This window comes from Cryptomeria japonica, chromosome 4, assembly GCF_030272615.1.
Source record: "Cryptomeria japonica chromosome 4, Sugi_1.0, whole genome shotgun sequence".
NCBI lineage: Eukaryota > Viridiplantae > Streptophyta > Pinopsida > Cupressales > Cupressaceae > Cryptomeria > Cryptomeria japonica.
In genome coordinates this window covers 709,404,488-709,548,666 of record NC_081408.1, presented here as the reverse complement: position 1 = coordinate 709,548,666, position 144,179 = coordinate 709,404,488, and the positions used below count along the sequence as shown (strand labels likewise).

General features: G+C 36.5%; 2 protein-coding genes and 1 non-coding gene across 7 annotated transcripts; 1 reads left to right on the top strand and 2 right to left on the bottom strand.

Annotated features, from left to right (window-relative positions):
• Nucleotides 1-3,309: 3,309 nt before the first annotated feature.
• On the top strand, nucleotides 3,310-3,393 carry LOC131875547 (small nucleolar RNA Z159/U59). The gene has a single exon (XR_009372411.1). It is a non-coding gene; the product is annotated as a small nucleolar RNA Z159/U59 (small nucleolar RNA).
• Nucleotides 3,394-24,011: 20,618 nt separating this feature from the next.
• On the bottom strand, nucleotides 24,012-24,884 carry LOC131064303 (LRR receptor kinase SERK2-like). Its single transcript, XM_057998408.2, has one exon. The coding sequence runs from the start codon at nucleotides 24,882-24,884 to the stop codon at nucleotides 24,012-24,014; it is 873 nt and encodes a 290-aa protein (XP_057854391.2).
• An 11,348-nt stretch (nucleotides 24,885-36,232) lies between these two features.
• On the bottom strand, nucleotides 36,233-108,576 carry LOC131036188 (uncharacterized). 5 transcript variants are annotated; one of them, XM_057968013.2, is made up of 8 exons: nucleotides 108,438-108,576; nucleotides 97,358-99,075; nucleotides 59,776-61,084; nucleotides 59,227-59,506; nucleotides 38,890-38,997; nucleotides 38,488-38,766; nucleotides 37,398-37,541; nucleotides 36,233-36,987 (listed from the first exon to the last, which is right to left on the bottom strand). In XM_057968013.2, the coding sequence occupies exons 2-8, from the start codon at nucleotides 98,928-98,930 to the stop codon at nucleotides 36,799-36,801; spliced, it is 3,882 nt and encodes a 1,293-aa protein (XP_057823996.2). In that variant the 5' UTR covers nucleotides 98,931-99,075; nucleotides 108,438-108,576; the 3' UTR covers nucleotides 36,233-36,798. The 5 variants fall into 5 exon arrangements, with proteins under 5 accessions (XP_057823996.2, XP_057823995.2, XP_057823999.2 ...); XM_057968012.2 differs by having other exon boundaries at nucleotides 108,227-108,561; XM_057968016.2 differs by having other exon boundaries at nucleotides 59,440-59,506; nucleotides 108,227-108,561.
• Between the last annotated feature and the right edge of the window lie 35,603 nt (nucleotides 108,577-144,179).

The following is a 144,179-nucleotide window of genomic DNA, read 5'->3' as shown; positions in this document are numbered from 1 at the left end:
TTAGGGTTAGGGTAAAATTATGGTTATAAGAAAAGTATTTGAGTTAGGGTTAAATTATGATTAAGATATATATAGAGTGAAGGTTAGAGATTAATTATGGTTAGAGTTAATTTTAGATTAGGGTTTAAATGAGGTTACCATCACAAGTAAATTAGGGTTAGATTCAATGTTAAATTAGGGTTGAGTTTAGGTTTAGAATTGGAATTAAAGATAGGATTATAGTTAATGATGAATTAGCGTTACTATCAATATTAATTTATTGAACCATTTCACATCAATCTCATTACAATCAACTCTTTACTATTATTTTTCAATATTAAACATTTTTAAATTAGATATCTCTTAGCGTACTCTACTTAGATTTTTTAAAATATAGGTATGCTAATATAATTATGAGAGACATATACAATGGCACCCATAAATAAAGGCAATATTATTATTTTCAATTAATTTAATTTTATTATTATCATTTTTTATCTTCATTTTAATTCTATACAATGGCATGTATAAATAAAAGCAATATTATTAGTACTTATCATAGGCAATACTATTGCATTCGTTGGAGACCAATTAATCAATTATTTGCACAATAGATATTGATTATTACTTTTGTTTTCAAAATAAAGTTGAAATTTTTTATATTTAACTTAATATTGTAGAAATCATTCATCTACACTAGGATTGGTTTTAAAAATTTGGTGTTATAGGTGCAATATTTTAAGAATGGTGGATTTTTTAGGTTTATTTTGGATTTTTTTATATTTTAAAAATAAATTCCTATTATAAAAAAGTTTTTTCTATTTGTGATTATTTATAATATTACAAATAAAGTGATTTTATATATAGATATATAAATTTAATATATTTTTATTTCTCAAAATATAGGTAGTAAAAGCAATTATAGAAAATTGTTTCGCACCATTCAAGTTAATTTCTATGAAAATTAAATAAAAATATTTCTATTAAAAAATAAACCTAATTATCATATGTATTCTTTATAATTATAATTTTATAGATATTTTTTTGAAATCATATTTTTTAAGATTTTTTCAAAATCATAATTTTAAATAAGTGTACACAATCCTAATTGAATTATAACTCTTTTAAATAGTAATCTTAAGTGAAAATTTTCAAATGGTTTTTTATTTAAAGTATATTTGATATGAGCAAGTTTTGTAAATTAAAATATTGGTAGTGTTTATAGAAATGGTAATTGTATTGAATTCGTAACTATGTTTTTTACATTACCAAATTTCTAATGCTTTGAGCCTTTTTTTATTTTTTCTTCTTGCAATTTATTTTTCGTTCTTCATCAAGCTAAGGTTAGATTTAAGGTTAGGGTTTGATTGAATTTCATTTTCAATATACATCAAGATAGGTCACAATGATGGTGAATCTAAAAATTCATCCAATATCGGAATAGATTTTGGAAAGACAGATACTCTAAACCTTATATTAATAGTTTGATAATACCTAATTTCACTTTTATAATTATTAATTTAGTTGTTTTATTAAGATCGATTATAACTAACATTACATATATATATTTAAAATAATATAATCATAAACTAAAAATTAACAACTAAGTTTAAGATGAATTTTAATATTATAATTTTACATCTTTCCACAATTTGTATCCTCTGTGTCCTCCTCCTTCACGAACTTCATGATGTCCTCCTTCATGTCCTCCTCCTTCTCCTCTGCATCCTTCCTCTTTCTCTTTCATGTCCTTCCTCTTTGTCCTCTATGTCCTCCTCCTTCATGTCCTTCCTCTTTCTCCTTCGCATCTTTCATCTTTCTCCTTTACATCATCCTCCTTCATGTCCTTTCGCTTTCTCCTCTATGTCCTTCCTCTTTATACTCTACCTCCTCCTCCTTCATTTCCTTCCTCTTTCTCCTTCACATCCTCCCTCTTTCTCCTCTTCATCCTCCTCCTTCATGTCCCGCCTCTTTCTCCTTCATGTTCTTCCTCTTTCTCCTCTATGTCATCCTCCTTCATGTCCTTCCTCTTTCTCCTCTCCATCCTCCTCCTTCATGTCCTTCCCCTTTCTCCTCTATGTCCTCCTCCTTCATGTCTTCCTCCTTTATGTCCTTCCTCTTTCTTCTTCACATCCTTCTCCTTCATGTCCTCCTCCTTCACATCCTTCCTCTTTTTCCACTACATCCTTCATTTATCTCCTCTATGTCCTTCCTCTTTCTCCTCTACATCCTTCCTCTTTCTCCTCTATGTCCTCTTGCTTCATGTTCCTTCATCTTTCTCCTTTATGTCCTCCTCCTCTACATCCTTCCTCTTTCTCCTATATGTCCTCCTCTACATCCTTCCTTTTTCTCCTTTATGTTCTCCTCCTTCATGTCCTCCTCCTCTCTGTCCTTCTTCTTTCTCCATCATGTCCTTCCTCTTTCTCCTATACATCCTTCCTCTTTCTCATTCATGTCCTTCCTCCTTTTCCTTTGTGTCCTCCTCCTTTACATCCTTCCTCTTTCTCCTTTGTGTCCTCCTCCTTCATTTCCTCCTCCTTCTCCTATATATTATCGTCATGTACATCCTTCCTCTTCTTCCTCTTCTCGCCATCCTTCATGGGATTTGAACCTTGGTGATAATATAAAAAATACCACATGAAAACCCATTATAATATTTATATTATTGTATTGAAGTAAGAGTTATAGTCAATATTACATAAATATAATTAAAATAACAATAGTTTAAAATTATAATAATTAAGAATTACAACAAATATTTTTATGACAATACTATGAAGGCAAGTACTCGCCACTACATGGCACTTGTTGTTTTTAATTGATTTTTATTATTTTATTATTATTTTTTTTATTTTTTTTATCTTCATTTTAATTCTAGATTTTCTTATCCACAGAAAAATTGGCCATTCTCCATGAGTTTCCATCCTCGATCAAATAATGTTATACAATAAGCATATAAATCGTTGTATGTGTATTGTATATTTGTATCTACAATTTATTGTGAATAAAATAAGTTTATATGCTCATCATTGGTAGGGGAAACTTAGAGGTAATCATTCCACCAAGTAAGATATTTATAACACTACTTTTCAATGATTGTTTCATTTGTGTTGTTTCTCTTATCTATGTATAAATTTTTGTCTATTTTTCATGTCTACATGTTCTCCAAAGCATTTGTGGTTTTTTATTAATTAGATATTGTGTTTTGTTTGTTGATTTTGGTCTTAGGTTGATTTGAGGTAGGGCTATATCTTTTGTGATTATTCATTTACTGTATCTGATCGCTTATTTTGTATTGTTCCTAAAAAAAAGGATTTTGGCTTTTGCATCATCACTTGTGATGATCAAAACAATACTTTCGTTATTATGAAACTTTAGATGTAAAAAAACTTTGGAGACCTAAAGTGAGGAGATTTGTGCATGTGAATCTATGATAGTGAAATGTTTAACAGTTCATGAAAACACAAATTTTGAATATAAATTTTACTCTTATTGTTGAAATTTACTCAAGTTTTTTTTATGTGCACATGCAATTGTGTAGGGTCATAAAATTGTTGGACCAAATCATTATATTCTCTTAAGGTCTCTTTATTATTCCAAAATATTTCTTGAACTAATTTGCAAATCATGTTGAACTAATAACAGATTGTTTTGTGCTAAATTGAACTAACTTTAGGTTTTTATTTTAGAAGGTTGTTGGCTTGATTTGGTGTAACTATAACTACTGCTCTCAAATGAATAATGAACCAATTGAAATTTAGAATTCTAATATGTTTTCTTATTTAGAATTTTGATGGATTAGATTTTTTAATTTATGGTAGTTTAGCTTAAAGATGTTTTCTTAAAATATTCTATTTATAAAACTTTAATTAGATGGAGCGTGGTTTTTAAAGTATACTTCAAGAGTATGAGTATTTGGTTTTGATTTAATTTTTAAAAACCAACATTAATAATTATACAACTATTTTTTTAATTAAAAGTGAAAATTAATTAAAAAATAAATATTAAATGTCAAATGTCAACTTAAATTGTGGAAATGCGCATCAATTTTATTTATTTATTAGTATGAGATTTTATTTTAGTTGAATTTGAAATCTTGATATTTTTTGCTTTTATTATTTTTTAATATTTAATGTGCTTGCTTTAACAAATTTTAAATGTAATTAATTTAAATTGAATTGAAAACTCTAAATAGATTTTGATTTTACTATTTTAAAATTTTTATTGTGCTTTCTTTAAAATTATTTCAGAAATATCAATTTAATGTTTTAAAATTAAAATTAATTCATTATAAATTTTATATGATTGTACAACACAAATAATTGTTGTAATTAAATGTGAAAACTAAATAAAAATAAATATTGCAAGTAAATTATTATTTTAAATTGTGGAAATGTACATAAAAAAATTTATGCAAGAATTTATTTTAATTGAATTTAAAATCTTAATATTTCTTTATTTTACTATTTTTAATCTTTAATGTGCTTTCTTTGAAAAAAATTATTAAATTGAATTCACAAGTCTAAATAGATTTAGTTTTTACTATTTTTAAATTTTTGGTGTGCATTCTTTAAAATTATTTTATAAACTTCAATTTAATATGTTAAAAAAAATTAAAATTATTAATTATAAATATTTATGTGATTGAACAACATAAATAGTTTTTGTAATTCAATTTGACAATTAATTAAAAATAAATATTCCATGTAAAAATTTATCTTAAACCCTAACACTAACCCTAATTTTAAATCTGATTTAAATTGAAACCCTAAATCTAATTAAAAAATAAACTAAATTGAACCCATCTAGCTTTAATTCTAAATCTAATTAAACCCAATTGAATATTAAACAAGAATAAACCCTTAAACCAAATTGAACCTTAAACCTAAATCAACTTGAACCTTAAACCTAAACCAACTTGAACCCTAAGCTTAACACTAAACTAGGTTAAAACCTAATAATAAACCAAAATAAACTAAAATCTTAACCACATTGAAACTTTACTATAAAACTAAACCAAATCAAACCCAAATACTAAACCAAATTGAATTGTAACCCTAACCCTAATCCTAGACCAAAATTATATTACATAACTAACACTAAAACAAATTGAATCCTAACCCTAGACTATTTCAAACCATAGCTCAAACTTTAAACCAAATTAAACCCTTGTGTTAAACCAGATTGAACATTAAATAAAATTGAACTCTAATCCTAACACTAAATAAAAATAAATCCTAATTTTAAATCATTTTGAACCCTAACGCTAAACCAAATTAAATCATAACTCTAAATCCTAAGCCAAATTGACCTCTACCCCTAACACTAAAATAAATAAACCCTAACCATACACCAAATTAAACACCAATAGTCAACCAAATTAAATTTTAACTATAAAACTAATGAACTTTAAACCAAATTGGACTATATCCCTAACACTAAAATGAAATAATCCCTAATGATAAACCAAATTGAACTCTAATAGTAAACCAAATTGAATGCTAACTATAAACCTAATTCGGCCCAAACCAATTCGAACACTTTAATCCTATACTATAAAACCTATACTAAATTGTACACTAAAATAAAATATAAATCCTAACCATAAACCAAATTGAACCCCAATAGCCAAAAACTAATTTAACCCTAAACCAAATTGAACCTTAACCCTAACTCTAAGGAAAATTTAACCCTAACCCTAAAACTAATTCAAACCTAAACCAAATTGAACTCTACCCCTAATATTGAAATAAAATAAACCCTAACCTTAAACCTAATTGAATCCTAAACCAAATTGAACCCTAACACTATACCAAATTCAACCCTAACCCTATCTCAAATTCAACCCTATTGCTATACTGAATTGAACCCTAAGCCTAATCCCAATTGAATATTAAACTAGATGGTACCCTAACCCTAACCCCTAAGTCAAATTCTACCCTAACCAAAAACAAAGCCAACTGTGGTCCTAATTTTAAATCAAATTAAACCTAAACCCAAAACCTAATTTAACATTAAACTAATTTGAACTCTTACCCTCATATTAAACCAAAATCCTTACCTTAAACCAAGTTGAATCTTATACCTACAACAAATTAAATCTTAATCCTAACATCAAAGCAAATCAAACCCTAACCCTAAACCAAATATAATAGTATTATATTGTTGTGTATTAAAAATAAAACTATATTAAACCCTTTAATCCTAATCCTAACCCTAATACTGAACCAAATTGAACCCTAACCATAAACATGAACCTAATTGAACCCTACTCCTAACCCTAACTTGAACCCGAAACATAACCCAAACAATAAATCAAATTGAACTCTAACCCTAACAATAAACTAAAGTGAACACTAACCTTGAACCTAATTAACCTAAACCTAATTCAACACTAACCCTTATTTAAGTTATTAATGAGGGGGAATTTATTAAAATTGTGTTAGTACAATATTAATATACTAATAATATCATTATCAAGCTTGTCTAATCTAAGGTTTAGAGTATTTGTCTTTCCAAAATCTATTCCCATATTGGATGAATTTTTTGATTCACCATCATTGTGACCTATCTTTATGTAAATTGAAAATTAAATTCAATTAAACCCTAACCTTAAATCTAACCCTAACAATGAAGAACGAAAAAATTGCAAGAAGAAAAAAAGAAAAAAAAGGTTCAAAGCCTTAGAAATTTAGTAATGTAAAACACATAGTTATGAATTCAATACGATTACCATTTCTAGAAACACTACCAATCTTTTCATTTACAAAGTACTCACATCAAATATACTTTAAATAAAAAACCATTTGAAATTTTTCACTTAAGCTTACTATTTAAAAAGAGTTATAATTCAATTAGGATTGTGTACACTTATTTAAAATTTAAGCTTCAATCAAAGATATCTATCGACATACTTTACATATATTTCTCTAAAAATAGGTATGCTAGTTTTATCATCATTTCAATAATGAGGTTGCATGTCTAATAAATAGGCAACATCACTAGAATACTTCATAAAAACACCTCCAATCCTAAATAAAACTCCTAGAGTGAAAATTTTCTCCTCACGCATCTAGCTTCTCTTGACAACCTCCAACTAGCAAGAAAATAGAAATCCAACAAACTAATAATATGTTTACAATCATGTGTCACTAAATATGACACTAGACTAATAGGCGCAGTCAAAAAATGCATAACCTCAAAATCTACACTTGCTCATTATGAAAATTTCTTGTAATATTAGACAAGATCAAGGAATTTCTAATTGATGAAGAAAACCCTTAATAATCTCAACACATGAACCTATATTTCTCTTTCCATACACACCAGTTACCCTATATGACCTATAATTAATGTGTCTTAGCCTCCAATAATATGAAATATCCTCCAAGCAAGACCTGTATGACCAACAAGAAATCACGATGGCAATTTTGATGAAGGGATGTGATCTTGAAACTCAATCACCTACAAGAAATGTAGTACGACCAACCTTAATGTGCCATGATTAGGTCTAAAAATGGTGCATCCAAGTTAGAACACTTTAGGAAACTCTTCGACAACTCCCAAAATCTCTAAAAATCAACACTAAAAAGTAGTCACTTCAAAAATCTCATCATTGAAACCCCAATCAAAAAACTCTGTGAAGAACAATGATGGTTTGTAAGTAGAATTACTCCAATCTAGCTAGAGGTCATCTTTCAAATCATGGACTATTGAAATCAAATGATAATTTTTTTCTTTAAAAGATGCAAGGAAGAAAATACAGGTTCAATCCAATAGCATAACAATTTTTTAAAATTTTGTAGCATCCTAAATTGTACTCCCTTACAATTTTGTCTTCATTTGGGCCCTCACCCTTGCGTTTGTGTCCTTAGGCCTGATTGGAGCCCTAATTCTACTCACACCATGCAAATTCTTAATTATTTTCAACTTGCACTTCATCTCCCCCCTATTTTCTAGTTCTTGATTGGTTAGGACCAGGGTGCTAGCGCCCTGGTCTTTAGGGACCAAAGTGCCCAACACCTTGTTCCTCGCTATCAGGACCCATTTTTGGGCCCCTTAATGGTCACATCATTTTGGTTGGGACCTAGATACTGTGTCGGCTCATGTCAGAAAATTAAGTTGTTTTTCAATGGGCAGGTATAAAAGGAGGTCTACCTCTCTCATTTTGATAGATCCAGAAAAGAAATCACACATTCATTAAGAAATCAAGCATTCAAATTCAAGTGAGTAAGCAATCAATCTTCTTTCAAGCATTGGGGCAAAAGTAAGGTCAAGTTTCAAGCATTGGAGTTGACATTCATGTTCTATATTTATGAAGAGTTCATGAAACCATAATTCCTTCTGGAGACAAACAAAACTCCATTAAAAGGTATATTATTAGCATCTTCAGTCATTATTTCAACATCTCCCTCAAAAGGAGAATACTTCCATTACTGTAATTTAATTACATTTCATTTCTATTTCATGGTTAATTCCAAAACTAGGGTTTGACCTAAGGCAAACCCCTATTCCCAGCCTATTTCCCTTCTCTATTGTGCACAAGAATAGGTACAGAGTTGTGATCTTCATAGTTGACTTTATTTACAGTGACGAACATATTCCCCTTTGGATAGTGAAAAGTGTGGAGGACCGGTGCGATCGACATACCAGTCCCGACATTTCAGGAGCTCTTTTTAGGAATAGATCTGAATACATGTGCATTCCTCATATCTAGGTTTGTGGCTCAATCAGACAAATATTGCTCACTTTTCATTTGTTTTTACTTCAATTCTAGCATATTTACCCTAATTTCAGCATTTTCACAATTCAACTTAAAAGAGGGTAACCTATTCAAATCTAGTAAATCTAATGGAATTCTCAACCCTATCCTTGCTGATTTGTGGCTAAATCTATCATCTTTACCCCCCTCTTTTAATGTATTGTTCCCTAAGTAAAAATTAGTGGTTTTCATATATCTACTTGTGGAAACCCTAATTTTTCACCAATACATTTTGGTGAACCTGACGACTCACACTTTAATTCTCTAATTTATGGTCTCATATCTAAGTGTTTATGCATTTCAAATTCAAATTTACACTTACAAGTTTAATTCGTCATTCAATTTCAAAAATTCAGAGGTTAATTTCACAAAAACGCTAATTTTTAATTCTAAAATTAAGCTTGTGGATTTTCTAATTTAGATCTATTATTTCAAATGTGATTGTTCATGTTATTTCAAATTTGAATTTTCCCTCCTAGATCTAATTTCAAATTGAATTACATAAATTTAGTGGTTGAATTCACAAAAACCCTAATTTATAATTCTAAAATGTACTTGCGGATTGCATAATTTTTTAAATCAATTTTTAGATCTAATCTTTATGAATGGTATGCTATGATCTAGATGCATTTTATCTTTCAAAATTGCTTAATTAATTTATTATTAATCAATCATATTTTCTAAAACTTTGTATTGCTTAATCAAAATTTACAAGTTCAAATTCAAATTTCCCTCCTTTGTGCGTGGCTTTTACTACCATTAGTCCTACCTATAATATTCTTGTGAGAAGAAGTTGTAGAATTAAGGCTTCCCAAGGTTTAGTTACTAAGGATATGGAGCCTAATTCAGATAACTTGTTTCATGAGAATGTTAGTGGATCTTCTATTCCAATGATTGATGTGCTTTATCCCCATTCTTTACATAATTCTCATGATGAGGGTGAACTAGGGTTTCCATTGACCAATTGGAAAATATTGACAATGAATTTGAAAATTTTCAATAATAGATGAGTCAACAATACCCAGAAAGTGAGGCTATACCATTGATTGAAGGATTAAAAAGAATGGTTCAAAGTGATAAAGTTGGCATTGATTTGTTGCATGGTCTTTCTCATATTGTCAACACTAATATCATGCCTATGAAAAGTTGTGTTGTAGTCCTTGGTTACACTCAGACACCTAGTCAAGTTAATCATTCTATTCCTATGGCTACATCTATGCCTAGTGTGCCTACTTCCACATCTACCATCATGGCTACATCCACACAAAATGTTAATCCTATACATGTTAGTTAAGGGGGCAACATTTCTAATCAAAATTCTTTCATACCTCCTTTTGCGAGTCTTCCATTTGTGACCCAATCATCTCCCATATCTACCTATCATAGTGTTCCACCTCCTTATTCTCAACCTCCTCCTTCATTTAACAATGTTACTCCTCCATCCCAATCCAACATGTGTAATTTCAACCGATCAACTCAAGAAACAATTAACAACCTAGCTCAAACTAAGTCATCCTTACAACAACAAATAGCTTCCATGAACCAATCAAAGTTTAATGTTCCCACATTTGATGTAGCTAGCCCATTATCTAATGATATTGTTCATTTTGTCCCCCCTAAACATACGAAGGTCCCTCTATTGGATATTTATAAATGGAAAAGGTGATCCCTTGAATCTTGTGAAAACATTTAAAACTTTGTGTTGTGATTTTTCTTATGATCAAAGACTTTTGGCTAAATTGTTTATGAGAACATTTAGAGATAAAGTTGTGCAATGGTATTGTTATTTTCCTCCTTATTCTATTACATCATTTCAACAATTGGCTAATGATTTCATTCAACAATTTTACAATAATATTGGTCCTAAGATTACTTTGACTGATTTGATTTATTGTAAACAAGGTGTTAAAGAAAAAGTGACTGATTTTATTGGTAAATATAAACATTTGTATTCTCAAATTGCTTATCCTATGCCTAATCTTTATGTTCACGGAATCTTTATTTCTAATTTGCAAAAAGACATTAGGGATAAGCTTCTCTTTTTTTATTTTACTTCCTTGTGCTTTATACCTATCAGCTTCAAGTGAGTCAATTTGAGCAATCTCCTTCAATGGCTTTGGTCGATAAGAATGAAAGTGCTCAACAAAATTTTACAAAGTTGAAACCAAACAAGGGATTCATCAATTTCAATGACAACAACAATACCCAAGTAGTAGCTGCAACAAGAAGTATGCCTCCTTTATCCAAGTATTTTAGAAAAGAATTTACTCCTCTTTCTAAATCTTTACATAGCATTATAACACAATTATTGAATAAAAATGTGTTTAAACTTCCTCCCATGAAATCAATTGACACATCCAAACCTTTGCCACCTTATCATGATTCCAAATCTTTTTTCCAATATCATCACCAACCCGGTCATGACACTGAAAAGTGTTATTCCTTAAGGAGTAGAATTCAAGACCTTATTGATAACAATACCATATTTGTAGCTAGTGTGAATGACAAGGGAAATAAGTCTATAGATCCTCAAAATCAAAATCTCCAAATCTTATTTCATTAACATAGGTCATGTTAAGATAAATCAAAACTGCGATGTCGTTGTTGGTTGCTCCGTGGGTTAGGGTTCCTGCGGGGCGTGGTGGTTTTGCTTCCAATTGGGGCAATAATAGTTGGGTGTCAGTGGTGAAGCACGGAGATGGCAAAGAGAGAAGCCAAGGTAGACTTGGGTTCCCAAACGAGCAATGGGGTTTTAGGGAACTTGCTTCAATTGCCTATGACGGTCGTGTGTCTGGCTTCTGCCCCCATACTCGGCCCCATGCAATGCCTGAACAAAGGGTAGACTTGCTGCCAAGTAGGTGAAGGTCACCCAATGGAAGAGATATTTGGGGCCCATCGACTTCGAATGCGACTGCCCCAGCCAGGCCGACTTCTGTTTCTTTGTCAGAGGTGGTGGAGAAAGAGGTTGATCATAATGAGCTTATTTTTCAACATTAGGGCTTATTGGGCATTTTAGGGGCTTTTGGCCTAGTCTTGGTGGTCTACATTAATGGATCTCTGATCATTGGGAGCCCATTGTGGACGACAATGTGCAGATTTACCCTCATGCTCAAGGGTTTCTTGTTGTGGTGTTTCAGACTGTGGAGGATATAAATAAAATCCTTGGTGGTAGCCAATGGTGCTGGGAGGAAAAAAATCCTTTGATGCTTAAACTGTGGCATCCGACTATCAACCCCAAGTCAGAATCTTTTAATCGTGCTCCTATGTGGATTAGACTTCCAAACCTTCCGTTACAATACTGGTTTGACTCATGCTTTGAAGCTATTGGGAACTCCCTCGGTAAGTTTTTATTGATTGATGATGGCTCTCTCAATTTACTACATACAACTTTTTCTCGTGTCTTGGTGGAGATGGATACGTCCATGGGACTCCCTTCGGAGATCTCTATTTCTACGTCAAAGGGAGTTTGGCTCCAGTCGGTGGATTATGAAGGGATTCCTTTTAGGTGTAGGAGATGTTTTAAGACTGGTCATAATGCTAAATATTGTGCTAAGCGTAGGGTGAAGAGTCTAGCTTCATGGTGGAAGGATGTTACCCCCCAATCTTACACGGTGGAGAAGGTGGCTGGGAATCTGAAATCTCACCAGGATGTTGGGGGTTTGATCAATGATTCTATTGTGAAGGTTCCAAAAATTTCAAATGAAGGGCAAGGGCCGGCTGGTGGTTTGGTTAGCGAGGGAGTTTGTCCTGAGGGTTGCAGCTCCTTTCAGGATGCTATTGGAGGTGTACAGTTGTTGGAGGAAGTCCCTAGCTCTCAAAGGGGTTTAATTGTAGGCATGGATGAGGGGAATCAATCTGAGAATCATTGTTGGGATAGAAAGGGGCTGGTTGGTATGGATTTTCAAAATCTGAAATTGTTGGAGGATGCCAAATCACATGGATGGATAGAGGTGAAGCATAAAAAGGGTAAGCGGGGTAAGGATGGGAATAGTTGTAATGACCCCCCTCTGGAAGGGGGAGATGGATCTAGGGAGGTGGCTCCCTAATTGTAGCACCACCTGGTTCGGGCTAGAACAAAATCCTGAGTAATTAATAAAAATCACTATTACCGATCAAAAAAAAAAAATTCCAAATCTTAATTAATCCTTTTCCTTCCCATTCTACTAATGTGGTTGAATGTGAGCATCTTGCATTTTCTCCTAATGGCCTTGGCCTTGGCCTTGGCCTTGACTCTAATAATATGGTGAGTCTTATTGATAAACCTGCACCTCCTAAGGACTTATGCATTACCTTTGATCCTAGTGATACTATTGATGCACCTTATGTCCCACTATATATCACTATGAAGATCAAAGATATACTCTCACGAGAGGTGCTCATTAATCTAGTGTTTGTGGTGAATGTGATAACTAAAGAATATATTTATACTTTACAATTGCATCAAGTAACATATGATAAATCTTATGTGGTGATTAACATATTTGACTGTTTCTCTTGTCCCACTATTGGTTCTATTATTCTTCCTGTGAGGTTGGTACTAAGTGCTTAGATGTTATTTTTGCTATCATTCCTATATCAAATTGATTTCGTGTGAAGTTGGGACATCCTTGGCTCTCTTCCATGAAAGTGATCCCTTCTACCACTCATAAGTGTTTAAAATTCCATCTTAATGACAAAATCATAACAATTAATCATAGCATGTACCAACCCACAATGAGACGTGGAGATGTTAACCATAATTACTTTTGGTCTAAACAATTTCAACCTCTTAAACCTAGAAGTGGTGCTATTTTTCAATCTCATAAAAAGTGGAAGAATGATATGATCTTATCCTTGAGTAATCCTAGAGACCCTAGACCTACTCCTCCTCCTCATGATGGACCCAATCTCCTTCCTACACCTATTTCTCCTTTATATTTTGTGGTTCCGCCTCCTACATCTTACAAAGGGAAGTGTATGGCATCTCCTATTTTTCAACCTACTAGACCCTTTCTCATTCCTCCTTTAAAGGAAGAGAAGAAGCCTATGCCTATTGGTCCTAAACCTTCACAAACCTCGGCTAAAATTAAAAGAAACCGTTGTGTAAGAAAACATTGATAGAGACGTCATGTTAAGGCTCGTGAACTTGATTCTCAACCCATTTCCTCCCCGAAGACACCAAATGTTGATATGATCCCATTTGTCCAGCCTTTACCTAACCCTAGGGAGGAAGTTCAACCTAAGTCTCCAAGATTAAAAATACTTAGGAAAATGATGGTTCTTGTTCTATTCCTATTAAAGATCCTATTTTTATTAATCTTGACGAAGAGATGGATGAAAATGATGTTCATGCTAACAATGTTAATAATTCAAGTGATGAATATGAATATGTTGATGTTCACAATGATTTATCTAAACAATTCTCACAAGCATTAATCCTAGCTCCTAGTAACAGACAAAGTGATCCATCATTAGAGCATGGTCCTTGTTTGGAACTTGTGGTAGCTCCATCTACCATGCTCAAAGTTTTTCATGTTGCATCTTGTCCACCTTCCCAAAACAATGTTGAGAAAGATTGGGAGGCGGATGATTTGCTTGATTAGCTTCATTAGTGCCATAGATTCTCTCTATCCTCTCTTGCTTGTTCGTAAATTTCATCTATTTGTTTCTCAATTCTTCTATTTGTTGTCCCTAGTGATGTCTACTTGAGGACGATGCAAAGCATTGAGATCTCTTTTGGTCTCTCCCATATTGACTCAAAAGACACATGTTCCCTTCTTCCTTTGTGCTTCTACTTTCTTTGGGGGATGAGGACAATTCAATGCAAATATAAACATGATATACATTATTTATTATAAGAGCATATTGACCCCAGAGTTAAGTAGAACCCTTATGTGTTTTTTGTTTGTGATCATTATCTTTTGATGTATCCTTCTTGGGGGCATGTCATTGTGATAAAATGCTTGTCTTTTGGATGCATGTATACTAACTTAAAGAAATTGCTCCTATTGTGGCATACACAATCACTTTAATGTGGATGTATACACTCTACTCAATGCTTCACTCTTTTGCACATCTTGTTACTCAAGTTATTTTGCAAACTTAGTCTTTTGCTTTGTAATTTTGGTATTTTTCTTTTCATGACACATGGTAAATGACCCTTACTAGGTTGATAGTCATGGTTCTCTCTTTCTTATGATGTCCTTTTTATCTTAATTTTGAAGTCATAAGATACCTAAAGTACTGGGGGCTTAGTGTGTCGTCCCTCTTTAGCATCTTGATTAAAGCTTTTCAATGTGAACCTTTATACTTTACTGAGAGTATGTTTAGTCTCATACTCTCACTAAAGTCGGGGCTAAATGTAGTGTCCCATATTAGAATCCCTTACAATTTTGTCCTCATAAAGGCCCTCACCTTAGTGTTTGTGTCCCAAGGCCTGATTGGAGCCTTGATTCTGCTCACACCAAGCAAATTCTTCATTATTTTCAACTTGCACTTTATCTCCCCCCTATTTCTTGGTTTCTAATTGGTCAGGACTAGGGTGCTATCATCCCCAGGGATCAAAGTGCGTAGCGCCCTGGTCCTCCCAATCAGGACCCATTTTTGGGCCCCTTAACGGTCACATCATTTTGGTTGGGACCTAGATCCTGTGTCGTCTCATTTAAGAAAATTAATTTTTTTTCAATGGGAAGGTATAAAAGGAGGTCTACCCCTCTCATTTTGATAGATATGGAAAAGAAATCACATATCCATCAAGCAATCAAGAATTCAAATTCAAGTGAGAAAGCAATCAGTCTTCTTTCAAGCATTGGAGTAGAAGTAAGGTCAAGTTTCAAGCATTGGATTTGACATTCATGTTCTATGTTTATGAAGACTTCATGAAACCCTAATTCTTAGTGGAGACAAATAAAAATCCATTAAAAGGTATATCATGTGTTTTTAGTCATTATTCAAAATCTTCCTCAAAAGGATAACATTTCCATTATTTTAATTCAATTACATTTCATTCCTATTTCATGGTTAATTCCAAAACTGGGGTTTGACCTAAGGCAAATCCCTATTCCCAACCTATTTCCCTTCTCTAGTGTGTGCAGGAACAAGTACGAAGCTACGATGTTCATAATTGACTTCATTTATAGTGATGAATAGATTCCCCTTTAGACGGTGAAAAGTGTGAAGGACCGATGCGACGGGCATTACCAATCCTAACATTTTAGGAGCTCCTTCTGGGAACAAATTCGAATGCAATTGCATTCCTCAAATCCAAGTTTGTGGCTCAATCCAATGATTATAGCTCACTATTTATGTGTTTTTACTTCAATTCCCACATATTTACCCTAATTTTAGCATTTTCATAGTTCAACTTAAAGAGGGTAATAATTCAAATCCAATAAATCCAATAGAATTCTCAGCTCCATCCTTGTTGATTTGTGGATAAATCTATCGAGTGTATGCCCCTCTTTAATGTATTGGTCCCTAAGTAAAATCTGGCGGTTTTCATATATCTAATTATGAAAACCCTAATTTTTCACCAATACAATATTTAATAGAAGTGTGTGCAGGATCATTGGGGTCCAAACTAGGCCCTTAAGCGGCAATGTAAATTCATAATATCAAAGTTAGGCAACTTAATATAAAAATTTGAATAGGTTATTAAAATAATTTGAAAAATATGTAAGAATGGAATTTTTAGAAAATTGAATCTAGTTTCTAAGCTACTAGTTGTTTTTTCGAAAAACAAGAATCTATTTGTTGAAAAAGTAAAATTTCAATGCAATAGTACTAAAATTTCAAGGAAAAAATAAAAAGCAGGTGTATGTCTCCAGAACCTAAGTAAAAGCAAAACATAATCTTTTTTTTGAAACTTTCAATATAAGTTGAGAACACATGCCCATATGTGCCACATTTATTTGTAATTCTTTTGCAAGTAAATAATTAATTATGATTTTTTATTTGAACTTTTTTAAAATTAAAAAAAACTTGTTTGTCTATACACCATAACTTGGTCAAAAATCCATGAAATTCATTTTTTTAATACTATAGTAGAGAAAGCATAGAATGTGTGGCTTTTTCAAATTCAAAAAATGTATAACCATTTTAAATTATAAGTTCTTTTTAATCAACTTATCAATCAAGACTTCAGTCATAATGTATGTCAAATATCAATAATAATTATTTGTTAAATTCAAAATAACGTAGAATTTATATTGGTAGAAATCTAACAGTTTTCTTAATAAACTCTCTTTGTTTTATTAAATTTGGAGACAAAAAAGTCATCAACCACATGGGCAAAATCTATAAAACCAAGGAAAACTTGTAAACACGTTTTTGGTGTTGACTTTCCAAGTTTGACAACCCCAAGCCAAATCCCAAAGCAATCCTAAGGGAAATTTCAAGGCTACAATTTTTGTCAAAAAAAAATGGATATCCAATTACAACGGATGTTCGAGTGTAGGACATTAGTTCACTTCACTTCTTATTTAACTTTCTTTTTAATAACTAATTTGTTATGTCAAATAAATATTTTGATAATTATTTTGTTAGTTTATAATATATAATATAGTATAATATCATATATAATAAATGATATTAATGTATAATATATATTAAGGGTGTGTGCAAGAAGTTGAGTCCACTTTTTGGCCAAAAAGTAGAAGTGTTTTTCTTATTTTTCAAATTTGTCACAATTGGCCTAAAATTTTGAGGTGCTTAAAGATTGAATCTTAAAAAAATTTAGTAATATAAATTTTAGTGCTCAAAGTCTAGTTTCCAAATATGTAATTTATTTTAGTACTTAGATGATACAAATTAAGTTTCAATGGGCATTTCTAAAAACCACTACTTAAAAGTCATTTTTTCTAATACGACAAGCATAATTTGACATAAATGAAAGTATTTTTCTAATACCTTTTAGGAAAAAAATTGTAACACACTCAAGATTGATGAGGATATTGTTTTGTAATTTTTTGCTAAATATTTTATTTTTTGTTATTTTTTATTGGGCATAATTTTTGTTTTGAAAACCCCTCGTGTATGGCAAGCATAACTTGACCTAAACTTATCATTTTATATTCTTTTTTTTAACTATATAGAATTTTCTCTAGTTTGATGTCATATAATTTGTTTTTCAAAAAACTCAAAAACAAAAAAGTTATTAAAATAAGAAAACCTATTATTTCAAGTTTAGGGACCTCTTTCATTAGAAATTATTTTAAAAAGAGAAAATTAATCCAATTAATAGAAAAAATACATATTTGAAATCTACATTCTCATATATAATGAGTTTTAATTTCATAAAAAAAAATTGCAAAAAGGATCTTTAAATATATGTCTAAAGTCAGTATCTTGTATGGACACTGACATGGCCTTCAAGTTGCACGTCAAACCAAGTCCAAGACTAAGGGTCGGCTCCCCAAGCCTTCATCCAAAGTAAAATCCAAAGCAAAAATCAGCATTGGAATTCAATTTTTTTTTAAACGAGATCTCATTCTAGAAAAGGGATCCTATTTAGTAAGAAACGGGATCCTATTTCAAAAACAAAACATGATCTCGTTTCTTTTTATATTGTTTATTTTTTATATTGAAAATGAGTTATATATACATGAAAAATAACATTTTTTTATATTGAAAATGACTTATATAGACATGAAATATAACATTTAAACTAAGTCACATTTCAATATGACGTTTTCCTTTCTTATACTTTAAGTTATATTTCATTTATATATTGATAGGATGTTTGAGAGTGGTTTCAGATCTCTAGGAGTTATAATTCAGATTCTAGATCTTATAAGATCTTATAAATTTTTACACAATCAAATTTCAGTAATCAATAGGCTCCTATCAGCATTTTCTCGCTCTTTATATCACTCTCTTTATTTTCCTCGAGCTCTAAACCTATCTCTCTCCATATTACTCTTCCTCTATCCCCTCTCTACCTCTCTCTATCTCACTCTCTCCTCTCTCCCAAAATCTAGACCTATCTCTCTATCTCTCTCTCACATCCTTAACTCTCTACTCTTTGTCTCCTCTCTCTATGCACCTCCCCTCACTCCCTCCCTACCTTTATTTCTCTACATATACCCATCTCTCTCTCTCTCTCTCTCTCTCTCTCTCTCTCTCTCTCTCTCTCTCTCTCTCTCTCTCTCTCTCTCTCTCTCTCTCTCTCTCTCTCTCCATCCCTACATCTTGATCCTTCCCTCCTTCCTTCTCTCTACTTATTTCTATCTCCCCTCTCCCTCTCTCTACCTATCCATTTCTCTCTACTTCTTTCTATCTCCCCCATCTCTCTCTCTCCATTTATCTCCCCATTCACTCTCTCTTTATAAAAGTAGAGAGGGAGGAAGAGGTAGGTAGAATAAGTGATAGAGGAGATAAAGAGAGTGATTGGGGACATATATGGATAGAAAGAGAGGGAGAGGGGAAGAATGAAGCAAAGAGAGATGGATAGAAAGAGAGGGGGAGGGGAAGAAAGAAGTAAAGAGAGATTGATAGGTAGAGAGGGGGAATGGAACGGGTGAAGAGGTAGAGAGAGAGAGAGAGGGTGGGAGGGAGAAAGAGAGATGGTGGAAGAGAGATGTAAGTAGAGAAAGATAAGTTGGTAGGGAATGAGAGAAACGTATGTAGAGAGATATAGAGAGGTATATGTAGAGAAATAAAGGTAGGTAGGGAGTGATGGGAGGTATGTAGAGAGAAAGGAGATGAAGAGTAGAGATTTAAGGATGTGTGAGAGAGGTAGAGAGATAGGTCTAAATTTTGTGTGTGTGTGTGTGTGTGTGTGTGTGTGTGTGTGTGTGTGTGTGTGTGTGAGTGAGAGAGAGAGAGAGAGAGAGAGAGAGAGAGAGAGGAGAGAGTGAGATAGAGAGGTAGAGAGGGAATAGAGGTGAGATAAAAGTAAAGAGGGAAGGAGGGAGGGTTGGAGAGGTAGATATGGAGAGAAGAAGGAGAGGTAGGTGGAGAGAGTGAGAGTGGGGATAAAGAGAGTGATTGGAGAGATAGATGGAGAGAAAGAGAGGGAGAGGGGAGATAGAAATAAGTAGAGAGAGATGGATAGGTAGAGAGGGGGAGAGGGAAGTAGGGAGGGGTGGAAAGGTAGAGATGGAGAGAGAGAGAGAGAGAGAGACAATGGGAGGGATAAAGAGAGAGAGGATGGAAGATAGATGTATGTAGAGAAAGATTAGTTGGTAGGGAGGTAGAGAAATGTATGTAAGAGAGATAGAGAGGTATATGTAGAGAAATAGAGGTAGGTAGGGAGTGAGTGGAGGTGTGTAGAGAAACAAGAGACATAGAGTAGAGAGATAAGGACATGAGAGATAGATAGAGAGATAAGTCTATATTTTGGGGGAGAGAGAGGAGAGAGTGAGATAGAGAGGTAAAGAAGGGATAGGGTGAGATAAAAGTAGAAATGGAGGGAGGGAGAGGTAGGTAGAGAGAGTGAGAGGGGAGATAAAGAGAGTGATTGGAGAGATATATGGATAGAGAGAGAGAGGGAGAGGGGAGATAGAAAGAAGTAGAGAGAGATGGACAGGTAGAGAGTAGGAGAGACAAAAGGAGGGAGGAGTGGAGAGGTAGAGATGTAAAGAAAGAGAGAGGTTGGGAAGGAGAAAGAGAGAGGATGGAAGAGAGATGCATGTAGAGAAAGATAAGTTGGTAGGGACAGAGAGAAAGGTATGTAGAGAGATAGAGAGGTATATGTAGAGAAATAGAGGTAGGTAGGGAGTGAGGGGATGTGTGTAGAGAGAGGAGAGAGAGTAGAGAGTAAAGGATGTAAGAGAGAGGTAGAGAGATAGGTCTAGATTTTGGGAGAAAGAGGAGAGAGTGAAATAGAGAGGTAGAGAGGGGATAGATGGGAGATCAAACTAGAGAGGGAAGGGAGGAGGGGAAGTGAGAAAGAGGGTGAGAGGGAGAAAGAGAGACAAGGTGGAAGAGAGATGTATGTAAACAAAGATAAGTTGGTTGGGAGGGAGAGAATATATGAAGAGAGATAGAGAGGTATATGTAGAGAAATATAGGTAGGTAGTAAGGGGATGTGTGTAGAGAGATAGGAAAGAGATAAAGAGTAGAGAGTTAAGGACGTGAGAGAGAGGTAGAGAGATAGGTCTAGATTTTGGGAGAGAGAGGAGAGAGAGGAGAGAGTGAGATAAAGAGGTAGAGAGTGGATAGAAGGGAGATATAAGTAGAGAGAGAGAGAGAGATAAGTTAGTTGGGAGGGAGAGAAAGGTATATAGAGATAGACTGAGAGGTATATGTAGAGAAATAGAGGTAGGTTGGGAGTGAGGGGATGTGTGTAGAGAGAGAGGAGATAGAGACTAGGGAGTTAAGGATGTGAGAGAGAGGTCTATATTTTGGGAGAGAGAGAGGAGAGAGTGAGATAGATAGGTAGAGAGGGGATAGAGGGGAGACAAAAGTACAGAGGAAAGGAGGGAGGGGTGTAGAGAGAGAGGGTGGGAGAGGGATGCATGTAGAGAAAGATAAGTTGGTAGGGAGGGTGAGAAATATACATAGAGAGAGATAGAGATGTATATGTAGATAAATAGAGGTAGGTAGGAAGTGAGGGGAGGTGTCTAGAGAGAGAGGAGATAGAGAATATAGAGTTAAGGATGTGAGAGAGAGATAGAGAGATAGGTCTAGATTTTGGAAGAGAGAAGAGAGAGTGAGATAGAGAGGTACATAGGGGATAAAGGAAGAGTGATATGGACAGAGATGGGTGTAGAGATCAAGAAAGAAAAAGAGAGCAAGAAAATGCTAATAGGAGCTTGATGATTACTAAAATTTGAACAAGTTGAAAAATTTATAAGATCTTCTAAAATATATAATATGCATTATAAGTCAGCAAAGGTAAGCAAGTAGGCAATAGGGCACCAAACAAGAAAGCAGGAAAGTTCTTGGAAAGGAACATGAAAAGCATAGTTGAAGGTAGGACATGGATATCAAGTAGGCATAAAAACAGGAGGACACAATGGACAACAACAGACATCAAAGCAATGATGCAACTTCTAGCTAGGTTAAGAGCGGATATCATGGAACCTATTCTATTGGGTATCAGTTATAGATAAAAACTTAGGTTTTGAGTTAGTCGAAGGTTCTTACCCATAAGTTCATCCCAAGATGGGCTGAGAAGAAATTGAAATGGTCACCCATTACAAGAAGTAGCCCCCAAAACCAAGGGCTATATCACTGTTAAAGCACAAATTTGCACCCTACTAAACTATAAGTTTAGCAATCTGGCCTAACATGGGATTCGCTTCTGCATGTGGACAATGCATAACCTGAAATGAAACCTCCGGTTCCTAGGCCGGTTCCTATTGGATAATCACCTGATACTCTCTAGTATTGGACTAACTTTGCAGGGTAAAGGATAAGAAATTACAAAAATGGAACTTAAAACTGAACTAAACTTAACTAGAACCTGGTGATACACCAAAATGTGAGAGATAAATGATAAAAACCGATCTCAGTCTACAATAGTCTACTTTAATTGATAAACACTTCTTTCCTGTTATAAGTTTGCATAAGTATTTCATAATAAGGTCTTGAGATGAACCAATGAGGAATAGTAATGTTTCACTCAAAAATTTTGAACTTTTAAACACATACTATGACCTGCAAACATACACACGTTCCTATATTAAGGTACTGACTGAGACAAGTAAACAAGGAGCAATATAACTCACAAATTTAGCTTCATCAATCATGCTTGTACACAAAAAATTGGAAGGAAAGCAAGGTTTGATTCCATAGAAAATCGCTCCAAAAGATGTTGTCACATATATAATATCTCTAAATCTGAGTTACAGAATCCATGCAAAAGAAATGCTAAGGACAAGAAAACTGTCTCTGAAAACACTGTTCTTGCATAAATCTGAACTAACTCCAAATCAAGTGTCTCCAGGCACTAAGTACAAAAATTCTCCAACTGATTGGGTCGGATGCAAGAAAAGGGCCTCAAAAAGAGGAGTCTAGAAGACACCAAAAAGGGCTACAAACATGGAAAAGTCTTCTTCAATCAATAACCAACCCAACAGACCACTAGAAACAACCTTAAAAAGCTCAACCAAGTAATAAAAGCTCCCCAAAATGGTGGAAAAGTCCAACTTCGACCTTTTGCCTAAAAGTGCTCCAACCTCCCTAAATTCACTCCATTTGATTTCAAACAACCTCATGTTCCTATAAAAACGTTCTTGTCTCCAAAATTATCTCAACTCCTTTTGAATATTTCCCAAGTGGTTATGCATGCTCCTATATGCTCTCCTTATGTCTCCAAACCGAAAAGACTTCTTCAATGAGAGCCTTATCTCTCCAAAATTAACTCATCCTTCAAAACTAAGTCAAAAGACTTAGTCTCCTTCTTGCACATGGATACACCTTTTACATTTTAAATAATAATATTTAATTACAATTTATAATTATATTGTAATTAAATACCTTTACAAAGAGATACCAGCTTTTGACAAAGAAAGAAAACAAAAATATATAAAAAGAAAAAAAATAAAACATATTTGATAATATCGATGAAAAATTTAAACATTTATATTATCAAATATGTTTTATTTATTCTTACTTTGTTTTCACAAAGGCCAACGGACTTGAAGGAAAATATAAAAATTACAAAGGGCTTTTTATTACCCTAAAAGCTTTACACTCCTATCGCACATTTCCCATTTTGCAAAATGAAAACAATTAAGAAGCTTTTCGAGGGTTTGAGACCCTTTGGTGCCGCCATTGTTGTTCTGATTTTTCCATCGCGTTGTGAAGTCTTTGATGAAGAACATGTGTTTTTACTGGTGTTGCCGCCCAAGATAAATTTGATTGCATTTTTTTTGAACAACTCAGGTTGCGACTGTGCATTAGAAGCTAGACTTTTTCTTGAAGGCGTGCTGGGGTTTTCTAAATCTTCTCTTTAAATGCAAATCCCATTTTCTACAGGTATGAAACGACTCCTTCTTGCTTTATTCTCTGTTAATATGTCGTTGTTGGAAGTATGAAGAGGGTTTTTACTATAATACATCTTCTCTTTTGTTTCTTCGACATCTCAAATCTGTGTAAAGCCTTAAAAAAAAACCCATTTTGTGCGTAGCCTACAATCATTGCATTTCATGAGAAGACATCTTTATGAGGAGTATTGTCAAACAATTCACGTGATCTGTCTATTTTTTCCACATTTTTCATACACATCTGCCAGGGAAGTAACGTGCTCTGTCTGTTTTTTTATTTTACATTTTGCATACATGTCAGCCAGGGAAGTAACGTGCTTTGTCTGTGCTGATCTTAGAAGGAAATAGGCTATCCTCTCTTATCTCTGCACATTTTTCTCACTAAAATCATCTGTTGCAAGCTGCAATTCACGCCATGAAAACCTCTTCAACTGCCCAAAAGAAATCTTTCTGTCATCCTCACCAGAAACATCAACGAAAACCTCTTTCCTGTAGCGCAACCACCAACACTTCCACAAAAGGAAGATAAAGCATGTCAAAACTACAACTGTCCCTCCAATACTTCCAATCAGGATTCCAACTATTGATTTGGAACCACCTGAATTTGAATTGAGAGTAGAAGCACATGGGTGCTGTAAATTTGAACCACAATTAAGTTTATTACCCGAGAAAGTGTATTTAGGTCTTTGAAATAGGGCTTCTGGGATTTGTCCAGTGAGATCATTAAAAGACAAGTCCACTTCTATCAAAGTTGAAATCTTTGTTATTGAAGATGGTATCTCTCCTGTGAGATTGTTGTTTTTTTTTAGCACTAAGTACTGAAGATAAGACAGCCGACCCAATGAGCTAGGGATATCTCCAGTGAAATCATTGTTTGACAGATTCAAATTTTGTAGATTTGTCATGTTACCAAGTTCTGGTGGTAGGCTACCAGATATGTGATTATCCTCTAGTCCTAGGATATTGAGGTACGTCAGCTCGCCAATATGAGGGGATAAGGTACCTGAAAATCCCATAGATTCCAAGTGCACAGCTATAACATGTCCTCCACTGCAGGTGATGTGAGACCAACTAGTGCAGGGTTCCACTAAATTTGGATCCCAAGTTCCAAGTAAGTCTATAGATTCATTTAGTCCTGCTTTGAGTTCAAGTAATGCTTGACCTTCAGCATTTGTTGCAACTATAAAGCATGGACAGTATAGAAGAATAAGAAACACAAGCCAGTTCGCCATAGAATGCATATTTCAGATAAACCATCAATTTTTCAACAGCTATATATAATCTCCAGAATGTTAGATTATTAGCTGATGAAGTATCCACATTCTTTCCTTGAGAGAATTGTACTTTTCCTCATAGCAATTTCCAGAGTTACTTAAGTTCAAAAGGATCATGCTTGTACTGGTTATCAAGCACACATTCTGTGGAACTTTATGATAGTGGGGTGTCCTTGAACTGTGAATGCCTTGCTCCTTAGTATACCACTAACATCTGACCTGCAAAAAGCTTTGTAAGTTGTGGTTCACCCATCTTTGATATCCTTGATGTTTGGTAATCGTTATAAGCTTTCTCTTTCATTCATTACATCCTCTAAGAACAGTCATTGATATTGCAGCACTTGTATTGTCTAGGCATTTGACTGAACTTTCTTTTCCTTGACTGTCATTGCATTCTTTGATGAGATTGTGTTTTACCCTTGTTAAATTTCCGACTTTGGCACATGCTGGGAGTGCGCTGGCAAATGTGAAATGATTCGTTTGGAGACCTGTTAGTTGCATTTGGTAAAATAATGTGACTGGTTTGTGAAGGTACCCATGTCTTCTGTATGCTGTAATAACTGTATTCATTTTACAAGCTTCTCCCAAACTTCCGCACTTCACATACATGCTGATAAGCTCATTCTGAAAAATTGTGCATGTAGCAAATACAAATATTCTGTGATTGATGAAAAAGTGGACTTTTTCCCCTTAAAAAAAAATGTTCTTGAGAATGCAAGTCTCTAATAATTGAAGATATGTAGAGGAGTCTCCAGGTGAACTGAAAATGCTCCCAGACTTACCAACATAGATTGAATAACAGTGCAGATTTTCCTTGCTCCAATTAGTCATAAAATGCCATTGCTACCTTATGTCTCCTGACTGTGCATTTTGATCTTATGTAGAAATGAAGTTCGAGCACGAGCTCGTGACACTCATTTCATTACCAGTTGATTCTGATTTCATTGAAGTTTATTGTTTGAACATGCATTAAAATAACTCAGATACTCTGTTTCTATACCAACCTGTTGCATTGAATTGTTTATCTTCATTATGTGGTATTGACCCGTTTAAATACTGTAAGGTTTCACATTGAAATAATATGTCCCTTAAAACAGTTTATCCATTAATGTTTTCTTTTATGTATATCATGAATAGTAAAGTAAAAGGTTTCATATTTAAAACAAACATGTCCCTTTGATACTTCAGTTGGTTTCTTCATCATTCCATTTTGATATTTTGAGATTAGTTACTCTAAAAGGTATGTCGGGCTCATACCCGAAGGGAGCCTCGGTCAGGGGCACATGCCAATTAGAGTAACTAATTATCTGCACATGAAACAAACACATTAGCATAAACATTTCTTTCTCCTGAAGCAGTGATTTGTGTCTTTATCTTTCCCGCCCTTTCAAAACAGAAATAAGATAGGATATGATAAATGATATATTGTAGGATAATCTTTCATTGCTTAGATCTTTTGGATCTAACACCTCTTCTCTTTTGTGCAGGAAAGTAGGGGTTTTTCAGAATTTGAAGATCGAGAAAACAGTCATAAGGGCAACGGGACAGCCAATAACCAGTCAAAGCAACCCAAGGCAATGACTAGTTATCCTTACACTCACTATTTGATTCTATCCTTTTCTGTTTTGGATATGTAGGAAAGATAGAAATGCTAAGCTCACGGCTTGTGTGAGGTTTTAAGAAATTCAGTGCATGTATAAATATGCTTCAAATGCATGAACTTAATTTGTAATCTATCATTGTTCAATACAAATGAAAATACCCCTTTTTTTTTTTTTTTTTAAAAACACTGCAATGTACCTTTTTGTAAATGCAATCATTTGATAAAAATGCATCCTTTGGCTAAAATTACATGGGTAATGAAATTTTAGGTAACAATCACCACAACAAAAGACATAGAATGGATTTCAACCCGTCGATACCAGAGATTCCACACGCAAATTTCCCTAGTGTTGCTCACATAGGATGGGAAGGACGATGCTTTGGGCCAACAAAGATAGCAACAAAAGCAGAGGCAATGCCCCTAGTGATTGTTCCACAATAAAAGGTAGCGAAGTCTGCAAGAGGACAGATAGAGCCTATCTAGAAGATAATTGAACCCACAATTTCAAGGATATGTGTTGGGTCCTTGCCTTGAACCAGTTTATTCGATTTGATATGGAGACCCTCGATGAGATGTATAATAGTAGTAACGATCTATTCGTTTCGTGTTTCCATAGTGGGCTATAGTCAAGTGAGTCATCATGTTGTCCCCTAGGTCCTAGGCAAAAGCTATATAGTGGCTGAAACAAGCACTCCTAAGCTTACCTGTAAATCCTAACACTGAGCTTAGGTCGATGCAAAAAGAAATAAAGTTGTTTATCTCTTCACTTATACATCACTCAAGGTTGCGTTGGCAACAAAAACCTCCCCTACATATTGGCTCCTATGGCTTATTCCTCTCTCCATCCAAAGGGTTAACCCCCCTCACATAGTACAGTTCTATATACAGATCCAAAGTGAGTAGCTTGAAGGCCATTGATTGCACTTATTACCGAGGTGATTTATAAAGAGATCATAGGGTTAGTTAGGCAATACAAATAATAGGTAAACATGCTTACCAATTGCAATTGTTTCTTCAATCACTGGCTCATTCACAACTTGTTTTGGGTAAATTGAATATGGATCCGAAACTGTACGTACCTTTTCTTTTGCGAGTGATGCCTCTGCTAGTATTCTTTTAATTTTTTTCTTTTTTTATGTGGATAAACGGGTGTAGACATCACTGGGATTTGTTTCTCGAACAAAAATGAAATATAATAATTGTCATTGGATTCTATATCTAAAACTGGCTATTAAATTAGATACGAATCTGCTTTGACTAGTCCATCGATTGGTACTCAAATTGGCTCGTATGCTACCTTCGCTATGGTTAGTGCTACTTCCATCGCTTCAACTACTCGTGCAAATAGTTGAGAAGCTTAGTAGGTAATGGCTAGGATGGCTCAATATGCAGTGGCCTGGGTTTCACACCTTTTATGTATGTGGGGAAACTGCCTTCTTAGAGTGTTCGGTGATAATATACTGGTCTGTGATGGGGAGAATCTTTATACCTATCTGCCTAGTCCTTTGCCAGATGATTCGCCACTCGATGGTTCATCGTAAGAGGTCTTTCCTACAGCTATTTACTCCCACCCACCTTATGCTTCCTACAGCATGCATGAGATGCTTTTGTGGTTACCCCATTTACTTCGCAGCGATTGACCTCGCTATTTATGATGACATAGACTGTGCAATCGACGAATGATCATACTATATAATCCCACCCAAACTATGATGGGAAAATTGCTTGCTAGAAGAAATATGGTTGTGCTTATTCTTCAATTGGAGCTTCTCTCATTGCTTGACTTATTATTATTACCTAGAGACGCTCTTGCCTTGACTAAATTAATAATCGTTCAAGACTGCTTCTGTTGGTGGTTTATAAACTGCCTATGCCCATGCGTTATTAATTAGAGCTTTGTTGCTCTTGTTGACAATTAGTATGAAAGGTAGGCTAGCATAAATATAAGGACCCATAACCAGTGGTTAGATGGTTAGAGATTGGGATCGAGAGAAATGACACAACCCCACTAGGAACAAAGGCAACGGGGTGGGGTTTCTACATGGACTGTTGAGTCTTTATCTCAATCAACAAGGACTAATGGATTTGGAACCCAGCGAAGGGAAGCTGGGACAGGTACGGATGCTAGAAACCAAGGTAATGGCTCTCCAATGGGCACTACAACACATGCTTCAACTGGATCAATAACTGGCTTTAGAGATCTTCAACCACTCTCAAACTCTCAAACATCTTGTCAATATATATACATGAGATATAACTTAAAGTATAAGTCCTTTCTTATATTTAAATGTTGTATTTCATGTATGTATCAGTTATTTTCAATATAAAATAATAAACAATATAAAAAGAAATAGGATCTCATTATATTGTTAAAATAGGACCCCATTTTGTTTTTGAAACAGGATCCTATTTCAAATTTTGGCTCAAGATCTTGAAGCATAACGAGATCCCATTTTGTTTGATATATTTTTTGGTTTTTGGCTAAGTCTGAAACTTCCACTAAGTGGAGTCAACTTTGTACATTTACCCTTAAATACCATGTATATGATTGATATAACATTCAATATTATAAATATCTCTATCTCTAAACCACTCTCCCCTTGGTTCTCTCTCTCTCTCCCTCTCTCAATGGTCTCTCCCTCTATATGTCCCTCTCTCTCTATCAAGTCTCTATCTCTCTCTAGTCTCTCCCTCTCTCTATCCCTCCCACCCTAGACCCGGATAACTCTCTCTATCAAGTCTCTATCTCTCTCTAGTCTCTCCCTCTCTCTATCCCTCCCACCCTAGACCCGGATAACTCTCTCTCTCTCTCTCTCTCTCTCTCTCTCTCTCTCTCTCTCTCTCTCTCTCTCTCTATTGATCCTCCTATTTCCCCTTCCCTCTCTTCTCTTTATAGTCTCTCTCCCCCTCCCTCCCTCTAAGTCTCTCACCTCTCTACCTTTGTCCCTCTATGGACCTCTTAATTGATCCTCCACTTTTCCCTCTCTCTCTCTCTCTCTCTCTCTCTCTCTCTCTCTCTCTCTCTCTCTCTCTCTCTCTCTCTCTCTCTCTCTCTCTCTCTCTCTCTCTCTCTCTCTCTCGGGTCTATATGTAATATTAATACATAACAATATTATTATATTATTATATATTAACAATACAAAATATTTATAATATCAAGTAATGGATATCCTTTAATAACGGATGTCCATTACTTCCTTTTTTTTGGCGCAAAACCTTTGGCACCCTTTTTGTTGGCTTTGGTATCAAATTGAACTTAAAATGAATATCCATTTGGTTGACCTACAAAAAGGAACAAATCAATTGTTTCGAGCATTATCCCCACTTTCTTTTTGTTGTCGCAAAGCTTGTGATCTCTGTCTATATAAGACAAATTTCACGTTTTGGACTACTTGTTTTAACAAAACTCAAGATATCAATCATATTTTGAATCTTTTTGCAAGTATAATGGGGGAAAACAATCATCATAAACAAAAATGCAAGATAAAACCCACAATGGAATAAATCGAACCTTATAGAGAAAAAGATAGAGAAAGATATAGGAAGAAAAGACCAGGTATATCAAATACTCATCAAGGTGCTCAAGCTTCTTCTTTACCCGTAAATGTTATGTCAAGTGAATATGAAATTGAATTTGAAAATGTGGAGCATGATATTGAAATTGATTTTGGAAACGTTGATATTGAAAATGAAAATGTTGAAATCGATTTTGGAAATGTTGATATTGAAAATGAAAATGTTGAAATCGATATTGGAAATGTTGATATTGAAAATGAATATGTTGAAATTGATATTGGAAATGTTGATATTGAGAATGAAAATGTTGAGATTGAAAATGAAAATGTTGAGAATGAAAACAAAAATGTTGATACCATTGGAAATGAAAATGTCCAACATTATGTATCATCAAATTACATGAGAAGAGAAGAACTTCGTGTGGAAGAAAGATAAATTGAAAATCCAACACATTCAAGAATCCCAAAAATGATTAGTTGAGATTGGTGAGAACATAATTGAAAACCTTGAAGGAAAGAGATCAACTCAAACCATTCAGTTGTGGGCTACAAAACTTTTCGATCAACACTTTAGCAATAAGATTTGACCGAACAATGCCAACTTTGTGTACAATTGCTAAAGAAATGCAAAATGAGATCTTTGTTGGACAAATTGAAGATTCATATGAATTAAAAAAATGAGAAAAATGCTATTATTGTCAAAAAATATTTTCAGTGCTTTCAATTTTATTGGAAAGACTAGTAAGAAAAAATATAAGAGAGTAATCACAACCTCACGAGTAAACCATCATTTGAGGAAGGCTCATTTATTGAGGAAATCTTGTCTTGATATGAACTTGAATTGTAAAACATTGTTTAGAGCACTCAGAAGAATAACAAGACTAGATAGTCCTCTTCAAAATGATACATGGGCTTTTAGTGGGAGGCTTCCACGTGTTGACAAGAAGCTAACCGAGAATGTAAATGATGAAATTCAACAAATTTGGCACTCTAATTCAAGAGTATCGCCAATGTGAAGGATGTTTTAAAGTTGAGAATTGGTAAGCAAGACCACACACCACATCCTAAATATTTCTTGGAATGTAGCCAAACAATTTTGTGAAAAATACCAAAATTTGCAAATCTCACAAAGGGCTTTTGAATCTTGTAAGCCATTTTATTGTGTACCTCTTAAAATTTGTAATACATGTTGTAAATACCATGTGGAATTTTCATTGTATCATGATCTATTATGTTATATTCCTATTCTACTTTGCATACTAAAGAAATTTTGCAGGAGTGTTGTGTATTGCAACTCCCTAAGTCATCCAAGGACTTGTTAGATTTATTTTTATGTGCTAAAGATCATGAGGGTAGTGAACATGAATTTGGAAAGAAAATGGTTGAAAAAAAGAGGTACGAGATAGTGAAATACAATTTGAAGAGTGGAGGTGAAGGTTCTCAATGTAAGTCGGTAATAAGAAAAATCAGTGTTGTTGATTTTGTATCAAATTTTGAGAAAAAACTTTTCTACAAGTAAGCAAGGCATAGCCACAAGTCTTGATGGTTAGATGAGCAATTCAAGATGTGTAAGGTCTCTTCTTATTGGTACTATCATATTCGTGGTCATTTTTTCTTAAAACTACACATTGCAACCACAAAATGAGGTACAATCTCAGTATTACAATTCTATTACTGGTTGCTAATTTTGTGCATATCACATATGGACATGCCCACGATGACACAAAAGAGGACGAGGAGATAATTAAGGAGTACCAAATCACATAAAGGTCTACTAATAGGTATAAATGGTTTGTGGTGGCCCTCGATTACTTCACTAAATGGGTTGAAGATGTTCCTACAAGAAATGTGACTTCAAAAATGGTCATTGAATTCTTGCTCAACAACATAATCACCAAGTTTGGAGTGTTATTAAGGATTGTTGATGATGATATAATATTTTTTAAAACTCGGAATTTTGTTGGCATGTGCTCACAATACAAGATCCCTTTAACACATCCACCCCCTTTATCATCTAAAGGGATTGGAAAAGAAAAGTCAACCAATAAAAGCATCATGGATATAATCAAGATGAATTTGGATGCTAACAAGAAAAGACATGATGATAAGTTGAAATTTGTTGTGTGCACAAATAGAATAAAATTTAAGAAGTATACTAGCAAGAGCTCTTATGAGTTGGCATATCATGTTGACGCCAAATCACCACTTGACCTTGAATTGTTAATCTACAAGTTGCTAAAACAAATTGATGGTAAAAAAGAAGATATCATTTTCTAAAGGACACGTTAGTTGACTGCGCTAGATGAGTCAAGAAGAATGGCTCATGAGAAAAATTGTTGAGGATTTATAAGAGTGTTGTCATAAGGGATTTCCAAGTTGGAGATCTTGTCCTTTTATGGAATTTCATATTAGAGACAAGGACAAACATGAAAGTTGATTCCCTATGGCTTGGCCTTATCAAGTTGCTAAATGATGCACTCAAAGAACATTTTACCTCAAGAGTCTTGATATAGACCTCATGGAGCTACTAGTTCATGGTCAACACTTGAAGCAGTACTTTCCAGAAGCAATGGTGCTCAAAATTTTGGTTGTCAAATACAATGTTACATCTTTCATATTAGTTTTGATCCATATGGCCAAGATGGTGTTTTCTTTTATTGTGGTGAAATTTTAGTCTTCTCGGAGATCTAGATTCCCGTTGTGCTTGCAAGAGACACACGTCCCCAACTAGAGCCAATATTGGCAGCTCATTTTATTGTGTCTCATTTTGCCCTATTCTACTGTAAAGGTCTTCATTTCACTTTTGTGGGCCTAGATTTATAAACTATTTGAGATAGTTGATGTTGGTTATTTATGTTTGTGTGCTCCTTTGTCCCATGTTGTGCCTTCTATTGTCACTTAATTAAACAAGTTGAAAATCAAAATTTGGTTGAGGATATTTATGCCTATATACCTTCCTTATCAATCCCAACTCGGCACTTCAAACCTTAAAAGTTAGCTAAGTATTGTTTTGTCAAATTTTCAGAGTTTTGGAGGTATCCATCCTTGCATGCCTTTCTTGTCACTCGTGAAACCTTGCCCAATGGCCTTATGAATTGCTTGAGTCCTTTATTTATCTACATGTCCGAATATCAAGGTTACCCTTTCTCTCATACCAGCCATTCATCTTTCTGATCTTTGAAGTCTTAAAGTTTATTTTGCCTAAGAGTTGTGTTTATCGACACTTTGGACTTTCAGAGTTTCCCTTGCACCGATATTGTTCCTTTGCATCCTCAATTCCTGAAGTCCAAAATTCTTCAAAAGCCTAAGTCCTTCATTTGTCAGAATTTTGGACTTTATCATCCATTCATCCGTCAGTAGTTTTCCCCATCAACTTTGATCCTCATCTTTTCAAACTTTTTCATCCTTTCATCCTCGTCGAATTTGTCATCCTAGTCATACTTCCCCCAAAAATCTGATCATTTGACATCTCCCTTGGTCCATTCCAAAAAAAATTCTAGAGTCTTTTGGACTTTTAGCCTTTCCCATCCCTTCGTACCATTCCAAAAAAAATTCTATAGTCTTTTGGACTTTTAGCCTTTCCCATCCCTTCGTACCATTCCATCCATCCTTGAAAATCTGAAACTCCACCTTTCTTCTGTGGACATCATCCCCTATATGTTGACGTCATCCATCCTAAGCAATCTTGTCCATGCTGACAGCATTACCCTTTTAGAGTTTCAGAGCCATGCAAAAATAAGGAAGTTTGGTGGCTCGACGTACGACAAAAGAGTTCATGTTAGGGCATCGGGGGATTTTATGTTCCTTTCTTGGGTCCAATGGGCATGAAGGTAAGCAATGGCCTAATACTCTACCGATAGCAATATGACCATTCATGAAGACATTTTTTCTTCCACTTACCACTTTGAAACACCATTAATGCTCCTGCAATGCCCTACAACGACCAATTCAATCTGATGGCAACCATAAATCATTCTAGGTCAGTTTTGACATGGATCCAAAGGATAAATACAACACATAGCTACTTCAATTTTTTTTGTAGAGCCTCGAGATTTGAGCATCATTCCTAGATCACGTTTTTGTGATTTTTTTTGGCATTTTCCTTGTCCATGCATGCAAATGTGCACACCATTAATAACAAAAATGACGTCTTTTAAACAATTGATGCCTCTCATACTCTTTGGAAATGCAAACGGATGGTTCATGATGGATTTAGGTTTAAAATATAATAAAACTCTCGTAAGAAGACATGGTCACTGCCTGCTATTACAAAAATATCACAAATTTCCAAGGCCCTCGTGCAAGTTTGCACGTTTAAAATTTGATGTCAACTTGTAGAAGGATACATGCAGATTTAGTTTCATTTTGATGGGGAGGGGGAAGTCATTTGGAGAGAATAAAAGAATAGTTACAGAACCAACAGAATAGAGATATTCATGGGAAAGCCTAAGGTTTTAACCTTCAATTCTAGGTAAAGGTATTTTGGTAATAATCTGAGTTCATCCTAAATTTGTAATAAACATTTATATAAACTTTATAGGTTAAATGATTAAGACAATCAACCTGAGTTGAATGTCTCTTTATGCATGGTATATATTTCTGTATGTGTTGTTCAGCTAGTCAACTAGATGATTGTAAAATCCTTGCAAAGCCTTTGTAAGGATCTTTTCAACACGATAAAGGAAATGTATAGGCATGTTCAGTAATTATTAAGCAGAGTCGCTTTATATTCTCCAACCATTTATTGTTTTTCTAGATGTATATGTAAAGCCTAGCTTGTCAATGCATTTTGAAGGGCATAGTTTTTTGTGATGTCTTGATTAAGATTGATTAAGATATCACCTTGGTTTATGTTATTCCATCTTTTGTATAACTCAATAATTCTACACCCAATTGCAAAAGATACCAGTCTACTCCTGGCTCCATGTTCCCATCACCCAACACAATTAAACAAAACAATTGATAATCACTTTTTGAAATTGTGATTTTAGTTAGTCATGCTTCCATGTACGAGTGCATTACAATAATAGGGATTGTCACTAGTATCTTACACACTATAGGATAAACATTCTTCGCTACACTTTGTGTAGCCTTGCATGTCCACACCGGCATATAGGTATATGTAACAGCAATATTTAAATACTTTGTGAAAGGGGTATAGTTTGTAGCAAGCAAATGTTTGATCACAACATCATCAATTAGTTTAGCACCTTAGGGAAACCCTCCTTGGTCTTGTAGAGCTGTAAGTGGAGTTCTTACTCGCCTTAACAATTGGTCCTAAGTTGTCCAACCATAATATATATTTGCATTACAATAATAGGGATTGTCACTAGTATCTTACACACTATAGGATAAACATTCTTCGCTACACTTTGTGTAGCCTTGCATGTCCACACCGGCATATAGGTATATGTAACAGCAATATTTAAATACTTTGTGAAAGGGGTATAGTTTGTAGCAAGCAAATGTTTGATCACAACATCATCAATTAGTTTAGCACCTTAGGGAAACCCTCCTTGGTCTTGTAGAGCTGTAAGTGGAGTTCTTACTCGCCTTAACAATTGGTCCTAAGTTGTCCAACCATAATATATATTTGTGGTAATCTTTTTGGATTTGACACCTTTGACACTTGGTAGATTATTAAGCCTTGAGGATTTGGGGGTCCATAGATTAGATTACCAACCCCTACCTTATCAAGGCAATAATGGTGGTCACAAGCCCTAAAATATTTAGCAAACTTTTTTCTCATCTCCAACCCAAAAAGTGGAAAGTACAGTGAAAATTAATGAGGATGTAAAAGAAAATGCAATAAAAAATGATATTTTATAGTCTAGATGAAGTTATAAGCCCGGTGACATCAATAAGATACATTTAATCTAAAGGTTGGTAGCCCTTAGTATAGCATAAAACATCTATTCTTGAGCATTTCAATTGACTTTTTCTGTTAATGAAATTTGAAAAGGGAAGATAGCTGAGAGAAGCATACATAAAAAATTCACAAGAGCCAAAACTGTGCTTGAACAAATTTTATCTAAATTCATCCATTTCAACAAACAATCTTTTTTATCTAACAAAGCTCTTGAATCATGGAATACAATTAATATTGCTTTCATGCATAAATTCACAATGCAAAACAGCTTCACAAAATTCTTCATAGCGATTGAACTTTACTTGATTAAAAGCCTAGATAAAAAAGAATTATTTTATTATTGTCAGCCATCAGAATCAGCTGTATTCTCAAATGTCAATTACATACACCTCAGAAATGTGTTGTCAAGAATTCAAATACAATTTTGAGACTCTATGTTCTGGAAAAATATGAAATACATAATATTGAGACAAATAATTATTCTGAGAACATGTACTTCTCCTTAGTTTCCCAATGGAAGTGAAAGCAAATTAAAGAGACCAAAGAATCTTACGATCCCAGTTCGCTTGTTGCTAAAGGCTGTAATCACTAACTGTTAAACTCAAAGCATCATGAATTCATGATTTAAATAAAACGTAGATACTGAATCCAATCTCACAACTATACAGGTATTGGGTATTGCTTGGCATTTCAGTGTTTATCGAGTCAATAGATTTAGAATTACAAGCAAATTGATAATAGAAAAATTATTTCATACATTCTCTTGATTTTAAGGGGGTTTATTGGACAGAGTATGGAAGAATATAGACACTTTTCCTGAAGTTCAGGTAGAAATTTAAGGTATAGAATATTTGAGAATGGCCTCAGACAAAAAAATTTTAAACATCATGATGAGATAGGATCGTAAGTATATGAAAGCCAGGGATGTTGTAATGCTGCACTTGCTGTGGGCCGTTTCTTAGGATTGATTTCAAGAAGATATGTAACAAAATCAATAAATCCTTGATCTGCCATGTGAAGTATGTTCTGCAATGAGGTCCTCTTTGGTGTCAAAAACTCAATTCCATTTGTATCCTGAAAGTATGCAAGATTAAAAGTATCAGTTCCACTAAAGATTCAACATTCAAGTATAGCAGTGTGAAGGAGAACCAATCTTTTCTCAAGCAACAAATGCCACTATACATCCAACCAGCAGCTGATGCTGGTAGATCAGGAATAAATCAGGAAACATAAAAGAAGATAAACTCATCTTAATATTCATTCAACTAAACAAAGGTAACTTGGACAGGCCAACTGCTAAATATTGGTCAAATTTCAAATTAGAGTGTTTATACTTTATAGTCTCAATACAAGCGTGGTTCTATGATATATAGTAGTTTTCACTTTTTATCTAAAGGACATTTATCGTGCCACGTCATAGTTTTGACCTTCTATATTTCTCAGATCTTCTAAAATGTAATAATCTGTTTTAAGAAGCAACATACCTGATTTCGTTCATAAAGCGTGTAGCTTTTGGTAAAGTACTTGTGTGTCTCACCCCCCATGACAAGCATCTCTTCATCAATTGGCCCAACTACTGCAATCATGCTAGCTAACAAGGTTGCTAAGGAGTCGCTTTGAAAGAGAACCTATAAAGCAGACAATTTGTGCACAACAAATAAATCAGTCTAGATTCCAAATGATTACATTTTGGATTGAAATGTTGATTGTTAAATGCCCTTGATATGATATGGTTGTAAATTAAGAAGAAGATTCTTTTGAAATGTCCCTTCAAAAATTTTCAAACATCAAACAAGGATATAAATAACATGTCAAAGGATTCATCACTCTTTTTGTACATTTTCAAAATTCTAGTTTATTGAAAAACAAGGACAACATACTATAAAAGGTCCTACAATATGGCTTCTTGATCCCTAAAATAGGCTCCTGTGTTTCCCAACCAACTTATGTCTTCTATATATATGTCAGCAGATCGATTCTCATATTGCTTCTTAAGATGAATGCAAAGTGAACTCTCAGCTGTAAATTTCAGCCAAATTCATTTTCAAAAATAGCAAAGAAACTACATTTTTTGATTAAAAAACCTTAAGTAGTTATGAAGAAAGTGGTATTGCACCCCCTTGTTTCCAATGATATGTAAATGAAAATCAGGTAGATTAAAAAGAATAATTTCTGTAAATAATAGTAAAAGAAATATCTATACCTCAAATTGTAATCATTGGAAATTCATTTCATAATAAGATTAGTAATACAAAATAACTACAAGAGGAGGCTGACCTCAAGGTTATATTCAAGGAATTCTAGCATAACCCTATACTAACAAGAATGAACACAAATAACACAGAATTTCACTAGGGTGTCTGAGACCTTAGTCCTCAAGTTTGAGTCATACCAAACAACAGACTCAACATTTTCAAAAGCTTACATATAGAAAAGAAAATAAGTATAACTAATTCACAACCTGAGACGCTTCCTTTTTCTGATATTATAGCCATGATATGAAGACTAACATTTTCCAAAACTTTTACTCAGAAAAAACATCCATCAAAGCATGCTAAATAAATATTATCTTACATTGCCCAAGAAAAGTTCAGGAAGGATGCATCCAAGAGACCATATGTCTATCCTATTATCATATGGAAGCCCAAGGATAACCTCAGGTGCCCGATAGGATCGGGACTGCACATTTGAGGAGAGATAATCTGTGTCAAAACAGCTGCTACCAAGATCTATAACCTTCACCTCACACCTACTGTAGCTTTTCATAAGAATGTTCTCAGGCTTCAGGTCACAATGAATAAGACCAAGATTATGTAGGAACTGCAAAGCCTCCAAACACTGGATAGCAATTGACTGCAATTTATCAAAAAGTGATGACAAGTTAAAGAGAAGATCATATCAACATTGAGTGGAAGGAAAATAAATTTGAAAAAAAAAGAACATGAAGAAATGCAATATTTGATGTAATAAACCAACCTGTAATCTTGGCATGGTGAAATATGCCTCTCCTCCAGACTCCCTGTTGAACTTGTAAAATTCATACAAGTTTGCCTTTAGAAGTTCACATACAATGAACAAGTGCTCCTGATAAAGGAAGAATGACATACCCAGTGAGACTTGTCAACAAATAATAAGAAGGGTAAAAAGCAATAAGAAAGCATTACTGCTTTGCAAAAACTGAGGATGATTATACAAAAAAAAAAAAAAAAACTGAAAAACTTTGAAAAATGGTCCTATCCATGATCTTCATAACATGATTCTACCTAGCATGACGTTATTAGTCTTCTCAAATTTCTTGAAAATGTAACATAATATATCTAAATATTTAGCCATAACTCATGTCTCTCTTTATGTTTTGATTAAGGTAAACATGGGAAAAGGGCATAGACCCATTATAAAACAGCCATAGAGGCAAGCAAGACGAATCTCACCAGAAGTGAGACTAGAAAAAACAGTGAACAAAGCAAGTTTCCCAGGAAAAGAGACAGGAAGAGAGACAAAAACAAACAAAGCCAAGGGGAAAGAAAAGACCAGCTGATGGTTTTGACTGGATCATGGAACCGGAAGCTAGTTTTGGAAAGAACCCAAAACTGGTAACAAAATCAAAACGATCAAGGTGGTTTGAAACCAAACTTCAGCAGAAGCCTCAAATGAGGGGCAGGATGGGAGTAGGATAAAACATGAAGGATTTCCAAGCACATCTTCTAGTTTCATTTAATCTTGCACAAGGAGTGAATGTCATCATCTGTGTAATTCTTCAAAGAAGGGCTGTCAAAAACAATCTATTCCTTAAATGAGGAATCAGGGTCCTTGCCATTGTCGTAAAGCACCGCAGTATCCAACACCATCCTATTAAAATGAAGCTGAGGACACCCTACATCAGGTATGACCTCGTTGTAATGCACCATATCATGACCATCTTGGCAGACCACAATGAAAAGCCCAACATTGTGGAAGTAGTACAGACGAGAAGTCTCATAATGAAGTTCTTGCTCCCAAATTCCAAGCTTGGAGCACAGCTTCACACTTTTGGGCAACTCCAAACCAGACTCAGCCATGACACAAAATCTAGCAAAAAGAAAGTTGGTTCTAGATTTAGTGACATTGTCAATGGTAGTCTATCGGCCAAAATCTCCAAGAAATTGAATAATAATTTCTTCCTAGAATTCCAAAGGGAGCTCTGGGAGATGAACCCAAATAGAAAGCATGACAACCTTGGTAGAGTCAAAATCAATGGACCAACTTTGTAAATGAAGGCCTTACCAAGAAACCAGGGACCTTTTTGCAATCCTCAATGGAACAAAAGGATGACAGAAAATACTCATTCATCAAGGCCACAATATGAAGATCTGGAGCTATCTAACAATCAATTGCCCAATTGCGAATAATATCAATGTTCGGTCTATACCCAAAAAACTCCCAATGAGTGTAGATTGCAAACTGACACTAGCTATGTCAACCCACATATCAAGAATACTTAGAGAGATAGAAAAAGAAGCATGAGGCATCTTAGCAAAGGTATTGAACCCAACATTATTGTTCTCCAAAGAAGACCTAGGATAAGGAGACCCAAGCACACCAAAGGTCAAGACAGGAACAACTTCAGAATATCCAGCCAGTCCATCATTGGAACAAAGAGAGAAGTCAAAACTCTCCTCATTCTGACTAGTAACACGAATAGAAACTTAGGGAACACCAACATCTCCAAGAGCAGCATCACCCCGAGGAGGAACAAGTGCAACGAGCATAGACAAACTCCTAGTCGCAGGTTCAAGGGAAGGAAACTTCGACAACATGAAAGCGCCACCAAGAGATAATAGAAGATAGAACGAGGAACTAGGAGACAAATCAAAAAAAGGCACCCCCACAGCATCAAAACCCTTTCCCTCATACCCCTCATGCAGAGCGTTCTGACTAAACATTTGAGTGAGATCTTGGACTTCAATATGGGGAGCACCAATGCCATGCCTAGCCCCATACACTTGCTAGTCTACATCGCAGACCTGAGGAACCACAAAAGGACCACCAACAACCAAAAGAGGAGAATCAACCAGCAGAGGAGAATCAACGGAAACACTAGAGCCACAATCTTGCTGGCCCTTAAACAATAGTGGAGGACTCAACCACATGAAGTCTCTGACTAAACCAGAACAGGGTCCAACCATCGCAATCCTTGGAGGAGACAATGGCGTAAAGGCCAACTCCATGGCAAGGAAGCCCCTCCAGAGACTAAAACATGAGGAGGGGGAAGGGTTATCAAGCACTAGAGATTTTTCGGAGGTGCCCAAAAGCCTAGATTCAAGCAATATATCCAACAATAGTTCTTCATCAAACTCAGCACCCCGAAAGTCCAACCAATCCTGATCTTCCTCATCTACATCTCCTTCACCATCCTGCTCACCAAACAAGTATTAATGTTAATAGCTATGGTCAGACTCCTTCAGGGCCGACATAGCAAATGCAAATGTGTGTAATTGGCCTATCCGCCTTACACATTTAACTTGTTCGACTTTTATACATTGCCAACTTTCATATTTATATTGAATCGGTTTGTTAACTAAACATAACTAATATATCTTCCACCACCTTGGAAGATGTATTAATTATATTATAACCGATTTCTAATAAAGAGATGTGATGGATTATAAGAAGCCGACTATTGGGATAATCGTGTTGATTGGATGCACACTTGTGTGGGTATATATATAGTTCGTCATCCTCCTTTCAGATGCATCGAACATTCAGCAGATCGTATTCCTCCATTAGCACATTGACATCCTTCAGCAGTGCGTGTTCTTCTCCAGCAGATTGACATCATTCTTTAGCAGTGTGCTTTCATCTTCAAGGCAATTATTGATATAGAAGTCAGATCGATCAAGGTAGAACTTCATCAGCAGTTCGGATTGCATCCAGCAATCTAGGGTGAATCCATATCATTATACAGCTTCAAAGTGTGAAGCAATTCTTTGTAAAGATACTTGCCATATTTGAAATAATAGAGACATATTTTGTTGCTGGGTTTTTCACCTTCAAGAGGAAGGTTTTCCCAAGGTAAATTCTGTGCATTTGTGTTTGATTTACTGTCTATCTAATCTGATCACCAAAACTTAACATGGTATCAGAGCCACGGTAAAGAAAGATCGTGATCAGATTTCTCTACAACTGTGAAGTTTTCTCTCCTCTCTCACTTTCAAGAAGAAACTTCAAAGCCTCAAAAATGGTGAACGGTCTTAAAGTCGAGGATAGGCTTGAAGGCACATCAAACTTCACCTCATGGAAGTTTAGAGTGCTTATTGCACTTGAAGAAAATGATCTTCTTCAGTTTGTGGAGGAAAAGGATTTAACCGGGCCAAAAGATCAAGAGGAGAAGCTTCAATTCAAGAAGAATGCCATAAAAGAAAAGAAGATATTAATCAACTCCGTGAGGGATCGCTTAGTGCCTCTCATCTCCAAGATGACAATTGCGAGAGACATGTTCTAGACCTTGGAAGGTCTATATGAGATTTACAACACAAGTATGGCTCTTGTGTTGAGGCAACAACTTCATCAAGTAAAAATGGCGAAAGGAGAATTTGTTATGTCATTCTTCATGAAGATTTCAGAACTAAGGGATCAACTAAGCACTATTGGAGACCAAGTGATTGATAAAGACCTTTTTATGTTGGCATTAAATGGCCTTCCTCATTCATGGGAGACATTTATTCAAAGTATAAGCGGGAGGTCCAAATTGCCTAAATTCGATCGTCTTTGTGCGGATGGCATTCAAGAAGAATCGAGATTGGCAGCTAGGGGAATTGTCAAAAGTTCTCAAAATGAAGACACTCATGTTCTTGCCACCCGAACTACCAAGAAAGGAAGGAATTGAAAGAAGGGCAACTTCAAAAGGAATAGAGATCAGAAATCAGATTTCGCACCTGATTCAAAGAAGAAGAAGAAAGATCTCTCTCACATTCAGTGCTTTAGCTGTGACAAGTTTGGTCACTATGCAAGGGATTGTTTGACAAGGCCTACGCATCAAGGAGCGAACATTAATGAAGTCTCAACTCAAAAGGAAGTTGAAGATAACTCCAATGGATTCCTCTTCATATCCGCATTATCAAGCAATGTTCCTACGGATAGTGATACCTAGCTAATTGATAGTGGAGCTTCTAGACACATCACCGGCTATCGGGAGCATCTTTCAGATTTGGTGGAGAAGGAATCTAATCTCCAAGTGATCATTGGAGATGATGCACGCTATTTAGTAAGAGATTTTGGTGCTAAATCACTCAACCTAGAATCTGGAGTCTCTCTTCACCTAAGTGATGTTTTATTTGTGTCGGGAATGAAGAGAAATCTTGTGTCTATTTCAGCCTTGGAGGATAAGGGTTATCAAATTGCATTTTCAGAAGGGAGAGTTCTTGCATGGCCAAAGAACTCTAGCATCAAGACTGCTCATGTGATTGGGAATCGTCATGAGAGTTTGTATAAGCTCTCCACTCATCATGTTCAAGCTCTTCTACATGATTCTTCCAGTTCCAACAAACTATGGCATAGAAGACTTGGGCATCTACATTTCAGGGTTCTTCCATCATTGGAGAAAATGGTTAAAGGTATTCCTAAAATTAATCATGTACATGATGGTACTTGTAAAGGTTGTGCTATGGGTAAAAATATTAACAGTCCATTTCATAGCAGTGAAAGTACGTCTAAAGAAATTCTAGATCTTGTACATTCATATTTATGTGGTCCAATGTCAATTCCATCCCTAAGTGGATTTTCGTATTATGTAACTTTCATAGATGACTACTCTAGAAAGACTTGGATTTATTCCCTAAGGTCTAATGAGTCTGATGAAGTCCTAGGTAGATTTAAAGAGTTTAAGGCTCTAGTAGAAAATTTATCTAGAAAGAGAATTAAAGTTTTAAGGTCTGATAATGGAGGTGAGTACACCTCGGGTAGCTTTCGTGATTTCTGTATTGAGGTAGGGATCAAGAGGGAGTTTTGTGTTCCTTACAACCCTCAACAAAATTGGGTTGCAAAAAGAAAGAATAGATCCATTGTTGAAGCTGCAAAAGCCATGATTCATGACCAAGACCTTCAAACTTTTCTGTGGGCAGAAGCTTCTAGAACAGCAGTGCATGTTCAGAACAGATGTCCTCACCAGATATTGCATAATATGACTCCAGAAGAAGCCTTTTCAGGGATTAAGCCTGATGTAAGCCACTTGAGAATCTTTGGTTGTCCTGTGTATGTCCATATTCCCAAGGACAAGAGGACCATGTTGGAACCTTCTGGCAAGAAAGGTATATTTGTGGGCTACAATGAAACCTCCAAAGCCTACCGAATTTACATTCTTGGTCAAAAGCAAATAGAAGTGAGCAGAGATGTCACATTTGAGGAAGATGTTGCATTCAGAAAATCAAAGGGGTCTTGCATGGAGATAGATGATGAAAATCATGAGTATGAGACTCCTCAAGACATGGACATTGATCATACTCCTGAGATTCAGAGGGAGTCCACTGAACCTGCAGCAGAGGATGATCCAACTGAACCTTTGGATCCTCCTGATGGGCCTAGAGATATTATTGTGAGCCGCAAGAGACCTCTTTGGGCACGAAACACTATGCAAGAGGCAGAACAGTTTGCAACTCCTAGAGGCACATTCAAAGAAAGTAAAAGACCATAGAGATTCTCTAGCTATGTTGCATTGATGTGTAATCTTATTGAGACTGAACCTTCCAATGTTGAGGAAGCCTCAAAACAGCATGGAAAGATGCAATGGATGAAGAGTATCAATCCATTATTAAGAATTATGTTTGGGATATTGTTCCTAGACCTGAAGGGAAGTCAATTGTATCTTCCAAGTGGTCGTACAAGATTAAGCATGCAGCTGATGGAAGCGTTAAGAAATACAAGGCTAGGTTTGTGTCTTGTGGTTTCTCTTAGAAAGAAGGAATAGACTATGAAGAAACATTTACTCTTGTTGCTCGCTATACTTCCATCAGGACCATCATTGTAGGATTTGCACAAAGGGCTGCAGAGATTGTGAAGGTTGTTACTTCAAAACATTAATTTTTAAATTTAGTTATTCTTGATTCAAGTCTCTCATTACTAATTTGTAACTTCATTATTTAAATTTTAATCTTTTTGTAATTTGTATTTTTCAATTGTAGGTGTCAGAGCCTTTGGTTCGAGTTCTTCGCATGGTGGATGGGGATAAAACCCCAATGGGATATCTTTATGAGGCCATGGGTAGGGCCAAGGAGTCTATCAAAAATTACTACAAGGGGGATAGGCTCAAATTTGATCCCGTTTGGGAAATTGTTGATAGGAGATGGATATATCAGCTCCACCAACCCATTCATGCAGCAGGGTACTTCCTCAACCCTCGTTTTAGGTTTGGGGGTTCTTACTCAGATTCGAATGGAGAAGTCATGGAGGGCCTTAGTACATGCATTGAGAGGATGGTACCTAATGTTGAGGAGAGAGACCTCATTGTGAGTGAGCTCCAAAATTATGAGGGAGGAAGGGGTAAGCTATTCTCTTCAGAGCTGGCTAGGAGAGGAAGAACCACTCAAACCCCAGGTATAACATTTGCCATTTGGATTTTGGGATCTAAAGACTAAAATGATTGATAAATTATGTTTTCTCTTTTGCCATTTGGATTTTGGGATCTAAAGACTAAAATGATTGATAAATTATGTTTTCTCTTTTCTCTTTGCTTTCTAACTTTTCCATTTTATTTATTTTGCAAATGCTTGGTGGCAAAATTGGGGTGGAAACACCCCATATCTCAAAAAATCTGCCCTCAGAGTCTTATGTCAGCCTTGCAGTTCATCCAATTGTGAGTGCAATTGGAGCTTGTTTGAAGCAATCCACACGAAGAAGAGGAGCAAGTTAGCGCAAAAACGGCTCAATGACCTTGTCTACGTGCAATATAATCTTCGATTGCGCGTAAGGAAGGTAGAGGAACTAGAAGGTGGTCCAATTGACTTGGATGATATAGATCCTTACAGTGATTGGACATCACAAGAGCAGCCTCCATTGTTTTCCGACATTGACATCACTGATTTGGAGAGGCAGGCTATGGAGGAGGGGGATGGATTTGGTTTCAGGCTGGATGACATTGAGGAGGATGAGGATGAGGATGAGGATGAGGATGAGGATTCATTGCCAGTGCCAGAAGCAGGTGGAGACATAGCTTCATCCAGGATGGAGGATGAGTCTCAATCAACCATACCGAGCGAGGAGGCACAGTCGTGCCCACAACAGACTTATACGACTAGACAGTCTAGACCCTCTAGTTCTACCTCTCCCCAAATTTTTGCTACAGCTTGGAAGAGGAAGTTGTAATTGTAATTTGTAATGATGTATTTACATTTGTTTTTACAAAAACTATTTAGTAATTTACTATTTTGCTTCCAGACTTCCAGCCATCAGCATTCCTCATGAGGATGCGATTTTGTAGACACTTCGTATTTAAATATATCTAGAATCAGCTTGTTTCTTTTGTGTTATCATTTATTGACTCATTGGATGCATCTTCTCATTAAATTTTGCAAAAAAAATGCATTATTACTAAGTTTAAGCGTGTTTTTAAGTTGCCGAGTTTTTCGCCGAGTTTTCCCGAGTTTTTTTTCTAGGGGCTTGGCGAGTCGAGCCAAGTCGCGAGTAGTTCAACTATGATTGTGATAACCAAAGTTGTGTGAAGCTCTCAGTTAATCCAGTGTTCCATGACAGAACAAAGCATGTTGAGATCCAGTACCACTACATCAGAGATCATCCAGGATGGAGGATGAGTCTCAATCAACCATACCGAGCGAGGAGGCACAGTCGCGCCCACAATAGACTTATACGACTAGACAGTCTAGACCCTCTAGTTCTACCTCTCCCCAAATTTTTGCTACAGCTTGGAAGAGGAAGTTGTAATTGTAATTTGTAATGATGTATTTACATTTGTTTTTACAAAAACTATTTAGTAATTTACTATTTTTCTTCTAGATTTCCAGCCATCAGCATTCCTCATGAGGATGCGATTTTGTAGACACTTCGCATTTAAATATATCTAGAATCAGCTTGTTTCTTTTGTGCTATCATTTATTGACTCATTGGATGCATCTTCCCATTAAATTTTGCAAAAAAAATGCATTTTTACTAAGTTTAAGCATGTTTTTAAGTTGCCGAGTTTTTCGCCGAGTTTTCCCGAGTTTTTTTTCTAGGGGCTTGGCGAGTCGAGCCAAGTCGCGAGTAGTTCAACTATGATTGTGATAACCAAAGTTGTGTGAAGCTCTCAGTTAATCCAGTGTTCCATGACAGAACAAAGCATGTTGAGATCCAGTACCACTACATCAGAGATATGGTACAAAGGAATGTTGTTCAGTTGAGATACATCTGTATTGAGGAACAGACGGCTGACATTCTCACCAAGGCTCTTGCCAAAGTGAAGTTTGTGCATTTTCGAGACAAGCTTGGAGTTGTGGAGAATGAAGCCCTTGCTGAGAGGGAGTCTCAGCATCAGTGATTTCTTGTGATGTACTATAATGCATTCTTCTCTATGATGGAGAAGTTTGAGGTGCAAGCCCTTGTTAATGCATTCTTTTCTGTGAGAGAGAAGTTTGAGGTGCAAGCCCTTGTTAATGCATTCTTCTCTATGAGAGAAGTTTGAGGTGTAAGCCCTTGTTCCACCCTCTGCGAGTAGGTATGGTGGATCCACCCTCTGGGAGTAGCCATGGTGGATGTCATGTGAGAGACTCCATGACTTAGCACTTGTGTTTATTCACCCTCTGGGAGTAGCCATGGTGAATGTCATGATGAGATGATGGCATCACGCTGAGTGATTCTGTGATGGGCACTTGTGTTCATTTGCATTTCCATTAATGGGTGTAGCCATGATGGACCCACCCTCTGGGAGTAGCCATGGTGGATGTCACTATGTGACTCAAATATTGAGAAGGATTCCTCCCTAGCTAAGAGGGAATGTTAATAGCTATGGTCAGACTCCTTCAAGGCCAACATAGCAAATGCAAATGTGTAATTGGCCTATCGGCCTTACACATTTAACTTGTTCGACTTTTATACATTGCCGACTTTCATATTTATATTGAATCGGTTTGTTAACTAAACATAACTAATATATGTTCCGCCACCTTGGAAGATGTATTAATTATATTATAACCGATTTCTAATAAAGAGACGTGATGGTTTATAAGAAGCCGACTATTGGGATAATCGTGTTGATTGGATGCACACTTGTGTGGGTATATATATAGTTCGTCATCCTCCTTTCAGATGCATCTAACATTCAGCAGATCGTATTCCTCCATTAGCATATTGACATCCTTCAGCAGTGCATGTTCTTCTCCAGCAGATTGACATCATTCTTTAGCAGTGTGCTTTCATCTTCAAGGCAATTATTGATATAGAAGTCAGATCGATCAAGGTGCAGTTTGGATTGCATCCAGCAGTCTAGGGTGAATCCATATCATATATAGCTTCAAAGTGTGAAGCAATTCTTTGTAAACATACTTGACATATTTGAAATAATAGAGACATATTTTGTTGCTGGGTTTTTCACCTTCAAGAGGAAGGTTTTCCTAGGGTAAATTTTGTGCATTTGTGTTTGATTTACTGTCTCTCTAATCTGATCACCAAAACTTAACAAGAAGAAACCCTTGCTGCTGTCGCTACCACTCCTACTCCCGCTCATCATCTTTCTTTTGTGAGGATTGTTTGATGTCTCTCTTTATGTTGATATTTTATCTTTTCTAATATTGTTTGGTGTATGTTTAATTTAAAAGTAGAATAGCTAATTTTATGTTTTCTTACAAATCTCAAATGAAGCTAGTTGACCTATCCTTTGATCATGACATATCATCCATGCCTACATGTTGTGACGTATTCACACATCGCCCCATTGCAAATGGGGATCCCTGCTTTTTTGCTTTCTAGGTTTAGTTTTCTTGGTCTTTTAGGTTCTTGGCTATTAAGCTTTGCATTGGAGAGTTGCCATTGAGCTCATTAGGATAGGATGCTCTACTTAGGCTCAAATGGGTCAGTAGGTGATCCAGGTCAGGGTCTCTGTTGAAAGTTTCCTCTTGGTTAGGCCTGGGTCTAGGGTTGAGTCTTGATTGAGCTTGGGGAAGTCATTATTCTCTGCCTAAAACCCTGATGTAAATTTTAACAAGACCTTGCCTTAGAAAGTCGGAGAATGTATATTTTGTAGAGGAAGTCTTGAGAGTTTGAGTCCAGATGAGTCAGGGGTATGGGTCAAGTAGTGAAGTGGCTAGCCCAGAGTTTTGTCAAAGGCCTCCTGTGGAGTCTGAGTTGATGTGATGAAGCAAGTAATCGAAGTGTGGGCAGGAACGACGAAGGCTAGCAAGGGTAAGTTTGGAGGAATGTAATTGTGAGAGAGAGATTTGAAAATTTGAGAGAGAATTTGAGCTTAAAGAAGAATTTCGCTCCTGACCCTTCCAAAGGGTCCAGAGCGAATTCTCTTAAGAACCTCTCTTGGTCCTAACTTGGGCTATAACCCTTGCTTCTAGGCTTCAATTGAATGAAGAAGGATCTATCCAAGCCTTATAAATGAATGAAAACAAATTTGAAGACCAAAATGTTAGGAATTTGAGCTAAAAAGCAAATTTTGCTCCTGACCCTTCCAAAGGCTCCAGAGCGAAATTCCTCTTGAGGTCATGTACCTTCCAAAGGTACCTAAGTGAAATTGTTAAGATATCCTTTTGAACCATCATTTTGAACCAGACGCCCCTTAAGGTGATTTGTTAGCCTGTTATAAGGTGAGGGCAATGTGAATGAGGATGAAGTTTGAATGTTTGGTTGATGTCCAAGACTTATCCCTAAATTTCACTCCTAACCCTTCCAAAGGGTCCAGAGTGAAATCCTCCAAAAGACCTAATTCTTCACTAGAGACATTGAATGGTGGTCATGCATGGCAAGGAAAAGATTCAAAAGTCAAGTCTAAAGAAAACCTAAGTGAAAAGGGATGTAAATTGAGCGTAAATGACAAATTTCGCTCCTGACCCTTCCAAAGGGTCCAAAGTGAAATTTATCAAAGCTCTTGACCCTTCCAAAGGGTCCAAAGCGAAATTCCTAGAAAGACTCTCTATTTTGCCTAATGCACTAAAATAACCTTGTTTTAAGCTAAATTGATGGCAAATTGACTTGATCATGATAGGAGAAGGTTCAATAAGTTAAGTTCAAGGCAAAGTGATGATGAATGGAAGATGAATGGTGTCAAAAGACAAATTTCGCTCCTGACCCTTCTAGAGGATCCAGAGTGAAATTTCCTAAAACTCTATTTTGGTCCTTGTTTGAAGACCAAGATCTTTGTTCCTATGGTGTGGTTGAGAGAGGGTTGGTGTATACTTGCCTTGAGAAGTGATTTGGAGAAAAGAAAATGATAGAATTGAGACTAAGTCACAAATTTCACTCTTGACCCTTCCAAAGGGTCCAAAGGGAATTTGCTTGAAACCTCCTTTTGCTCCCAATTTTGTATCAAGCCTAGTGTTGATTGAGGTGGATTGAACTTAGAGGCACCCTTAGGCATGCATTTGAGTGAGTTGTGGTCACAAAATGTGAAGAGTTTGTCCAAAAATGCCAATTTCGCCCCTGATCCTTCCAGAGGGTCCAGAGCGAAATTCCTAGGAGGTCTAATGTTTTGCCTGGGCCCTTGAGCGAAACCTATTCCTAAGCAATTTTCGAGGTGAATGATTTGATCTTGGTAAGGTAAGGTTGAAAATGAAGTCTATGTGAGGTAAATTGAGCAACTTTGTCAATTTTCGCTCCTGACCCTTCCAAAGGGTCCAGAGCAAATTTCTTCAAGATACCTTGTACCTTGCTCAAACCTTTGAACCAACCCATTCCTAGGCATTTTTGAAGGCAAGTGACTTGATCTTAACAAGATAAGGGTGAGAGGTGAAGTTCTATGAAGGAAGATTAAGTAAAATGTAAATTTTTCTCTTGACCCTTCCAAACGGTCCAAAGCGAATTTTTCTTGAGGCTTGTACCTTGCCCAATGTCCAAAGTGAAATCCTTCTTTTAGGCCTTTTTGGGGGTCACATAAGTGATGTCTTCATGAGAGAGGGATTGAAAGGTGAAAATCAATGCAAATTGAAGTGAGAGGAAGCAAGAATTCAACCTAAAGGAAGAAATTCGCTCCTGACCCTTCCAAAGGGTCCAGAGCGAATTTCATTATAGGGCATGTCCTTGGAGAGGGTCCAGAGCAAAAATCTCATTATAGGTCATGTTCCTGGAGAGGGTCCAAAGCGAATTTTATTATAGGGCTTGCCCTTCCAAAGGGTCCAAAGCGAATTTCATTCTAGGGCTTGTCCTTGGAGAGAGTCGAGAGCGAAAATCTCATTATAGGTCATGTCCCTGGAGAGGATCCACAGTGAAAATCTCATTATAGGTCCTGTCCTTGGAGAGGGTTCAGAGCAAAAATCTCATTATAGGTCTTGTCCCTGGAGAGGGTCCAGAGTGAATTTTATTATAGGTCATGTCCTTGGAGAGGGTCCAAAGCGAAATTAATCCTAATGCCTTCTTGTTGATGATTTAAGGTAAGAAATGCTATGTTAGAATGAATATATTATGTATACTTAATCATCTTTTGTTTGTTTTGCAGGTCAATCAAATCAAGTTGGAGGGAGATCAGGCCAGAACAAGGGCGACCTCTTCAAGTTTCATCATCATCAGGGACATTTCGATGCATGGGAAAGTACCCAGGGTGTTGCTAAAATCAAAGGACTTCAGGTGTTGGAACTATTTTCAAGAAAACCACAGGATATCAGAAGAAAGATCTTATAAACATTTCAAGGCGAAGTGAGCTACTAGAGGAGGAGTGACTCGATCGTGAAGAGGCTTCATCAAGCACAAAAGAGTCAAGGAGAGGTACATCATTCATCGAGTACATCGAGGACGAAGGAGGATCAACCAAAGTCAGTGCAAGGGTACGTTGAAGAGGCAGATAGTTTCAGAAGAGTTAATCAAAGTTAAGCTTCTCATTGAATATCAAGAGATACAAAGTTCCCTGACCAACCACAAATGCAAGACAAGGTGGCCTCCCAGTCATTGTTCCTCCAGTCAGATAGGTCCACATCAACATGTCCAGATTCAATGTACCTGACTCACCAGTGATGGCACAAACTTCGAGGCACCTACCCCAATTTCCTATTGGTTCACAAGCATTGAATGTAATTTTAAGGGAAGTTTGTTGTAACAAACCCTAATTAGGGTTTCATATTGTAATCCTAGCCATTGATTGTAAATCAATTTGAGCCGTTGAAATGTAAAGAGCTCTCTATATAAAGCTCTGGCTCTTCATTTGTAAAGGTTAATAGTTGGAAAATAGTTGGATAATAGTTGATGAATAGTCAGTAAAATAGAATAGCAAATAGAATAGCAATTAGAATAGAATAGGAGAGGGCAAGAAATTGTTGCCTAAATTGTAAATGAACTCCATTTTCATTGAAGTTAAGGTGAAATATGTTGTTTCTTGCAATATGCATGGTTTCTTGTTGGATCTTCAAATTTGATGGTAAATGATTAGATTGAATGAAGGAAGTTACTGAATGCACTCACGTGGAATCCGCCTAGTCCAAACCACTAGCCTCTTGTTGATTGTAAGGGCACCCTGCGTGGTCAACTGGCACTAAATGAGCTTAATCTCGAATTGTTATGCGTCTATTTTTCATGCATTAACTTGAATGGTGATCAGTGTTTGACGGTGACGATTTGAACATCTTCAGAATTACCCTAGAAGATCGCACTGAGCTGGTGTTGAATTGTTCAGTTTGACGGTGAGACCTAGCCCTGTAGGACTCCACCTAGTCGTTCATCTATCTTCTTGCATTCTAGGTCTTAGATTAGACTCTCTAAACCCTACACCTTTTTCTATTTCTTTATTATCCCGATGAGTAGTTAGGACTCAAGTTCCAGCAGATTAAACGCTCAGGCAATCAAACGTAAGTCCCCTTGTGATTCCAGCAAAATCACATCACACCACAGAGCTTATCCACACATAGAGATCCTACATATAAGAACCTTGGAGTTATTTCGATTGATCCTTAGGCAAATCTTCAGCATTCGAATAACTTTGTTCAAGAAGATAAGATACCTTGGTATTTTATCCTGTGTTCGCATGTGCATAAAAAACACATCAACACTACATCATGGCATTTGTTGACTCAAGTGGTATTATGGGACAAAACTCTAAGAAAATGATAAACAAAACTATTAGGTTACCATGTTGGGGGCATAAATTTGCAATAATAGCTTGAAATGACACCAAACAGAACATAATAAAAAGCTTAGGACATCTGCAAATAGTGAATTGGTTAGAAATTTGTTAGGCAAAGTTTTACCACCAATATCAACTCCAAAAGACCAAAAAATGGCAAATCAAAATTTTGATCCAAATTCAACTGCCAAATCTGTTTGTCCATATCAGCCAAACCAATTTGTTCTCATCCATGCATAATTAATGATTTCTTGGATTTCCAAGATGGAATACTCCATCTTTTTCAAGTTTTTTTCCTCAATGTACTTTATTATTTATAGTAAGTTGCTTGGCCTATAGGGGCTCAAAGTAGTGTCAGAGTATAACATTTCTTTGCACAGATTTCTACCTTTATATAACTCTAATTTTCAACAAAGCTTTCATTTACATTGCATTATTTATCACCTATGTTTATCAGATTCATTTGCCTTTGTTTTGCTTCAGCCTTCCTCGCATTTTAATAGATTTAGTATCTTCAACTTAATGTGTTGTCTACTAGATTGCAAAACAAATTTGGATTAGCGATATCAAAGCAATTTGTTTCTTGTTTAAATGTATTGAATGAGGTTCAATGATAAGAAGTTTAGTCTCAAGATTCACAAACCTTCAAATATCTTCCTTGTCAATCCAAATAATCAAAGATGGCAAATAAACATAGACTGATAGATCCTCTCAAACTCTTACTTGAGGAAACCCTCAAGAAGCCAAAGAAGATAATGGAACAGCTCAACAGTGCATCTTCACAACTCGCAATTCATGCCAAAGATATCTACTTTCATTAAGCAGCTCCCTAAGGGGTTTGAGACCCTTCAAAAATAAAAGTAAATTTTTATATACAGACAATCTAAATAACTTTCTAGATTGATTGGAATTATATATTTCTGTAAATTATTTTTCTGACAATGAAAAGATGCCTCCACTGTAAAAAAATGTTGAGAATAGTAGCCATTAAATAACCAACAGCAGGCAAAGACAAGGATAATTAAACGCTTGATCAAAATGATACTCCAATCAAAGCTTGGACAGAATTTATAGAGGCCATTTCACTACCCTCCGAACAATTATCATGACCAGAAAAATCACTAGATTTCTAATGCATGTCATGCCTTGTCAAAGCAAGTTGGTGAATATGGCAGTAAGCAACATAGACTTCACAAACACTACAGAACCTTTCAGTTTGACATCCTCAAAGAAAACCTCAAATGTAAAGGCAAGAAGAAAATTAATTCTGACAACAAATCACATCCAAAGGACTAGGGTGACATCAAATCAGACAAACATCAATACTGGAAAAACCAAAATCACCAACCAAAGCCTCCTCTGAAGAAATTTGACCCTAAAGACAGAAAGGCAAATGAAACCAGAAAGTGTTTAGATGTACACAAAAGCATATGGCATTCAGATGTGAGTATTGCAATCAACAAACATTGCTAACTGAGAAATGAAAAATTATACAAGAACGTGCACCTTTACCATGCATATTTTAGACAAAAGAAACCTAGCCATGCAGATAGACCCCTATTCTAACATTTCTATGACAAAATTTCCCTACTTTAGACTCAGAGGATATAGGAAACCTCTTCTACTTAGAGATGTCAGTAATACACCTCATTATGGAGACGGTCAGAAGAATCTAATTTTGGGAGATGTTGTCAATACTCAAGAGAATGAACTGTCAACCAAAGCTCATCCTCAAGCATAAATAATCAGTCCAAACAAAACTTGTGATTGCTCATGATGATTTCATTCTTATGACAAAGGTACTGTTCAGTGGACCTAAGGTTGCAATGCTCTATTTCTAACATGTATTTAAACTACATGGAATCCCACAAACAAATCATTTGTGATCGTAAACATATCTTCAAAGCAATTTTTGGCAGGAACTATTTCAGTTAATAGAAATGAAATTCAAATGAGCATTGCCTTTCATCACCAAATGGATTAACAAATGAATGTAGTAAATAAGTGCTTGCAAAGGTACCTAAGGATTTATGCAGAGGATAAGTGAAAATTTCTCAACTTCTAAATCACCCTAGAGTTTTATCAACTTCTAAATCACCAAGTTAGGGTTAGGGATTTTAATAACTCACATTTGCAACAGAGGAGTAAATTCCAGCGAGCTAACAATGAGCAGAATTAAACATTAGATCATACTCAATCACGAAAATAGTGAATAGAAAAGAAATCTGATTATAAATTTTTGATAAAGATGTCAGGTTCACACTCCAAGTTGACTGCCTAGCAGAATTAATGCAATAGAAAAAGGTCTGAATTACATTATTTTTGGAGGAATTACAGGCCCACAGACCTTACAATGGTGCTGTTATAACAGATCGGACCTAAAAATCTGGCATTGGTGTCCAGTTATCAGGAGGCAGCATTTAGGGTTTGAAGCTGACTCGCTCCCCTTGTATGGCGCCCTAACTCTCCCACAATCTAGGCCCCAACCTTGATGTATTTGATGGCATTGTTGCCCTAGATCTGCAAGATATCTCACCAAGTCCTTCCTACGGGTATAAAGTTCTTTGAAACAGCAACCTCTTATCAAACCCTATAATGGCATGGGGTTTTACTTCCTGGACTGAGTGTTGTTTTATCCCTGCACCATTCTCTTTGTGGCTGCCAACAAAATGTGGAAGCTTCAAGACTCCACAAAGCTACAACCTCCACCAATCAAGGTCTGGGAAGTCCCTAACAGAGCTGCATCACAATGACTTGAATTCTGCTGATATAGGCGCCCAGCAGGTGGCCTAGTGGCCGGCTGCCTGATAAACTTGCCGACTTCCTTCACTCCAGCAATGGTGCTTAGTTTGGCAGCACAAGTTAGGTTAAAATTTCATTTTTCTGAATATAAAACAGCAAGGAATGAGAGGATTAAGCAAGATTCCAAAATCAGGGTTTTCATCCTAACCTAGGTAGGTAGCTAGTGTTTGCGTCCCAGCTGACCTGCTTGAGGATAGCCTCAAAAATCATGCCAAATCTAGATACTACACCCAGCCAGCAAGACATATATTTATACCTATTTGACAAATGGCACTAGGAAACCAAACTAGGCTGACCAACAAAAGAAAGTATTTTTTCAGTTTTTATTTATATATGTCGGCCCAAAATTGAGCACTGGCAATTTATTTTATTATTTTATTCTTTTATATTATGTTTAGTATTAAAAATAATTAGTATTTAATAATACTACCCCAATCAAGCGGAGGGGACATGACACTCCTCCCACCCCAAATATTGCTTGCCCTCAAGCAATTTCTCTGACTTCTCCTTGAATGTTAATCTTGTAAGGCCAGGATCCCAAATCATTCTTGGAAGTTTGTATGTCCATCTGCTCAATTTCTGACTGTGGGTTGACTTCATTTTCTCTTTGAATCTTGACAATTTCATTCCTCTTGTAAGCTTCGTGCACAGCAGTAGAGACTTGTTACATAAGGAACTCAATTTCTTTCTGGCAAAAAATACACTGACTACTCTAGATCTGTCATTCAAATCCCCTATGTGATTAAGAATTCATGTTAAGAATTTGCAAATCATCAACGTCAATTTTGAGTCCATCAACATACAATTTTGCACTTGCAAGCTTTATCTCCAATAATCAGACCCTCCCACTCTTATCGCAGAATCTCTTAAAAACCTTGAATTCCATCTCTAGGGTTAAATGTGCTCCCAAATCAAATATTGGATCACTGAGATCCAGATAATTGATAGCAGTATTTGTCTCGTAATGCATGTGTGATATTTCTAAGTATTTCTCATTGATCTTGATAATCAGCCCATTGGGATCAACAATGTTACACATATACTCTTGACCACTGTCTAATGTTTCACTGAAATTCACAAAAGAATCTGTCTTTCCTAATGAGGAATCATAATAGGACAGCTGCATACATGCATGGTTGTCTTCAATGCTTCTTGCATGTTTAGTAGTTGACAATAGCATGTCTATTACTATGGCAATATAGAGGCGAACCTTTACATGTTCACTAGATTCTTGAGTCAATATTTTCTCAAGGTGATCTTGCAATTGATTAAGCAGCATTTCTGCTTGTGTTTTTGAATGAAGGAAAAAAATATTCTCTTTTCTAAGATTTTTCTTTCCTTTGTGAGAGGCAGTCACATATTTCCTTTGGTATACCCCTACTTTACAGTAAAATTATTGTATGAGTTTGATACCTTTCTCTTCTCAGCTGGTTGCAACTTGTTGAGCATTTGCACCCAGAAGTCTCCATGAGTGCTAGTTGTCTTAGATGTCCCAGTTTTCAGTGTAGATACTAGAGCAACTCTACCATTGACCATAATGCATCAATGATAGACCAAATTTGATCTTTCTGCTCAATGAGAATCCTCATAGCTGCATCTATAAGTGTAATATCATCATCTCTACGGTGTGTTTCCTTACACTCCTTAACATATTCATCCAACCTTGTATTTGGTAAGGAAATTGATGATATTTGTCTGTTCTTCCAATTCATCTTATGGTAGCTGTTGCAAACAATTCTAGCAAAAACAGTCTTTATGTTTCCCTTGGTACCATCTATATTAAATTGTGCCCTGGCTGCCACCCATAGATGATTTAAATCAGACCTTGGGCTGGCTGTGGAGATGTCTCCATCCAGGGAAACAACATTTTGAATCTGATATCCATCAATCCTTCTAGGATGCTCCACAATGTACATAATCCTTGGAGTAGGTAATAAATGAAATAATAATAGAAGTTGAACAATCATTTTGAAGTTGAATTGAACAGTCATTTCATGTCGATAAATATGTACTTTGTAATACACTTTAAGTTTATGAAAATTTGGTTTCACTCTTCTATTTCAAGATGCATTTGCAATTGATTTCCTAGTTTGATATGCCAATACTTAATAATAAGTTGACTAGGTAATATGTCCATTCCTTTTAGAGAGAGAGAGAGTTTCTACTATATTATATAAACTTGTGAAAACAATGGTTACTTGTAGACAAAGGTAAATTTCTATCACAAATCCTACCCATGTTTCCATGTTCTTCACGACACAATATGCAAACTACAATTGAGGAATGCAAGATAAAAAAATTTAATGCAAATGCCAAATACTTCCCCTCCCCTACCTAGATACACATCTCTATGAATTGGATACCCGATATAAATGTGATATGCGTGGATACAAGATGGATATCATATATGTATCCATATATGAGCCAACTATTGGGCCCTATCCTAGATGCATACATATAGTACCATGCCATCCAAAGCCCTATCTAGCATGCTAGAATTCCATTTACAATACATTAACATGGAATACTAAAATCAAATGGAATTCAATCACTTGGGTTGAAGTGGAGAAAAACTTGAAATAATCTCAGGAAGCTAAAAAATAAAAATGTTTACATAAATTGGGGGGGAGTGAAATATTCATAAAATTCTTATGAAATTGATTTTCAAAATTTGATAGTAAATACAGAAGAAATAAATATTGGACTTGTTCAATGTTGCCAGTTACACACTAAACTGTTCAGCCAAGGCTTCTGTCTCAAATTTCCAATCAATTACAACTTACAGATTAGAATCTTTGATTTACAAATCCTAATAGTTTGATGTAAGAAAAACATGTAAATCCTTGATTTGTGAATTCTGTGGCCCCCCTGTACTTTGAAAACTTCATAATTTAAATAATAACAATGAAGGCAAATTGAAAAAACAAAGTATTTATAGGAAAAAAAGGATTTTTTGAAATTATTCAATAACTAAGTATTTCTAGAGTTTTACCTAGTTTTGGGAAAAAACAAGATATGTTGACTCAAATCAGCACGATTTGAGGGCCAGAAAGCATTGAGTGGTTTCCAAGCAAATCTGCTTTTAACACAACCAGCTTGTTCCCTTTTATTTTGAGATTTTCACTATATTTTTGTGTTAAACTCAATCTCAACCACAAAAGGCATTGTAAAAAGATGTAATATGTTCATGAGCAGGATCCTATCATATTTTCTAAACTCAAATGCAGAGAGAAATTTAGATAATAAAAGTAAATCCTTGACAGCTATATACATCAGCTTACATGATAGTAGAAGTAGTTGTGCAAACGTAGTAAGTGATACTTGTCAGCAGGATCATGCTTGTTCACTAACTTTAAAAGTTTGATTTCATCAAGACACTGATCAAAATATTCTTTGTTATTTTTTATGATTTTCAAACATAAATCCATCCCTGTGTGTAAATCGTGAACTTGTACAACGTTGCTGAATACCGCAGAGCCAAGATTTTGAATTACATGATAGCGTCCAGCAATCACAGTGTTTAGAATTGCATGATAGTCTTTGACGTCCTCATAACCAGTTCTGCAAAAAAACACTTAGGTTGAAACTGAAGTAAATATTCAGAAAAGTATCAATCATAAACTTAAACTATACATAGTACTAGTGTTCATTCAAAGTATATGACATAATCCAGGAAGACATTTTTGTGATCAACCCCAAGTATACTACTCATTAAGGAAACAAATTGCTCAATTTATGAGAATTGATAATTATCCAGTTGCAGAAAAAATTATAGTATAGAATTACAAGTATGGTGATGTTCATGTATGCAACAATTTTGTGATAAATACCTGTTTCTTCTATGCACAATCTGAAGATCAAATGTTTCAAACTGATCTTGCTGTGCCTTGGTCTGAAGAATCAATTGTCCTAAAGATGCAGCTTCTTCATCCTCTACCCTTTCTGTATCTTCATCTTTTTTCATACGATTAATCAAACTTTCTCCCTCCTTTCTTTTTATCCCCATTCTTTCAACCTCTTCATAATTGAAGTGTGTGTAGTTGATAGACTGCATTGTATGAAACTCATCAACAACTTTTCCATCTCTTGCACTCCAAACAGACAAAGAATTTTCGCTCTTCCTTCCTGATGCAATCTGAATGTCACTAGCACTAGCCATGTTGTGACTAGAATATTTTTCCCCATTGAAAAATACCATATTTGTGTTATTTGAGAGAAAGGATTTCTCAGGTTCTTCCTTAAATTCTGAAACATCACTCACAGAAGAAGATGAAGGAAAAGAGAAACCTGTAATATCAAGAGAACGACTGTAAGGATTTTGACTATCCAAGCCATCAGGCCTTTCTTTGACAGTATCATTGATGAAGTGTTCCTCTGTGTCACTCTCTCCAGATTTACTGTCATGAACAGTTCTATGATGTTTCTCAGAATCACAATCATACCTGACAACCTGATGGTCCACCACTTCCTGCCTTTTCCTGACTTCTTGAGCTCTGTCAATACTGTTGTCAGAATTGCTGCTTCTATCATATTTAACTGGCTTATCATACAAACTTAAGCCCTCAGTACTCGCCACGATACAATTCCTCCTCACATTAGTGTCAGTGTCTTCATAACCACAGCTCCCAACACCAGTAGACCTCATCAATTCATGATGATCAACAAAGTAAAAATCACTTGCCTTAGATCGCTGAACATTATCCCCATCCTTTAAAATTTCAACTCCACTTCGCTGTTGTGCAAGACCTTGCCAGTCAGGGTCAGTTTGTAGCGAGTTTTTTTCCTGGTTACTAATCAACTTGCCATCATAGTTGTAAGTCATAGGTGATCCTGAAGTATTTTCTGATTGAACTTTTAATTCATTATTTGATTGAAAATGTTGCTCCGCTGGAAAGTACAATTTTTCTGAAAAGATTTTGTTATCATGTTCATTTTTCTTTTCATTGCTGGCTTTCCTATCCCTAGATCTCCATTCTTCGTTTTTGGTGGCATAATATATCTCATTATTGAAAAGCCAGGAATCATTTTTTATAGGCTGCCTAATGTAACCAAGATCTTTGTCATTATCAAATATACCAGAATCCCCTTGTGCTGTCTGATAGTTGGACGGTTGTCTGCTACCTACAGTAAGCTTCTTCCCTAGCCATCAAATATCAAACATTTAGAATAAAGAAAAGAAAATGGCATAAATATATTGCCAAATTTATGTCATTCTGTAAAATAGAAAATATGAATTGCATAAGAGAACATGGGATACACAAGACTTAACAAAAATTTCACACTTTTAGAAGTATAACCTCATTTATTGTTTCAACTGCTTGAATGAAAATTTTCCTCTTATCATACGTGTTTTTCCTAATAGCCTTAACACAAAATAAACTTCTATGAGTCCCCATACTCCTTGCAATAATAAATATCATATCCCCCACTAAACTAATTGCATGTTCTCATTTTACAGATTATTCTCACTTCTTTAGTTGTATGCTGTTGCAAATTTGCCAAGGATATTTCACGAGGGTTCAACTAATTCCTTTCTTATGCTATAGAATGTTGAATATTATTAAATAATATTTTCTAGTCAATTCTTGGTGAATATTTCATTTACTGCTTTAGCATTTATTTAAGTAAAAGCTTGCATTTGAAAACAAAAACAAAACGCCAAAAAAAATTGAAAGTGAAACGATTGGAAAAGTAAAGGAAAATTTCATCAGCAAAATTGTCAGAAACATTAGGAAGGATTATTTCAGTGGGTATCAAATCCTTTTTCTTGCCAACTGTGGGAAAAATATTTTTGTGAAAATTTTCAGACCTCGTTTCATGCACAGAGGTGATGGGGAGTTGAAATTTTATCAGAGGGAAAGGAGGAAAGATCCGGATCAGCCAAAAATCATTGCAGGATAGTAGGACATGGAATACCGAGAAAGACAAGGAGGTAAGGGGTCAAAATAATAGGGATGCAGATGATGTTTGAGAGGCTTGTGTAGGGACAAGAACGGTTAGCGGATATGAGGACACGGTTTCCACCATGCAAAATAACAACATATTGAGGGCATGCAATGGTGAAGTTAGCTCGTCGGGGTTAAACATTCACCAATACATCTAGAGGATAGTTACAGGTTTTGCTACGAGACCTTTCCAGCCTAGTTTGAGTCACAGGGAAGTAGTTGTTGAGTCAGAAATCCAGACTTCCATTGCTGACGACATAGTGCCCAGTTATAAGGAGTGTAGACTCTTACCACTTGAAATTATAGAGGCCATGTCACTCACAAATTTTATAAGCTTTAAGAAAAACAAGGGTTGTCAGAGAGAAGAGACAAGACAACAAACAAATCCATGAGATCTCAAATAGGCATTGGGAAATTTGACACTTCCCACATTTGATGAATCAAACAATTGTATCGCACACTCCTAGATTCAAAAACTGGACACGTTTTTATCATTGAGACCCATGTTGGAGGACAATGCCATCAAATTTAGTACCCTTCACTTTGAGGGTGTAGCACATTAGTGGTGGCCGTGGTACCATGGGTTGATCACTCCAAAGCACCATCATATTCGTTTGTATGCAAAGTTCAATGACAAGTTGATTCAGAGATTTGACAGAATTGATCTAGAGATCCACTTTTGTGAGCTAGCTCAACTCAGAAAGTCTCACACAATGGATTCCTATGTAGCTGATTTTCAGAAACTGTTAAATATGGTACTTGATGTTTCAAAAAGGAGGCTGGTGATTTTGTTTATTGAGGGTTTAACTGAACCTCTTAAAGGCTTGTTCACAACTTTCAGTCCTATATCATTATAGGAGGCTATTAAGAAGGCCTTGAACCTCAAAACTTCAGCTAAAAAGGGAAAATTTCAACCTACCAGACAACAAAGACCAGCACCTCGTGGGTAATTAAAATCAGCACCTTATTGGCAGCCAAGAACTTCCACGTTTGGGCAACAAAACAAACCACCCAGTCAAGTTACCAAAACAAAGAATGGCCTAAAACCACTAAGGAAGTGTGTTTGCCCTCTCGGGTGCATAACTTAAAGCACACAGATAAAACACGTAATGCAAAATAATAATGCCATAGATATCAGATGCAATATATTAGATGTTATTCCATTCTTCATAAGTGTCCTTTTACAAGTTACATTCCGAAGTATATAAAGATGCCAAGGGGGTGCGAGCGCCAACCGTCGCACTGCAACTGCCACCCCTCGGTACCAACACAATTACAACTTAATTAACTAGTTTTATTTCCGTGTACAATATTGCCGCCAACATCATCCCCCCCAAAAGAAAAGAAGTCATCTCCGAATGACTTAATACAAAATAGAGATGACATTAAACAGAACTGCTGATGCCAGTCGAGCCCAGAACTTATACACTTGTTGCGTCCTCGCCTGAAAAACTCTTTTCTACTACCATCTGATGCTCAAGTGCGGATTTCACCATTATTACTTCTTTTGACATCAAAGTCCTCCTGTGCCTAAACCAAACTTGTCTGCAAAACACACGTTTCAGTCTCAGCCTCCACCAACTGCTACTCAAATGACACTGTCTCCCTATCCAACTTGTCCTCGATAGCCACCCGTGCTGCTCTCCTGGCATCCAACTCCTGGGTACGCTGAACTAAGTCTCACGCGACTACTACCTCCAACCTGGTGGTCAGCTCCTCCCGAGCCCGCTATGCATCCACCAAGGCAACCGCACATCCAGCCAAGACATACTCCAAGTTCCTCAAAGCATACCATTCCTGCCTGGAGGTGGCCACAACCCGCTGGCACAAAGGCTAGGAGACACCAATGCTTAGCTGGAGGCTTCTTTCTCACAGTACAGACAACCACAACACTTCCCGTGGTATTCTGTAGCTCAAAAATAAACTGGGGGTCTGGGGGCAACGCCCCCAATGGGGTCGAGGGGCAGCGCCCCCGCAGGGTCTGGGGCAGCGCCCCAACAGGGTCGAGGGGCAGTGCCCCTCGCGAGGTCCGGGGCCAACACCAATTTACAACCTTCAGAACCCCACGAAAGTCCATGGCACGCATCATTTCTGTGATATTTTATGATGTCAAAACCTTTCTTCTACACTCCAATATTTTCAATGTCCAGGCTCCAGATGTCATCAAATCATTTTTCAATCAGGTCGTCGTCGTTATTTTTTTTCAACCTCCCCATACGGTCACCAACAACACTGACACCTCCAATCGTGCGGCCACCTTCCCATGTCGTCAACACCCCTCCACTGTACGGTGGACCACTGACGACGGAGCGGCTGCATGGTTGTGCGTCTTAATCTTTGCGTGCGTTTTTGTGTTTTGGCCTTTCCGCACGACGATGGTTACCACCGCCGGTGGTGTCCACCGTACGGTGGTCCCACTGCCGGTGGCCCACCGCTACACCGACGGTGGTCCACCGTACGGTGGTCACCGTCGGTGTCGCCACCAGCCGGTGGTCCCACCATACGGTGTTTCCACCGTGGCGCTTTTGTTTTCTTGTCTTTTTCTTTTTTCTTTTTTTTTTTCTTTTTTTATTTTTTTATTTTGTTTTTATTTTATTTTATTTTATATAACTTTTTTCAGCCGTACGGTCAACTGTCGTACGGATCCGTACGGCCATACGGTACTCTCTTTTTTTTTTCGATTTCCTAATTTAGTTGTCTAGAGAGTCTTCGGCTCGGGTCCCCTGTCTCTAGGATCGCCCTTCATCCTTCTCGGTTTGCCTCGCTCGAGAGTCTCCCGTTTTGGTCCTATGCCTGGCGAGTCGCCTGCCCGGCCTCTCGGGTCCCCTTCCATCCTCTCGGGTCCCCATCCAGACTCCCGAGTGTCCTTCCGGCCTCTCGAGTCCCCTGCGCACTTCTCGTGGTAGGGTTTCAATTTGAACCTATTGGTGGCAAGTTTATTTTCCATGGCCATCCGAAGACCTGGAACCACAAATTCTATAGGGACCACGGTCTCCTTCCTGTACATAAGAAGAAGAAGAATAATAAAGATTTTGAAGGCTGCGACCTTCCACACAGGGTTCCAATCGTTGCCGACACTCTTCGGATTATCTACGTCACCAGGGTTTGGGGCGTCCCCCTTCCAATATTCTCTGTATTCCGGCAGGTACACCTCGGTTGGTTGCTCTGGTTCCTCTACTTCGAGCCTGTAGCTCTGGAACATTTCATAATCCTCCATCTGCCAATGGAAGAGCCCGTTCAATGACCCTGTCTCATCCTCGGAGCACTCTCCTAGTTCAAGAATCCCTTCATCGTTGGGCTCCCTGCAGCCCCGTCCTTTGGCCCTCGGGTCGCCTTTTCCTTCACCCTCCGATTCCGAAGATGATGTCAGTTCCTCGTCAACAACCTAGGTCCTCAGATCAATGGTGTACTTCCCCCCCCTTTTCTCCATAGAAAGGGTGTTGTTTTTCTAGTTGTGGTTCACCTTTGCTGTAACCAGCCACCCTCTGCCTAAGATGGTGTCGTACCCCTTCTTCTTGAGTGGGATTACCACAAAATCTAGTATGAAAGGTTGCGTGCCGATGGTGACCGGCTAGGCCATCAAGGTGCCGAGTGGTTTGATGTCGTGCTGGTCTGCACCTACCAAGTTGAACGTGGGTGGCCATAGTGTTGGCTTCCCCAGCTTCTTCCACGTATCCTCTGGTAGTACATTCACCCCCGAACCTCCGTCCACGATGGTGTCTTTGAGGATAGCCCCGAGAATTCCCATCTCTACTACAGCAGGATGTCGACCACTATTTAAGGCCAACAACATTGGGTCAGTCGAGGGGCTAACCGAAACTTCCGCCCGTGTGGCACGCAAAGGTGCCTGCGCAGTGGTTTGTATAGAATTAAAAATGGCAGTTCTTAACTGTGGCATTGTTTCTAGAAGGTCCTTTACCATTATAGGTACTTCCATCTGCAGTACTTGCCCAATGATGTTATTTTCCGCTTTCGTACGGGATGATGTACTCACCACCTCGTTGTCTTGTCGTTCGGCCGTCATCTCACGTTCAATATTGGCCTTTGCCTCCTGTAATCTCTCCTCCGTACGGGGGTCGGGATAAGTGGCCTTTTTCGTTTGGGCGCAGGTGATCGCCAGTACTTCTTTCTCACCAGTCTTCTCAGCCTTCTCAATGTTGAGGAGATTAACCCCTGCCTATGGGCAATTTGTGTCCTCATGATCGCCTAGCCCACACCATCGGCAGAGGTGCTGAGGGGTGGCTTCCTGCGTGCAATCACGGGCGAAGTACCCCCACTGATTACAGGCCCTACATTGGATAATTGGCCGGCCCTTGGCGTCATACTGGATACGGCTTCCATTATTGTTATTGTTGCTATTCCTTCCGCTGCCGCGTCTGTTGTCCCGGTAACCTCCAGATGATGCCGTTGTGTTGGTTTGCGAAGTTCCGACGGCCGGCTGCTCTTGCGTGAAGAGAACTTGTTGGCTCCTGGTTTTCATATTGTAGGGACATTCCTTTGTCAAATGTCCCGCAATCTGACAAATGTCGCAGAAAGCCTTCTTGGGGCAGGACCCCTTGGTGTGTCCGTCACTCCTACAGTCGGTACACCACACTTCGTTTTCTTCAATCTTACTTGTACTCCCCTTCATGGCTTTGAATTCTTTCAACATTCGTTCCATGTCCTTTTGGAGAGCGTGCACCTTTTTACTCGATTCGCCACTACTGCTGCTTTCCCCGTCAGAGTCTTCATCATCGTCAAATGAATATTTATTACTTTTCTTCTTCTTTGACGTTTTGTATTCGCTCTCTAGGTCCATCGCCCTATTATAGGCGTTGTCATATGATGTAGGTGGAACGATTTTCATCTTCCTTCGGAGGGAATGCTTTAGTCCCTCCACGAACCATCGCTTTTTCAACCCATCTGTTGGTTGGCTCTCCATTTTTCCCAACGATTCCTTCAGCCTCCTGTTGTATGCCCGTACTGTCTCCTTGATACCTTGTTTGGTAATGTATATCTCCGTTACAATTTCATTGTCATCACGGAGCAACCGAAACTCCTCCGTGAATTCCTTCTGTAGATTGGCCCACGTGGCCACTTTTTGCTTGTCCACATCGGTGTACCAATCTATGGCAACTCCACGTAATGTGGCTGGGAACTGCTGTACCCAGTCATCCTGGTTTGTCACTCTGTTGGCGGACCAAATGGTTTCACATGTACGGCAGTGCCGTAAGGGGTCTTCCTTGCCGTCCCCTGTGAATTTTGGCAATTTTTGTTTACTCGCCATCTCGGGTCGTCTTCCTGGGGGCGGCTGTGCCTGTGTCTGTGACCCTGCGCTGCTTCCTCTGGTGGCGTCAGTGGTGTGTCCTGCGTGGGCGACTGGAGGTACGGTGTTTTGCCTGTCGTGTGTGGCACCTATACCTGTACGGTTGCCCTCCCCTTCGCTCCCACCCGCGCCCACTCCTGGTTCCCGTTGGTGATCTTCACTCCATGGTGTAAGGGATAAGTTTCTAAACTGATCCCGAGTCTCTTCGACTAGATCTCTCCTTAACCTTGTTTCCACCAGAAACTCTTCGTGGCTCTGTGCCCTACAGTTTTCTGGCGACGCGTAGAAACTTCCCTCGGCTTCTGCACCCTCCGTGACACCTCCGTGGTTCCCTTCGAGCCACCCTTCGACAGGTTGTCCTTCAGCAAGTTGCCTCAGCCTCCGTCTCCGTTCTACTTGCTGCTCCAGAATCAAGGCCCTCCGTGCGGCCTCCCACTCGTCCATTTCTGCTTTCTTATTTTTGTCTTTATTTAATATATTTGGCATAAATCACCTCCGTACATAGCAAGCACACACCATGTACACAATTCTTTTATTTTTTATTTTTCCCTTTCGACCACAATTTATATCAACATTGTGTCGGGATTATTACAGGGTTCAATTTCCCCTTCGCCTCTTGTTCTGTGTGCGCGTCGTTGGTCTTTGGGTTCATCTCACTGACGGGTAGGCCCATCGTGTCCGTGTGCCATCCGCGTCTTCCGTTCCCAAGTATGTCTAGGCAACGGCGCCAAATGTTTGCCCTCTCGGGTGCATAACTTAAAGCACACAGATAAAACACGTAATGCAGAATAATAATGCCATAGATATCAGATGCAATATATTAGATGTCATTCCATTCATAAGTGTCCTTTTACAAGTTACATTCCGAAGTATATAAAGATGCCGAGGGGGTGCGAGCGCCAACCGTCGCACCGCAACTGCCACCCCTCGGTACCAACACAATTACAACTTAATTAACTAGTTTTATTTCCGTGTACAATATTGCTGCCAACAAAGTGGAATCCAAAAATGAAATGCAAAGGACAAAGCTTTGCTTTCATGCAATGAGCATTGGGAGTGAAGACATAGGTGTCTTCTGAAAGGACAAGCTCATTGCATAGAGGCAATCTCTAAGGATGAGAAGGCAAAGGAACTGGAGGTAGTACCAAAGGAGGAGGAAGCACAGACAAAAGTCCTCGAAGTGGAGAGACTACTAGTGGCACTTTAGTTGCACTATCAGGAGCACCCCATTACCACCCATTCAGAGTTCATGGTGTTGAAAGGATAAAAGGTGACAATATTGATTGATAATGAGGCAACCCACAACTTTATTGATGAAAGTTTGGTTAGACAAAGGGGGTTACCTACAGAAGAGTTTCAGGCATTTGATGTGGCAGATGGAAATACCATACCATGCACCAGGAGGGTCAAAGGACTATACATTACACTATCTTCATACAAAATGTCTAATGATTTCTATGTAATTGATATAGGGGAAAAAAATCTAGTATTAGAGATATAGTGGACTCATTTCTTTAAAGAAATATCCCAAAATTTCAAAACCATGGAGCTGAAATTCTATCATGACAACAAGGAGGTTGTACTTCATGGTATGGCCAATGGTGCTCCTACAGAGATTTCAGCTAAGAGGATGGAGAGGGCCTCTCGTAAGGGTTAAGTAGAGTGGTGGTACAATGCTTTGTGAGAGACACTCCACAACCAAGGGCAAGAGATCTTAATCGGTTGAGATTTAAACAATTTTGGATAGGCATGTGTAGTGTTTATTGACTTACCTCACAAATTGCCTCCTAATAGAGGATTTGAGCACACCATAGAGATTAAGTCAGGCTCTAAGCCTATCATGGTTACTTTGTATCATCACCCAAGAGCTTTCAAGGAGGAAACTGAGAAAGCCATTAAGGAGTTGCTGGATGTGGGGTTCATACGTAGTAGTTCTAGTCCCTTTTCTTTATCGATAGTGTTGGTTAAAAAGGACGGCACCATGAGGGTGTGCATAGACTATCGTGCATCGAATAAGAAGACCATTAAGAACAAGTACCCCAAACCTAGGATCAACTAGCTAATTGATGAATTAAATGGGGTAGTGTATTTTTCAAAAACTAAGTTGCCAGTTTGGGTTCGGGCACCGGTTTGGGTTCAAAGAACCGGTATGCCGGTACGGCAAAATTTTGAAAAGGGGTTTGGGTTCATTAGTACAAAGACATGTAAATTATTTATATATATATATTTATGCAACCTATAAGCATGAATTAAGATTAGCATGTCACATAGCATCATATAAACAAAACCAACATAAACTTGTAATCATAGAATCGTGATCATACCATAATAACATCATATACATCAAGTTTAATATCAAAATGACAAAATATTCAAGTATCATTGTTTCAACTTTCAACAATTTAAAGTTTAATCATCAAATGGATTCTCTAATTCATCATCCTCATTCTCCTCCTCATCATTGACATTGACATTAGATGAACCAATGCCAATGCCACTTGCACTTGCACTTGCACAATAAGTTTGCTCGCTATCCAAGTCATCAAATGCAACAAGCTGAGAAGCGGAAGCATCCAAATTAAGTATGCTCAGGCTCTATATCCCACATCTTCGTTTCCCCTTGGTTGTAGTCACGTTGCTTGTGTGAAAGAAGACGTACGTTGGAATGCACATATACTAAATTCTCCGCTCTTTTTGATAGCAACCTATTGCGCTTTACTGAGTGGATGAAAGAGTATGTGCTCCAATTTCTTTCTGAAGTAGATAAACTAGCAACCTATGAAGACAAAGTAAACAATTAAAGTTATACATTTATAAAAATTAAAATTAAAAATTACTAGCAACCTATGAAGACAAAGTAAACTATAAATAAACTTGTGATAAATTTTAATTAATTAACTTACTTGTGATAAAACGTTGACAACGAGGGGTTATAGGTTTTGAAAGTATGTGCCATGGAAGTACCACCAACTATGAGCATCCTTCTTGAATCTATGATGAAGAGCATCAACACTTAGACCATTTCCATTTGTGAATTCTATGAACTCATTTGTAACAATATCTCGCAAATCATCATCAAGATAGAGTCTAAGGAATGCTGCCTTGTACCCATCAAATACTTCTGGATCTCTCCATGGTCGAATCCTTCCTAGTTTATCAAGAAATTGATTGCTATAGTACTTTGGTGTCAAGGCATAGGCAAGAAGATGCAAAGGAGTGGTCATCTTATTCCACCTTTCTACAACAATTGCTTCCATATGTTTGAAGAATTTCTCCTCAGGGTCATTCTCTCTTGCATTTATAATGCACTTCATTTTTCAAGCATTGAGTCAATGCCATCATAAATCTCACCAATGCAAGGCATATCCATGTCGGTATAGCGAATCATGCTCATAATGGGCTCAATGAAAATAAGGAGATATGCCACAAGATCCCACCATGACTCATTCAATATGTGTTCCCTAATTTTTGTTGCCCTCTCACTACTACTCTGCTTCCATATAGTCCAATTGGTGCTAATCACCATATTGCAAAGTGCCACTTTAACTTTCAGAAGTCATCTCAAGGCGATTGTGTTTGATGCAAAACGGGTCTCAGCAACCTATAACACAAATTAATGCCAAAATGATTACAAAATAAAGCCAAACTTTAAAGAAGAAGAATACACAATATAGCTTACACAATGATATTATGAACATTGAAAATTTTAAAAATTAGAAAATGTAAAATTAAATTACTATTTCGCTTACCTTCAATAGCTCCAAATTCGAAAAGGATCTAAAAATCCCTTGAGACATGTGGTGGTTTGAGGTGAACATTTGGATGTCCTCAGCCTCGACATACACATCTTTGATCCATTTAATTTTATTCCCAATCTTTTGTAGTATAGGATTGAGTGAATGGACTGCACAAGGTGTCCAAAAGATGTGATCATAGCGTTCCACAATCAACAAACCAGCAGCTCTACAATTGTTTGCGTTGTCGGTTATGACTTGGACAATATTGCGGGGTCCCATTGACTCAATGGCGGAGATGAGAATATCTGCAATAAATTGGCCATCTTTTACTAGGCCCTCACAATCCACAGCTTTCAAAAAAATTGCCCCTTTAGGGCACACCACTATGACATTGATCAAGGGACGATTTTTAGAATCTTTCCACCCATCTGAACCAATTGATACACCTGTCTTAGACCATGAATCCCTTATGGATTTCAATGCATCTTCAACCCCCTTCACCTCTTTTTCCAATAAGGTTCCACGTACCTTCTCATAACCTGGGCCCTTATACCCTCTTGGAGTTTCATTAACACTTCTCAACATTTGCTTCCAATATGGGGAGTGAACAACATTGAAAGCCAACCCATTTGCATATATGCACCTTGCTACATCTTGTTCGGCAATGTCTCGACTCTCATTTTGAAATGCAGTTTCTAAAGGCCCCTTTGTTCTTTTGCATGTCAAGGGTGCTTCACTTTGAGGTTCAGTTGTGGAAAAGAAGGGGTGATTTTCTACTACAACATTGGGATTAGATGGGGGTTGTATTCCCTTTGTTTTTATTGGTGTGGTTTGATTTAATCTGCGGACTTCCTTCTCTTCTGTTGCCTCATGCTCCCTAATATATTTCATCACCATCTCATTTAGTATAGGTTTACCCTCTTTCCCAAGGCATTTTTTGATGCCTCTTCCTAGTATTCCACACAAATGACCTACCGCCCGAAAATATGAACTATTACGTTCAACACCACATCCTTGGCATCTCCAACAGAATCCCCCACCTCCTAGAAGCGGTCTTATAATGTCAACATACTTCCATAGGGGAGAATTTGGATCATTTCTATGTTTTGAGATTGATTGTTCATTTGTGCCAATGGAAGAAGAGGTAGATGCCATTCTAGTTCCTATGGAAAGAAATAATATGAACAAATTCAAAAAAAAACAAAATAATGAAAAACAATTAATGTATCATGTTTGACAATTTGTGAAACAAAAATAGTTGAAAAAAATGTTCAAAAACCTAACTCTTTCAGCCAATGGGAGCTTGCAAATGTGTGGAAATGATGCTGCAACACTTGTTGAAGCTTCAAAAATCAGTCTTCAACTCCTATTTGATTTTGGAAGCCAAACTTAGTTCACCCTTTCTTCAACCTGCTAGCAAAAAACTTTTGTTTGCAACCCAAATGAGGAGAAATGAGCCAAGTTTACGTTTTAAAACTCACTTATAGGGTTTTATTTTCATTTAAGTGGCGGAATTCAAAAAAAATTAAATTTTGCAAATAAAATGGCATTTTTTGGCTGTAGGCCACCCGGATTTGACCTGGGTCCGCCTTGGTTCGCCCAAGTTTGACCTGGGTCCGTCCCGGCACAAACCACGCCTATGGAACACGGACCCTTTCCGGACCACAGGCAGACTGGACTAGGATCGCAGACCAAGACCAAGACCGGACCGGACCAGGACCAGGGGACCAAGAGAGAGAACCTGGTAACTTGTTCAAAAACCAAATTGAGGTCTAGGTATGACCAAACCAAGGTAAGGGATGAAGAAGTTCAAAAGTTAGCTTTTAGATGCCATTTTAGACATTTCGAATTCTTGGTTATGTCTTTCAAGTTAACCAATGCACCAGCTACGTTCAATTGAAATGATAGAGCAACCAAATAAGAAATAAATCAAACAATTGGTACATAGGAATATTGAGACATAAAATGATATTTGATTGCTTTCAAATGATTTTACATTAGAGTGAAATGGATTTTTAAAGCCTTTATTTTCCTATGCAACTACTTATAGGAATGCAATTAAGTATTAATGTAATATATCCAACATTCCCCCCCTTATTACATCAATTCAAACAAAGGGTGGAACGCTACAAGAGTTGATCACGAAAACCCTTCTGGAGACTTTGATCAAGCACCTTCACCAATCCTCCTCACTCACCCAAAAAGCACCAAACTGACTCCATCAACAAGTCTTCTAACTATAAAACCTACAAACCTTTACACAACCTTGAGAAAACATAAAGTAACCCCAACCTTCTACACAATGAGAGAACAATTTCTTGTAAAAGTCCACATCTCCTCCAACCATGTCAAATCCCTCCTCAATGCTACACATGAGAGAACAACTCTCCTTCGAGGGTCCACATCTTCTTCGAGTGTGTCAAATCCCTCCTAGTGTTGTGGAATCAATCCCTCCTTTGTTGTACAAAACCTCAACCAATGTAGATACATCAACTGCACTCACAAAAAAAAACCTACCCCCCCCCCCCTTCTTGCTCGTTAAATGGACACAAATAGAAAATTTGAAATGGCGCTTCTCATGCAGTAAATTACCCCTAAGCAAGAAGCTAGCTAGGGATGATATATGTCCTCCTGCCTCCATTTCCTCCAACTTCCTCATTATCATGGTATGGTGAGTCTTCCTTATGCACTACAAAACCACAATATTTTGTTTCACCTTCGATAGCAAGGAGATATTTATTTTTCATCAACTTACCCTCAATGAGATCTTTGGCTCATTGAATACAATTTATTTGGACATGTCCACTTTTTTGACAATAATAGCACTTGAATTCTTTTGTTATTGAACTGTTAGACTTCTTAACAAGCAAAGCAATTTCCTCTATCATTGAATGATTTTTGTAAGTCTACTTTCTTCATCAATTAAAGAAGAAATCATAGTTTCCAAACTAGGACTATTTTTGTTTAATGTAAAAAAAATATGATCAAAACTTGAAGACATATTACTCAATAAGATTGCTTTAGCATCATCATCATCTACTACAGCTTTCACACCTACAAGTTGATTAAGAAGGAAATGTACTAATATGTTGAACAATACTATCACCACCTTTCATCTTCAAACCAAAAAAAAATTGCTTAACGGACATATTAGCACTTGCAGCCTTTTAACCAAATAAAGAATTAAGATCCTCCCATATTTTCTTTGGAGTTTTTGTTAAATCGATATGATGCAAATAGGCATCAAATAATCCAAGGTTGATCAATGTTGTGGCTTCGCGATCTTTTGCTACCCATTTTACTACTTCATCTACATCTTGCGGTTTCTTAATAGTTCCATTGACAATATCCCATAGATCTTTCTCTATTAAAATTAATTGCACTTCAACTTGTCAAGCATGAAAGTCATGGCCCTCAAACTTGGCTAGAACAAATGATTTTTCCATTATTCCAGAAAACTACTTATTTCTTCAAATTTCTCTCCCAATATTAAAGTGCAACTTTTTTTAACCAAACAAATTATACATAAAATGAGACAATAAAAATTAATAAATGAAGAGAATGGGGATTGTTTATTTGCATAGAATACCAACTTCAGAAAAAAAATTATATACAGCATATATGCATTATTCTCATTCTGCACACTCCAAAACACTACCTTAGACTTTGTGACTCCTTTGTAGATTCTAACACCATGCAACAGTCAAGCATTAAACCTTATGAACATGCACAACCTGCCTATAATTCAAATACAAATCTACACATCATCTTCAACACCTAGCAAAATGGTGGTATCCAAACACAAGCATTGATTTCTTCTCAATGCCTTCCAATAACATCTCAAACTACAAATATTTAGGCACAAAGATGGACCTCTACTTATCAAATTTGTAAATGTCTCATCCTCCACTATCTTCCTTCATTTTTGCACCAGGCACAAGGATAATGAATCGTCTGATAACAAATTGAAATAATAGAGCAATGCAACTAACTATACAACTAACATTAAACTAATTAATTGTATTTAACTATTAATCTAAAACTATACAAATAACTAACTACTAATGTAATCAATCCAACACATTCCAGTCTTGTATGAATCATATCTTCAAAGGGTAGCTGAGGAAGTTTGTTTTGGCATTCTTTGATGACATTCTAGTGTATAGCAAAACTTGGGAAGAGCACCTCCAACACTTGGATACAATATTGGGAATCCTCGAGCAGCAGACTCTATTTGCAAAAGAATCCAAGTGCAAGTTTGGGATGACTAAAATTCTATACTTGGGACACATTATCAGTGTACAGGGAGTACAAGCGGATCAAGAGAAGATTCAAGCAATCAAAGTGGTGTCATAAATTGTATCCCTTCACAATTTCACACTCATTTTAGACTCACTTTGGTGGTTGTGCCTCATCCTCATGATTTATGTCTGATTGTGCTCAGTTTTGAGACTGTTTCGAGAAGCTAAGTGCAATCCTCTACTCGAAGACCTTTCTCTAGCCTAGAATGCCAGGACTAGGGCACCTAGTGCCCTTGTTTGGGCATTTTGGCCCCAAGTTTGAAATTATAACAGTCATCTTTCCAAGTAGTAGGAAAGTGCTCCCCAATATCGGCCTTAACTGAAAATTAAACCTGAAAAGATGTAAATTATATATTAATACAACTCCCTCTCTCATTTGTACAGCGATCTCACACATCAATCCGATTCTTTTGAACATTCAAACAAGCATCTTCAAGGCAATTGGGGGTAAGTCTACAATCAAGGATCCAAGCATTCAAGTTCAGCAATCATGATCAAGTTTTATGTGTTCCTCCACGATGAAGGCATGCATTAACATACATCAAGTGACATCAAGCTTTGTGTATGACTTCAAGGCAAGGGTTTCATATCAAAGGTATCATTTATCATTTCAAGCATTTCCTTTAAGGTTTTCAGCCTCTACCCTACCAGGGGTAAGCTCTCTTTCATCCAACATTTTTGTAGTGAAGGTGGAAACACCAACACAAAGTTTGACTTAGGCAAGCCCCTATACAGCACAATATTTTTCCCTCTTCTTGTGTGTGCAGGTATAGATCCTATAGCTGAAAGGTGCAAAATTGCATAGAGAAAATTCATATGGATAGTCATAGACTAAGAACATGCAAAAAGCACTAGACTATGTCGATTAGTGCACCTATCCGGCACTTTTAGGCTGATTTTTTGAGGGAAAGATCTACAAAGCCTCTTGATCTAGAATCCGAAGCTTTCTGTTGACGAAGACACCTTCAAACTAGGGCACCTAGCACACTAGTCCAACACTTTCAGCTCCAGATTGTTGTCATAGGTTCTTCTTTGCCTCTTGATTCCAAATTTGTACTTCTATGTTGGCTTATAGTTCTGTATCTCTCTATTTATGCTGAATGTTGTCAATTTCATATCATTTTACCTAGATCTTTCATATTCATATCAACAACATATTCAATCAAATCAAATAAAAAAGGAGAACAATTAACCACAGCGTTCAGCTCTCCTTGAGGACTAAAATTGAACCTGATTGGTTGTTCCCCCAATGAAATGATCAAATTTGGAAATGGTGAATGAATAAGTTCCTAGTTTGCATTTCTAGGCTAGGACTCCATTTCCTTACCATTTCAAAAAGATTGTCCACCACTTCTTTGACACAATTGAGAGGATTCTTAGAGATTTGCAGTTATCACATGAGGTTCATGAAGGGATTTTCATAACTTGTCACTCCATTGATAGAGTTGACATTTAAATGGTCCGAAACAACTCACTCCACATTCGAGAAACACAAGGAAGTGACAAGTTCATTCCCAATACTCACTGTCCTAGATTTCTCTATTTTGTTTGTTTTTGAGTGTGATGCATCAGGAGAAGGGATAGGGGCTATTTTAATGCAAAGGGGCATCCCATTGCTATTGGAGACAAAAGTTAAAAGATATTGAATGCAGGTTTTCCATCTATGACAAAAAGATGTTGGCTATCATGCATGCATTAGCCAAATTCTGACAGTATTTAGTTTGCAGCAGGTTTGTGGTCAAGACGAAACACAATAGTTTGAGGTTTCTTCTCAACCATAAGGATTTAAATGACGAGCATCAACATTGGGTGAGTAAGCTTCAAGTTTATGACTTCAATATAGACAATATGAAGGCAAGAATACTGTGGTAGTTGATGCTCTATCTATGTTTTATATCTAAGATTACTGCTGACTGGAAAACATTGATAATAGCTGAGTATACAAAGAATAACTTCACAAATGAGATCCTTGAGGGAAAATTATAGGATGATAGGTATAAGGTAGTGGATGATCTCATTCTCTACAAAGAAAAGATCTATTCAGTCCCTAAATCAAAATTTAAAAGTAAGGTCTTGAGGGCTGCCCATGATACACTCTTGACTTACAAGTAGGTTAGGGACATATTCTTTTAGAGGGGACTCAATGGAGAAGTCTTCAAATACATCAAGGAGTGTATCACATGTCAGAAAAACAAAGTGTAGCATATTTTTCCATTAGGTTTATTGCAGCCCTTGCCCATACCAAGACAAAATAGGATTGCATTAGTATGGACTTCATTATAGGACTTCCCAAGGTTCAAGGGAAGAATTGTATATATGTTGTGGTGGACAAACAAACTAAATATGTCACTTTTTCACCAAACCCATTGAGTTAAGGCTCTTAGGTTGTGTTGACGTGTTTTTTATACACAATCATACACAGAATAAAATACCAATAGGTATCTTATCCTCTCTTGAGAAAATAGTCTCTAACTGCTGAAGATCTGCAAAAAGGATCAGTTAGATGGACTCCAAGGTTCTTTTAGTGGGGTCTCCACGTGTGGACAAGCTTTTTAGTGGTATGATGTGATTTGCTGTTTCCTCCAAGGGGTCTTACGTATTCAAAGCTCGAAGATTTTACTAAACTAAAAGGGACTTTCAAAAAATAGCAAAAAAAGATAGGGTTTAAAGAGGTCTAATCTAGCCTAACCCTATGAACGACTTAGCATGAATGAGATTTGGCAAGACTCAACCAACTTCAATTTTGCCATAAGATAACAACTTAATTGAAATTAGTGCGATCTTCTAAGGTAATAATGATGTTCAATGCATCAAAGACCAAGGACACTACTACGAAGGTACATATCCTAGATACGAAAATGCTTGAAGGTTAAGGACTCAAAATGTTTTCCAGTCGACCACGCAAGGCGTTCCTACAATCAGTAAGAAGCTAGTGGTTTGGATTGCGAATCCTACCAAATATCAAATCTCACACTTAGTCTTTCAAATTAACAAACTACTTTGATTGAGCGTGATTCAAGTACATCCAACAACCATGAAGATAACTTAAGAAATTTGCAACAAAACACCATAACTTCAATATTTTATTGATTTCCAAGTCATCATATACAACAATTGCTTGAATTTCTCTCTTCAAGACTCAATCTTGCTACAAAAATTGCTTCTAACTCTAATCTCTCTTACATCAACTATTGACTATTACTCTATTCTTCTATTATACTATTCACTATTATCAAATGAAATGAAAAATGGGGGTATAAATAGCATCCCCAATTACAATGAAAGGTCCAGATTGAAAGTAAATCAATGGACAAGATCATGACACCTAAACCCTAATTAGGGTTTGTTACAAATGACCTCCTTTTTACTGAACAATATTAAATACATAGCCAAATATTAAATTTGGCACAAAAATCTAGGAGGTATCAACCAATGAGAAATAAGATGTCATGTCATCTGTAACAACCTTTCATCTAGAATCTTATTCCCTTTCCAATTCTCTTTCTTAGCATATGCAATGAATTTTGTCACGATTCCTTCGATTTCTATGTTTGGAATCTCGGGAAGATTCTTGATACTCTCTTCTAAGTGGATAACCTGATCAAATGCATCTAGAAGAGCTGCATCCCAAGTAGGTTCAAGTTCCTTTGTTCTATCAATCAGGAGCATGGTGGCATACATCTGATCATACTGTTCATCTGTAACATCTGCGTCCTTGCGAAAGATGATCTTGATTCTATCCTCAAATTCCTGGATATCCACATCTGTCTCAACCTCGATCCTTCTGCCAAGAATGGTACGAAGTACCTCAAATACTCTGTCTTGGATCGGATTGATCACCTCCTCAACTTGACCACATCTAACACTGATGTCCTCGAAGAGAACACTCTTTATATGGAGTAAGGTTGACCACTGAAACAAACTGTGAGAATCACCTTCTAAGATTCTCTCCTGCGTTAAAATTCTTCTGGATGTGTGTCTTATTACTTTCAAGACAGGGATGACAACGTCCTTAGTATGGGCAAATGCAGCTACTGTTGCCATCAATCTGTGGATAATTTCAAGAACTTGGATAGCCTGATGAATGATCTTCGACATCCTTGTAACAAACTCTAAGGCCATTGTATGAGATCTATCCATCCAACTACATGTACGCTGGACCAGGTTCCTGAATCTTTCCGCTTCATTGATCGATTGAAGGGGCAATGCCTGCACTGGTGATCTAACTGGATCCTGACGTCCCAAAGGTTCATTGATGTGACTGAAATATGTCCTCCATGCACCGACCTCTCTCTCAAGCTTTCTATTCTTTTCTACTTCTTCTCTAAGCTTGTCCTTCAATGCCTCAAATGTGTCGGTGGCATCATCTAAAGTCTGCTCTGCTGTGGATGGTCCTAACTCAATAGTCTGTATATGATAGTCTTCTGCTAGGATCTCACCCTCATATTTGTCTGCTGCCGATGTAGCTATCTGCAGTTTTCTAGATCCAGTCTCATCTCGAATCATCTTGGACATCTTTGTAGCCTTCTTCTTCTCTGTTGTCATATGTGAACGTCCAACAAGGCTCTCTAAATCAATTGCACTGTCCTCATCCTCTATTACAATCACCTTAGTCAATCTTTCCTTCAACCAATCTGGGATATTCGATCTTGTCTCTTGAACTTGAATTTCTTTATGTACTATTTCTTCTTGTCTGGGAGGAGATGTTACTTCATTATCATTATCTAAATCATAGTCTTGGAGAGATCCATCTGACGAAACATGCTGTGCCTGTCCTTCCTCTTGTCTATCATTCTGTACCATCGACTCCATGGACTCTTCCACTCGAACTGTTCTATCTTCTGGTCTGGAAGAAGTACCTGGTGCTTGATCTTTGTTGGCACCTTGCTTTTTCTTGGAAGGCTCTTTCTTTTCTGATCTTTCCTTTCTCTTCGAACCTCTCGAATGGAGATTGCCCTCACTGGCACATCGAAGGTTACCTTCACCTGAATTCCTAGGATTAGGATTGCCTTCACTAACACTGGCTCCACCTTCGGCTGGCTTTTCTTCCAAAGTAAAAGACATGGCTATGCCTTGTTCTCTCAACTTCTGATGTTGAACGTCTACCCATCTGCGAGTACAAGACAAGACTGGTGCCATCAAATCATCTAAATCCACGGCCTCGGGCTCATTCCAATTCAAACTTATTGTTTTGCTTTCTCTATCATATGAAGACTGGATGTGCCTGCCGTTGTCCTGAGCTTGGTCGGCCACTCTGTAAATCTTACATTTCCTGATGAAATCCAAAGGCAATCTAGAATGCATCTTTCGTTTCACTTCGAGATCATCTAGGAGATTCATCATAAAATCTTCAATTTGGTGCTCATGTCTAAATCTTCTACCGACCGTCTCCTCTAAGTGTCCATGTGGATCAAAACTATTCCTCCAAGCAAAAGATGAAAAAGGATACAAGGCTAACTCCTTCTCTGCGTCATCCATGGCTAAGACATTAGGACATACCTCAACTGAATTACCCAAAATAATAGGTACCTGAACTCCATTCTGATGTCTGTGTCTGAATGCCTTCACATATGCTGCCAACTGCCTTGTTACTTCAAGTAACACAATTCTGTCTGTCGGGTACCTCGGCAACATGTATGGAGGTAAAGGACATCCATGCACTCTAATGTAAGTGAACTTGGGAAACTGAATGAACCAAGCACCGTACCTCTTGATGAACTCCTGGGCATCCTGAGATAATCTGTTGTGAATCCCTCCTTGCAACGTCCTTGTGATGTTCATCGTGAAAGTATCATTGACTAACTTGTAGTTCTTCCCTGGCGGATGATGCAAGTAGGTATAGGATTCACAAGCTCTGACCTCGCCGGGTCCTCTTCCAATCACTCCTCTGTGAGGTAGTCCTGCGTACTCAACGCTCTTGATTAAGGCATAGATGACGTATGAACTCATGTGGAAGGACTTAGTAGCCCTGAGTCTTCTCAACTGTACGTCCAAGCAATGGCTAATTATCCTAGCCCAATGTATTGTACCCTTTCCTTGAACAATCACCTGGATGAAGTAAAACATCCATTTCTCAAAATAGAAGGCATGAGGTGCTCCTGTAACTCTGTTGAGCATGGTAATCAAATCTCTGTATTCCTCTTGGAAATCAATCCTGTGTGGTGTGTTCGGTACTTTGCTCAGACGGGGACGACTCTTGAGTAGCCAGTTCTTGTTGATTATGCTTAGGCAAGCATCTGGATCATCATCATACACTGATCTGGCTCCTTCAATGCTCTTGTATATCATGTCCCTGTGCTCTGGAAGATGGAAGGCTTCACTTATGGCTTCCTCTGAAAGATACGCCAAAGTGTTTCCTTCATTGGACACAATTGTCCTGGACTGTGGATTGTAGTGACGGGCACACTCGATCATCAACTCGTGGCACTGAATAGCTGGAGGAAAACCGGCCGCCTTGATGATGCCACTCTCTATTATTCTCCGGGCGACAGGTGATGGCTTGCCGATGTAAGGGACCTCCCGGAACTTCTTCGTGCTAAAGTTCCCCAAGTTTGTATCTCCAATGTTGCTCCATTTAGACACGATCTTGGTCTCTACTTCTTCGGTCTTCTGATCTTCTTTCATGAGAGCCGAGCGGCTGGTGGATGCTCCCGCCTTTGGGGTTGCCATACCTACACAACATTTCATTATAAGAAATAGATTTTGCAATAAATAACGTAAATAAGAGAGATAAATTTTAGGAAACCTCATGATAAGTCTCTAGAGTTATCATTTCCTAAAATACAACGATTGAGCCAAGAGATTCAAAATTCAAAATTCAAAAATTTGAAATATGACGATGAATGAATAAAGCAATAACAATTAAATCGCCATACCTTGATAGAGAGCTAACTCTAGAATGCAAAAACAAAATTCGCCTAGGCAAAATTTGAGGTATAAGATAATCTTCAATATGATTCCCTCAAAATAGACTTCGCCACCTCTGGAGAGAACGTGATCTTCAAGTATTGCTTTAGACGTGGTCTTAAATGATCTTCAACTTCGCCTTTGGCGTGGTCTTAGATGGATCTCCAAGTTCGCCCTTGGTGTGGTCTTCAAATTCGCACCACCTTTTGATAACTACGCGCCACCCTTGGATGAATGAAATTCGCACCACCTTTGGTCTTCAACGCAATTCGCACTCCACACAAGATGATACTAGCGCCACCTTTGGTTTGAAATCGCACCACCTTTGAACACACTTCGCACTATATTCGCCTCTTCTTGATTCGCATGAAGAAAGGTAAAAATGTTTATGTGAAAAATGAACATTTCACTCCCCTTATAAATAGCGCTCATATCCTTTCACCCCTTAGGCCGACTTGACAAATAAAACCATTTTTTAAATGATTTGCAATAAAATAACAAGGCCGACTTGCCTAATTGGGCGCTTCAAATCGATTTTATATTAACTAAATAATTAATTATTAATGCCTTGCGTTTTTTAAATGAGAATTTCGATTTTTAATAAAGGCAAAAAATAATTAATAAAAGATAACGCCATATTAAATGCTAAATAAAAAATGGATTTTCAATTCTTTAAATCGATTTAGCATTTAAGGAAAATTTGAATTGTTTAATTTGGCGCCAAAACTGAAAAAAAAGGAAGGGATGTACCTCATCGCTCTGGTCCCTTGGAGAGGGACAGGAGCGATTCACCATTTTGTCTTGACTTTGCATTTTTTCACGATCAACTTCTTCATCTCCACGTTAAAAATCGATCATCCTGATAGGTTCTTCGCATTTGATCATCTTGCATGTGTGTTTAAGTGCCTTTTGAGTGCATATCGCCCTGGTCCTTGTCCAAAGGACAGGAGCGATCTTCTTGTTTCCATGTCCATCTTGCATCTTTTAACTTCGATCTTTTATTGTGGGCGAATAGCATCCTTTGTTCGTGTCTTTTGCGCTTATTCCATTTGCTCGCATGAAGTTTTGAGCGTATTAAAGGGATCATCGCCCTTGTCCCTTGGAGAGGGACAGGAGCGATCCATGTCCTTTCCTTGACCTTATCAACTTTGCACTTCGATCTTCATTGTAATGTCCTTCAAACGTCGTCCTTCACCTTACCTAACCTCGCTTCGCTTTGATCTTGAAGGGACGTGAGTGTTTTTGATGATATCGCCCTGGTCCTTGCCCAAAGGACAGGAGCGATGTGAGGCTTTTACATTATTTGGCGATGTTTGGACGTTCAACACTCTTGCGAATTATCTTCAAACGATGCCTTGGACCATATGCTATCTTAAGACGTCTTGACTTAGCTTGATCTTGAAGCAAAACAAAGAATCCAAAGCAAATCGCCCTGGTCCCTTGGAGAGGGACAGGAGCGATCTAGTCTCCATGCTCAAAATAATGATCATTTCACGTTCAAAACTCTTGTTTATCATCTTTTTACCATACCATGGACCCTCTAAAACATTGCAATGTCTTGTCCTTACGTAAATTTTGCATGAAATGGCCAATGCATCTAACATCGCCCTGGTCCCTTCCTGAGGGACAGGAGCGATCTATGTTATAGGGTGTCAATTTCTTCATTTTAACGTCCTTTGAGTGTTTGCGCATGATGAAGACGCCTTGAAATGTCCCTCGCCACCTTGTCTTGACTTGTGTCGACCTTGAACTTCGGAGGAACGACCTTGAACTTGCGTAGGGAGTATTATCATCAATGTATCGCCCTGGTCCCTTGGAGAGGGACAGGAGCGATCCTTCCCTTGTGGCCACTACCTCACTTTGCCAGGTTCCAAGTTTATATTCAACGGATTCATCCCTCTTCACTCCATTCGTCCATGCCTCGACATCATCTGTAACCTTGCAAGAAAAGCAATTATATCAAAAATCGCTCTGGTCCCTTCCTGAGGGACAGGAGCGAACTAGGCATTTGACACTGTTATGGACGTCCCAAAAATCTTCAATTTATATTCAATGCGTTCATCTCATGTTTTCCCTTGTTTTTGAACGTAAACTTGCCCTGACCCTTGTCTGGATTTTGCATAATGAAGGAAATCGCTCTGGTCCCTGGGAGAGGGACGAGAGCTACAAGGTACCTCGCCCTGGTCCCTTGGAGAGGGACAGGAGCGATTTGGTCAATATAGGTCATTCTCCTTCGTTTTTGCATCTCAAATTATATTCATTTGGCAAAGTATCTTCCTTCGGACCCTTTCAAATTGTTAAGTTTTCAAAATCTTGCAAGGACAAGGCGAAATTTGAATTGTAGCTCCGGTCCTTCACTGAGGGACAGGAGCGATTTTCCTCCTGGGGGCATTTCTGTGCTCATGAAAATCTTCAATTTATATTCAATGGAAAGATATTGCCGTTCTCCATCACTTCCAACTTGAAATCTGTCTGGACTCTGCAGGGATGATGAGATATTTGCAAATGAGCTCCCGTCCTTCACTGAGGGACAGGAGCGATTTTGCTCCTACAGGCCAAAATAACATGATTTTCACATTCTAACACTTCACGAGGCGAAAACAAATCAATTCCAATGCCCAAGATCAAAGTCAAAAAAAGTCAAAATTTGGTCAAAATATTCAATCGGACAAAAATTCACATTTCACTTTCAATACTTAGACAAATTCAAGCTCTGCATTAACATTCCAATTGAAAATTAGACCATTTTGGCGAATTTATTGCATTCAAAATTTGCATCCTAGAAAAGGAAGCTCAAAAGCTCTCAAAAAACGACTGGATTTTGGCCTGAAAAGACAAAATTTAAAACCCTAAGGTTTGACCCTAAATCCAGACGACCAACTAACTAACAAAACCCTAAAAACGAAAGCGAAAACGAGCGAAAAACAAGCAAAAAGAGGGGGTCCCCATTTGCGATGGGGCGATGTGTGAAATGGTCACAACAGGTTGCTAATTTGTTCTTTAGAGACGTGGCTACATGGTCTGCCTAAATAAATTGTGAGTGACAAGGATAGCCAATTCCTCAGTTTTTTTTAGCCAAAGCTCATTTGTTTAACAAGTAACAAATTAACTCCTAGTACTACTTACCATCCATAGACAAATAGACAAATAGAAATTGCTAACAAGTGGATAGAAAGATACTTGAGAAACTATGTAGCAAGGTAGCAATTAGCTTGGGTTAAGTGGCTTTACATGGGAGAGCATTACTATATCACTATGAGTCATATGTCAATCAGTATGTCACCTTTCGAAGCCTTGTTTGGGTATGATGCCCTTTCCTTTATGGACTTGGTTGTTACTGACAGTAGAGTACCAAGTGCCCAAGATTTGGTTGTGCAAAGCCATGACATATTGAGTGTCTTGAGAAAAAACCTTCAATATGCTCAAAACCAGCAAAAATTATATGCAGACCAGCACCAAACGGAGATGACTTCTGAGGTAGGCGATATGTTTTACTTGAGGCTACAGTCATATATAAAGTCTTCTATCAAGAAGAGTGGAGCTAAGAAGCTCAAGCCCCCTTTCTCTGGACCATATGGGATCACATGAAGGATTGGTAAGGTGGCATACAAGCTAGAGGATACAAACTGTGTTCCATGTATCATGACTCTAAAGGGCATTAGGGCAGCATGTTAGTCCTATTGAGTTGCTTCATTTGGGTGATGAAGACAAATTGATATTAGTACCTAAGATTGTTATTGATGTCATGGAGAAGAGGTTGAGGAACAAGACGATCACAGAGTATTTAGTACAGTAGAACAATCTTCCTACCAAAGATGCTACTTGGGAGGGTGCATAAATTCTTGAGCATACCAGCTTGCTATTGCTTGAGGGCAAGAAATTTTGGGAAGGGTGAACTATAATGTCCCCTTTTTCGAATTGAGTCAAATCAGCAACCCACAACCTATATTTGCTAAAGGGAGAATTCGCAAGGGAATAATATAATAATAATTTATGAAGTGTTCAAAAGTGCCTAAGTTATAACATTGGCAAAAAGGGCACTTAAATTATTATTATTACATTGGGGAAAAATGCAAAAAAAAATCATAAAGCAAAAAATATTGAATATTCAAATAAAAAAATATTAATTACCTAATAGGTAATTAATAATTAAAGAGGAGAAAGGGATGAATATTCAAAATTAAAAAAAAAGAGTTTATTATTACTTTTTAGGGTTGGTTGGGAAAAGCACAAAACAGAAAAAATTGGAAAAAAGAAATTCATTCTATAATTGTCAATTTTGGAGAAACTCTTGTTGTGGAGCTCTGATTCAGCATGTCTCCTTGAGGATGAAAACCCTCTTGGATCTACAAGAACCGGAAGACGGAAATCTTCCAGTCCATAATTTTGGCTTCACATAGAGGCAAAGTTAATCCTTAAAGATTGTTGTAAGTATTTTAGTCCAGAAAATAAAATATATTTTTTCATTCATTTCTACAATCAAAGCAATTACAGAATAAAATCAGAAATTCAGCCTTTAATATCAATCAGAAAGTGGTCATACATATTTGAAGCTTCTATAGTCGTCGTGCCAAAAGAAAATAGGCGATCATAACAAAGAAAAAATAAAATAAAAGAACCCAATGTGGGACCCTCCATCCTAGACACCATTGCCAAAAGAAATCATAAATGACAAAATGGTTCAAAGGAATTGTAGCAGCTGAAGGAATTGGGGAAATCTAAAATTTTTGGAAATGTTTTTCTTGCCAAGTACACCTACCTCAAGCTGATCCAAGCTACCGCCACATCAAATACTAAGAAATGTTTTAATTAAAGTTTGTCGTCTTCCAAAAGGAGCTACTACTTTATACAAAAATCAAAAAGAAGCCAGAACAGCTTGAAAGGGGGTTAATGCAGGTATTAAGGCAAATTTAAAAGCTTGATTTGTGTTTTTTATGTCCAGCCAACTACAGCAGCAAGAATTATAAGGGCATTGTCATTTGTTGAGGCCGTGGGGCCCCCAAACAGCCATTCAGCTTTCTTTGGAAATTGTGAGATTTTGCCAAGAGCAAGAGCTCAATGAAAAGTACAATAGAGAGACAAAATATAGGATAAGAATATATTGTATTCTCATCAATAGATAATGATCAATTGTTGTTCAATAGTTATTACATACAATGAATATGAGCCTGCATATATAGGCCAGGCTAAATGGACATGTGATCACACAAACATGACATGTGGCTCAATAAGAAACAAGGGTAGGTAGGGATAAGTAGGGGTAGGTAGGAGAAACAATATAATATTCCACATGAGGTGTATCACCCATCGAATATGGAATGTAACAACAAGATAAGACCACAAAAGGTGGAAATTCTCCTACACACACTATCCCAATGTGGCACAAACACCTAAGGGTCTCATACCCAAACTACTATGAAATGCATTATCCTAAGTAAACTTAAGTAAGGTGTAATAACATCCAACATGAATAATTAATTACACCAACACCCCCCCTTGAGTGCAACTTAGGGGAATGCACTTAAGTCTACAATGCAACTAAGCAATGCAAGATGGGTCCCGACTACATGGCCATGTTAGGTACTGTTGTGATGTTTTCACACATCGCCCCATTTAAATGGGGACCCCCTCTTTTTGCTTTTGTTTTGCCTGTTCTTCTCTCTGCTTTTAGGGTTTTGAATGAGTGAGTTGTCTGTCTGGGCTAGGGCTAAGCCTTAGGGGTTTCTTTTGGAAATTTTTCAAGCTGAGTCCAGTCAAATTTTGAAAGTTATTAAGCGTCCTCCCGAGGATTGAGATTGAGTCGATAAGGTGAGTATGTAGGGAAGTCAAATAGGTCCCAGGTTAGGTCTAGTCAGGGTTTTTTGGGGTAAAAATCAAATTTTGTTTAAGTGTTAGCATTTTGAAGATGAAATTGTATATTCTTGCCTAGGTAAATTTTGATCAAATTTCGGAGGCAAGATGATGCCTGAAACAAAGAAAGTGCTCTTGTCCCTCTCCAAGGGACCAGGGCGAATTTCATTCTAAGTGCAATTTCTTATTTTGCGAGGGCTTGCTAACTGATTCCTGACCTTGAAGATGACCTAACTCTGGCTTGTGAAATGATTGGAGACCTAAATTTTGAATATTTTAGCCAGAAAGGACAAAAGTGCTCCCGTCCCTCACCAAGGGACCAGAGCACAAATGTTATTTTATGCATATTTGTCACTGACTTTTCTATTTTGTTTTGTGCAAGGTCTTCCGGAATGATAATTGGACATGACTTGATACTTTTGAAGATTTTGAAGGCACAAAAATGGTGAATTTTGAAAGGTGAAGGAAAAAGTGGTCCCGTCCCTCTCCAAGGGACCAGGGCAAAGTGCTCCCGTCCCTCACTAAAGGACCAAGGCGAAAAGACTTATTTGAGACCTTCCTGGCCTTGTTTGGTCAAATTAAAACATCAAAGGCATAGTGAAGGACGAAATGAACATGATAAAGCATCCAGACTTGATTGAAAACAATGAAATGATGAAGTTTTTGCCTAGAAGGTAAAAAGTGCTCCCGTCCCTCACTGAAGGACAAGAGCACTTTTCTTTATATGCGCAATTTTAGACCTTTATTGGACATTAACTTCTAATCATAGCATGAAGTAAGATGAAATCTTCTCTAGCAAAGGAATTTCGAGGTGAAAAGTGAGACAATTTGGCTTAGAACGCAAAAAGTGCTCCCGTCCCTCACTGAAGGACCGTGCCACTTTTTTCAAATTTGCACTATCTTTGCAAGGTTAAGGTGATTTTATGATTTGAAGAGGTTAAGGGAAGCATGTTTTGTCCATTGAATATAATTTAAGCAGTCTACAAAGGAGAAAATCAACCCAAATGACAAAAAGTGCTCCCGTCCCTCACTGAAGGACCGTGCCACTTTTTCAAGTTTCTCTTCATTGTTCGATATTTTATGATAAAACTTGACTTGGATGGGAAAGACGAATGATGTTTTATGCCTTGGACGCAATTGAGAGGTTTAAAGAGCAAAAAGTATGCCAAAATGACAAAAAGCGCTCCCGTCCCTCACCAAGGGACCAAGACGAAGTGCTCCCGTCCCTCACTGAAGGACCATCCCACTTTTCTAAAAATACAAATTTCTTGCAAAGGCAAGGCAAGTTGCGTGATTGAAATGAATGAGAGAAGGCAAGATTCATCCATTGAAGATAAGTTCGAAGGCTAGCAAAGGACAGATAAGCTTGTAATTGCAAAAGTGCTCCCGTCCCTCACTGAAGGACCATGCCACTTTTTCAAAGTGCTCCCGTCCCTCACTGAAGGACCATGCCACTTAATATGTTATCTTCCCTTTCTCACCAATTTTGGACAAATTGAGACCAAGGCGCAAGTTTGAAAAAGTGTTTAAAATGCCTTGAAGTTGAATTGAGATGCAAGAGTTGCAAATTTTGATGACAACTGGCAAAAGTGCTCCCGTCCCTCACTGAAGGACCGTGCCACTTTTTCCAAATATGACCTTTTACCTTGCATTTTGAAATAATATTTTTATTACCAAGGCTCAAGATGGTGTGAAATGTGATATTCTACGCCTTGAGGGTAAATTGAAGATTAATATGATCAAGAATTCATGCAATGGACTCAAAAGTGCTCCCGTCCCTCACTGAAGGACCGTCCCACTTTTTTTGAAAACAACAAATTCCCTCCGAGATTATGCTAAGGCAAAGTTGTGTGAGATAGGAAAGAACTCCTAAAGCATGGTGAACAAAGGTTTGACTCCAAACAATTGAGAATCCTAGCCTAAAAATGAAAAAGTGCTCCTGTCCCTCTCCAAGGGACTAGAGCGAAGTCATTAGCATTCTTTATTTTTGCCATATCCCAACGTTAATGTCCTCCAAATCGCGTTAGATGCAAAATTGCCAACTTCGAAATATTTGAAAAAATTAAATTAAATTGGCATTTAATAAATTGATTTTAGGCCTTAAAAAAATCGATTTTTTATTAGAAGGGCATTTAAAATTAATTTTTATTAAATTAAAATCGAAAATGGGGTGCTTGAGGTATCATGTTTTATTATTTTATTATGTCGGCCTCTTGTTTTTGCAAATTTTTTTTTTTTTTTGGCCTATTTTGCCAAGTCGGCCTATGGAGAGGTGAAGTGGTGAAGCACCCTATATAATAAGGGTGTTTTGAGCAATTTTAATCATCATTCATTCATTACTTCAAGTGCGATTTGAGGAGCAAGGAAGGAGGTGCGAAAGCTAGCCTATTTGGAGGGAATTATCCTAAGTGTTGAAGACTAAAGGTGGTGGAATTGATGCTTGAGAAGATTAAAGGAGGCGCATTTTGCTAAAGGAAGGACTTTGATCTATATTTTGCCTAGCCAAAATTCACCCTATTTTTGCATCATTTTTTAGAATTAATTCTCAAGTGGAGGTATGGCGAGATCATCCTAGTCCCAATGTTGAGATTTTGAATTTTGAACTTCAAGTTTTTGAAAATTACATGGTTAATTAGGAAATGATAACTCAAGATTTATCATGAAGTTTCCTAATTAAAATCTTAAATCTTCCTTTTGAATCCTAATTTCTACACTTCAAGATATATTATTAATTGTGAAATGTTGTGTAGGTATCAAGATGGCGACTCCCAAGCTCGAAAGATCTACAAGTTGGAAGACTCTCCTCAAGGAAAATCAAGCCAGATCAAGGACGGTCTCCTCCAAGAAGATCAAGCAAGGACAAGGGCGACCTCCTCCAATCTAGCATCGACAAGGACGACCTTCTTCGATCCAGCATCGACAAGGATGGCTTTCTTCGGACTAACATCAACAAGGGCGACTTTTTCAATCCAGCATTCCAAGGCGAGGTACATCAATCATCCTGCACATCAAAGACAAAAGGAATTAGAACGAGGGTTCATTGAAGAAGCAGATAATTTCAGAAGAGTTAATTAAAGCTAGCTTCTCAACGTTACCAAATTGAATATCAACCAAGTGTCAAATGAGGTGGCATCCCAGTCATCACTCCTCCAGTCAGTGTGGTCCACCTCAGCATGTCCAGATTCAATGTACCTAACTCATGGAAGGTGGCACAAACTCCGATGTACCTACCCCGACTATCCATTGGTCGATTTTTCCAGAGAGGACATGTGTCCAAGCAATACAATTGTTTCATTGGTCAAGCATTAAATGTTATGTAATGGTTGTAACAAACCCTAATTAGGGTTTTCATTGTAAAATCTTGGCCATTGATCTCGAATTGATCTCAGCCATTGAATTGTATTATGGGCACTATATAAACCCCGACTCTTCATTTTGTAAAGGGATAGATAGGAAATAGTTGGAAGCAGTTAGAAGACAGATAGAGAGTAGTTAGAAGGTGATTAGCTAGTTGATAGAATAGCAATTAGAGTAGAGTAGAGAGAGAAGGCAAAGATTGTTGCCAAGATGTTGTTGTAAAAGACTTGTAACTTTATTGAAGAAATGGTGAAATTTATGGGTCGATTTGACAATTTGCATGGTCTCTATACTTCTCGTATTTGATTTCATGTTATTAGATGAGTGGAAGAAATGTGTTTGATTGATGGTGGAATTCGTATATCCATACTACTAGCAGTTTGTTGATTGCAGACTTGCCTTGTGTAGTCAACTGGAATCATTCAGCTTAAGCTTAACTTCAATTGTCACTTCTTCATTGATATGCATCAACCTGATGGTGTCTATGCCTGCAGTGATGATTTGAACATCATAAAGCTTTCCTTCGAAGATTGCACTAACCTTGTGGAGATGGTCCTGGGATGTCAAAACAAGACTTAGTTAGAATTTCATCAAAGATCAATCATTGCTCCTACATTCCTTAGTATTAGGATTAGATTCTTTCCTCCCCCTCTTCTTTTTTCCTTTTTTTTTTCAAATCTAAGGCAGTAAGATCCTGTGTTCCAGCAATATTCAAAGCAGATCAGAAGTTCAGTCATCAAATGTAAGTCCCCTTGTGATTCCAGCAAATCACATCATACCACAGAAAGCTTATCCACACGTAGAGACCCTACATACAAGAACCTTGAAGTCATCCTGATTGATCCTTTTCGCGATATCTTCAGCAATTTAGAGGCTTTACTCAAGAGAGGATAAGGTACCTTTAGGTATTTTATTCTGTGTTTGATAGTGTACAAAATACACGTCAACAGGTACCCATGTACAAATGCAAATGCACACAAACCAATCTCTCATAAAGCGAAGAAAGAGAGAAAAACCCAATGGGAAAAAACCCTCCCTCAAAAGAGAGATGAAAACTATACAAGATAACTCTCATAGAAGTGTGTGAGGAACAAAACCCCATGTGAGGAAAAAGTTCCCCCCATATGAGAGAAGAAAAGAAGCTAGGTAGCCCCCCCTCAATGTAGAATCTACACCAATGATAGAAGCTCAATGATGAATGAAGAAACTGCTCCACGAACGTCAAACAACATTCCTCCCCTTGGGAAGAAACAAAACCAAAGGTGTATCCATGAAGTCTCCCCAATCATGAAGGGAAGATGTAGGAAAAAAACTCATGATGAATGAAGTCTCTAAAAACTGCTCAAGTGTCCCCATGTCGAGGATGAAAGATACCCTCTCCAAAGGTGGTGAACTACCCCCCACTGCTGAAAAAGGCACTCCAAGATCTAGTGGAGATGAATGTAGAACAAGTCCCAAAGACTCACATGTCTCCTCTAAGGATAAAGAGACCTCCTCCAACTGTTGTACATAAGAATCCACAATCATGTCAACCTCGAAAGAATGATCATGTAGAGAATGAACAAGAGGGTCAGAGTGTGCCCTCGCAACAATCGAAGAAGGATCATCTTCATCAAAGAGAAGATGAATATCATCAATGAGAAGATGAATATCATCAATGATGTCTCCCAAATCTGCAATGTAGGACTCCACAAACAAACTTGCAATGTCTGTCAAGTAGTCATCCCAAGAAACTGAAGCTGGAAGACAAGATATATCCTGTTGCACTGAATCACAAGAAGGCAAAACTGTCGCACTATCTGCATCATCAGGTGCAATAGGTGATGTGATATCAATAGGAGGAGATGAAATGCAAGGCTCAAGAACGGGGTCACATGTGAGAATCCCCAAGTTCAAGTATCCAAAGTTCTCAAAATCTGAATCATCATATGTAGAATCATCATGTGAAGAATCATCATATGTGAAATCATCCTCATCAACAAAATCTGAAAAGAAATATAACCGAGATGCATGATCCACCACCCCAGTCGCAATGATAGCTCTAGTCTCCAAGTCTCTAATGAAAACTGACTCAAGTGTGAACTCCACAATTCTCTTTGTCGTCCCATGTGTGATTTGATAGATGGACGGGAGATTGTTTGTCAAATGGGGTACACACAACACATCATTGAAGGAGTTATCCCCAATGGCAATAGTTCCTTTCCCAATCACATCCATGTATGTATGATTGCCCATCAAAATCTGCGGCATGGTGCAAGGTTCAAATGAAGAGAACATAGACTACAAAGATGCCATATGATGAGAAGCCCTTGAATCTAGAAGCCATCTCCCTGAATCATGACTTGTAGTAGCACAAAGAGCTTGTCCTTTTCATTTCCAAAAAGAGTTAGTCTTCCCACTTGTTGAGGCCATTAATTCTTGCCCTTTCCCTTTTGAATGAGAGGAAGTGGAAGTTGATGAATCCTCCTTCCTGTAGGCATTAGGCAAATCAATGTTGTGCTTTTTGAGGATGTGTGTGAGCCCATCAATCTTCTTAGAATTGCAACGACGCTCCTCATGACCAACCTTTTTACAATAGGCACAAGTAGGTCTCTCCTTCTTTGGTGAATTGTCCTTCTTGAAAGAGGATGAATCTCCTTGGTGTGGAGAAGGTGGTGCTTTGTCCTCAGGCTTTGATTGCCATTTCTTCTTGTTTGAGTTGTCCTTTCCTTGATTTCCTTTGTTCCCTTGATTTTCCACTAATGCTTGAGACTTAGAAGTCTTAAGAATGCCCATGCTTATCAACTTAGTTTGTTCCATCATTAACATTTCGGTGAAAGCATTAAATATAGGCATTGTGTAGCTTGAACCCATTGTCATCCTATGGGTTTGGAAACTAGAAACAAATGTTGCATATTCTTGTGGAAGTTTGCCCATCAAATTGAAGATCAATTGAGTATCCTTCTTATCAATGCCACAATCTTTGAGTTGTGCCCTCAACTCTTTTGCCTTAGTGACATAATCTTGTATAGTATCAAAGTTCTTGGGATCTAACATGGTGAGATCACTATCAATTTGATATCCCCTAATCTCATCAACTTGACCATACAAGTCTTGAAACTTTTGCCAAGCATCCTTAATTAAGGTACATTTCTCAATATGAAAGATGAGATCCTTTGATACATACTTTCTTAAGGTACCAATTGCCATGATATTTTTAGTGAGCCAATCCAAGTGAGCAACAGGATCAGCCTTAGGATCAGCAGGAGCAACAATAGTTCCATCAATGTAATGAGTTAGTCACTTTTCCATAAGTTTACTCCATGCATCAATTTTCCAAGTAGCATAATTATGAGGAGTTAAGAGAGGAAACTTAGGAGAACCCATCGTAGCAAAAAGGAAAGAACACAAAAGCACAAGAGACACCCCCCCAAAATGATGATTTTGGCACTTTATATGTAGTGCGTGTACAATAGGCCACTTGCAAACAATGGGAAGGTGGACTTCTGATTTTATTTTACAACTGCCCCAATAGGCTAAGAACTACAACGCAAAAGACCAGAAAGATGGATCTATGCAATACAAGTGCCAAATTGGCCAAAAGAGACCATATGTTGAAAGTACAAATTCTACTCAAAATCACTACAAAATGATAGCAGATTATGGAAGTAGACGAAAAATTATGCACTTTCAAAAAAACGACACCTGAAAAGGAGTTCGTATGAGCCCAAACGGAGTCCTGGAAGTTGCAGAAACGGGAATTGGACAGGTACAGTCACCAAAAACTGAGATTTTTGAAAAATATGTCCACCAAAATCAGAAAATAACACCACCACATGAAAGTACACGAAAAATAAGCCCATTTCAAAAAAAATTGCACCAAAAAAAGAGCAAAAATGAGCAAGATATGGCCATTTGAAGTTGAACTGCAAAATCAAAAAGCTCAACGAGAAGGGCCTGCCAAATTTTCAAAAAATGATGACATCAGCAATCTACGAGGTTAAATTTGACAGTCGTAAGGCCATTGCCAAAACTTTGCCTCCCTGCCTGTGTGGCGTCCGTACAGTACGAATAGATGACGTGGATAAGTCGGATGGTGCCACGTGTCGTACGAAAAATGATGTGTCCGATGACGTGGCATGCACAGATGGCACTGAGTAGACTGCTGATAGGGCTGTACGCTTGGTGCTGACTAGGCAAGGATGACGTGGACTAGCTAACGTATGATGCTCGCGTGGCGCTCGAGAGGTAGGATGACTGTGCACCAAGTGGCGGGGTCCGCGTGGCACACTGGTATTAGGCTAGCAGTTAGAGTGGGCTGACGTGGCGGCATGCATGGCAAAGGAACCCATGGGCGAGTGGTCGCCTGCCACGTGGCGAGCGTGATCGTCGAACAAACTGTCAGGTGATGCAGCGGCAAGATCAAGAGCTCAATGAAAAGTACAATCGAGAGAGAAAATATAGGATAAGAATATACTATATTCTCATCAATAGATAAATGATCAATTGTTGTTCAATAGTTGTTACATACAATGAATATGAGCCTGCATATATAGGCAAGGCTATATGGATGTGATCACACAAACGTGACATGTAGCTCAATAAGAAACAAGGGTAGGTAGGGATAAGTAGGGGTAGGTAGGAGAAACGATATAATATTCCACATGAGGTGGATCACCCACCGAATGTGGAATGTAACAACAAGATAAGACCACAAAAGGTGGAAATTCTCCTACACACACTATCCCAATGTGGCACAAACACCCAAGTGTCCCATACCCAAACTACTATGAAATGCATTATGCTAAGTAAACTTAAGTAAGGTGTAATAACATCCAACATGAATAATTAATTACACCAACAGAAATTACAGCATTTTACCTTTTAATAGTGTTTGCAATTGCACAAAGGCAGGACATGGAAAGTCAAGAGAAGACTTATTAACGTGTTTCCCCTATCAAACACATCACCATGTGAACCTTGAGGTCAGCGTAGGATGTTGAAAGGCATTACAGCAGTTTGGACATTTCATGAGGTTTCAGCTCAACATCACAAACACAAACAGGTTCGTTTCTTATGCTATAGAATGTATTGACATTATTAAATAATAATGTTCAATCTATTCTTGGTGAATATTTCATTTACTGCTGTAGTATTCATTTAAGTAAAATCTTGCATTTGAAAACAAAAACAAAATACAAATTTTGTTGTACAACAATTACAAAATTCAAGAAGGAAAATTTCAACAGCAAAATTGTCGGAAACTTTGAGGATAATTTCATGCACCTGCTCAAATTTTAAAAGGTGTTTTCAAATAGATTGTCTACAACTGGGAATTTATATATATACGATTAGTAAGCCGCAGCTATTCTGCTCATTTTATATATCAGAGTAAAAATTTACATTGATAAACATCTGTCCACAACCAAAAACAAGACTATATAATTACTAGCTATACTGCCAACTATCCACTATAATATCAGGCGTAGGCAAAAGGCCTGTTTCATATTACGTAGGAGTTAGTGATATCATTGCCTATTTGTGATCTATGCTGAGAGAAAATGATTGGCATACAACTTGTCCATGACACAAAGCCATTCTGTGTGATTACATACATTAAACAAATATATGACTGAAAGTAAACTTCAGCCAGATAATGATATAGCCAAAAAGGCATTGTCAACATCTTATGACACACACTGCATTTGGGGATGAAAAAGTAATACTGCATACTGCACTTGGAGATGAAAAGAACAGTTTATGTTCCAACTCTGTAAATATTTCCTAATCCCAATAAGTAATGTGATCCTTCACCAGCATTCATTAGATATTTTTCACCTTTTTACAATCATATTTTGTTTAACAAGGTCAAGAAAAGTAGTATAAAATTTTTGATGTCACGTTAATTAGATGACAAGTAGAACTGAATCTGAAGTTTGATGCCTGTAAACCATTGATGAGCTGGGAAGATAAATATTTAGAGCCAAGAATCAAAAAAAGGGAAAACTATTTCATTTTTATAAAAGTCAAACCTGAGTTTCTTATTTCTTGTTCAAGAGGAATGTGGATATATGATCCTAATAAAACTGAACTTTCCATATCTGCAGGTTTGGTTCCAGATGCTATTGAGTCCATCCTCCTACCCCGATCAAATTTTTCCTTTGGATCATTATTGCTATAATCTGCAACTTGAAACATTTTTGAAGAAAAGCTTGGAAATAATTCAGTGGAAGATCCCATGTTCGCTAACAAGTTGAGACTCTCTACTTTCTTTTGCTTTAGACTGCCTTGATAATTTAACATCTGTGTAGATGGGCCTTCCCTACCATGTCCTGTGTCAGTCCTCATCAAACCTCTTCTTTCTCCTTGCACAATTCCGTCATTGCCTGCCCAAGCCACTTCTCCAAGTGCCTGACTTTGCAATAGTTGTTCATTATTAACAAATACCTCATTAAGGGAAAATGGAAATGCTGTCTTAAGAGGAACTTCCTTCAAGGGACCAATATTTTTCCTATATCCTGTTTCTTCTGCAAAACATTCTTCTGCGATCTCATGTGCCAATACATTTTCTTGAACAAACATCCCATTTCCTTGATCAAACTTACCATGGGATTTGATGTTTGGTTCTAAATCAAGCATATCATTTCCAATTTGAGGCCCTGAAGTTTTCTTGTCATGTCTGGAGAAGTTGTAGTCCCTTCCATGTAATCTCAAATCCAGGTCCACTTCCTTTAAGGCATGGTTCTTATCATCTGGCTGTGAAATAGTTCCTATTTGATCCCACAAATCTTCTCTGCTATGTATTTTTCTTGGTGAATATTGCACCTCTGGTATATCCTGCTTAAGGATTTCTTCATCTTGTGTCTCATCAAAGTTCCCCTTTGCTTCAATCATGTTATTGCCTAATTCTTTTACAATTCTTGTTTTCTCAATAGAAATTCCACTCAAACCCAACTTTGGATCCCCTGGAAAACTATAATCAATACTATTTCCAAACTGCACATGACCTTTGTAAAGCATGAGTTTCTCTTCACTGGTTCCTGCTGAATCTTGTAGCTGTCTTTGTTCATGAGAAGTTTTATATTGTTCCAATGCTCCATCTGCATAGCCATTCACCGAGATAGGTATTTGTTCATTTTCATACAAGGTTCCTTCACTGTTTGCAACTCCAAGTTCCCTATAAGATTCATGGTTTGATGAGTCACATTCCAGTTCCCTGGCTCTAAATTCTGAACCCATCTGTTTGTTTGACAAAGCCTTGGAAGACGAACAAGGGAATCCTGAATTTTCAGCTTCAGAATCATATTCATCTTTCAAGGTCCTTGATATTCCTTTCTCAGAGGTTGTGTATGCAGTTAAATTATTTGGTTTAAAACTTTTAATGTCCATAGATCCATCATCTCTCAACTTAGTTCTCTGCTCTCTGCCATGGTTTTCATTGGATCCTCGTCTATTCATTTGTGGAGACAGACAAGTTGAATCGTTGAGAAAACCATGACCATATGAACTCTTTTGGTCAGCCAACTCAGATTGTAATGCAGCTAATGCATCTGTAAAATGATTTCTTTGCAAAAATTCCAAAATATCTTGGGTAAATTCTGCCATTGATAGAGTCCAATGGCCATAACAAAGTCAAATTCTACAGAAGGATCACAAACAATGACCTTGAGGCCATATATACTTTGGCGATTTCCCAAAGGAAATGAATCATGTGAAAATAGCACACATTGTCATAGCTTCCAATTTCAATCTGTCAAAGAAATTAAACAGGGAGATGATAAACATTATTTCTGCCAAAGTTTTTCCACAGTAGCAACTAATCATATTTTCTTTAGAAAGTACAATTTGTGAAAGGAAAGAAAGTAACAAAGAAAAAAGCAACTTTATCAAAAATTTAACACGGTGCAATGCTCCAAGCCAAAAAAGAAATGTCTGCAGCAGAATTGTCCTGGCTAATGTTTGCCAAGTAGCTACTTCTATCACCAAATCTATATATTAAATATTATACAATAAAAAAGATTTCTTTGGAAACTCATCAAACTTACTATAGCATATACAATTATTCTAAATGTTGAAGGAAATTTAAAACAAAAAACATTTTAGATTGATATCAAAACTTCTAAAATAACTATATTAACTAAAAATATCATAGATAAAAATAGAGAGTTCCATTGAAGGGAGGTAGCAATGAGAAGCAACAATTGGTTTGACTGGGAGGGCTCATGAGGGAAGGCTAAGTAGAAACCTGCACCATGGCTAACAAATGGGAGACAACAAAACCATGTATAATCTTGGTGAAAATTTGGTTTGTTCAGAAACAGTGGATTCTACAGTAAATGCAATTCTGGGAGATCACTGCCACCCTCCTCCCTCCCGTGCTTGAGATTTTGGAAATCAGTATTAATTTGGAAAACACAGAGATTAGGGTCAAAATGAATCTCTCAAAGAGAGGGTGCTCATTGGAAAATTCGCAAATTATTGGTCACAACAACATGGTTTGGAGAAAAGGATGGTAAAACATTGGGGGCTTGATTTCTGTTCCAAATCTTTGCTGGAACGTCTTTTTCTTAGTCTCCTGCCTAGATGAACAATCAAAGCTTACAATTACAAAGGGGAGCCCTTAGTTAATGGATGGTGTGGGTCTCTTTCTGCAAAAATGGGTGCCTAACTTCAACCCAAACACCTATGGTTTGGGCAAAACCCTATGTGGCTGAGATAATTTAATTTGCCTTCCAAGTATTTGGAGGAACCTATTTTAACCAAAATTGGTAATTCCTTGGACAATTTTTTGACTGTAGAAGATAATGAGCAAAATGGCCAATTGGAAGCTTATGCTCAAATCTGTGTGAAAATGGACATTTCTAAACCATTGTAGAGTCTTTTGATCCTTGACACAAAGGTTGGGACTTGGTAGAACAGATTACAATTCCAAGGCCCTAAATCTAAATGCTTTCCATGCCATAATATGGCATGTAGTCAGAAATACTGTCGACAATTGTTTGTGAAGAGGGAATGGTGGTGGAGGAAAAGGTTCAAATTGAGGTCTCGGAGAAAAGGCAGAGAAGTTGGGAAAAATAATAGAAGCAGAAAATATTAAACATAAGAAAATACGATGCTTCATCTTTTTTAATCAAATACATCACACTTATATAGGAGTTTAATCTCCTACATTATAAAACTCCTGAAACAACTTTCCCAAATATATTGAGATGTTTTAACAACTCAACACATCCGTACCACTAATACAGTAACCTATACCACAAACTATAACAAACCTACCAAATTACTATTTTATACATCTCTATGATGCAATATTCCTAACATCTCCCCACATTGCATCATTCTCCAAATGGGGATACTGGACCAACAATACTTGATGACCACGTTTAGTAGTTCATCATAAGGTAAGTGTAGGGACATACACATCTACTCGTGACAAAGCAATAGTGGAACTAGCCTCACTATGCTCACTATACTTTCATCCTAGGATAGGGACAAACACATCTATCCAACATCAATGTTATGAATAGGGACACACACATCTGCTCACAACAATTATGATTGGGGATACACACATCCAATCATAATACTCAACACCTATGATTGGGGACAAACATATCCAATCGCTTACATCATCTTGTGAAAGAGGACAAACACATCCATTCACAAACAATCAACAATAGTGATTAGGGACAAACACATCCAATCACAAATACAAACTTTTGATTTGATCTAGAAAATATATTCCTCCTTACTGTTTTCATGTGGAGGGTCTTCAGTAGCTACTTCAAAAAAGCATTCTTCATCATTGTCTGCAGCCAATGCCTTATATGTATTTAGCTTGCCTTCAAGCAAATCCTTGTCACGCTAAATGCAATTCATAATACTGTGTCCTTTTTTCTTGCAACAATAGCACAAAACTCTATCCTTAAAAAAGTGATTTCCCTTTGATGTAGAAGAACTAGATTTGAAGGAATAGTTGGGCTTTTTTTTCTCAAACATTACAGTTTCCTCTATAGCTAGGTCCATTTTCTTAGCTCCTTAATCAATTAAAGTAGATATTACATCTTCTAGGGTAGCATCTACTTTATTCAATGTGAACACAACATTACCATAGCTAGGATGCATGCTATTTAATAAAATAGCTTTTGCATCATCATCATCTACTTTATCATTTATCCCAGCTAGTTGATTCAATAGGGAATGAAACTTCCTGATGTGTTGAACAATATTATCAACTTCCATCATTTTCAGCTCGAACAATTTCTACTTTAAACTCATCTTTGCACTTGATGCTTTTGATCCAAACAAAGCATTCAAATCATCCTATACTTCCTTTGAGGTCTTCAATAAGTTGATATGATAGAGGTATGCATCTGAAAGTCTAAGACAAATAAAGGCTATTGCTGTTCGATCCTTTACAATCCACTTTGTGCTTCCATCAACATCCATTAGCCTTGTTGTTGCTCCACTTACCACATCCCTAAATCCTTTTCAATAAGGATTAATGGTAGCTTGATTTGCCACATGTGGAATTCTGAACCTTCAAATTTTTCTATCAAGAAACTATTTTTCTCCATTAAAAGAAACACTACTTGACTCCCCCCATAATCTAAATAATATTGAATGTGCCAGGTTCCACCAATAATGCACCTTAACACTTTAACAAATTATTCAGTTAGCCTTTACAAACTAAAAACACTTTTGCAACACCTCACCCGACACTAAATATAATCGAACAAGTCAATAATGATCACATCAGCAAACATATTGACCAATTACAAAAAAAAATCATCAAAATGATATATTACTTGCATCTTCTATATGGACCAATGACATTAATCTTGTAGAAAAATGATTGGAAGCAACACTTTGTAAATCTCTCTATTATGCACATGATGTGCCAACAAAAAAACACAGAAGAAGAGGACCTTAGTTATAACTTTGTTGTGAAAGTTATGAGACAGGATATCACCATTGCCTATTCCTCCACGCCATTCCCTTTGAAAGACTATTTTCCTTTGAAAAGCATCTAAGTGGCAGTTCAGTAATTCAATAACCTTCAAAAATTCTACAATCCTTTTAGATGGGGGTGGCAAACTAATTTCAAATGCTGCGGCATTTATTTCAAATTGGGCAAATCAAATGTTTCAAACTCCTCCTTTGCTCCTTGCTGAGAGAAATTTCAATGCTTTTCCCTGGAAGAAGACTGTTTTCATGCCATTATGCAAGTCAATTAAGAATTAAATAGAGGGACAACCAAATTTTTGGACCTAACGTATTCATTAGGCTCCACATCTTATCATATCTCTTCTGGATAAGGAAGGATCTCAACACAGCCTTATTGGATGCATGCACATGCAAAATTTTCCCCTACTCCCACAATCTCTACAAACTTCCTCTTAGCTGGTGCAAAATAGAAACTTTAGATAGCAGTGTGAACATCCATCCAGAATTCTGTTCTGACGAAAGGAGGATGTGAATTTGTTTTTTTCTACAAGCACTTGTGCCCTCTCCTTAGATTTGGGCTCACCATGCTTTTGTTGTGCTCTCAGATCATCTCTTCAAATAGAAACCAAGCAAAACAAATTGAAAGTCAATGCTAACTTTTCCCTAGTCACCATGCTTTGATACCATGTCAGAAATTTTGGGTTAAATAATAGAAGCAGAAAAAATTAAAACATAAGAAAATACGATGCTTCATTTTTTTCAATCAAATTCATCACACTTATATAGGATTTTAATCTCCTACATTATTTGGAAAACCCGAAACAACTTTCCCAGATATATTGAGTTGTTTTAACCACTCAACACATTCGTACCACTAATACAGTAACCTATATAACAAACCTACCAAATTATTATTTTATGCATCCTATGATGCAATATTCCTAACAAGAAAAAGGACAAAGGTGAGCACTATTGGATGTCTCAAATTAGTTCTTTTTGTTTGCCATAGTTTTCATTATACTACTCTCCGCGATTAGTTTTCATTGCATTGCCCTTTGCTATAGTTTTCATTGTACTGCTCTCTGCAGTCATTCCTGCCAAAAAATGATCTCGAAGGAGTTGAATTTTGAAATCTTGTGGATGTCCCAAAACACAATTTTGTGTCTGTAGACAATGAGGTAGTTGGTGATGTCCCATGTGGAAATAATATGTTCTACAATTTTAGTAATTTTTTTTTAAAGAATGTTTTTTTACATGTTTAATAAAATTGTCAAGCTTTTGTCGAGTCCCGAGTTTTTAAAATTTTTGGGCTTGCCAAGTTTTTACCAAGTTTGAGTTTTACAACTATGGATCCAATAATTGAAGATACAAATTTCATGGATGTTGAATCTATTATAAAAAAGAAACCACCAAGGTTATTTTGGCATTGAAAGAGGAGATGAATGGGTTCGCTACAAAAGAATATATCAACGCATTTGTGAAAATATTTGATTCTCTTGTGAGTTCTATGGACTTTAAGCAAGTGGATTCACATCAACATGTCTTCTAAAGGACATGTTAATTCTATGGCTGAGCACTTCACACCAATGATGGATATTTGAAAGTTTGATGTCATGGATCTAACCAATTTGCTCTACCAAATGGAGTAGTTCTTTGATCTTTACCATGTTCTATGTGAAAAGAAAGTTGGAATGGCATCATTATATTTGGAGCCAAATCAATTCATTTGGTACCTTTCCCATGTGAAAAGAAAAAAATGAAGGGATGCATTGACATGGTCTTTTTTCAAGAGGAACTCACAGCACATTATGGCAATAGTCTTGTGGACTTATGTCAACCACATCACTAGATTAAAGCAAATAGGTGCTAGTGAAGAAGATGGAGAAGAAGAAAAAGAAGAAAAGGAAGAAGTAGGAGAAGAAGGAGAACAACAAGAACATGAAGAAGAAGAGAAATGCCCAAGCCAATAATATCCTGCAATGCACTATCAATTTCTGAAGAGATGCCAACTAATCTACCACCCAAAGGAGACCAAGGTTAGGCCATTCAACTATTACCCAGGAACCATCCACCGTCTGTCACCTCTTCTAGGAAGATACACCAAAAGGCTAAAGTAGTGAAAGAACACATGCAACACCAACAAGAAGCAGTCATTAGAACTAGGCAATAATATGATCAATGCAAAATTTCAACACAAACAGATTTACAAGACCTTTATAAGGAAGCTATAATCATTTTGGAACCTAAGGGAATCCTTCAGACACACACTAAGAGTCTATGAGTAAAGATGATTACAGAGTATCTAATCAAGTGGAAGAATCTAGCTAGTGAAGATGCGACATCGTAAGATGAAGTGTTCCTTCAAAAGCATCTGGAGTTCATCAGTAGTGGGGACAATGTTGGTTTTTACGCGGGAGGGATGTGCTATGCCCTTAAACTATAGTGTGCATGGGGATATGTGTAGCTGACTTGTGGCTAGCATAACCCTCAAGTAAGTTATATAATCTTTAATATAGTCTTATATAGGTACTTAGGTCAGCCTAGTCTGCATCCATGGCATTAAGAAGGTAGTGTTCGGTTTATTATCATCATAATCTATTCTTATCTAGCCAACTTTGCAACTGAGGCAATCTTTTCCAACTTGTTGGAAGCTAGTCCCTCTTTGATGATCTGACAATTCTAGAAAGAATGGAACATAAAAGATTTTTCAAGATAAGGCCTTTTCCATTGAAGAATTGCTTGCAAGGGTGGAATCTGCCACTTCAGAGGTTGTTATGACAAGAGCGTTAAAACAATCTTTAAAGAAGAAAGTCTTCACTTCTTAGGGTAAGGAAGTGTTACAGTCTTGGCAACTTCTCAAGCTCACTCCCATTAATGAGATGGTGGGAGCTCAACCAAAGGTGAACTTATGAAGGATGCAGAATGGGTTCCTTCTCCTATCTCTCTCAAATTAGATTTTGATAGAGCATCGAGAGGAAATCCAGGAGTTTCTGATGTTGGCTATGTGAGTAAAGATTTTGATAGGACTTTATGCGCTGTTTCCAAGCTTTTGGTAGCTAGGAAAAACGAGGAAGTTGAAGTCCATGCTTAAGCTACCTCCAAGTGGCCTCTCGACTTGGGATCTCAAAGCTGCAAGTTGAAAGGAATTCTATGGGAATCTATAATGCTATCTACAATTGTGGTTTACCCAACTAGAAATTAAAGAACATTCTACATTTGGCTTGGCTTCTGCTAGACTCTTTAGAATCTTTTTCTTTCAGTCATTGCTCTCACAAAGTGAAAGGGTTTGCTTGGTACGTTATGATATTTCATCAAAGGATGACTTGATTATTAATGCTTGTTTGGACAGTTAGCAAGGTTTTGTCACGAAAGGAGATTGAGGTCCCTCCTAGACCCCAATTCTCACAATCATTAAGCAACAGCTAGTGATAACCATCTGTCATATCTACTCTCTATTGTTTTTAAATTTGCATACTTGGGGCATTCTTTTTATAGTCATTGGCAGTGAGGGGGGTGGCATAATATTTTTATATTGAACATTGGCCCATTCACAAGTGTTTGTTTTCTCAAATTTTTTATCCATTTGCTCTCAGTAACAGAGCAAAAGTCCCATCTCTATGCAGAAAACTAGGAAATGTCTTTTAGGGGGCTAATTTCAAATCCGAGGTTAGCAATTAGATGCCAGGTCTGGACTACCTAGAAACCAAGATCAGGAGTAGGGTAAATTATGACATTGCTTTCAAGTTTGCTTCAAATCTGCTTAACTTTGTGATGTACAAAGATGGGGTTAGGCATCAGCAGAGTTCTATGTTCATTAAGAGTTTAGAAGTGGCCTGATGTCTGCCCTAGGGATTTCTGAAGCCCATGCGACATGCCCTCTACCACTAGGAGGTTCAGAATTTCCAAGGTTGGTTTCGATGGCCTCCTATAGGAAGTCGGAATCCAGCTTTATGGCACTTGTTAGAGCCATTGGTACCTTGCAGAAATTCATGGTGGATTGTAAGGACGATTTCTTCCCTAGATTTGATTTGGTTCATGTCCAGCACACATTTAGAGCTCCTTCCCCTCATTTGGATAGGGAGAGGGCAGAAAGAGAAAAGTAGACTGTGAAATACCTCCTTCATAATAGTGGCTTAGATGGTGCTACTGCTGATGGTGGGGCTGGCAGTTCAGGTACTGTGCAAGGAGCTGAGGAAGATGACGGTGCTGGGTGATAAGATGTGGTTTTCTGTTGTTACGCTTTTATGTGTTTAGTTTCGGAGCTAGCTGTTAAGTTAGGGCCTCCAATATTCAAGCAGAGTCTTTTAGATAACGTTTTTTGGTGCTGTTTGTCAGCTTTCCCGTTCAGGGCTGCTTTCATACTTGAAATGAAATTTTATTTTTTTAAATAAATACAAAGAGAGAGGACCCCAAGTATCTCAATTTACATAACGAAAAAAAATTCTAGAATAACTAAAATATTTCTATACTTCTAGAAACATCCAGTTCCTTTAAAATACTCCTTAATCTGCTAACTATATCCTGATATGAATCCCGATCAATTGACATCGATACTTTCAAAGCTCAATTTCATTTAGACTTACCTGAAACAACTTACTCCTAAACCAGACAAAGTACTACAAGAACATGATCTGAACTACATTTCTCAGCAAATATCAGCCCAAAAAAACATCATTTATACAGAATAGAATTGCAGTAATTGTCGCATATAGCTCAGTGTTAAAATATTAATGAATACAGGCGTCTGTGGTTTATCGCTAGTGATTCATAGGACCTATCAGATAGATACTTGATTTTCATCAACATAATGTTTCCGCTACCAAAGAAGCTTGAAATTAGGTTTCTAAAGGCTTAGCACTCGAGAAAACTCGATGTTTTGCAGACTAAAAGCTTCAATATAAAAGAAGAATAATTGAGACTAAGACTAGTATAGCTGCAGGTTTAAAACTTAAAAGCAACAATCCACCTCCTAAACAATAATTGATTAAAGACTTCAAGCTTCTGCGATCCATAATTTTTTTAAAACAGTCTTCCAGAGGAATGCAATAGGAATTTACAGAATCAACATTGCAAACCACAGAATAGAAGAATAATTGATATAACATTAAGACTAGCATAAATGTACAGTTTAAAATTAAAAACATAACCCTTCACCTTCTAAATAGTAAATAATTAGAGACTTCAAGATTGTGCAGGCCAAAAAATTTAGAAGCACACTGATCGGAATTAGTTGCAACAAGTATTTCGGAAGAGACAGTTCGGCTACAAAGAAGAAGAGTAATTGATAAACAAGTTATAACTTTGAAAGCAACCATGCACCTCCTAAACAATAATTGATTAAAGGCTTCAAGCTTCTGCAATCCATAATCTTATAAGAACAATCTTCCAGAAGGATTCCATCATCAGCATAAATAAAGAAAGAAAGAAAATCAGTTATTGTTAACCCTGTGTAGCTGTGCAGAGATAAGAACTTGAAAAACAAAGGCGAAAAGAATTATTCAAAAGAGTTTGTAGAAAATACAATTGAGGGAAATAAAAACTAATTATAAAATAAGTGGTTAGGAAAAAACACAGTTCGGTAAAATCATCGAACAAAATACGTAAATAGAGGACAAATTTTTAGTAGAGATGGCGATTACAAACATTCTGGGGTATATCGGGAAAATTTTAAGCAGAAAGGCAATTAACTAAAACTGTATTTTGAGCAGAATTGGCAATTATATTAAAAAAACTGAAATATGCAGAAAAATCTTAAGCAGAATTGGCAATAACATTGAAAAATCTGTATTATGGAAAAAAATTTAAGCAGAATTGGCAATCATGTTAAAAAATCTGAAATATTGAGAAAATCTTAAGCAAAATTGGCAATTAAGTAGAAATTCCAAATTACAAGTAGTTAGCTAAAATATGTTGACTATAGAGGAAAAATCTAAAGCAGAATCGGCGATCACCTAAACATTTGCAGTCGACGCTTTTGGTTGGCCATAAAAGTGATTATCCGCTGTGAATTTTTTCACGAATTTAAATAAATGCACGGCTTTGTTCCCCGTGACAAACAAAGGCAAGATAATTTAGCACAAATCTAAACAGCCGTAGAAAAATACCATATGTAAAAAGTAATAACTACAATTTTATAAGTCCTGAAGTCATGTAATCTCATACACACTGTATAATGTTGCAGCTACTGTTGGGCCGCGGAGGAAAGAACGGTAATTCTTCATGGGAATCGACCTCCTGACTTCTGCAAAACGTAAGTGTGATTATTAATTAAGGGGTTTCATTCAACAAATAAGCAGTGAAAAAAACTTAATTTAAAAGTCAAAAGTATACGTGGGATGCACGGATCATATTCAAAGCATGCAATAATACTTTGACTGGGAATCACGACATGAAGAAAACACGACGTAGCTAAGTATTGGTACTAAGAAATATTTAAATATTTAAACGTATAAAGGTTTAATATTCAATAAAGAAAAATTATTACATCAGATGGTTTATTAGTGAGTTGTTTGGTTTTATAAATGTGTATGGAATTAGTTTTCGTTGAGTATAATGTTGAATTCTCTTTTTTTTTAAAATTAAAAAATTGATGTTATTATGAAGATTGAATGTATTATAAAGTAGATATTTTGTGTATGTTATGAATTAAAATAAAAATATTGAAAAGTCTAAAGATAAAAGAAAATAACTATATTGTTATGTATTTATAATAATATATGTTGGAGAAAGAGTATTATAGTTGGGTTGTCTTAATCATGGAGGAATTGTTGGAAACATTGATAAAAAAACTCTCCAACAACATTAGCAATGAAATTATGGATTGTGGAAATCTAATATCATTAATTACAATAGAGATTGAGAACTATCAAATTATTTTAGATATTAGCTTATAATCTTTATGAGAATGTGCGAGAGACTTCATTAGCACTATTGATTATGGAATTATATTTCAATTAAATAGATTTTTGTAAGATATTTTTCTATCTTCAAAAATATATCATAGTTCATGTCAAAATATTAATATATAATTATAAACATGATTTTTCAAAATAAACACCACATAAAAACAAAAATATGACCTCATCAAGATTATAAATTTTAAATAAATATAAAATTTAAACAAAGATATTTTTAAAAATTAATCTACCATTTCATAATATAGCAAATATATTTTTTTAAATTATTAGCACACAATAATTAATTTAGTTGAAAAATATCTTCTATAATTTTTTTTATTTTCAATGTTTTTAAATAATCATAAGAATTTTAATTTAGAAATTAGAATGGAAAATTTGTGAAAAAAAAATGCAATAAAATTTAAATGTTTGTTTATGTAAAAAATATAATTTAAAGTAAAAAATTTAAAGTAAATAAATTGAACATTTCTTTAAATAGATGTATTTAAGATATCTATATTGTTAATTATTGGTATGACATTTGAAAAGAGGATTGTTATGAATATGATAAATTTAGTGGAATAAATACTCCTTAATTGTTAACAATAAATTAAAAGATTAAATACTTTATAATTATGCAATGGAATATTATAAGAGTTCAACACATCTCTAAAAACAAAAAGGCAATAATAAACAAAGTGAAAAACATGAACATTGTTTCATTTTTACAAAATTATATTATATTTGATTTGACTTTAATGTCTGTAAATTTCTATTTTTGTTGTTTTTTTATGTAAAAATGTTTATTAATATATTCTATATAGATTAATTTTAAGATATATATTGATTCTATAAAAAAATTATAAATGAATTTATTTAAAAATACTTCTAATTTTTTTATATAATATATTTAATTAAAAAAATAGTTCTAAATTATAATAATTAAATGGAAGATGATAAAATTAAATTAGGAAGCTTTTAAGTACAATCTGAAATGATAATAAATCTATTGAAAAAATTATTAAACATATATTTCCACAAACAGAATTTATTCTAGAATATTCCAAGTTTCCTTAATACTCTCTAGCAGATTTGCATATATTCCGGAATATTCCAAAGTTACGAACATTTGGAATTACCTTATTATTACTTCTCTTTTTGTATAACTTTCTAACTACATAAGTGCGTGCCATGTGAAAGGGAAAGGTCATAATTTTTAACTTTATTCCGACAATTTTGTCAACGGAAATGCCATTGTTATTGCCTTGAAATTATTACCTATTATTGTATAGAGCTCTGTCATTTTAAATACGTTACGTGATTTTTCAGTTTAGAAATTCAAATGACAATTCTAGAAAATAATAGTCAATCTTTTTTATTATATTTCACGATTTATTATTAAAAAGATAATAAAAATTAATAATAAAGGATGTAAAAATGGTTGAGTTATCTTAATAATTAATTAGTAATAGTCTATTGGTGTGAAATGAATATGTCAAAGAGGTGTGAAAAGTCAATTGGGTAAAAATTTGATCTATTTTTTACATATATTGTGCATACATGAGGTCAATTGATAGGTCATTTAACAAATGATGTTGTTTGTGCAAAAAAAAAGTATAAATGGAGAAGTGATAGCTTCAAATGAACCATCCATCCACTTATAGTAATCCAAACACGATTGAAACAAAAATCTGGAAGATAATTAGACTCCATTACCAGTAGGGTCATGTTATGTTTGCAATAGGGAGAGAGTGAGAGAGAGGGAGAGGGAGAGTGGGGAAGAGAGAGGAGGGTATATATATATATATATATATATATATATATATATATATATATATATATATATATATATATATATATATATATATATATATATATATATATATATATATATATATATATATATATGAGATAGTTATGGAGAGGAAGATGGAGATGGAGATAGACGTGGAGAAGGAGAGAGATACGGATAGAAATGGAGGGAGAGATAACGAGAGAGATGAGAGAGGGATAGATAGAGATGGAAGAGATAAATATATAAAGGGGAGAGAGAGAGAGAGAGAGAGAGAGAGAGAGAGAGAGAGAGAGAGAGAGAGAGAGGGGGGGGGGGGGGGTTGGTAAACATAGAGATATATGGGAAGAGAAAGAGATGAAGATAGAGAGAGATATATGAGAGAAAGGGAGAGAGCTAGAAATAGAGAGAATGAGAGATAGAGATATAGAGTAGGAGAGATAGAGGCAGACAAATATAGATAGACAAAGATACAAAGGGAGAGGGAGACAAAGAGAAATAGAGAGATAGAAATATAGAGTAGGAGATATAGAGTGAATAAGAAAGATGTAGAGATAATGAGATATAGATATGGAGGGAAAGCGAGATATTGGGAGATAGAGGTAGAGGGTGAAAGAGTCAAAGAAAAAAGGTGATAGATGTGATATAGAGATGGAGAGAGAGAGAGAGATGAGAAGATAAAGAGATAGGAGGGACAAACAATGAGTGTTTTTTTATTTGAGTGAGAAAGATATATATATATATATATAGGAATAGAAAAGAAGATAGATAGAGAGATAGATATAACTTGGCAAAGATAGACAGGGTGACAGAGATAAATATATAGAGAGGGGGAGATGGAAGGAGAGAGAGAGAGGGAGAGGGATAAATAAAGATAAAAAGAGGGAGACAATGAGAGGGGGGGAATATAGAGAGATAGAAAGATAAAGATATAGGAAGTGATAGATAGATAGAGGTAGAGGGATAATATATATAGAGAGAGAGGGGGGGGGGAAGAGTGAGAGATATAGATATAAATAGAGAGATAGAGATAGAGGTAGAGATATAGATACAACTAGAGATAGAGATGAGGAGGGAGAAATAGAGAGTGTGTGTGAGTGAGAGAGAGATACATAGAGATAAAGATATGGAGGGAGAAACAATGAATGTGTGTGAGTGAGAGAGAGATACATAGAGATAAAGATATGAACGGAGAAATAGTGAGTGTGAGTGAGCTAGAGAGAGATATGGAGTTAGAGATAGAGAGGGATAAAGATATAAATTGATGTAAGAGCATCCCAGAGAACTAGACAGTACCACATCACATCAAGTGAATTTATGGAATGCAAAATGGAATGGAAGTAGCATGAGAATTCTACTAGAACATTTCATAAGGACAATAGTTTGAAACACACCCATTGGGAGATATATTCACCAGAAAATCATCTTATCAAACAATAGGCTAGACCTAGAGGTGGCATGTGGAACCTTTATGAACCCTACGAAACCTGCACAACACATCACATAGTAAATATGAAGCAAGAGAACCTTTCAATGGTTCTATATCCATTTGCATCAAGTTTTAAACCTTCAACCATTTGGGTCCAACACATGTTACACTGGAGTTGGGACTTGGAATCCAAGGGAGGCTGACATGGAACATTTCTAGCACTTGGGGTTTATGTATAAACACCTTTAATGATCTTTAGAGAGCAACATTCATAGTTAGGAAGTAGTAGTCAAGGAAAGTAGATTTGGAAGACTTATTTAAGTATATTCTCTATAATAAGCACATGTGGGGCCAATGGGTTGAATGTATTTAGCATGTGAGGGATTGCATGCATGTAAAAATTATATTATGATCAATAAAGTATATTTTTGTTTTACATTCATTTTCTATTGACTATTTGTGGATTTTGGCTACAAGGTTGGACAATCCATTTTAGACCCTCCACCCTTGACTACATCATAAATAAATAGAGAGGAAGGGGGGAAGAAAATAAAGAGAATATAAAGAAGTAGAGATATAGAGAAAGAGGGAGTGAGAGAGAGAGAGAGAGAGAGAGAGAGAGAGAGATGTAGGGAGATGTATGGAGGTAGAGATAGGGAGAGATATCGAAAGAAAATGAAACTATTTTTTATTCTCTTAGTGGAATCATGGGTATAGATCTATCAAAATTCTAAGAGAATGTATCCTTGTGTATAGCTCTTCCTAGTATGTCTCATTTCTATATTCACTATCTTTTCTTTCAATCTTTGTATTTGGGATGCCAAGTCACTTATGGGTGTGAAAGGAGGCTAATTAGTAGGAATGTGACTGGAAATAAAGGGTTGAATTTGTGGGATATAAGTGGATATGAGACGTTGACTACGCAAAATGTACGTGAAACCAAGAGGTTGGCTAGGTGGAATGTAAGGAGCCAAGGAGTTGGGTAGGTGAAATGTAATTTGGATTAGGTATGTATGTGTGGGATTAGATTGCCTGGATTTGTTCATAAGTTGAGGCATAAGAGGTCATTGGTTGGATTTTTGGCGAGTGGAGATGATATAGGATGTTGTTTATTGTGGGGTGGATAAGGATTGAAGGATGCTACATGTCTTTCTTGGGGATGCTTTTATGGAATGTACATGTATGGCACATTAATTGTGGGTGTGTGGAGGGAAGGTGTAATGGGATGAGATGGAGTAGGTTTAGTTTGTTTTATAATATAACAAAATTATAAGGTAACTTGGCACCCCTTTGAGCTAGCAATGTGAAACAATGATTAGGATTTGAAGTAAAGACCATATCCATCACATTGATACCTTTAGGATATTGTTCAAATTTCCTACAATATCCAATGTTCGTTCTTTTTGTGCATCTCCTTCAAGATGAAGGACCCATGAAGATTGTTGGTGTAAATAATTATTCATCATGGATATTATTACACTTACTTAAGTTTACTTAGGATAATGCTTTTCATAGTAGTTTGGGTATGAGACACTTGGGTGTTTGTGCCACATTGGGATAGTGTGTGTAGGAGAAATTCCACCTTTTATGGTGTTGATCTTATTGTTACACTCCACTCTTGTTGTTACACTCCACATTCAGTGGGTGATCCACCTCATGTGGACTATTATATTATTTCTCCTACCTACCCACACCTATTTCCTACCTACCCTTGTTTCTTATTGAGCCACATGTCATGTTTGTGTGCTCACATATCCCTAGCCTTGCCTATATAAGCAAGCTCATCTACATTGTATGTAACTATTGAATCATTATTATTGATCATTTTCTATTGATGAGAATACAGTTTATTCTTGTCCCATATTATGTCTCTATTTTGTACATTTCATTGAGCTCTTGATCTTGGCAAAATCTCACATGGTATCAGAGCCATTGGGGCTTCATTGATTCGTCTTGAAGAGGCATTATTGCGACGTCAAGAGGCAGATCTGAAGAGTAGCATCTTTTGGAGGCGTCCTAGACCAGATCCGACTCCGCCATTGCGTCCAGAAGGCCGTTTCCATGAATTTTGGTTATAAAGTCGGCCTATTTTGGTGAGAAAAATTTTTTCTCCAATTTTGCTAGTATTGTACGGATTTCGAATTTTTTTTTTAAATTTCGTCCAAAAAAATTTAATTTTCTGAAATATTTTTTTCAAAAATCAAAAATCAAAAAAAAAAATTGAAAAGTCGAAAGGAAAAAAAAAATTAAAAAAAAAACAAAAAAGTAATTTTTGGGGGGTCCGCAGACCCCCCCGTGACCTGCAAGTCACAGGTCTACAGGTCTGTCGTATGTGCCCGTACCTGCATACTGCAGGTTGCAGGTCAGGTACCTACTACGCCACAGACTGTATGTCGTCGGCCTCGTTCTGCGCCTGCCGCAGCCACAACGCCGCCGCCGCTGACGTCCACGCGCCTCCGCCCGCACCATCGCCCAGTGCCCGCTACCTCCGCCTCCACTGTCGGCAGTGCCCGGGCCCGTCGGTCTCTTCCACTTCGCCGGCGAACAACCAGACCAACGAACCCGCGGCCCCCACATGGCAGGCGGCCACTGCCCCGCGGGTACAAACCCTTACACGTCAGATCCATACGACCGCCACGCAACCTGCCACGTCAACAGTACAGCTTACACAGTCACTGCACCATGCAGTTCGTCCATACAGTACCACATCAGCAACCGTACTGCACAGTCATCTGCCACATCATCTATCCGTACAGTACGGACACCCAGTCAACAGATAGGCGAAGTTTTGCGACTGTCATAAGGCCGTCAAATTTAACCCAGTGACTTGATGACATCAGTGCCATGTCAGCATTTTTCAAAAATTTGGCAAGCCCCTCTCATTGGCATTTTTTATTTTGCAGTTCAACTTCAAATGGCCATAACTTGCTCATTTTTGCTCCTTTTTTCGAGCAATTTTTTTTGAAATGGGCTAGAATTTCATGCTCTCCGTAGTGGTGAAGAAATTTTTTGTTTTTGATGCATGGATTTTTTAGAAAATGCAGTTTTTGGTGACTGTCCTTGAGTAATCCCAGTTTTTGCAACTTCAGAGGCTTCGTTTGGGGTCATACGACCTCCTTTTCAGGTGCCATTTTTTTTGAAAGTGCGTATTTTTTCATTTACTTTCACATGATGCTATCAGATTGATGCCATTGTAAGTAGAAATTGTACTTTCAGATTTTGGCCATTCTTGGCTCTCTTGGTACTTGTATATTTGCTTGAATCTCAGTTAGATTCATTGTACTATTGATTGAAGTCTCTTGTATCTCATTTAAGAAGTTGTAAAATTTGCATCATAAGTCCACTTTGCCTTGTTTGCAAGTGGCTCATTGTAATCGCACTAAGTATAAAGTGCCAAAATCATCACTTTGGGGGGGGTACTTTGATTGAGTAAATTTGGGGGGGTGTCTCTTGTGCTTTTGTGCTCTTGTGTTCCTTCCTTTTTGCTGCTATGGGTTCTTCTAAGTTTCCTCTCTTAACTCCACATAATTATGCTACTTGGAAAATTGATGCATGGAGTAAACTTATGGAAAAAGGACTCACTCATTACATTGATGGAACTATTGTTGCTCCAGCTGATCTTAAGGTTGATCCAGTTGGTCAATTAGATTGGCTTACTAAAAATGTCATGGCAATTGGTACCTTAAGAAAGTATGTATCAAAGGATCTCATTTTTCACATTGAGAAGTGTACTCTAATCAAGGATGCTTGGCAAAAGTTTCAAGACTTGTATGGTCAAGTTGATGAGAATAGGGGATATAAAATTGATAGTGATCTCCCCATGTTAGATCCCAAGAACTTTGATACTATACAAGATTATGTCACTAAGGCAAATGAGTTGAGGGCACAACTCAAAGATTGTGGCATTGATAATAAGGATACTCATTGATATTCAACTTGATAGGCAAGCTTCCACAAGAATATGCAGCATTTGTTTCTAGTTTCCAAACCCATAGGATGACAATGGGTTCAAGCTACACAATGCCTACATTTGATGCTTTCAATGAAATGTTGATGATGGAACAAACTAAGTTGATAAGCATGGGCATTCTTAAGGCTTCTAAGTCTCAAGCATTAGTGGCATATCAAGGGAACAAAGGAAATCAAGGAAAGGACAACTCAAACAAGAAGAAATGGCGATCAAAGCCTAAGGACAAAGCAACATCTTCTCCACAACAAGGAGATTCATCCTCTTCCAAGAGAGATAATTCACTAAAGAGGGAGAGACCTACTTGTGCTTATTGTAAAAAGATTGGTCATGAGGAGCATCGTTGCCATTCTAAGAAGATTGATGAGCTCACACATATCATCAAAAAGCATAACATTGATTTGCCTAAAGTCTACAAGAAGGATGATTCATCAACTTCCACTTCCTCACATTCAAAAGGAAAAGGGCAAGCATTCATGGTTTCTACAAGTGGAAAGACTCACTCTTTTGGAACAAGAAAAGGAAAAGCTCTATGTGCTACTATCAGTCATGATTCAGAGAGATGGCTTCTAGATTCAGGGGCTTCTCATCATATGGCATCTTCGTAGTCTATGTTTTCTACATTTGAGCCTTGCACCATGCCACAGATTTTGATGGGTAATCATACATACATAGATGTGATTGGGAAAGGATCTATTGACATTGGGGATAACTCCTTCAATGATGTGTTGTGTGTACCCCACTTGACAAACAATCTCCTTTCTATCTATCAAATCACACATGGCAGAACTAAGAGAGTTGTGGAGTTCACACCTGACTCAGTTTTCATTAGAGACATGGAGACTAGAGCTATCATTGCGACTGGGGTGGTTGATCATGCATCTCGGTTATACTCCTTTTCAGATTTTGTTGATGATGATTTCACATTTGATGATTCTACACATTATGATCACACTTCTTGTGATAGTTCAGTTTTTTAGGAGAACTTTGGACACTTGAACATGGGGATTCTCACATGTGACCCCGTTCTTGAGTCTTGTATTTCATCTCCTCATATTGATATCACATCACCTATTGCACCTGATGATGTAGATAGTGCGACAGTTTTGCCTTCATGTGATTCAGTGCAGCAGGATATTCATTGTCTTCTAGCTTCAGATTCATGGGATGATTACTTGACAGACATTGCAGGTTTATTTATGGAATCCTACATTGCAGATTTGGGAGACATCATTGATGACATTCATCTTCCCTTTGATGAAGGTGATCCTTCTTCGATTGTTGCGAGGGCACACTCTGACCCTCTTGTTCATTCTCTACATGATCATTCTTTCGAGGTTGACATGATTGTGGATACTTATGTACAACAGTTGGAGGAGGTCTCTTTATTCTTTGAGGAGACATGTGAGTCTTTGGGACATGATCTACATCCATCTCCACTAGATCTTGGAGTGCCTTTTTCAGCAGTGTGGCACAGTTTACCACCTTTGGAGGGGGTATCTTTCAGCATCGACATGGGGACACTTGAGCAGTTTTCAGAGATTCCTTTCATCATGAGTTTTCTTCATACATCTTCCATTCATGATTGGAGAGACTTCACGGATACACCTTTGGTTTTGTTTCTTCCTAAGGGGAGGAATGTTGTTCGACATTCGTGGAGCAGTTTCTTCATACATCGAGCTTCTATCATTGGTGTAGATTCTCCATTGAGGGGGGGTCACAGTTTGACTTCTCTTCTTCTCTCATATGGGGGGGACTTTTTACTCACATGGGGTTTTGTTCCTCACATTCTTCTATGAGAGTTCTCTTGTATGTTTTTCATCTCTCTTTTGGGGGAGGGTTTTTTCCCATTGGGTTTTTCTCTCTTTCCCCACTTTGTGAGAGATTTCATTGCATTGGTTTTCATGCATTTGCATTTGTACATGGGTACCTAACATGGCCTCATAGCCGGGACCCATCTTGCATTGCTTAGTTGCATTGTAGACTTAAGTGCATTCCCCTAAGTTGCACTTAAGGGGGGGTGTTGGTGTAAATAATTATTCATCATGGATATTATTACACTTACTTAAGTTTACTTAGGATAATGCTTTTCATAGTAGTTTGGGTATGAGACACTTGGGTGTTTGTGCCACATTGGGATAGTGTGTGTAGGAGAAATTCCACCTTTTATGGTGTTGATCTTATTGTTACACTCCACTCTTGTTGTTACACTCCACATTCAGTGGGTGATCCACCTCATGTGGACTATTATATTATTTCTCCTACCTACCCACACCTATTTCCTACCTACCCTTGTTTCTTATTGAGCCACATGTCATGTTTGTGTGTTCACATATCCCTAGCCTTGCCTATATAAGCAAGCTCATCTACATTGTATGTAACTATTGAATCATTATTATTGATCATTTTCTATTGATGAGAATATAGTTTATTCTTGTCCCATATTATGTCTCTATTTTGTACATTTCATTGAGCTCTTGATCTTGGCAAAATCTCACAAAGATAGTTGTGAATTTGTGAAATTTGAGTATTTTGAGAGTCCTCTGGAGGAGGTAATTGTGAATTTGTTATGTTCTTAAATTCCTTTTGATGTGCTTCCATGTTTCTCTTATGTTGTGATATTGTGGTTGTCATTAGAAAATGTGATAAATTCAATAAGGTTGGATACTTTGATTTAGATAAAAGATACTTATTGCTTCAAAGCTCAAAGCAATCGAAGTTAAACTAGATCTCCAAAATGATAAAGATAAATATAAAGGTTTACTTGAACTAGACTTGTGAGCCTAAGAAAATAGATAAAAAGTGAAATAAATAAACTCAAGAGTAGAAAAAGACTCAAAATCCAATATATTTACCGGCAATAAAACATGATCAAGCTTTTCAACTTAGAATAGACTTGTGAGACAAAGAAAGGAAAAATGGCAGTGACATAAAATAGAGAGGAGATCTAACTTAGACTTTAATGAATTTGAGGAATAATATGGTAAGCTTCTTATATTGTTATCTTGTTCTCCAAATCTTATCAAGGTGTTGAGCTTAAGTTTCAAGTTTTTAAAGTTTGATTGTTTTGGAAGTTTGATGTTTGAAAGTTTGGTATTTGTTAGTTGTTTTGGTTGGATGATGTCTTTTGGAAGAGATGTAAACAACAAGATAGATAACGATAATTTGAAAGCATGCAAGGAAACCAAGCACATTAAGACATCTAGATCTACAAAGATAAAATATTTGATTGTATTGTTTGTTCTAAATTTTATTTGATCCAATATGCAAGTACACATAAGAAATTAGTGAAAAGGATAATTTTATTATGGCTCAATTTGGATAAATTTCCCCTTTTGGTTTCAAGTGGGGAAGGAAATCTAAACACTCAAACATGCAAGATACATGAATAAGCCTACTCAAGTGAGTTTATTAATCCTTGTATGCACAAATCACCACAAGAAAAATGAAAAAAAGTTTCAACTAGGCTTCACAAACTCAACTAGGGGTATCCTCTATATACCACAAGAGTACATTGAGACCTAAATCTATATACAAAAGAGAATAATGCAAAATAGTTAGGAGGAGAGGGAAACACGCTCTCCACCCTTACTTCTCTAAGGTATGGCTTAGCCTAGATTGACAAGATTCTATTTCCAAGAGGTGTGTCTTTCAATTCACCCCCACTCTTGATACTTCACTATAAGACAAGGGTTAAGTTTGTCTCCTATAGTGATCACTTATCTAGGTGGGCATCCTTAAAAAATGAAAAGCATGATCAATTATTTTTACCCTCAAGTTTGCCCTAGTATGTGAGAAGAGAGCATGCCTAAGTAGACATTAGGGATTAAAATACTGGTTTATTTTAAGCCTAAATCCTAATGTGAAAGGTTGATTTTAAACCTAAATTTAATACAAGGAAGACACACAAAGCACAATAGTCTAAAGAAAACAATGATTCTATGATACATAGAAAAAACTATTATCACTTTGAAAATACAAATGAGAGGGTTTAGAATAAGTGAATCTAAACTTAATGTTTCCAAATCTTATTTCAAAATCCTTGATCCAATATGGAGAGCTTCATGCTAGCTTTTATCAACCTCAAATCTTGAAGATTGATCTCTACACACAAATACCAACAAGCAAGCCTAGAAAAAAGATAAGATCACTTTATTTTCATCCTTAAGATCACTCTAAGGTGCAAGAGTAGATAATATGTAAGTAGGTATTGGGGGCTAAAATACAATGGTTTATTTTAGATCGCAAATATAAATGTGAATGGTTGATTTTAAGCCCAATTTCAAATGTGTGAAGACATGCCAAACAAGATAGTTCAAAAAAAAAAGAAATGGATTGCATAAATTGATTCCTTATGATAATAAAAATTTTGATGGGATCATAGAGTAATGTTACAATGCAATAAAATAGATGTAAAGAAAATATATGCTAATCACAAGATTTCAATTTCTTTTTTTTTTGCTTTTGACCCAGCCAAACAAGATTTTATTATTTTATAATATTTTTTATCACAAAAATGAAAGTGCAAAGAAGATACCCATATTGAATTTTTAGAGCTTTCTAAAAAAAAAATTTGAATAATTCTTTAACCCTAGAAAGCAAATTTATGAAAACAAAACTAATTGACAAATATTTGATTTTGTATTTATTATTTGACCTCAAAAATAAAAATGTAAAGAATGGACCCCCTCTAGAATTTTGAGAGATTTTCATAAATGTAATTTTTTTTTTAAATCATTGATTTGCAATCGAAAAATCATATTTATTTGAAATCATAAAATCATCATAACTCACTCAAAATTAATGATATGAAGTTAGTTTTTTTTATCATAGGATCCTAAGATGATCCCTAACCTTTAGTGAAATAAAATAGAATAATTCGTAGTCATTTGAGAGATATGATGAAATCATTAAAACCCTAGGGTTTATTGCCAGCTTTGTCTCCATGAGGTTAGTTTAGAAATTTTTTGAACAAAATAAGTAAAACCAACATGATAAGGTCAGAAAAACCTCAGAAATTATAGATCAAACAAGAATGTGAGTCCCACTAAGTGTGCCAAAATGTGAAGGTATAAAAATGTGAATCTAAATAAGTTGTAAATAATGAAATGTAAGATGTAAATTGAAAATCAATAATCACTCAATAAAGCTTAAAATCTATGTATAAGTCAAATTATAAACAATAATAGCATAACAAAGACCTTAGATTGCTTCATTGTTTACTCATACTTGTATGTCAGGTGTATAATTTGCTCTCAAATTTTATAGCGTAAATTTGATATCATCGTGATTGTATGAATGCTTGATGCTTGATAGTGATAGTGCTAGCTTGATAATGATAATGATAGATTGCATACAATAATTTATGATAAGAGTTCTAGCTTTAGTAGAAATGAATGAGTGAAGGTATTATTTATATGTCTCACTTAAAATTTTATCAATGGTGCAAATTAATTAGAATGATCAATGGATGAGAAAATTTGAGAGAGGGTAGGGTCTAAATTGGCACATGGATTGATGACATGGAACAATAAAGAGAGTGTAAATGCATAGAGGAAATAAACAAAGCATTAATTTTATTTATTTGAGGTGAGAAAATTACATAAATAATTTGAAATTTATTTAATTTTGAGAGGAAGTGTTAGTTAATTATTTAAAAATTATTAAATTATTGTGGAACAAAAGATGAATTAATTAAATAATAATATTATTTAATTTATTTATTTTTTAGTTAAATATTGCAAAGACGAGGTAGTTGCCATTATATCAAAAACCAAATATGAAATATTACATAGATATTAGGGAGGTCAATGGTACAAGTACCCAATTCCCTCCCCAATTACTTTCAACCTCTCAATAATATCTTGAGGAAAAAAGTCTATGTTATCATTGATGTAGGTGTTGGAAGTACGTGTTGTTGTGGTTGTCATTGATGTCAAACTTATTGTTTCAAATTGGTGTTAGTTTGGAATGTCCATGGTGCAGAGATATCTTGTTGTGTTGGTGATGCAATTGTTCTATTGATTTTTTCGGAAGTGTTTGGGGTCCAAAAAGTGTTTCTAATGTTGTTTGTTATTGTTATCTTCTTTGGACATAGTTTTGGTATCGTGGATATGATAGTTATGTGGTTTGGAAATATCGCTGTGTTCTTCGGGTGTTGTAGCATTATTCATAGGTAGTTGTGATATTCTATGGTATACCTATCCGTAGGTCCGGATATGATTTGTGGAAGATTGTTTGATGTGTTATGGGATCTCATTGTAGCCTATGGAGATCCAAATTAGAGTCATTTGCATTGGAGGATATATTTTGACCGTTAATTGCTTATATGGATGTGTAGCGTATTGATATGTTGTTTGTTATATTTCGGTGATTGTGGATTGGTGAATTGATCTTTGGAAAATGTGTTTTGGTCCCCTCTTTCTCCTAGAGTGGATCAATGTGTGTGTGTGTGTGTGTGTGTTTTTGGTCCGTAAGGTTTATTTTGGTTCAGGCCGACTTGGTTCAATCTTTAATGATCTATCATGTATATAAGGATGGATGTGATTGAGTTGAAAGAGATGAGATGTGGAGTCTATATATGTAATGTGAAGGTAATCAACAAGGTTTGGTGAAGAGAAGAGAAGAAGAACTATGTTCAAATGGTATGCAAGCTATGCTAAGACTGTGACAGAGATATGAGACAAAGTATCGGCAGTTGAGGTTGAGTTGTATGTATTGATATTGGTCACTTGGTGCAGAGTTTAAGGATAACTTCATGATTAGGAGATCCTTCTTTTCATATCATTTTTGTATCTTGCCCTATTGCAATTAGCTTCAGTTTTGCAAGTCCTCTTTTGTATCTTTCCCCAAGAGCAGTTAGCCTTGGTTTGCAAATCCATAGTAGTGAGCTATTTTCTTTGTAATCTGATATACATAGTGCATATATTTTATGGGCAGGTGATCCTGTGGTTTTTCCCTATTTGGGTTTTCCATGTAGAAAATCTTGGTGTTCATGCATGTTGGATATGTGTTGTTGATTAATTGTTTGTGTTGCATTAATATTTATTTGGACTTATTCGCCCCTCTCAATCCTACCTTGGGTTCAATAGTAGGCATCAAAATCCTCCCAGTTATAACTTCCATTCTTTGGCCATTTTAATCTTATTGCCTTCAACATTAAGATCAAATAAACCCAACATGATATTTGACTAAGGCACAATCTCTAGCAACTCCAAAGCAATTTTAACTCCCATCACGTTTTCCGCTTTAACTATTCGATGCACAATCATGTATGAATTTAAAGCATACCCCAAGATCTGCACAATGAGAATGAACAAGCTCTTGTATATGACTTCATAGTGGACATGGTCGCCCACCCAAAAGTTTGTTCCTAAAAATTTTAACATCATCAACTTCTCCTCCTCATTCCCTTTGTGAAAGAGTCGGCCTATTTGTTCCTTTGAGGACTCCATCAAATTGTTTATCTTGGAACAAATATATTAAACTCCAAAATCCTCCACCATCTTTTTTCACAAGAAAGTCGAATGACCATCCTGCTTTATAGCCTTAAGAGGCTTCTTTTTGCTAGAAGTGAATATCAAGGAAATCCTCCAAATTAGTCATTGAGATTTGTTTCTATTTCCCAAAGGGGTCATTCCTCATGCAACTGTTAGATATTATATTGATTTGGACAGTCTGCAAGATGTGTGCACCTATCTTATTTTGTATACTTGCCAAATGAACTTATCCAGATCCAACCTACCAATCCTACCTATCATCATTTTTATTTTCCTTCCTTAACACCCCTTCTGATTTGACCAATTTTGAGAAAGTATCTGAGGAAATCCTAATAGAGGCTAGCGTAATGAAGATGGACTATTTCATCTTACCATATTTATATCTTGATTTTCCTAAAACTAGGAAGACCAAATCTAACAATAGATACTCAATCTTTAGAACCCAAATTTTTTGAGCATCATGCTAACCATTCCTAATCGACTCTCCCACACTATTTGTTATGAAATTATCATGTTGTCAAAACTAGAAGATTTGATTGCCTCTACCAAGAAATTGGAAATATACCACTTTCAAGGATACAATATTTTTGTTCCTCATACCATGGAGTGTGAATATAAATATTATCCAATACCAAACCTATTCTTATAAATCAAGAAATTTTTGTCATCAGTCACTATTTTCTCTAACTTCATCCATTCCACAAAGTTATTCGAAATTACTCCTTTCTCATTATCCAACACTCCCAAATTACCCAAGTAGTCAGTTGCCTTATTTGCCTCTCAATAAATATGGAAAATACTATAATCTTTAAACTTTGTTATACAGTTTTTAATTAGCATTATTTCTCTAGTAACCCCATTAATGGTAATCTAAGAATCATCTTCAATTTCTACATTCAGGATTTCCTTATTAATACATAGTTGTAACTTCATGGTCAAGGCCTCCAACTCGTCCTTGTTGTTCGTTGCTTTCCCTATCAAACAAAAGAGTGTCCAAACACCTCTCCCATCACTATCTCGAATAATACATTTGATCCCTACATCACCCTACATCACCAGGGTTACCTTTGGCTACTCCATCAAAATTGAGTTTCCATTTACCTTGTGAAGGATGAGCCCATCATCCCTCAAGTCATTACATATGACTTCCTATAGAAATATCGATTGGGATTTTGAGACCCATCCAAGTTTTCAAAATATCTTTGTCCTATTTCTTTATATACTCCACTTTATTTCAAGGACCTTTGAATTCACCATTTCACATATACTCTCCTTAATTTTGGATATTATCTTGTGCACCAATAGAAAGTCGTTGTTGAAAATGCATATGTTCCTTTCCTTACATGTTTTTTAGAGATTTGTGGAGTGAACCATTGTCCATACATCACCCCATAATGATCTTCTACCAGGAGAAGTCCATCCTTTCAAAAAACTAATATTATTTAATTAATAGTGGAGAAAAAGTGATGAATTAATTAAATAACTTTCAAATTATTTAATTAATAATAGAAGGAAAAGGATAATGAATTAATTAAACAATTAAACAATTATTTAATTAATAGAGGAAATATTAGCTTAATTAAAAAGTTATCTAATTAACATAGATAGAAGAATTAATGAGAAGGTGATGACATGACAAGATGAAAATGCATTAGCCATTTTTAGATGTTTATGATAGCATTCAATTTCAAACTCCTTAGAAGAATGATGGAAACTCGTATTAATACATAAATTTACATGAAGAAAACCATCTTCATGAGCACCAACTTGGATTGTGACTTACTCAAGTGGAACGTCAACCTAGGCCATGCCATATGATTGATCAAATTTGTGCAACCCAAATGTACTATGAATGCTAATGTATTCTTACATAATTTAATAAATAAATTGATTCAAATCCAATTCCACATTCTCAACACTTAACTTTGAAGTTTCAACACTTAACAATAATTCACTATAAAATAATGTGGTTGACAAAACAATTAATAATTTATACTCAATCTTCATCATTAAAATCAATAATTTTATTTATTTGAGAATCCACAACTCCAACATTTATATGCTCAACAAATGAGCTCAAAAGGTGTTCTCAATGCAATACACTAAATAACAAAAGAAAAATGCTCAAAGCCAAGCTCTAAAAATATTTCTATATTGAATTTTTCATAGCTGGAAGAAATTAAATCATCCACACCCTTAAAATCCTTCTCCTTGTTTACAACAAGAAGTGATCGAGCCTTATAACCCTTTGGATAAAAAAAATAATGGGCATTCAAAGAAAAGGAAAATTGATGCACAATAACTACTTTACTTGCATCCCTAACAATAATGTCATTATTGAACATCAGAGTTGACCCACAAATCTCACCCCCCAAAAGTATCAAGTATCAATTGAGTAAATAATGCCCTATTAAACAATTTGTTTACATCCTCTAGCTTATAATCATGGGTAGCAAACTTCCACTAGGATAAAAAAGCCTCACAATACATATCTATGTTTTCCTCCTCATTGAGCTAGTGCTCACATGGGAAACTATAAATAATAGTAGTGAACCTATTGTAGACATCACAAATCAATTCTCTATCTTGCCTTCTAAGGAACTCTAAACTTTGATCAAAAGAGGTAGGGTAATGCTAATCCAACTCACTAAAATCAACAATGAAATTTTCACTTTCATCATTTCTTGTCATCATGATAACAAGTTGGGCCCCTGAAAATGCAAGCCAATAACTAGATTTCTCATCATCATAAAATCTCTTCATCGAAGGGGTTAGAGAAATGAGAAATAGGCTCAATAATTTAAAATATAGTTACACAACCATGTGTGCAATTGGATGAGACATCATTATAATGATCAAAGAGATCAAAGTGATCAAGTATCATAAAACACTACATATGCTAAAATGGGGTTGTATTCCTCCCACAAAGAGAAGTTTTTGCATAATTAAATCATTACTAGGAGAAAAAAGGGAGAAGCCCCTTATATAATTTGATTAGAAACAAGAACTTTGATTTGAAATAGCAAAGTCACCACCCCATATGATGAGGAAATCCTTGGAGCAAATTGAACCACTAAGCCCAAAAAATAAACCCTTCTTAGTAGTAGAATATTGAAATCAACACCAACCCATTATGTTTTCTTGAGTTGGTTATCCACCAAATTATGCCAATAAGTTACTCCTTGGTTAAACCCTACCATTTCATTGGGTCCCAAACCACTACTCTACTTCCTAAAATATAATTTCACGCATAAGGCCAATGTTGTCATCATGCAAGTGAAATTGGTTCATCAACAAAACATAGAGGGTTAAAGTTCAACCCTACAAGAGTGAGTTATCTCTTCTATTCATTGAGCTCAACTAAGACTCAGAAGGGCATTCCTAGGTATATACCTCAATAGGTATATAAATCAAACAAAATGGATAAGTAAAAATACCTACAACCAAACCAATTTGAAATATTAACCCCAAATGTTGTCACTAGGTTAAGATAAATTGGTTGTGCATATATCCCTTACATAGTTGATAGGACTCTACAATCATGACCCATGTAAAATATATCTACTGAATGTTGACTTAAAGGAATAATTCCTTGGTTATATTGATAGGCATGGGTGCATATGAAATACTTACTACTAAAGTACTAATTTATGTTTTAGATTTGATGGTATTACATTAGTGTGTGGTTGTGAATTAGTGTCTATCTATTGAGCAATAGAGTCACAATTCATACATGATAGAAAAATGGAATAAAGGAAACTTGATCTATGTATTTACATACATCAATAATCATAAAATTGTGTAACAAAGCATACTTAGTGTTCCATGAGTACATGCATCTATATATAATATGAGAATGCTTATTACAAAGCTTGTAATATTTTTGATGCAGGAGAACCGAACCATTTTTAGTTTTGTTGTTTACCTATTGTGATTTTATAATCTTTGTTCAAACTTGGCTTGGCCGAGTTGTAAGATTTGATTTTGACGTAGTTGAAGATGTTGGGAAAATACAGGAAAAAACGATTGGGCAATGGTGAGAAAGAATAGAACAAAAAGAAAGACAAGAAGTGTGTAGAGGGGGTTGAATCTATGGAGGAAAAAATGGAAGTGGTGGTTGTTGAGGAAACCAATCCATCGATGTGAAGGGATGGTTTAGAAAATGAAAAGAGTTGTTTTGTTTTGGAATTTGAAAGGGCGAAGGAGATATTGGCTTCACAAAGAAAATGATAAAGAAGAGTTTGATGCTAGACAAAGAGGGGAATCATGTGGAAACGGATTTTCTCCTCTGTAGGAGGTGTCAAAATTTTGAGAAATGCCAATTAAAAATAGCAGAAAATGAGAAGAAGCATCAGCCAAGAGTAATTTGATTCATTTTGTGGAGGAGATTGATTTGAATTAGGAAAAGCACCTAGTTCATGTTTAGTAATCATATTCCCTTATTTTGCATAAATAAAGTAAGCCACTTAGTGGTTTTTATTTTATTTATCATTTGATTTCTTGCGTCTTATAAACATAAACATATTGTATTTAACTTATTTAGGTTTTTAAAGTTCCTCTCGCAAGAGCACTTTACTATGTTTTTTTTGTGTGTGTCACTTGTAGACGAAGGTTGTTTGCATTTGTTGTTGTTTAGAATAATTTGGTTTTTAAGGGTGTGTTCAGTCATCATTTGGTATCAAAGTCTAAAAGATTTGGGAATGGGGAGTTGGCTGTGCTAATAAGATTTTGGACAAGTATGTGTACTAAAATTTTGACAGGTTTACAAGAAGAACCTGCGTACCAAAAGACTAAGCAAGAGGAAAAGGAGAAAAGCCTCAATTGAGGTATCAAGAAGACAAAAAGAGTAAAAGATGGGAAGACACAACATCATGATAAGAAAGAAAGTGACAAGATGAAAACAACTATGAAAAAGCAAGATGCAGAGTGGGATAGAGAATGGTAGAGTTGAGGAGGGATATAGAGTAGTGTAAGTCTTGGTGAAGTGGTGGCTAGAGGAAGGAAACAAAGAATGTGGTTAGCAATTGAAAAAGAAGTTGAAGTGCCTTGTAGAGCTACTTGTTAATAAAATAAGAAGGTGAATGATGGCTTCCTTAAGAAGAGAAGATAAAAACATGAGAGAAACCCATAGAGGATTGGACAACAAAAAATTGTCAAGTGAGAAACATGTACCAAAAGAAGTGAGGGAAGTTCTCATTGTGGAGAATATGAGGAAAAATAAGAAAAAAATGGAGAGAAGAAATGCAAAAAGAAGTACTTGAATAAAAAATTAAAGAAGAGAGGAGAGTGTCCACAAGGGAGGCACTCATAGAGACATTTGAGTCTATTGTTTTATTATCTAACATTTTGGTTTTCTGAGTATGTGCATGGAATTATGCAAAACCTTATAAGGAAGGTCAAGAACAAGGCCTTGAAGCTGACAGGAGAAAGGGAAAGTAGAGAACCTATAGATATAGACAAAGGTGAGGAATAGAGGAAACAAATTATTGCAATGTACTAGGAAGGTATACAAAAATAGTTTGCAACAATCCATCAAGGAGAGGTACATTACAAAGTACCAAAAAATCAAGATTAGAATAGTGGTGAAGTCTTTTAGCATGACAATGGAGATGTTGAAGATGCCCCAGAGTTTCATGATGCCTTAGAAAATATTACATAAGAAAGAAAGGAAGCCTATAAAGAGGAAGAGTTGGAAAGCAATGAAATCAAGGGTGAAAGAAAATCCATATAATAAGGCATTGAACAGGTGAATGGGAGTACAAATTTTGGTTTTTGTCATGTATGTGGAAATAAGAATGTATATACAGAATTTAATAGGGAGAAAAGGAATTTTGAGTTCTCAAATCTTTCTAAGAAACATAGATACAATGTGTCAAGTTGGCTTAATAAACTAGTTATTAAGGGACAACATACAAAGTGTAAACAAGAGGTTACTTATAATGGATTTTTAGTAGCAAACATGTACAAAGCATGAAGACATGATAGAGTTTGAGGGGAACCAAGATCATAAGGAAATTTCTCAAGAAATGAAGCATAAAGGAGATGTTTTAAGGTGGAAATTAGTCAATGGATTAGGAAGAACAAATGTAGAAGTAAATAAACATTGGCTCAAAGTTTGGATGGTTAAGAGTGTGACAATAGTAGATGAAAGTAGTGTTGCAAGACATGGAAATGAGATAGCACTTCAACAAAATATAAGATGTGAAGAAAAGGTCTAGTAAAATGAACAAAAGATCATGATTAAGCGAACAAAGGATGAAAAAACAACATTGCAATGAGGTAGTCTAAGACAACAAGTTGGAAATTATGAAGAATGTTGGTGTAAATTGTGTCTCATAATTACACTTTACTTAAGTTGACTTAGGATAATGCATTCATTGTAGTTAGTATATGAGAAACTTAGGGAAGTGTACACATAGGGAAGTTTCTTGTAGGAGAAATTGCACCTTTTGTGGTCTTATCTCACTGAGCCACATGTCATGGTTGTGTGCTCTCATGGCCTTGCCTTTATAAGCAATCTCATTTACATTGTATGTAATCCAATTTCAATCCAATCAACTCAATTAGTTGGGCATTTTGCATCTTGATAGTAATATAGTTGATTCTTGTCACATATTATTTCTCTCTTTGTTCTTGTCCTTTCCTTTGGACTCTAGATCTTGGTTATTATAGGCAAATTCTCAAAAAGAAGAATCCAAGCAAACTAAAATAATTCCAAGAGTAGCTTGAAAGAAGATTAGGGAGAACACGTGTTAGATGGAAGGCAATAAATTTGATGATGGTGCTTTTGAATAATTGAATGAAATTGTTGAAGGAGGAGACAATGTACGAAAGAAGGTGTTGGTAGTAAATAATAAGCAATAAAAAGAGGAGATTGAGTTAACATATAAGGATGATATTTTTCAAGGTATCTTAGCACCTAATTAAGAGAGGATGAAGGGAAATTTTAGATGTGATCATGAATAGTACACCAAAAAATAGAGCGACTCAAGGAGGAAGAATGATAGGTGTGGGAGAAGGGAAGAATTTAAGAGAAGAGGTTAATAATTCTAGAGGTTTGAGATTAGTTTATACATTAGGTGAAGTGACACACAATACAAGAGATGTAGAGAGGATGTTAGAAGAGGTATGCAATCCTCCTATTGGAATCAATGAACACTGAGAGGGGGGTTGAATCAGTGTTTTGTAATTTGCAAACTTATTAATCTAATTCTTAATCTACCGGATGCACAAGAAATAAAGTAATATGCAGAAACTTAAAGAAAACAACCATAACACCAGAATTTTTTTTGTGGAAACCCGAAAAGGGTAAAACCACGGTGGGATTTGAACCCATAATATTATTACACTATGGTCAGAAGTATGATAATATTACATAAGGGGAATGCACTTACTTGCATCCAAGCACACTTCCTAGAGCTCATTGCTCAATTACAAAAGAGGCTACAACCCGGAGGAAGGCTCACTACCTTACAAACTGATAAAAATGATTATAATAATGAATGAACTGAAGTATAGCATCTAACTATGTCAAAATGTAGTTTTGGTTAGGCTTAGATTCTCTCCTGCACCTAATCTGTCACTCTGCTCTGTTTTCTTGTTGTGTCACTCACTGAACCACCAAAACCTTCAATCGCATTCACCAAACTCGCAAATTCGCTCATCACATACATCAAAATGATCAACCAAGTCGGTCTTATATATTTGCAACAACAAAAAGAATTATTAACCAAGTCGGCTTCACAAAACTCAAACACAACACCAATCACCAAAAACAACTCAAGCATTCTAGATCACATAATATCCAACTGTTCAATACATTAGCTTTGTTCTTCCGGAATCACTAGATATTGGACCTTGAGTCTTGCACTAGAAGCAACATCGAAGGCTAGAATTGCAAAGTAGGTTGTCTCAAATCATGAATCAAATACCTTAATCACCACAACCAAAATTACATCACCAATAACAAGATATGCAACATGATCTCATTCTTCACCGGTTACTATATTCCACCTTCCAGACTTATGCCTAATAAACAATATGACTTTCGGTAAGTCTAATCTCCATATACCGAATAGATTTTGTTGACTGAGTTGCCATCAATGACAACCCCTAAGAAATCTCCATACATGAATCTTCACCAGTACAATGTCTCTTGCCAACACCTCCATTGTTGGTATGTTTTAATTAGTTACTTGAAGATGATTAACTAGAAACAAAAAATCCAGGGCAAGGAGTTACTAAAGAGGCTAACTTGCATCATGATATTTATCTCATGCATAGTGATGATCATGTTTGCATCAATGTAAACGAGGAAGAGGATGAAAAGGGTGAGGAAACAAATAGTGACAATGACATATATGAATGTGAGACAACTTAAAAGATATAAAAAGGAAAATATACAAAAACAAAGAGGAAAACAAATGAAAGAAAACCGAGAAAATTAAAATAAACAAATACAAGTATGGAGTGGATCTAGAGGAGGAAAGACAAGAGATGAGTAGGCAAAACAATTGGAAGAAGAGGAAAAAGAAACTCATCATTTGAGATGGCAATTAAATTTCAAAGCAGAGATGGTAAATTGTTTCAAGTTAACTATTTCAGGCATAAGGGGTATGTTGCGAACTATTACAAATTGAAAGGGTCATTCTCCTGCCCAACTCCATTTGCGAGCTCACAATCTTTTTACTCATTAAGACTAATACGAGAGCATCAAACCATTTTTAGTTTTCTTGTTTACCTGTTGTGATTTTGTAATCTTTCTCCAAACTTGTCTTGGTTGAGTTGTAAGATTTGATTTTGAGGCAATTGAAGATGTTGGAAAGTCACATAAGAAAATGGTTGGGCAACAATGAGAAAGAACAAAACAAAAAGAAAGAGAAGTGGGCAAAGGGTTGAACCAATGGAGGAAAATTGAAAGTGGTGGTTGTTAAGGAAACTAATCCACTGGTGCAAAGGGATGATTCAAAAAATGAAAAGAGTTTTTTCATTTTGGAATTTGAAAGGGAGAAGGTGATTTTGGCTTCAGAGAGAAAGCAACAGAGAAGAGTCTAATGCGAAATAAAGAGGAGAATCATCTGGAAAGAAATTCATTCCTCTATAGAAGGTATTAATGATTTCAAGAAAATTCAATTGGAAAGAACATAAAATGGTAGGAAGCATCAACTAAGAGTAATTTGATTCATTTTGTGGAAGAAACTGATTTGGACTGGGAAAAGGGGCTAGTTTATGTTTTGTAATCATATTTCCTTATTTTCTAGAAATATAGTTGATGCTCTGCAAAAATGGGGCAAGGTTAGACTAAAACCTGTGGTCGTATAACACACAAAACAAAGAAACAAAGGCAAACATTAGTGTTAATCAACCAAAAACTAGTCTAAGCAGGCATACCAAAAGAGACACTAAAAACAAAGTAAAGCATTTAACTATGAATGTAAATGCAAGAAGACATCTCCAAATTCCTTCTACCATGCTCTTAGCTCCTTCTCCCTTGTTCCTCTTCTCTCCAAGTTCTAAATTAGTGTAGCTCTCAGCAGCTTTTTGCACTATGGATGCTTATGGAGATTCAAGATTGTAGATGATTATGAAAAGTATGCAAATGCAAGTTTAATAACCATATAAGGCTGAATTATCGAAATGCTATTTGTTAATTTTAACCAAAAGAGTGAATAGGAGTAAGATATTCTAAATGCTCTCTAAAATTCTCTATAACTTAGATGCATACAAGTTTTCAGGATCTAGAGTATGAAGAAATGGGCTCTATTTATAGGAAAAATGGAGCAATGGATGGTTGAGATTGAGTAATCTCAACAATGGTTAGGATTGAATGATATTCAATCCATGTGAGGACTTTCAACCCAATCCCAGGATGACAACTGTCAATATGAGATGGGTTCAGAGGAGAGGAAATAAACATTAAATGCTTGACATGACCTAACGGTTAACTTGGGAGTTAAGGTCAAGGTTGGGTTGAGTGAATAAATTCTTTATTCAAAGAATAAAGCTTTTATCCAATGGATAAACTCTTGTGCAAAGGTAAAAGGGATAACCATGGTCAAAGCAATAAATACTTGAGGAGACACATGAGTCATATGAGGGTTGAGTTAGGGGTTAACCATAAATGGTCATGTAAGAGCCATAAGTGGTTTAGAAGACTTTAGAGGTTAAATTGTTGAACACACAAAGCATTAAATGCTTTTCAAAGACTTTGAAGTCTTTGAGAAGTGACTCCAAGTTGCTTATGAATGTGACAATAATTAGGGGATGGATTAGGCTAATTGATTAGGATTAGATAGGTTCTAGAAGAATTTAGGAAGGGGATTTAGGAGGCAAGTGGGAGATGTAGGAAAATGCAAGTTGGGGGGGATTTATGATTTAAATAAATTTTTTATTTAATTTATTTAAAAGAGGAAAGAGGAATAAATTGAATAAATAGAATTTATTCATCTAATTGATTGTGAATTTGGTTTAATGAATTAGTTAAAATAAATTGAATAATTTATTTAATTAATAGGAGGATATTTGAAGATAAATTAATTTAATTAACTAATGGCTAGTGGGTTTTTAATCAAATAAATAGCAAATATTCATTTAATTAAAATGGACAAATTTATGTGACTACAATAGTAAGTCATTGACTGGTTGTTATTTGATTTCCTACATCTTATTAACATAAACTTATTGTAACGTATTTGGATTTCTAAAGTTCATATCACAAGATTACTTTACTATTTTTTGTTTTTGAGTTCGTATTGCTTGTAGATAGAGATTGTTTGTGTTGGTGTTTGCATTTCATGATTTGTAAAAGTTCTTGAGTTTACTTGGGAGTTAGCATTCTTCTAGATGCATACAACTATATAAGTTAGGCATATTATTCTTTGTGTTGGAGTGGTTATACCTAATTTTTTTCCTGATTGGGACATCTGCCCTTGTCACTTGTATTCCACTCTCTCAATTTTTGTTTTATAAGTATCGAGGTTCTACTTTTATAAACATCCCATTCTCATCAATCTATTGTGTACATTGTATATATGGTGAAATCAAGATATTAAACTATTATAATTTAACCAAACAAAGATCCAATAACATAAAAACCCTAGTTCTACAATGAAATCCACCATACACCAATGAAGAACCTAAAACATGCAAAACACAAAATATTGAAAGATTATACGATTCACATGCTTAGTAGGGTTTTATCTCTATTTTTTCCTATCTCCATTGATCTTGTTTGATATGGTTGCCCTCAGATTTTGTATTGTTCACAAGATCTCAACAAAGGACAGATTGTGGTTGTGTAGTCGCTTGAGTGATTTGATCTCTATGAAAGGTCACATGAGCATTGATTAGATTGTTAGGGAGTTGACAAGGATGAAAGGATCCTCTTATATAGGGATTACCCTAGAAATAGAGGAATAGGATTAAGAGGTGGAGAGATAAATGGTTGGCTAGGATTGAAGGGTAGGTATAGAAAATGAGAAAATATTAGAGAGGTGGTTAAAGGCAAATTAAGAGATGAATGATAAGTGTCATGGAGCGAAAAAGCTAATGAACTTTTTTTTATCAATAATATTGAATTTTTATTAAAGGAAAAGGAAATTTGCAACTTCAAAAAAGAAATAGTTCTCTATCATGAAACCACCAACAGTCACCAACCACCCAAACCAACAAAGACAAAACCACCCACCCAAAACAACTGTTCATACCACCAACCCAAAATGTCTACAATAGTGCTTCGCACAATACAATAAATCGATATAGAACATGAAAACCAAAATTGAAAAGCCTAAATAACAGAGAAACGGGAATGAACTCCCAAACAGAGACCAACAACATAGACAATTCACACACTACTCGGAAGGACTGCCAGGGTTTGTCTTATGCCCATCATCACCACCTTCGTGCATCTAGACCTCAATCTTAACCTTTGGTCTATCTCTTCCTTGAGTCCCCTACTTCACTACTGTATTTGGCACCAATTTCCAATGAATGTTGATTGAAATTTCGACAAACTTTTCTCAGATTACCAACGAAACACCCTTACAAATTTCATCGGAAAAGCGACGAACCTAAATTCGTCGAAACCTCGACCAAGCATCGTCGGACAATGCCATGGAAAATGGAACCATTTTTCATCGGAAAATCAACTAAAACTAATATATTTAAGTCATCAATTTGGTAGTATACTAATATATTTTAGTCATCAATTTGGTAGTATACTAATATATTTTAGTCATCAATTTGGTAGTATACTAATAAATTTAGTGGTTAATTTATTCATTGATTCTTGTTAACTGGTCATCTACTTAGTCATGGTAGTCATTTTTTTAGTCATTGTAATCATTAATTGTCATTTAAATACAAATTGATTTATGTCTTTTGGTAGTATGTTTAGTCATTTGTATCAAAACAGTTAAGAGATAGTGAGTATTATTCATAACTTTGTGTAGACACTTAAATTAATCATTTTAATTAATTTATTCTCCTACATAATTAATTTATTTAATTATGTTAGTCTTTATTCTTCTCAATATTAATTAAGTTTAATCTAATTAATATTGTCACTATAGTCCAATGATTGATTTATTCAATAAATCAATTTTCCTTTCTTCTTCTAAGGCATTCAAAATTAATTCTTCCTAATCCCCCCTTTTAATTAATTAATCTCAATTAATTAATTAATCCTTGTGATTCCTACAAATCACCTTTTCCTAATCCATCATTAGTCTAATTAATTTTTCTAGAAACTCTCTTAATCCTACTTAGCATTATTCTTCAATATTTAATTACCTCCACTCATTCTCTCTCCTAGTCAAATCCTCCTACAAATCCCACTTGCTCCTAATCCTTGCCTAATTCTTCTAAATAGTCCCCCTAATCCCTTGCTAATGCCTAATCCCCATGATTAGACACAAGTCAACTATAGTCATTTATGGCTAAATCCTCTTTGTCCCCCTCTCACCTTCCACCTTAAATGCTCCCCTTTTGCGTGAATGTGAAATTTTCAAAATCTCACATTCTCTCATGCTTCTCACATTCCCATGGAATTTTAAAATTCATTTTCCCTTTTTCCAATCCCCATGCACACAATATCTTAAGAATTTTTAATTTCATGTGCATCCCCCAAGGAATTTTTAATTCATTTTATTCCTCCTAGGTGCATTGGGAACTCTTCCCCATGTACCTTGAGGAGGGTGGAGACAAGAAATGCCTTTAAGGAAAATCTCTTGGTCTCCACCCCCCCTTGTCATGTCATTGTCCCTTGATCCATGTGATCTCATTTAATTAAATCGTAACCCTCCATTCCTCTTCAATCTTGATCGTCCATTTTCCTCTATTCAATTCTATAAATTGGTTTCTACATCCCTTCACTTAATCATCCACAATCCAAGTAACTTCATGTTGCTAATTTGAGTTTATCAAGAGCATCCCAATCATAGCCTTAGTTTGACTCCATAATCCATCCTCATGCAAATCCATCCATTGTTGTGCAACTTGGACAACCATCCACATCTCACTATTGGACCAATCCAAACAAGACAAGGAGGGACGTGTGCTTGGCTTCAACTAGTGTCCAAATCAAAGGAACAAGAGAGACTCCTCTCTTGCAAGATATAATTTAGTTAGTTTATTGCTTTTATTTGGATTTTTATTCTTATTTGGATAACCTACTAACCTTGCTTGAAGTTTCCCTTGGTTCATTTTGGCACGTTCAGTGGGATCCATGTCCCAAAAATAACCATTTTGTAAAGCGGAAAATCGAACCCTAGGTGTTTCCCCCACTCCAAGGAGAAAGGAGGTCACTAGGATTGACGGTTTTCACTTAGGAGGGACTTTACATTCAAAAGAGGGGTTGAAACCCACAAGATCCAATCCCACACAATGCAAGACTGGATTCTAAATGAGTTTCAAGGGTTGAGACATCAAGGATACCCTCTTTTGTAAAGAATGTAGATAGAAAGATTGAACTAGGAGTACATGTGAAGTAGGAAAGATTCACTTCTAAACGGAGATAGGGACATAGGATGAAGCTATAGACCTGAAATTAGCAGTAAAATGTCGAGACGATGCTGTCCTACAAGTTTGAGTGAAAGTTGACGAGACGATGGCGCCCGAAGTGCACACGGTCCTCCGAAAAATCCGCGAAACGAAGGGGGATCTGTTCGTCTCTGCACAAGGATTCTAGATCTTCAATTACAGCCGCGTACCTGCAACCTACACACAGAAAAGAGAGGATGATTGGGGGGTTAGGGATTAGGGGTTTGCCTTTAGGTCAAACCCCAGTTTTGGAATTAACCAAGAAATGAGAATGCTATAAATGTAAATGTTTGTAATGTAAACAAGTACTGATACCTTGTTGTAAGAATGTTTGTATTCTTACATGCGAAGGTGTAATGATGTTATATGTTGTATGTTGTAGGTGATCTCCTCTTCAATGGTTGAATCCTTTTCTTGAATGCAACACTTAGCCTTGAATGGAGACTTAGAATGCTCAATTGCTTGAAGGAATGTTTGAATGCTTGAATGTTTGAATGTTTGAATATCGCTTCCGCCTCTTGCACACATGTTTTTTTCTCCCTTTTTTTGGGAGGGGAAATGTAGTTTATATACTTGTCAATTAGGGTTAGGAGACTTATTTTTCCAACCTTAGGCTGACATAGGAACATTATTTTCTGAATTGCAAACTTAAAGACCCGATGCCCAACAAGAGACCGGGCCCAAAATAGGGCCAGGGACTAGGGCGCTGGGTGCCATGGTCCTGAGGGACCAGGGCTAGCCGCCATGGTCCTGAAGGACCAGGGCACTGGGCGCCATGGTCCCACCTCCCGGGACAGCAAGGTGCAAGGAAGCATCAGGCCAAGGTGCAGAAATATGCAGTTTTTGATGTCGCAAACAGGTTTCGGGGTCTCCATTCAGGTTCAACGTTGCACCGCCATCATGAAGACCCAAATGCAGTCGAAATTGCAAGTGTCATAATTTTAGGACACTACATTTAGCCCCCACTTTAGCGAGAGTATAAGCGTACGCCCATACTTCTGGTAAAGTACAAGGAAACAACATTGAAAGACTTTCACCATGTCAAGGAGGCAAGATACACCAAGCCCCTAGTGGACTAAGGATCTTACGAATTCGATTGACAAAGTAAAAGGGAAGATCACGAGGGAGAACCATGACTGTCAGTAGTAAGGTTCCCTCACTATGAGTCATGCAAGAAAGATATCAAAAATTTTCAAGGCAAAGCTAAATTTGCCAAGAAATTTTCAAGTATCTTGAAGAGATATGAACGGGGTGTATGCCCCCCTATGTTAAAGCGATCACACATGCCTCATTGGGGGTGATTGCTTTAAGGTAGTGATACATATAAGAAATGAGAAGGGAAAGGAGCACGTTATCACAAGGATTTAGCCCCCAAGTGTGAGATAAGCCCAAGGATAATAGACACAAAACACAAAGCACGAGGTGGCTTCACTTTCCTTGGGGTCAGTATGTTGTATGATAATTCATGTATATCATATGTATGTAAGCATAATTGTTTTTCATTCCCCAATCAAGGAAGGTCACCTAGAAGAAGGGAACACATGTGTCTTTTGAGTCAACATGAGAGAGACAAAAAGAGATCTCAATGCTTTGCATTGTCCTCAAGTAGACAACACTAAGGACAACGAATAGAAGAATGAGAATAACATATAGAAGAAGTAACAAAAGAGATCAAGAGAGGAGGAGAGAGTCTGCTATGCTAATGAAACTAGTCTAGCACGTCATCTACCCCCCGATCTTGCTGATCAATATTTCGGGAAGGCAGGAAACATGCTAGAGGAGGAACATCCAACACAGCAGATGGAGCTATCACAAGATCCAAACAAGGGCTATGTTCATGTTCCAAGCCACGTTGTTCTTGTCTAGGAGCTAGGATAAGTGCTTTAGAAAATTTGTTAGATAAATGGTTATCAACATCAACATATTCATATTCACTATCAGAATGAAGAGGAGTAACATTTTCATCATGAATAACATTTTCATCTATATTATCATCAAGATTTATAAAAATAGGATCTTTAACTCACACAAGATCAAGACCATCATGCATCTTATGTTTAGGAGATTTTGGCTCAATTTTTGGTTGAGGAGAAAATGGAATAATACTAGCTGAAGGTGTTTTTGGGGATTGCAAAGTTTGAGAAGCAGCTACACGAGCTCTAAGATGACGCTTTCATCAGCATTCACGTGCATAACGATTTCATCTAGTCTTAGTAGGAAGTTGAGAAGATTGAGGAGGAGGAATGTTCTCATCCTTATCACTTGGGTGTTTAGGTTGTGTTCTCTTAGGTTGGACAATAGGAGAAGAAGAAGGTCTCTTGTCTCTATAAGAGGAAGGAGGAGGAACTGCTCCATATAAAGGAGGAATATCTAGTTTAGGAAGGAGACCAAGTCCATCATGACGAGGAGGTATAGGTCTACCTTTAGGAAGTTTATTAGATATAGACATAGTCACATCCACAGGGATGGGTTGGGAATCTTCTTGAGGAAAGACATTAGTTTTATCTTTCAAAGGAAGAACTTCCTTCTCAAGAATAATAGGAATATCAGGTTTGGGTGTTCTAGGTTCACTTAGAGATAGGATCATATCTTTTTTCCACTTTTGATAAGATTTGAAAAGATGATCGCTTCGCGGTGGAAGAGATTGGAATTGTTTAGGCCAAAAATAATCAATAGGAACACTAGAAGTTCTTTCAGTTGGTTTAAAGAGACTATGATTGACAATAACAACTTCACCATTGTGGAGAAATTTCAAACACTTGTGAATAGGAGAAGCAATAGCTTTCATGGAAGATAGCCAACGATAGCCTAGCTTCACACAAAATTGTTCGGATGATGGAATAATAGCAAAGCTTACATCAAGGGATTTGTTATGGACCTCAATAGGTAATGTAATAGAACCAATTGCAGGAGAAGAAAATGCATCAAATAGTTTCACAACCACATTTGTTTTGTCGTAAATCACTTGATTCAATTGCAAAGTAAAAAGAAATTCTTCAGTAATGACATTAACCATGCAAGAAGGATCAATAAGCACTCCACGGCAAGGTGTATTCTTGACTTTTGCAACTATATATAGAGGACCATCAGGTGCCCTGATAGTTTCACTGGAATCAAATGTGATGGAAGGTTCTTTAGGGATTTTCTGCTGCTCTACAAAGTTAATCACATTCGGAGTCATAGACACAAGACTATCAGGTGAGAAAGAGGAATCATTAGTCTCAATCACATTAGAGGTATGAGAAGGTAATGGATCAGTAAAAATATTAAGATTTTGGTTAGGAGGAGCTACAGATGTGTTGCCTTTATCATTCACACCTAAAACAGAGATAGTATTATTATCAATCAAATCTTGAATTTTACCCTTTAAAGCAAAACATTTTTCAGTATCATGCCCAGGTTGATGATGAAATTGACAAAAAGATTTGTTATCAAAATAGGGTGAATTAATCTTTGCAGGATCTATTTGCTTTATAGGAGGGAGGGTAAGCACATTTTGTTCCAATAACTTATTCATAATACTATGCAATGATTCATTCAGAGGAGTAAACTTTCTTTCTTTCTTGAAAAACTTAGAAATAGGAGGCACACCTGATGCTGCATTCACATTGTTGTTGATGATGTTTTCATTGAATTTAGTGGACTCTCTATTCAGTTTAAACTTCCCAAATGGTTGTTGACTACTATCACCTTTATCACTCGGAGCCATAGGATTTGCTTGTTCCATTTGACTTACAGTCAGTTGATAATTGTGAAGAGTTGCACACAACTGTTGGAAAGAAGTAATCTCAGAAAGCAGAAGTTTTTCTCTAATATCTTTTTGTAAATTAGAAATAAAGATTCTTTGAATATCATTGTCAGGTACTGGAAAATAAATTTGAGCATACAAATGCTTATATCTACCAATGAAATCAGTCACTTTTTCTTTAACACCTTGTTTACAATGCATTAAATCAATCAAAGTAACTTTAGGACTTATATTGTTTTGAAATTGTTGAATAAAAGCATTTGCAAGTTATTGGAAAGAAGTAATAGAATAGGAAGGCAACGAGCAATACCATTGTAGAGCTGTATCTCTTAATGTTCTAGTAAACAGTTTTGCAAGCAACCTTTGGTCATGAGCAAAATCGGTACATATTGTTTGAAAGGTCTTAACATGTGCTAGAGGATCACCTTTACCATTATAAAGCTCCAATTGCGGGACTTCAACATGCTTAGGGGGAGTAGCTCGAACAATGTCAAGAGAAAGTGGGCACACTAAACTTAGATTGATTCATAGAGGCAATTTGTTGCTGTAAAGAAGAGACAGTTTGTGCAAGATTGTTAATGGTCACTTCAGTCGAAGAGTTCATATTAGACGTGTTAGATTGTGATGGAGGTATTATGTTATTAAAAGAAGGTATTGATTGAGAGTAAGGTGGTGGGACACTATGATAGTTAGTCATAGGAGATGATTGGAAAGAAGGAACACTACAAGGAGGAATGGAAGGGTTAAATGAATTGCCCCCTTGCGTCATGTTCATTTGTGGAGATATAATAGGAACACTCATTGAAGGAATGAATGAAGAAGTTGGATTGAGTGAAGGGAGAGGGTTAATTGAAGAAGGAGGATTTCCCCCATGACTGGTGATCATAGGTGGAATGTCTTGTATTGAAGTAGTCATTATGTTTGATGTAAAAGTAGGTATACTAGCAATAGAAGTTGTCAAAGGAATAGAATGATTGACTTGAGTAGGAGGTTGTGTATAACCTAAAGTTTCGACACAACTCTTCATAGGCATCACATTCGAATCCACAATGTGTGCAATACTACGCAAAATATCAATTCCATTCTTATCATTTTGAACCATACGTTTTAGACCCTCAATTAATGAAAGAGCTTGACTATCGGGGTATTCTTGAGACATCCATTGTCGAAAATCATCCAATTGGTTATCCAATTTCGAAAGTTGTTCTATAGAAACCTCATGGAGAGCTTCTTCATCATTAAGAGGATTAGAGGAATTACCCATGTCCTCGTTAGAAGGGCCATTCAAATTAGGTTCCATCTCCTCAGTAATTAAACCTTGGAAAGACTTAATTCTAAGGCTTCGTCTAATGGGAATAGTGTAAGTAGGGCTTATTGTTGTAAAACTCATGCACTAAAGAGAGAGAGAAGATTTTGAATTTAGAGGTAGCAAATTTCAATGCAATCAGCCAATCTCCTAGATTTAAGCTGTTAAATACAATCAGGACAATCTCCCAAAATTTCAGAAAAAATGTCAGGGACCGTGGCGAACGGAGTGCACACGGTCCTCGCAACTTTTTTCAAAATTTTCAGGGATGAAAGTTATGATGATTTTAAAGCTAATCTGAAAAAATTGAGTGATTTTAAGATCTGTAGATAGGCCAAATTAAAGTTGCAATCTCAAAATTGAACCCTACCAAGATTGTTGAAAAATGCAAAATTTGAATTTTGAAAAGAGAGGGAAACTGAAATTTTGAATTTTATGATTTTAGAGGGAATACTAAAAGCAATGCAGGCTTTGAAATTTAACAATTGACTCAATTTCACACAGAATTCAATTTTGAAAGTGGAAATCAAGGTTGTTGCAATTAAACGTTTAATTTCAAAAGTCACAAACTGCAAAAATTTGAATAAAGCACTAAAATTTCGAATGAATGCCAACACACTTTTTAGATTTAGGACAGTAAGAAACACAATTTTGATATGAATTTCAATTTCAACAATTTTTGAATGATTAAAAGCCTTAATCCAAACAATCACTAGACCAACTTTGACTTTAATTTTGAAAGTGTTAGAATTGATGAAATCAGCCAAGATTCTGGATTTTAGCAGAAAAATACAGTAAGATCTAGCTCCCGAAATTTCAGAAAAAATGTCGGGGACAATGGCGCTCGGGGTGCACACGGTCCTCGCAACTTTTTTCAAAATTTTCAGGGATGAGAGATATTATGATTTTGTTGCGGAATCCAAAGTTACAGTCGATTTGGAGGTTTTTTGATCAGTGAAATCATCGGTCAAAGGCTAAATCAAGAGGGTTTTAAAAATTAGGGTTTTGACACTTAACCACTTAATTTTCAAAATTAAGGCACAAATGTGAATTGACAATTTGCAATAGAAGGGTAGATCTGAAACAAGCATTAACAATTAAACATTTCACAAGCTCAATTACTAAAAAGAAAATTTAGGGTTTTTATGCAATTAACCTCTAAAATTTGGAAAAGATCAAACATGGAAATGTAATTAAGGAAGCAAAATTTTCAGATCTAACCATGAATAA

Coding starts and splice junctions, on each gene's coding strand:
- LOC131064303 (XM_057998408.2), bottom strand. CDS start 24,884: ATGGCGAACTGGCTTGTGTTTCTTATTCTTCTATACTGTCCATGCTTT.
- LOC131036188 (XM_057968013.2), bottom strand. CDS start 98,930: ATGGCAGAATTTACCCAAGATATTTTGGAATTTTTGCAAAGAAATCAT. Junction 59,507..59,775: donor ATTGTGCATAGAAGAAACAG/GTATTTATCACA, acceptor GTTTTTTTGCAG/AACTGGTTATGAGGACGTCA. Junction 38,767..38,889: donor TCACCATGCCAAGATTACAG/GTTGGTTTATTA, acceptor GATAAATTGCAG/TCAATTGCTATCCAGTGTTT.